The 144,179-nt window shown below is 44.2% G+C and overlaps 1 protein-coding gene across 1 annotated transcript in view; it reads right to left on the reverse strand.

Annotated features, from left to right (window-relative positions):
• Positions 1–140,937: 140,937 nt before the first annotated feature.
• The window catches only part of PLK2 (polo like kinase 2), a 12,362-nt gene continuing 9,120 nt past the window's right edge, over positions 140,938–144,179 (reverse strand). Inside the window, exons 11-14 of the mRNA XM_078675122.1 lie at positions 143,381–143,621; positions 143,152–143,281; positions 142,198–142,308; positions 140,938–141,697 (exon numbers count right to left, since the gene is read on the reverse strand). Of these exons, the coding sequence (XP_078531248.1) occupies positions 141,506–141,697; positions 142,198–142,308; positions 143,152–143,281; positions 143,381–143,621 (674 nt within the window). The 3' untranslated portion in view covers positions 140,938–141,505. The remainder of the gene's footprint in view (positions 141,698–142,197; positions 142,309–143,151; positions 143,282–143,380; positions 143,622–144,179) is intronic.

A 144,179-nucleotide genomic window follows, 5' to 3' on the forward strand; every position in this document is an offset into this window, starting at 1 on the left:
CAGCGCCTCTCTTCCCGCAACGAGGCCGACACCGTTGCCGTGAGCGGTGTTGCCTGAAATCCTGTGGGCCTGATGCATCCCGGGCCGCTGGTCCCAGAGCCCATGTTGTCCTCCCCTGCGTACCCAGTCCTCAATGCCCAAACTGCCAACACCAGCGTGTGTCGAAGAGGGCCCACCACTTGCCGGTGCAAGCTTGAAGCCCGAGGCCCATGACCTTGGCAGCCTCTTCGGACCATCACGGCCTCCGCGACACAGGCCCGCTGAACTCCATTCTCGTTGACGTTCTCCACCGGCATACACAGCGGACAAGTAGGACACACATTCGGAACTGAGTCTTGATTACACCATGGCAGAGTACATTAATTAAGGCTGATATGGAGAAGTGTGGCTCAGGGGTTAGAGGCAGCAGACCCGGAAGCTGAGATCGGTCCTGGACCAGGGTTCAATTCCCCGTCTCGGCGGGTCTTGGGCTAAAAAATTCCACGGACTCGATAATTCTCGGCCCGGTGCCTCCTCGACTCACGGGTTCACACTCTGCGACTCTGGGCAATAGCTTGCTTAATCTCCACAACGGCTCCTCGCGGCGGGATGCCTGACTTTCACCTTGTGGATACCCTGCTATCTCACAGGGGAATACCAGGAAGGGTTCCCTAAGCAAGCGCCGGGAAACCCACTGCGGGTAGCTGTGCGCTATATAAGCTCAACTACATTTACATTTACATTTACATATTATGTCACTATACTCCCTTCAAATGTGGTGCCACCAAGGCTGTGCATGGGACTCCTACCAAACATGTCTGTGGGCCCTTGCTGACTGTGGCCTTCGGCCTACACTGCGGTCCTGCAGGCCACACACTGATCCCATGCAGTCCGACACAGTCAGAACACGGCATCGTCGCCGGCTGCACACTCGCTCAGCTCTGGTGCCACTACCTCTGTCAGCCACAAATCTAATACACATGCCATTCCAACGCTGTGTGGTAGAGATCCAGGAGGAGATGGCTGGACAGCACTTACACTGACCGCAGCCTCCGTCTGACACTGCGGCCAAGAAGGTCGCACTTTCATAACTGAGTCTTAATTTCTTCATGGCAGTGTACATGTCACAGAACGCATGGAGAGGAGTAAGAGGAAGACGCGCTTCAGTGTGGAGAAGAAAATGCTCACCTTTACGGAGGTGATGGGACACTACCAACAACTGCACTGGTGCCACTGACTCTGTGCAACACATTGCCTACCACACGTGGCTGTGGGCCTCTGCTGGCTGCTGGCTCTGGCACACACTGCGGTAGAGTAGGTCACACAATTTGAACGGAGTCTTGCTCTCTAAATGGAAGAGTCCATGTCATTGTACAGGCCTTTTCACAGACTGCATCCCCTTCCAGCTCTGTTGTCCCTGAGTGTGTGCCCTAAAATTCATGGGCGATCTCTGTTTGTACGTCAGTGGCGTCTGAGCCCATGGGCTAGGGGTGGTCTTCCTCTACATGTAGCTGATACAGACAAGGTGGAAAAGGGGAGTCTGTAGCATTCAACTCCGCCATTTGTCTGTTCCTGCTTGCTTCTGCCCTCTGCATCATGCCCTGGAAGGACACCTTACACTGTCCCCTGCAACTCTCTGCGACATTCCCCTTGGACATCGACGAGTACACTCTCAACTTGCATGCGCCTACCTCAGTGCACCGCAAGTCATCGTTCCGTGGCGGTGGTGTAAATAACTTTTGTGAAGATTATATTCAGTGTATTTTATTGTGACGAAAATCCAAGAACAGAAGTGAAATATTAACATCTCTTTGTGACATTTGTAATAAAGTTTGAAACATTGAGAGAACATATTTGAACCAGTTGTTGTTGAATGGTTGCACAGATTGATGCTGGCGTGGCGCTGAGTGGTGCTGTGGTGGTGCTGAGTGGTGCTGTGGTGATGCTAAGTGGTGCGGTGGTGGTGCTGAGTGATACTGGGATGGTGCTGAGTGATACTGGGGTGGTGCTGAGTGGTGCTGTGGTGGTGCTGAGTGATGCTGTGGTGGTGCTGAGTGATGCTGTGGTGGTGCTGAGTGGTGTTGTTGTGGTGTTGAGTGATAGCCCACTATTCGGCGTTTCACATGTGTCCCAATTCATTCCATTTTGGTTGTCATTTGTGGCCTACAAGTGACAACAGGGATTCTTTTGGGCTCTGATATGTGCCAATATGGTGCAGGGATGCACCCTGCGACTTAGGTCCCATGACATGGGTGACATGTACTTAAGGGGGAGTCACTGCCCCTACATTAGTCTATGCTTTCATTCTTGTTTGATCATGGACATGGCACGTCGGTGTGCAGGGGTTGTTGTTTGTCCCTCTGCAATGTGAGGAGGAGATGCGGTTTCACAGCGTGTTCCATGTTTGTTTCCGCATTGGCACAGGTTACATACTGAATGCATGTCAATGTACATTGTGGCTGTTTGTGGGGAAATTCCTATCTGATTTGGACAATGGTCATTTGTTCTGTGTCACAGCTGTGGGGTTGTGCTCGCACGTGGCATCTCATCGTTTATTTACTCTGCTTTTATGGTGCATTTTCCCACCAGACGTGTCGGATTTGCAGGCAGGTCGCTGGTTTTCGGTGCCTCTTGTAAGTGTGTGGCCTCATCGCAAGATTTTTTTACGTTCACATTTCGCATTTTTGTGGCATGGCGCTGATTTTACCATGGTCAGTTGACACTTTATCTGGAGACTATCGCATGGTACCGTCGTGTTGAGAATGCTTCATTAACACGGCGTAATTTTCCTGCAATAGACTGCGATGTTGGATGTTGCGTTAAGTTACTTTTGCAATGGTTATCACACATTATTGAGAATATGCCCCTATGTGCAGAAGAAGCATTCTTTTTTCCAGAGGAAGCACAGTACTTCTGCCCAATCAAACTCCATAGGGAGGAAAATGAACATGTGGGCGGAGACAAAGTCCTTCTCTCAGTAGTGTGTCTTAATGCTCTTTCTCTGTTGATCACATAAGGAAGACAGCAACTGCGCTATTAAGTCACACCTAAAAAGACTACAAAGAGAGCTGGAAAGAGGAGTGATGGAGAAAGAAAGAGAGAGGCATTAGAGGATAACAAGATGAAGAATAAGAGGGTGCAGAAATGTGGGCACCAAAGGCAAGCCCATCTACGCCTGTCCGCGACCTGACCGCGACCTGACTATGACCAGCGCCACAAACCCTGGACCTCCGCCTCACCAACACTACGACCCAGCAGCACTCCACACACTTAACCAATGCCGCAACAACAACTGCAAGCTAGCATCACCAGCTGACACGCACGGACCCTTCGGCTGTCACCGCTGCCGGCACACCTACAGCACCGGCAGGAACACGGACGCAGCACAACCAGACTGCAAGAATACACCCAAACCAAAGACCCTACAATTCATCCTCCTCAACGTCAGATCACTCCACAAAAACGCCACAGAAATCTGGGACCTCCTTGACAGCACCACCCTAGACAAAGCATTCCTCACCAAAACCTGGACCAACACCACCTCAGAACCGGACATCACCATCGCCATTCCCCAAGGATAAAAGATCTCCAGGAAAGACCACTCCACCCACCCGGGAAGAGGAATCGCCATCATCCTCAAATCCACCCTCTGCCTGAGCACACTCCCCGACGAGCCTACAGACCTGATGGTACACCTGCACTTCAAGATACCAGCCAGCCCTACCACCACCCTCCGAGGAACGCTCATCTACTGATCCCCTGGACCCTGCGGTTCATTCACCGACTCCATCACGGACATCCTCTCCCCGCATGCCATCGTATCCACCAACTACACCCTGCTGAGAGACCTCAACTTCAACCTCGACAACCAACTAGAACCTAAAACCGCATCACTCCTAGACAACCTCCACAAAATTGGACATTGCAATATTGTGACAGAACCAACGCACTCAGTGGGACACACCCTTGACCCTCTCTTCACAACAGGAAACTCCATCACTTTCAGCCACACCACCGAACTCCTGTGGACACACCATCGATGCATCCATTTCGCCTTCAGAACACCCACCATCTACAGACACCAGCACCGGCTCCCACGAAGAAACTGGACCAAAATCACTGACAACTAGCTCACCTCCTCACTCAGCAACTCCACCCTGTCCCCCTCGGAAGAAGACACCCGCAACACCGCTTTCCGAACTCTACACAGATGGATCACCGACGGCATCAACACCATAGATCCCCTCAAGAAGAACAACAACGCACACACCAAGAAGGCCAGATGGTTTACCCCCGAACTCCGAGAGTCCCGGCGCACCTGCCACAGCCTCGTGAAGACCCCGAGGAACTCCAAATCCATAGAAACCCACAACAACTTCAAAGCCGCCACCACCGCCCACTACCAGCTCATCAGAAACATAAAGAAAGCTGCAATTGAAGACAGAATCTCCACACACGCACACAACAGCAAAGAACTCTTCAATATCATCAAGGAGGAGGAGAACTCTGCAACAAACTCAGCACCTTCTTCCACCGCAAAATCAAGAACATCTACGACAACTTGAGACGAAGACCGCCCCCAATGCCTTAAAGCTAACGATTGACAGTTGGACAACCCTCACCACTGAAGACGATGAAGTCAATCCATTCCTGGGCCTCCACGGACCCCTGCCCCCACCACATCTTCAACAGAGCCGCCGACACCATCGCACCCATGCTTCGCCACACCATCAACCGGTTACCTGGCGAACGCCTCATTCCCCGATGACTGGAAACACGCAGAGATCAACCCCCTCCGGAAGAAGCCCTCGATGGACCCACCGACCTCAGGAACTACAAACCCATCTCCCTGCTCCCGTTCTCCATGAAAGTCATTGCGAAAGCCATCAAAAGCCAACTTGCCACCTTCATCGAAGAACACAACATCCTTGACCCATCACAATCCGGCTTCAGAAAAATCCACAGCACGAAACCTCCCTCCTCGCCGTAACAGACGACATCTGCTCCCTGCTGGGCAAAGAAAAACTTTAGCCCTCATCCTCCTCGACCTCTCAGCGGCCTTCGACACTGTATCCCACCACACTTTAATATGCCGACTCCACGACGCAGGTATCTGGGAAAAGGCCCTGGACTGGATGTACTCCTTCCTCTCCGGCAGAACGAAGTGGATCAGACTCCCTCTTTTCTCTCGGACCCTACACCAACCCCCTGCAGAGTCCTCCAAGGGTCCTCCCTCAGCCCAACGCTCTTCAACATCTACATGTCTCCCCTCGCCCCCATCGTCAGGACCTATGGACTCAACATTGTTTCATAAGCCGACGACACCCAACTTGTCCTCTCCCTGTCTAACAAAGCCAACGCAGCCAAACACAGCTTTCAAGAAGGCATGGAAGCTGTCGCCAAATGGATAAAAAGCAGCTGCTTACAACTCTACACAGACAAAACAGAAGTACTCATCATGGGCCCACACCCCGACGCCTGGAACGACATCTGGTGGCCCACCGCCCTCGGCAGCCCACCCACCCCCACGGATCATGCACTCAACCTTGGAATCATCCTAGACTCTGAGCTCAAAATGGACCACCAGATCAACTCTGTCACATCCTCCTGCTTCCACATCCTCCGCCTCCTACATAAGTCCTTCAAATGGATTCCCCTCGAGCACAGAAAAACCGTCACCCTTGCCCTCGTTACCAGCAGACTCCACTACAGCAACGCACTCTATGCCGGAATAAACAAAAACCTCATCGCAAGCTACAGAACATCCAGAACGCTCCTGCAAGACTGGTCCTCAACTTACCACGTCACTGCCACATCTCCCAACCCCTGCGCACACTCCTCTGGCTCCCCATCGAGGCAAGAATCACCTTCAAGATCCTCACCCACGCACACATAGACCTCCACAACATCGGACCAGCATACCTCAACAGCCGAATCAACTTCCACGCACCCCAAAGAACCCTATGATCAGCCCAGCTCTCCTATGCCGTCGTTCACCATGCTAGAAAGACCAGATCAGGAGGCCGCTCCTTCTCCTTCCTCACTGCCAGTGCATGGAACACCCTACCACTCCACCTCAGGCAGACAACATCACTCCCCATCTTCACGAGAAAGCTCAAAACCTGGCTCTTCAACAACCCCCTCCTTGATGGAATGGAACCTGCACTCTCCCCTCCCCCACCTTCAGACCCTTACGGGTGAGTAGTCGCGCTCAACAAATCCACGACTGACTGATTGAAAAAATAGGCAGATACAGAAAGGACAGGGAAAGCATACAGACAAATAATGGTCAGGGGTGAAAGACCATCTGGAAGATGATGAAACAGTAAGAGGGGAACGGTGTGGGATTGAGGCAAGCCATAGCAGCGCCTTACAATGTTTATTTTATAAATAGAGATTAATTGGAAGGTGGAAATTCGATTTAACAAGTAGGGCCGTAAGCTTTCACCTCACTTGTAATAGGGCTTTATTGTTACGTGTTGCAACTGTTTACCATCACACCTATTGTCTGAATCGTCAAATAGAAATATATGAAACTATACAAAGACAATCCTTTGGCTAAACGGTGTAGAAATGTACGTACATCATCACTATCTCCAATAACCCATCATCTGTTTACATTTATCCCTTATTGCTCTTATTAAAGAAGGTCTGTGTGACCTATGATTCGTTACCAATATTTCCAAAAATGCGAAATTCGCCCACGGCCTTCTAAGATAAAGGGCATTCCACTGGCCCATCCTTGGACACCAGCCTGCGCGGGTGTTGTCACATAACAGTAGCAATTAGGGTGCGGTCCCGAAATGTTTTGACTTGGGGCCTGCGCTGACTGAACGACCTTTCATCTTTGTATATGGAGCACATCACCAAACCTGTTCATCCGAAGCGAAGCGTATCGTGAATAAAAGGCCATTAAAAAACACACAGATGGCATTCAGCTTATCAGGTACAATGGCATTCGAGCAACCGCTTCATGTCTCACTTGCTGCGGCTTCATGCCTGCATTTTATGCGCTCACAAGAAACTCACCGGCCGCGTTCATTTCCTAATGTCCATGCGCGCGGACCTACGAGAGAATGTCAGTGGAGAGAGACCCTTCCTTACCCCCCCCCCCTCCACAGATTATTGGAGCACTCATCAAAAGAGTACAAATGACTAGGCAGGCATACATGATGGACGATAGGGTGGGTGGATGGATGCATATAAAATAGAACGGAAACACTTGTGCAAAGATGGACATAAAAACACAGGTCGTAAGACAAGCATTTGCAATGCAATAGGTCTCGCATTATTAAAGTTAGAGCTATTGGCATTGTAAATGGCAATGCCTTTTATTTATGTTTTTGTTTTTAAACATTTACAATGCTAATAGTTTAGCCCCTTCACTGCTGGGGTAAGAGCTGTCAGCATGACCGTCAATCACAGAGAGAGTATCAAAGAGAGCAGCACTCGACAGAAAGTTAGTTTCGGTACCTGCAGGTCTGTGGACTGATGCTGGGGAATAAAATATAATGTGCACTGTTTGTTTTAAATAGTTTCTTGTGCATGCATTTAGCAAGAATTACCTTTCAAGTTATATTGGCAAACAACTCTAATGCAGGTTACGATTTTCAATGCCATAGTGCTTCAGGATTGTGAATGTAAAAGCAGAAGAGGTAATAAAATGTAATACAGATCTTGCTTCACATTAATTTATGAAACAGTCACCGTATTTGGGATTTCTATTCTGGGAAAACAGCAACCTTTCCTTTCCAAAGTAATAGGTTTGCACATCTTACTATGCACGTCACCATATCAACTTAAGAAAAAATGATCTTGCCATCAAATGCCTGCTGAAGAGTCCACTGTACACCTTCAGAAGCAGTAGATTGGTTCCGCGCTCGTAAGTATGGTCTTAAACTATTTCTGGAGTTTCGTGTTGTATATTTGCAGGGAGACTCTGGTGTACAGATGGCTGAAGGCAGGCTGTAGCCACCCTGGGTCGTGGCAATTCAAGTTCACCTCCAGGCCGCAATGTCTGTGGCCTACAGCTGGCTGAAGGCTGCGTGAGGCTTGAGCCTTGGTAATTCAAGTTGGCCCCCTGGCCTGCCTGCAGTGAAAGCCCATAGCTGCCAAGGTTTCAGATTTGTACGAGTGATATTTTTATAATTTCAGTGTAATTATGAGTGACATTTCAACGACTATGAGTGACACTTTGTCCCGAGGGGGGCTTCTCAGGTCGGGTAGTACTGTTGTAAATATGTATATTAAGCTTGGTTAAGAAACTCGCTTTAACTAGCAGGTTTTTTTGGCATTCCATTTAGACGGTGCATTTAGAAAAGATTGCTAACAACCATGGACAAAGGCAATACTCCTGACTTGTTGTAGGTAAGATGTTAGTGGTATCATATATTTGAATGCAATGACAGAAACCGCAAAATACAATTCGGGCGACACACTACCCTAAGCACAGATTTTTAGTGTAAGTTTTTGTAAGCCATGCCCTTAATTACACTGGCCACGCCTCTTTGAGAGACCCCCCAGTTTATTCATCCCACTTAAAGCTCTGGTTGTATTATAGATTTCTGACGGAAGCAGTAAAACACCAGTCTAGCGGCACACTATGCCAAGCACAGATTTTTAGCTTATGTGTTTTTAAGCCACGCCCTTAATTACATCGGCCACGCCCCACCCCCAAAACTCGTGCCGCCGGGGGCAGATCTAGCCCCCCTCCCTGCTAGCCACTGCACGATGGCCTACTGCATAATTCCCCTACAGAAGTTAACTTGTCAGTTGAAGTAGATACGCGCCATTTGGATTGTCAAATGCACCTTACTTCCAGCGAAAGTATCCCTCACCAAGAGTCGAATGTAAGAATTCGTTTCTATCACCTTATGACCCTGTCTCCTAGCCGCATATTTCCACCTCCGAAAAGTAGTTAGGGTTTTCATTGCTCTGCCCAAACTTCACTCTGCAGCAGATTTATTTTAGCTAATCCTAAATTTAATTTTGCGTCAGAATCTACGATCAGTGGCCTTCCGTAAATATGCTTTTAGAGCGAACGAGGCAGTTTTGATGGCTAAGAGGTAGTCTCCCGTTTATAATTGCTGAATGACTGCTAAATTCTGTTTAATTTACTGAAACGTTAATCTGTGGCCTCAAAGCATTTTAACTTGCAAGGGTCATTTAAAAATGGAGTATGTATGTTAAAGTTAATTTTGGAAGTGGCTGCGGAAGTCAGAATTGAGCTCTGTCGATTGATGAGAAGTGAATACCAAGGCAGCAGGATAAAAAGATGACATGAAAGTGTGCGATCGCGAGGAAAAACTTGTAGTTTTAAACAGCTCTGCAACATATTTATTCTGATTGCGTATGTGAGGAAAAAGTCTGACAGATACAGATGCCATTGATTTTTGTGAACTCAGGAAGCAAGTGGTTTGACGCAAAGAAATGCAATCTGTCTTGACATATGAGGCGCCCGGGAATAGACCGCGAGCTCGAAATAATTCTTATAGCAGGAGCTGCGCGCCTTTTCTGGTGGAATAGACGTTTAATGTCTTTGAAGCTGTAGAAAAAAGCACATTACCCTCTTGTGACTCTTTCCTTCTTGTCAGTATTATGTTCTTGCTGCAGAAAGCGCCTGATGAGGAAGATTACGTAAATAATCCTACTTTAACAAGGCACTCACAGACCTGAAAACAATTAGCGCAATCTGACCGTGCTTGCATGGTTAGTCCGGCAGGGCGACGTGCACGAAACCGAAACCTTCCATGGGGCGGGACTTCCGTCTTCGGAAGCCCGCGCCCACGGAGAGAAGCAGTGCTGACGACGCGGGGCTCCCATGGCCGAGGGAGAGCCCCGCGGAGGCTGCAAGACTGACTTTAGAATGGCGGTAAGTGGCGCTGGGGGCCTTGTATGTTGGCGTTGGCGTTGGCGGCGGCGGGGCGGGGGGCGCTTGTCTGTAGGCGGCGGTGGCGGCGGCGGCGGTGGCGGGGGGGCTCTGTATGTGAGTGTGTGTAGGTGCGCTCCTGTGTGTGTGCGGCGGGGGGTGAGGGGGGGGGCGTAGTGGGGGATGCGCACGTGTGTGTGTGCCTTCCTGCCTGCGTGTGCATGTGTGTATGTGTGTGTTCAGGGAATCTGTGGCAGGGGACGTGCACGGCGCCGGGCAGGGCGTGCGCGTTCGCGCACCCAAAACCAGCAGAAAAGCGCATAACACCCTCTTGTCCGTCCTTCCCCCGAGACAGGCAACATTAAGTCTCCACCTGGACGCATCCTTCGGATGCGAATTCCAGGCTCGACCTAAAAAAAAGAGCAGACTGTTGGTAAGAAACTGCGAAGGATGCATATGTGGGCAGATATAATGGCACACAAACGAAGAGACAAACAAACAGACAAAAACGTGTTCAGACGGAGAAAAGACGGATCAGATATGTGGACAGATAAACTGATGAATAACTGGAAAGATAGAGAGACGACAAGACAGATCAGAGAGGGTCGGGATACTGATAATCCTCAGGATGGGCGGAGTGATAGATAACTAAACGAACTGGAAACAGGAATGGCTGTCTGATAGATGAATGAAAAGATAGGTAGGGGGACACAGACAAACACAGAAATGTGGTAATAAATGAGCAGAGCAGACAGAAATAGTGGTGCGGGTATGCAGACCTATAGATACTAAATGGCGTTATGTATGCCAGAGGGTTAAATAAAAAGATGAGTGATAGCCAGGTAGAAAAACAAATGACTGGAGTGGTGTGAAGAGAAACCAGATAGATGGATGCATGTAACAATGGAATGGATGCATTATTGGATTAATGGATGTGTAGATGGATGGATGGATGGATGGGCGGCTGGATGGACGGACAGACAGACAGATGGATGGATCAAATGATCATCAAATGATTGACTAGTGTACCTACAGAAACACACATATTTCATTTGAATAGACCTCTAAAGAAACAGAAAGTTTATTCCCATGATCCTGCCCACAAGGTCTGACTGGTACTTTATTAAGCTTCAGCAGACCTCAGGAAATATCAGGCCCTACTGAGAATTGTGAAGCTTTTTTTCTGTTGACTATGCTTTCTTGTTTGCCTAAGTTGCTGTGGTTCTCAAGTTCTTCCATGTAATTTTTCTGTCTTGATCTGTCTATATAGTTATTTTAAGATTCTTGTATATTGCTTTAAGGAACCATAAACACTTTGCCATTTTTTATGTGTGTAATGGAGAAAGCCTTAGCTGTGTCTCCAGTCTCACGTAGGCTTCTTATTTCATAAATAATTCACATATATATACCTGCATAGACAGCCCTCTCCATTCGTTGATCTTTTTAACTGTCCAGAATGGATCAATGGGACAGCAAATCTCAGCCACAGCCTCTCTTACACTATGAGTGACAACATTTTGCTCTATCACATGCCCATTATTAGGCCTGGGCAGAATTTCAATTATGGCACAGTAATTTTAGTAATGCTGCATTTTCTTTGACGAAGAATTACCAATTATGCTCTGTTATATGACACATACTTTTTTTAGGCATGAGAAGTTTAAGGGGCAGATTTACAAGCCCCTTGCGACACTTTTACGCCGCCGTTGCGTCACTTTTGTGATGCAGCGGAGGCGTAAACAATGCGCCACGTTGTGACTTATTTACAACGTGACGCATCTAGGCAGATGCGTCACGTTGTAAAGCCCTGCGCCACATGAAACCTGTGTCAGGTTTCATGTGGGCGTTCTGTCGCAGGGTGGGCGTTCCGTCGTAGGAAAGCCCCGTAAAACTGACGCAGTGAAATCTACAAGATTTCACTGAGTCAGTTTTACAACGCTGCTGTGTCAAATCCTTACGCCTGCTTGAAGCAGGCGTAAGGAGTGACGCACCACGTTGAGTATGGGTGGACCCTGTGCCTTGCAGTCACATGCGACGCAACTCCAGCAATGCGCCGCCCGTACGCCACAAGATGCGTCACGCATCTGCCCTTCCTTGCACCATTGTGCGCCGGATTGTAAATGCGGCGCATCTGTGGTGGCGCAAGGAGGGGATTGCGCAACGCATCTGTTCTGGCGCATCCCTGCTGATATGCAGAGATGCGCCAGAACTTGTAAATATGCCCCTAAGTGATTTGCCCAGAATCACAGGATGTTGTGCCAACGCCGGGACTCAAGCCCAGTTCCCCAGTTGCAAAGTCGCCAGCTCTGGCCGTTACACCAGTATTGCTGCATTTAGCACTAGTTCTGAGTGCAAAAATGCCTCCTTGTGACTCTTTTGGACGTGAGGGTGCATTTTGCTCTAAGGAAATAGCGCTAAATCACAGGAGTAAGTTGGGAGTGGAGTAGCAATATTTTGGCTCCATCCTTTTATGTTTGGCTAGGCCACATATATATTTACATTTGGCCTTATGTGCTCATGTGATGCAATAAAACCTATGAGATATAGTGCACTAAAGGTATAGAAGGGGCATTTATTGTGTGTTTTAGATCTGTGTGTACTTTAACGTTTTGATTTTCAGAAACACTTGGATTGCTGATATTAATCCTCTATAGGTTTAGATTGTAAGGTGGTGCGCTAAAATGCATTTAATGCAGTGAATTTGCCAGGGATTAGTGAGAATGAATTATACGTGTGTTTAATGTTGCTTATAAATTGTGACCAGATGTTGTTTCCGTTTAATAATACTTGTAGTAGTTTTTTGTTCTGCATACAAAAGTACAGTAGAATAAAGCTTAATTTTTCCTTATTAAAGATTTCATTTATTGGATTACATGTAGGTTGTAGAATTAGTATGCATTTAAAGAAAACTGTTAGGTTAGCGTAATTGTGGGCATTAAGCTTACAGTTGAGACATTTAATACTAATGTGAAAGTTGTTTTCTGCATGTTTTCTCTTCTGCAGGTGCAGACCAGAGGCATTCATTAGTTAGTAAAAAGCACATTGTATTTCTCAGATAGTGAGGCCAGGAAGAACTAACAAGGTCAAATACTTTTAAAGAAGAACAAAGGGAGTGTAACCAGTTGGGACTATCAGATGAAGGGATGCTTCGGAAGCAGAGATTGGAATATAGGAGTAGTGTTTAAGGTGCCAAGGGGCATATTTACAAGGAAATGCCAGAGCGCCGAGCGGCGCAAAATTTGGCAGCGCCATGCTCTGAAAATGTCCAAAAATGCAGGGATGGGATGTATTTACAAAAATACGGTGCACCCATGTGTTTTCCCTAGCTCTGGCGCTAAAATTAAAAGCCTAGCGCCAATGCAGTCCCACTTTGACCTTAGTGCAAGGGTGCCTGTGTTGTAGGGAATGATTGTTTATGTGCAGGAAGGTGCCCATTCCTGCACATAAACATTCAATAATAGCGATTTGCTACTTCTATGTGTGCTGCATTGAGTAGCACACATAAAAGTAACACCTCGTTATTATTTAATGATTGTTTATGTGCAGGAAGGGGCTACCTTCCTGCATATAACCAATCATTAAAGGCGTTTTGGTCTTGCTACTTGTGCTGCAGAAAAAGCAAAAATGAGGAGAAATAAAATGATTGCTCCTCGTTGCGTCACTCTAAGGCCTGCGATTGCATGGCGTACAATTTTGTCACTGCCTCTGATTTACACATCCTTGTAAACCTGGGCCAGCGTGAATAAAAATGCAATATTTGTTGTGGTGGAACACCCACAGCAACACCCATTACACACCCCTTTCACGCAAAGTGATAAGTGTCAATGGGTCGTATTTACAAGGTGGCGTTCAGCCACAACAAGTGGCTTAACACCGCTTTGAAAATATGTAAAAGATCACAGAGCCACCAGTATGTCGCTAAACATGATGTTCTGGTGGCACTATCCCTTTGTAAATATACCTCCAAGATCTTTTCTGGGAACTGGAAAAGTACTGTGATGCGTAAGAGGTCATTTTTTCAATTGTTCTTTGTGCATTTTAATTAGTGATCCCACCTTAGGTGTAGTCAGATTCCCTTTAGACTTGGAGAGGTAGAGACCTGTCTTGCCATCTCTGACTAATCATGCTAAACATGATTCCTTACCTAAAGTACTTCTCCAGAGGTTCTGATGCTGACACCTTTCTTGCTCCCTTGATACAATAGGGTTTTCCCAAGCCTTAGTTTAGCATACGGGTTAGTAGATGATGCGAATCCTGTCCACGTATGGGGAGAAGGATGAAACCATTCGTCTGGTCATTATATCCTTTTCCTTATTTTCCGTATTGCTGCCACAGAAATTCCTATATACTCTTTGCTGTTGAGGACCAATATTGTACGAGACTTTGGCTTTCCTTTGGTAACGTTTTATTTTTATAGTATGTTCTTGAAATTGATTTATTTTAGTCTGGCTTTGCATGTGTAATACATCTGTTAACTTCAAGTTATTGACTCAGACTTTCTTTGTGTGATCCTAACAATCCCACTGTACCTTAAGATTTAAATTGTTGTTCACCCCTTTTCCTCTCAGGATACTACAAAGAAATGGCCCAGAGCATTCTCAGCTGGTAGCATACTGAGGATTTTATTTATTTATTTAGTGTTTTATATAGCGCAAACAAGACCCAGACATGGGTATCAGAGCGCTTCACATATATATATCATTGTAGCTTTACACAGTACCAGAGCGTATCATACATATAAAGCATTGTAGTATTAAACAGTGCAATAAAAAGCTATAAATGGCTGTAGTTGTCTCAATAAAAATGTGAGGCGAGGAGAAAAAAACAAGAAAAGAAAAACATTTGTACAATCACTAATACAATTAGAAATAGCCTAGGTTATAGCTTATAATACATTTGGGCTTGTTCTGGGTATTCTCAGTGGTGACAGTAGGGGTAGCAGTCTTCAAGCAGAAGTCTCCATATGAGTAAGGACCAGCGGGATGCGCCTAGCAAAAGAGAGTGAGGATCTCCATCTAGACTCTGGTAATGGGTGAGCTGACAGAGGGAGATACTCCGCAGGCTTGGGTGGGTAGAGTGATTGTCTGAGTGGGGCTTCTAGAACATGGAGTGAACGGGCAGCTGCGGTTTACCGGAGGAATTTGCTCATTAGGAAGGATTTAGCTTCTTTTTTGAATGTACAAGTAGATGTGATTTTCCTGATGCCTGGTGGGAGCGAGTTCCATATTCTTGGTGCAGTTCCAGAGAAGGCTCTGTCCTAGGATGGTTAGTAACTGAAGCAGAGGAGTTAGAAAACAGTTATTTTAGATTAATCTAGATCCCATCTTAGTCCCTAGAGCCCATATTTCAAGTTAGAGAATTGGTGAGGTTCCAGTGGTTCGAGAGCAAGTTGTAACAGTTGAGGAGCGATTATCAATAGGGTTTGTGTAACCGGCATATGCATAGTTTGTGGTGTTTGTCCCAATTGTGTGGTGTTTTGCGGAGATTGTGTGATATGATGTGGTAATAGTTTAGGTGAAAGTGTAAGAGATGCGCCTGTTGTGGAGAAGTTCTTATTGGGTCCGATGTGGCATAAGATCCTGGGATGATATTAAAAAGTGTCTGCTGAGGTTTGGTGGGAGTTGTCATGGGACGTCGTTGACAGCCCAATCAAGATAGGGACATTTATCTGTTGTGTAAAACAGAGGTATGATGAGTGCAGTGGACCTTTTGTGCAAAGGAAAGCTGCACTGATCAGAGTGATTTCCACAGGACAAGGTTTTATTTGAATGTGTGTTTCTGTTACCTTTGCATGATTAATTTCTGTTGATTCTTTAGTAAATCAGATAATTGTTATTTGTTTCTATTGCATTGTATTTAGTTGGAAGTGTATTGCTGAAAAGAGTGCGTTCGTGAAAATTGTAAAAGAGGGTGAGCTTCTGCGAGGAGTGAGATTGTCATCACAGCATTCCGTGCTGGGATAAGTCAGTAGGTGTGAAGCCGCACTGTTATTGGCTGTCTACAGCACACTGTTATTGATTGATAAATTGGAATGAGATGTTTGATTAAAATATTGATTTTGTGTTGAAACAAACAATTCTTAATTGAAAATGAAGTGTTTTACCGTTGTACATGACTTGTTCAGAGGAGATGATCAGATACCTCTCAACGTGTGCTCCGTACACAAACACGCAATGGAAATCTGGAACCTACTCAACTCTCTCTCTTGCCTGAAATCGCCTTTTTCACAGAGACCTGGACCAAAGCCGCCTCCGCCCCTGACATCAACATCGCCATCCCGGACGGATACAAGATCCAGTGGAAGGACCTCCCCAACAGCCCCAGAGGAGACCTTGCCATCGCCCACAAGAGCACCATCCGCCACACCACCTCCAGCAAAACCTTCCCCTCTGCCGTACACCTGCATTTCCAGATCCAGACCTGCCCTAACACCACACTCTGAGGAACCCTCATCTACAGACTCCCCGGTTCCTGGACACCCTTCACCACCACCATCACTGACTTCATTGCTCCCCATGCCATCGCATCAATGAACTACGGGGCACATTACCAACAACTAGCGATAATTATCGCTATGTTGGCTTAGCGGCAATAATTTTATTGCCGTGTTGCGGCGATTTTTATCGCTTAGGAGCCTTGCTATTATCAAGGTTTATCTCCTAAGCGATAAAAATCGCCCAAAATGCATGAATATCGCTGTAAAGTTAGTGATATTCATGCATTACCGAGCTAATGCTCTTAGCCATGTTATCCACCTCCCATTGGATAACATGGCTAAGAACTGCTCAGGGTAGGTGTTAGCTTTTGGAGATATTCGCGCTTAGCGCAAATATCTCCAAAAGTTGGTAATAGGAGATAGCGATGTTAGCGACTGTTTCCAGACGCTAACATCTTGGCACGCCCACTTTGCATGTCATTAGTGATAAATATCTCTGACATGCAAAGCGGGGCCCAAGATGGTCGCTATCTCCTACTAGCTGTCTGTTAGACCTGGCACCTTGGCGTGGGTTTCCCTTCCACTTTTTGCTGTTGTGCCTCAAATGTTTTGATGGTGTCTGCTACTCAGGGCACTGCGCCACGGCCAACCCGTGCCGCAGTGCAAGTGCTCCCTACTGTAAAATGTACATATGATTGATGTCCATGATTGGTTCATTGGATTTACTGTTAGTCCCTAGTAAAGTGCACCAGGAGTGCCAGGGCTTGTGAATGCCAATACTGCTAGTGGGCCTGCAGCGCTGGTTGCGCCACCCACAGAAGCAGCCTTAAAATGTGTCTAGGGTCTGCCATTGCAGAACCTGCGTGCAGTCTGGTACTGTCACCCTGGCTGGGCAAGTGCACACACTTGCCAGCCCCTGAACCTTCCCTTAACTTCATATTAGTCACCCCTATAGTAGGCCTGAGGGCAGGGTGCATTGTAGTGTAAGGTAGAACATGCTCTGATGTGTGTGGCATGGTCTAATAGTGAATTACTGCCAAATTCGTTTTTCACTATTGTAAGGCTACCTGTTCCCTTCTAGGCCAGATGGGCTGCTGGAATTATTACACTCTATAATCCCAGCAGGCTCAGGGAACATGGTAGAAATTCATGTTTAGTATGCCTGAACTCAGAATAATAAAATACTTCTTTTAGTAAAGTTTATTTTAATATCCTGTGTTTGCAAATGCTACTTTTAGAAAGTTAGCATTTGCTTGCCTAACCATTTCAGCCCGCCTCTGCTTGGATGTGGATCTGACTGTCTGGTGTGTGTGAGTGACAGGGCTGGGAGTTGACAGGTAGTGATTAGCAGGAGGACCCCTTAATGGGTGGTGGGAGTTTCCCCTGAATGATGCATCAGGCTGTGCTCTGCCTCCACAATGCTGGCTCCGCCCTCCTGGGGAGCGACTGATGACTCAGCCTGCACCTGGCCCAGGAAGGACCGAAGCTTGTCAACAAGGTACTCAGGCCACTCCTGCCCTCTCAATGCCGGCTCCGCCCCCCTGGGGAGCGGCTGATGTGCCTGCCCTCACACTGAATACAGAAGTCATAAGTACCCACAACAAGTACTCAGAGACTGAAGCAGTTATGCAGAGGCCCCCCTGGCCAGTGAGAACAAAAGAAACTGTGTATAAAAGTAGGAGCCCTGCTCCTTGTAAATTAGATCCAGTTTGCGCAAAGAAGAAGCTCTGCCTGAAGAGAAGGACCCTGGAAGCTGCAAGGAGAAGTACTGACTCTGACCCCAAGAGACTGGCCTGTAGTGGGTGCCTTGCTGCTGAAGGAGAGCAGGAGAAGGAAGACTGAAAGACTTTGCTTTTATCCACCTTGTGCTAAAACTTTTACCAAGATCTCCAAGGGCTTGCTGTGAACTTGCCCCCTGACCAGCGCCCCAGGAACAGTGGGCGCTACCCTATCCCCCTGGAAGAAGGAGCCGCTGTGAGCCAGCAACCTGATCGACACAGCTGCTGAAGGAAAGGGGAGCGCGCCGTGAAAGAATCCCTGCGCCCCTCCTACGAGGCCCTTGGCACCCCGACCCGCCGAGCACCGCATCTGCTAACTGGCCGGCACCAGGTGACACCGAAAGGCCCAGCCTCGCTGGTCTAATCACCGTCCCTACCGCCTGCCTAACTGCGAAGCACCGCAAGAACGGACTGAGCCAAGTATCCGCTGTGACCTGAGAGGCTTGTGTGCGCCTCACGCTGCTACCCGGGGCTCTGCCCCCCCCTTTTCCAGGACCTGAGGTGTGTCGCCGTCTACCCGACCCGCGCCGCAACGCCAACCTCCGAGCCAGAGCCGAGCCGCCGCTCGCTCCAACCTCGGGAGGAAGACACCGCGACGTGGACCACCGAGCCGGCCTGCACCCGACCCCTTCAAAAAGACAAAGGTACTGTTTCCCGTCCCGCGGTGCGAGCCGCTGTCCCACCTCGCTCGCACCGCCATCTGCTTCAGCCGACTCCCCCGGAGCCGCGCAGTGAGCACTCCCCGGGCCCCCGCTCTCTCCCCTGACAGCCGTGCAGCGCGCTCGTCAGGCTGACAGTGACTCCCCGGCCGCCGATCCCGCTAGAGGCGTGAGATTGGGCAGACCGGGTCCGATCGTTGGCGCAGAGAGGCCCTGGCTGAGTGAACTTCTTGCTGGAGGAACGTACCAGGACTAGGGAAGAGTCCGCAACCCTTTTTAAGCACCAGAACAATTCTTTTTAACGCTGATACAAAGACCTGTGGCATAATCAAAGAGTAACTGGAACCATTTTCTTAAACTACGCAAAGACTGTATTTACAAGCCTGATCTAAAGATATATATAAAGAAGATATTTTTACAGAAATACAGTCTAGTGTCATTGTGTGGTGGGTTGATGGTCATTGTGTGTGATGTTGCAAATGTTTAACCTTATGTACTCCAGAGTTTAGCCTAGACTGCTTGCGCCACACTACCTAAAGGGCGAGTAGGGGTTATTTCTGGGAGTAATCCTTTGCCCTGACTTAGAGGAGAGGGTCCCTGCTTGTCGCAAGTACAAACCTGCGCCAACCAGAGACCCCCAATTCTAACATTGGACGCAGCGGTGGGGATCTCGAATTTACATTTGCAGTGTCCATACATTGACTAGTGACCATTGCACAGTGATTTCAATCCAGTAACTGAGCCACAGATTTCTTTTTAAGTGACTTTGCTCTGCTAGAAGAAGATCCCTTTTTGTCTAAAGCCATGCCTGGAACCAACAGCGTAGAGAAAACCGCGTCTGTGACCTCTGAGGTGTTGGAGATAGAATGGGATGTGTCAAAACTGGATGAATACAAGAAAGATGAGCTAATCTTCTTTGCCAAGAGATTCAAGGTTCCACGTGCAGGGTGCAAGAACAAGACGGATTACTACAAAGCCCTGAAAGCCTGGATTGAATCTAGGAATGCACCTGAGGATCAGGAGTTACCTGATGATACTGGTGTACCTGACAAGGAAGGCAGCATCCATAGCTTTGGCAGAGGCCTGTCGCCAGAGGAGCTGGCAGACAGAAAAGAAACCAGGAATCATGAAATGAAGCTGGCAGAATTAAACTTGAAAGGCCAACTGGAGCTGGAAAGCAAAAGGATGGCTCTGGAAGAGCGAAAACTCCAGTTGGAGTTTGATGTGAAAATGAGGGAGATGAGTCTAAAAGAGAAAGCCTTGGATCATCCTCCCTCTGGTGGCAGCACAACGCCGGTGCAGGTAGAGTCAAGAGTGCACATCCCCAAAGATGTAGTTAAAGAGTTCTTTAAGGGGGATGACATAGGACAGTGGTTTAGGGCATATGAGGTAGCCATGCTTTCCCACCGGGTCCCTGAGAGGGATTGGGGAGCGGGGTTATGGGGGAGGTTCCTTAGCGAAGGGCGGGACACCCTGCTAGATTTGCCCACTGAAGACCAGAGATCCTATCCCCCTATGAAAGAAGCTTTAATGACCAGGTATGGGCTTACCCCTGAAATGTATAGACAGAAGTTTAGGGGGTGTAATAAGCGGCCTGGGAATACGTATGTGGAGTTTGTGACTTTTTTTTGCAGAGCACTGGATGGTTGGGTGAAGGGTAACAAAGTGAATGATTTTCAAGGTCTCTTTGATTTAATTGCATGGGAGCACTTGTCTGATCAATGTTTTCCTGAGTTACGCCAGCACCTGATTGATAGCAAGTTGTCCAACCCGAGGAAACTTGCTGAGGAGGCGGACCGCTGGCTCAGCACCAGGGTCCACAAGGGTCCAGTGGGAGACTCCGCCAAGGGTGGGCAGGGTCCCCAGCAGAAGAGTGGGGGGGACAAGGGAAAACAGAAAGGGTTCCAAAAAGGCCCCCAAAGTAATCCCCAAGGGGACCAGCAGAAAGGTTCTCAGCCTCCCCCACCCCCTAAGCAGAATGGGGCCCCGACAGGTCGACCTGTTCCAAAGGGGCCCTTCAATTGTTACAAATGTGGTGACCCGGGGCACATAGCCAGTGACCCCAAGTGTCGCCTGTTTGGAAAACCAGCACCCACTGGTGCTCCGCCCCGACAAGTGACCAGTGTTCACTTAGGAGAAGAAGTGATGGTCCCGGGGGGTGGAGATCCTGTTCAGATGACCCTAGTCTCACTAGGAGACAGTGAGATGGTCCCTACAAGCTACCTGCCCTCTAACACTAAAAAATATGGGCAGGTGGTTACCATCAATGGTAAGAAAGCTGAGGCTCTTAGAGACACAGGAGCCAGTGTGACTGCAGTGAGGCATCACCTGGTGTCTCAAGAGCAGGTTGTACCCCATGCCTACTGTAGGGTTGTCAACGCTGACAATTCGGAGAGTCAGTGTCCGATGGCTCAAGTTCCCTTCGAGTGGGGGGGGGTCTCTGGTACTCTGCAGGTCTGTGTGAGGAAAACCATGCCTGTGGACTGTTTGCTAGGGAATGACTTGGAGGACTCCCCTTGGGAAAAGGTGGAGAAAACGACTCACCTGAAGATGGTGGGTCTACCTGACTGGGCGTGCGTGACCACCCGGTCAATGGCAGCCAGTAGGGGTGATCAAGAGGTCCTGGGGCCTGACGGAGAGGCCCAGGAACCGGCCTTAGGGAGAAGGCGCAGGGCGCGCGGGAAACCGGCCCCTGAAGTTCCCACGGTCCAGGAGGAAGCAGACCTTGAGGGGGATGCCCTGGAGCCTACTGGGGAACAGATTGCCGAACTGGGGGACCTGCCTGAGCTGACCCATTGGCAGCAAGAAGGAGGCCCCTCCAGGGAGGAATTCTGCAGGGAGCAGAAAGAATGCCCTTCTCTCGTGGGTATGCGGCAGCAGGCTGCAGACCAGGCCAATGGTGTTCAGGCCAAAACACATTATGTGTACTGGGAGAATGACCTCCTGTACTCAGAGCCTAAGGCTGCTGAACCTGGGTCAGCCCGTGTGCTGGTGGTACCCCAGAAGTTCAGAGCCTTCCTACTGGGACTGGCTCATGATGTGCCTTTAGCAGGACATTTGGGGATGGACAAGACCTATGACAGGCTTGTCACCCACTTCTACTGGCCCCAAATGCACAAGAGCTCAGATGCTCATTGTAGGACCTGTCCAACTTGCCAGGCAAGTGGGAAGTGCGGAGGGAAGAACAAGGCTCCCCTCCAACCCTTCCCTGTGGTCAGTACGCCATTCCAACGAGTGGGTATTGATATTGTTGGGCCTCTGGACCCCAAGACAGCCATGGGCAACAGGTTCATCCTGGTCTTGGTGGATCATGCCACCCGGTACCCTGAAGCCATCCCTCTGAGGACAGTGACGGCCCCCGTGGTGGGGCGTGCACTAATGGGAATTTTCTCCAGAGTGGGGTTCCCTCTAGAGGTGGTGAGCGACAGAGGGACCAACTTCATATCCAAGTATATGAAGTCCCTTTGGCAAGAGTGTGGTGTAACCTACAAGTTCACCACACCTTACCATCCCCAAGGAAATGGGTTGGTTGAAAGATTCAACCGAACCCTGAAGGGCATGATCATGGGCCTGGAAGGTCCAATGAGGCGTAAGTGGGACGTCCTCTTACCATGCCTGCTCTTTGCATACCGCGAGGTGCCACAGAAGTCTCTAGGGTTCAGCCCCTTTGAGCTACTGTATGGTCACCCCGTGAGAGGACCACTGAGTTTGGTAAAGGAAGGCTGGGAGCAATCTCCCAGGAAACCTCCCCAGAATGTATATAGCTACATGCTGGCCTTCAGAAACCAAACCAGGCGCTTCAGACAACTTGCTGAGGCAAATCTGGAAGCTAGCCAGGAGGAGATGAAGCGGTGGTACGGCCAGAATGCCACTCTGGTAGAGCTTCAGCCTGGTCAAGAGGTGTATGTCTTGGCCCCAGTGGAACCCTGTGCACTTCAGGATAAGTGGACAGGCCCATTTGAGGTTGTGGAGCGCAAGAGCTCAGTGACATACTTGGTGGACATGAAGACGCCCAGGAATCCTTTAAGGGTCTTGCATGTCAACCGCCTCAAGCCCCACTTGAAAAGGTCCGAAGTGGGCATGCTGTTGGCCACTGATGATGGAATGGAAGAGGAGTCTGAGCCTCTTCCTGACCTCTTAGTGGCCTGTGAGAAAGATGGGTCAGTGGATGGAGTTAACCTCTCACCCACCCTGACCCCTGAGCAACAGGAAGACTGCCGCCAGTTGCTGGGGCAGTTTCCAGACCTGTTCTCCCTGGTTCCTAGTGTCACAGATTGGTGCGTCCATGATGTGGACACAGGAGACAGCTTACCTGTGAAGCATAAGGCTTACAGGGTAACTGACAGGGTCCGGGCCTGCATCAAGGAGGAGGTCTCCAAGATGCTTGCTCTTAGGGTGGTTGAGTCTTCCAGCAGTCCTTGGTCCAGCCCCGTGGTCTTGGTCCCAAAGGCTGCTGCGCCGGGAGCCACACCTGAACTCCGGTTCTGTGTGGACTACAGAGGACTCAATTCAGTCACCAAGACTGACGCGCACCCTATCCCCAGAGCTGATGAGCTCATTGATCGGCTAGGGGCTGCCCGGTTCCTCAGCACGTTTGATTTAACGTCTGGGTACTGGCAGATCGCCTTGACCGATGGGGCAAAGGAGAGGTCAGCATTCTCCACACCAGATGGGCATTTCCAGTTCCGGGTTATGCCATTTGGGATGAAGAATGCCCCTGCCACCTTTCAGAGGTTGGTCAACCAGGTGTTGGTCGGGCTGGATGAGTTCAGTGCCGCCTACCTGGATGACATCGCAGTGTTCAGTGGCACCTGGCCAGAACACCTGCGGCACCTCTGGGAAGTGTTGATGGCGCTGCGCAAGGCAGGCCTCACAATCAAGGCAAGCAAGTGCCAGATTGGGCAGGGTTCAGTGGTGTACTTGGGACACCAAGTGGGGAGTGGCAAGGTGGCACCCTTGCAACCCAAAATTGAGACCATCCTGGCTTGGGAACCCCCCAAGACCCAGACTGCAGTGAGAGCCTTCCTGGGGCTCACTGGGTATTACAGGAGGTTTGTCAAGGGCTATGGCACTATTGTGACCCCCTTGACAGAACTGACTTCTAAGAAGCAGCCCAGGAATGTGATTTGGACTGACACCTGTCAGAAGGCTTTTGACACCCTGAAGACTGCCATGTGCACGGCACCCGTGCTCCTGGCTCCTGATTTCTCCAAGGAATTCATAGTGCAAACAGACGCTTCAGAGCATGGTGTAGGGGCTGTTCTCTCACAGATGACTGAGGAGGGCTGGGACCAACCCGTAGCCTTCATCAGTAGGAGGTTACTTCCACGGGAAAGTAGGTGGAGTGCAATAGAGCGAGAAGCATTTGCTGTGGTCTGGGCGCTGAAGAAGCTAAGACCCTACTTGTTTGGGTCTCACTTCCGGGTTCAGACGGACCACAGGCCCCTCAGATGGTTGATGCAAATGAGGGGTGAGAACCCAAAACTGTTGAGGTGGTCCATCTCCCTACAGGGTATGGACTTCACGGTGGAACACCGCCCTGGCACAGATCACGCCAACGCTGATGGTCTGTCCAGATTTTTCCGCCTTAGTGATGAGGAACTCCCTGGGGAAGGGTAGTTCTCCCCACATTTCAGCTGGAGGGGACACGTGTTAGACCTGGCACCTTGGCGTGGGTTTCCCTTCCACTTTTTGCTGTTGTGCCTCAAATGTTTTGATGGTGTCTGCTACTCAGGGCACTGCGCCACGGCCAACCCGTGCCGCAGTGCAAGTGCTCCCTACTGTAAAATGTACATATGATTGATGTCCATGATTGGTTCATTGGATTTACTGTTAGTCCCTAGTAAAGTGCACCAGGAGTGCCAGGGCTTGTGAATGCCAATACTGCTAGTGGGCCTGCAGCGCTGGTTGCGCCACCCACAGAAGCAGCCTTAAAATGTGTCTAGGGTCTGCCATTGCAGAACCTGCGTGCAGTCTGGTACTGTCACCCTGGCTGGGCAAGTGCACACACTTGCCAGCCCCTGAACCTTCCCTTAACTTCATATTAGTCACCCCTATAGTAGGCCTGAGGGCAGGGTGCATTGTAGTGTAAGGTAGAACATGCTCTGATGTGTGTGGCATGGTCTAATAGTGAATTACTGCCAAATTCGTTTTTCACTATTGTAAGGCTACCTGTTCCCTTCTAGGCCAGATGGGCTGCTGGAATTATTACACTCTATAATCCCAGCAGGCTCAGGGAACATGGTAGAAATTCATGTTTAGTATGCCTGAACTCAGAATAATAAAATACTTCTTTTAGTAAAGTTTATTTTAATATCCTGTGTTTGCAAATGCTACTTTTAGAAAGTTAGCATTTGCTTGCCTAACCATTTCAGCCCGCCTCTGCTTGGATGTGGATCTGACTGTCTGGTGTGTGTGAGTGACAGGGCTGGGAGTTGACAGGTAGTGATTAGCAGGAGGACCCCTTAATGGGTGGTGGGAGTTTCCCCTGAATGATGCATCAGGCTGTGCTCTGCCTCCACAATGCTGGCTCCGCCCTCCTGGGGAGCGACTGATGACTCAGCCTGCACCTGGCCCAGGAAGGACCGAAGCTTGTCAACAAGGTACTCAGGCCACTCCTGCCCTCTCAATGCCGGCTCCGCCCCCCTGGGGAGCGGCTGATGTGCCTGCCCTCACACTGAATACAGAAGTCATAAGTACCCACAACAAGTACTCAGAGACTGAAGCAGTTATGCAGAGGCCCCCCTGGCCAGTGAGAACAAAAGAAACTGTGTATAAAAGTAGTAGCCCTGCTCCTTGTAAATTAGATCCAGTTTGCGCAAAGAAGAAGCTCTGCCTGAAGAGAAGGACCCTGGAAGCTGCAAGGAGAAGTACTGACTCTGACCTGATGGAGCGAGATAGAAAACAAAATTTTGTTTAAACTCGCAAAGTCACATTTCCATAACATGAATAAAATTATTAATGATTTGTGATATGTCGTGCTAATACAACCTAGATTAAACTTTACACGTGGGGGGACTAACATGTGTGCTCATAAACGTGCATAATTGTTGCATCTTTTTGTTCGTGCAAAATAATAAAATAATTTATTGTTTTCGTTTTTGTCATTACTAACTGCTGCATATTTAAAATAAGCATGTGCTTGTTTTGCTTTTCCTTGTCTGTGTGATGTCATTTCTACTATTCTAGGTGCATATGGGTCTCATAGAAAAACGGAGACTGGTAAATATAAACGCTGCTTTATTTGTTTGCAATGGCTAGGTAACATTTTGATTAATCGGGTGGGTTAATTAATTAGTAAACCATGGGGTGGATACAGAATATACTTTATTTCTTACATTAATACTTTTCTTGTGTTTGTTTTATACTAGAAATCATAAGTTGCCTGCTTTTGAGGCCTAGCTATTTGAGCCGCAAAATGAGAGTTGAACTATAATTCTGCAGAAAGTCACGAGACGCCCATTCTGAATTAAAACGTTTATTGAAGCTGCATTCACAAAGCAAAAACTGATGAGCTGACATCATTCTGTCGGACATGGCCAAGGTCGAAAGTGAACTTTTTGTCAGTCCTTAACTTGGCATCCGCGGAAGTTGCACTGTAAGACTATGGAAGCTGCGAGGATGACTTAAAACAAAGTTGCAATCGCAGGAAGCCTCTGGCTTCACGTGGAAGAGACAATGGTCTTTGTAAGACATGATTTTGTGGAACTTTTTAAGAATCGGGTGACATGTCACTTGTCACTCTCAGCCAATGGGACGTCGAGTATTTCTGAAAACTTTCCTTTGCTAGTTTAGTTAGCGTAGAAAGGTATAAAAAGTCATGCCCTTAGGGTTGGGCTGGCTGCTGCTTTCTGACTTTCCGATGAGGGTGATGTGCTGCTGGACTTTGCGTGGAGCACGTAAGAATCCTCAAAGAACTTTACTTTAATTTCTGTCTATTTAGCTCAGTTAGGGAAATAGGTTTTAGAAATGCTAAACTTTATATAATTTCTTTAAATTGATTCTATTGCTTAATTTGTATTTTTCTTATTTCTTACTATCATGCTTGCTTTATTGCAAATAAATTTCATTTATAAAACTTACAACATATATACCATAATTTAGAAAATAAAATCTTACTTTTGACAAACAAGCTGGTCTTGGTTATTTAGAAGTATAGGTTACCATTAGCTAGATCACGTCGCCTATGGTGGTCGTTTAAATGGTTGGGTTTTATTCTAATGACAATATTCTTTCTGCAAATGTATAAAATGTTTATAGTTTGTAAATAATGTGTATATAGATTTATTCTGACCACCTGATTCAGTAGGCCCAAAATATATCAGGTTCATAAATGGGTCCATGTTTAGTATAGAATTTTGTTTATAGGTTATGAAGTTGGGTAGCGTAGTTTATGATATATTTTCTATAGCCCGCTGGATCAATTATCTGGTAGCAGAAATTGATGGTTGCTAAGCGGTAACCAAGGTAACATGTTGGTTGCTAAGGATTGCGTCATGGTATGAAAATAGGATCAATGTTTTAACACTCGTTAAGTTCGTTTTTCGTGCCTATCTGTAAGCTATACCGGTATAGATTGTGTGGCGAGAAATTAGTCACGCAAGCCATCTGTTCGTTTGTAGTGATATCGCCGAGTATCACAAGAGGTATCGCCGTGTACCATAGTGTTGTCGCCGAGCAGCACAGTTTTAGGGCTAGGTCTGAATCTTGTATAGTGAGGATTTTCTAAGAAATCAAAGCAGCATGAGAATAGGGACAAAGCGCCTTCCATAAAACTCACTGTGATGAGAGTATTAGTTATATCCGAGCTTGAGTGAAGGGTAAAATTAGCGTCGGTGCATGATTATCTATAAACAGGTTAGAGTCCTGTACGGGTACATGTTTCATATCTATAAACAGGTGAGAGCCCTGTACGGATAACGTCGTTATTTTGCTAACGGTGCATGATTTCTATAAACAGGTGAGAGTCCTGTACGGATTTCGTGTGTGTTTGAATTTAGGGAATTTTCCGTGTAAAAGTGCGAGTTTGAGTTGTATTTTATGTTCAAGTGGAACTCTTAGAACTTTCACTTCGCGGTGGGTTCAGAGCAAAGCGAGTTCATAATTATACGTGTTAGAAGGGTGGGGTAAGGTTACTCTACTGACAATTGAATATTATCCTTAGTGTGAATAGCGCCGTCTATTCCGAAGTGTGGATACTTGAATGTATGTAAACTATCCTAATTAGTGAAACGAACAGATGTTGTCTTTATAAGTCATTGTTAAGAATTAATTTACACTGAAAAGTGTTCTTAAAATGGCGCTGTGAAAAGATTTTGTGAAGGAGGGGTAAGCGCCAGGAGTGAGAAGCGAGAAACCGCAGCTGCTGTGTACGTCACAGAGCCGCGCTGGGATTGGGTGACCTACGTCACAAGCTGTATTCTGATTGGCTCCTGAGTCTCTGACGGCCTGTGAGCTGATTGGTCCTTAGGAAAATCTCCAAAATTATTGGTTGAGCAGGAAACTGACGTAGCTCAACTGCCATTGGCTTGTTGGTGTGTTTCGCGCACGGATTGGTTGTTTTGCGGAACATCCCGGAAATATTTTACGAACGAATTTGTGAATTAAATTTTACTTTTAAAAATGAGTTATCATTTTAAACATGTTGAGAAAAAGACAACATTATTTCAGAAATTTAAGAATTTATTTTCACCTGACAAGAAAATCGAAACGCGAGGTGGTAAACTACTTCATAAGTATAAAACACCTGCAGCGTACATGGAAGGTGAATACGGATATCATACTGTCTTATGGTTCGACAGTTGGAAACGTTATACTAAAAACGATGGTGTTTTGGCTTGGCCTGATGATGGTTCATTTAATGTAAGAGTTTTAAGAAACTTACGAGAGAAAATGAATGCTCTTGTTCCAAAACCGAGACCAACTCAATTTGAAGCTTTAGTTGAGTGGGAAGATGAAATGTATCAGTTACAAAGAGAAGCTAGTGGAATTAAAAGACCTTCTAAAAATCCATCATGGAAAAGAGAAACTCATGAAGATAGATTACGAATGTGGAGACAGGGAAACATGAGTGAAGGATTGTATTTAATTCATGAAATGGTAATGGGTTCTCCTACAGGGAAATCTATGGAAAGTGAATCTGAGGATGCAATTATGGAAGAAATATATACAACTGCTAGAAATAAACAGCCTAATCAGCCTTTGAGACCTCCTAGATCATGGTCTACTCCGGTGGTTTCTACTGAAACTTCACCGAGTGCACCTCCAATTAATGAAGCTCCTAAACTTTATCCAAATAATTGTGAAATCACTGAAACTCCTAGAAGACCAGAATTCGAGAATGCTCGAAATGAGGGTAGACATTTTTCAATGACTCCAAGAGCAAGGGAACCTCCAAAAGATTATGCAAGAGAAACAAGAAATGTTGAGGATGTCGATTATAATGAATACTTAAGGTCTAAAGAAGAATTAATCAAAAGAATGACAAAAAGCATGGAAGCTGTCACAGTTCCAGTAACAATAGGTCCTGTTCAGCCTGTATTTGATCAAAGAAATACAAACAAAACTGGATTAACTATTCCTTTAAATACAGAAATTCAAAAGCCTGCTGAAAAATTTTATTCAGATTTGACAGAATTAAACACTTCTAGATCGAGAATGCCTGATTTAACCTTTAATGAGGATTTATCTCCAAAAACACCAATGGGTGCTATGTCAGATGTAGGAAGTCCTGAAGTCAGGGTAACTACACCAAAGCTTGATGTGGCCAAATTAAAAGCAAATATTGAAGAATTAATAATTGGAACAATTGGCCCAGATAGTTTAAATTACTATCGGGATGATGAACTATTATTCATTTGCAAAAGTATTCAATGGAAAACGAAAAATAAATATGATCAATTAGAGGACCTAGCTGCAGAACTTGAAATCGATGTGAGTAAACAAAAGAATTTTGCAAAACATTACAGATTAGATTTCTCAGAAAGCGACATTGAGAGTTTGAACTCAATGGGAAGAATAGTTCACATTAAAGATTTAATTGTCTATATCAAAAAGCTAGGAGAACTGAACAAATGGAGAGTGAAATGGACTAAAAGGAAGGAAGATGAAAGATTAGAAAGAATGTCAAAACAATTTCCAATGAGAGAAGTTGCAGGTGGAGGATATGTTCATGTCCCATGGTCGAGACAGGACATTCTGTTATTCACAAATGACTTTCCAAAATTAAGAGAAAAACCTGTTGAGTGGTACAGGCAAGTCGATAGATTTATCAAAGTATCAAAAGTTCTGTGGATTGATTTAGATGGATTTTTTGACATTGTTGTTCCATCTGATCTTTGGACAGAATGTAAAATATCTATTAGTTGGCCAAAAACAGAGCCTGAGCGAATCAAAGAAACAGGTGCCCCAAATCCACTCGTAATGGATTTTTACGAGAAAGTAATTGTTTGGATGAAAAACAAAATTCCACCCAAAGAAGTTGATTGGGTTAAAATAGAAAGAACAGAGCAGGAAACAAAAGAATCAGTTCATTCTTTTTATGAAAGACTACTGTTAATCTTTAAACAATACAGTGGTTATGAAAAATTAGATGAGAAAGACATGAGTCATTTTATCTATAGATTTGTTTATGGACTAAAACCTGAAATTGGAGAAATGATCAGAACTAGTATTGTCGGATGGCAAGCACTATCTATTGATGATATTCTGAGAAAGGCAAAATATTGTAGCGATGAATTAGAAGTAAAACAGAAGAAGCTGAAGGAGAAAGCCATGTGGGCACAGGTAAAAGTGGCTGAGCAACAGATTGCCAGCATGGGAAATAAGAACACTAATTTTGTTCAAACTGGAAATACGAACCAGATACAAGGAAAGTTTAAAGGTAATAATTTCCAAAAGAAATTTAGCCCAAAGATAGAAGAGCTGAAACAAAGATTACCTTGTTTTAATTGTGGCGAAATTGGACATTGGAGGGACGAGTGTCCTCATCCTCCTAGAAACTTAAAGAATCCCTTATTGAATCCACAGATGCAGAATGGTGTTAACGTGCAGCAACAGCTACAGATGCAACAGGGGTTAAATGAATTTAATATTCAGCGACAGTTACAACAACAGCAACAACAACAGGTGAATAATCGACAGGACCAGTTGCCACAACCACCTTTTCCGAATTGTGGGGGAGTTCAAAAATATAATCCAAACGTGGGATTTCAGGGATGTGAACAGGTAATAAAACCACAAAAACAGCAAAAGCAGCAAAGGGTTCAAATGCAAAATGCTTCACAACAGTTTTTATTGACAGAAAGCCAAGACAGTGATTCTGATGATTATTGCTGACGGTGCCCGAGAGAGGAGGAAGAGTGTGTTGTTGGAGCCACTCTTGAGGTTGACCAGTCCGGTCCTTTTGTAAACGGGAAAGTTAATGATGTAGACATCACTTTTCTAGTGGACACTGGTGCTACCCGTTCTACTGTTAGATCAGTGGAAATTGAAAACCTACCTCTCTCTGGGGATACCATCCAAGTTGTCGGAGTAAGTAATCAGCAAATTAAAACAGACTTAACTGATCCAGTACCAGTTGAAATTGGAAATTACAGAGACAAACACAGATTTGTGGTTTGTAATAGTAGTCCAGTAAATCTATTAGGCAGAGATATCCTATGTAAAATGAATTGCAGAATATATTGTTCTCCTGAAGGAGTTGAATTACAAACAATGGAGGAAGATGGTTTGTACAGAATGACAATGATGATGATGGAAGCAGAAGAAACAAAATTGTTTCCTGCATTTGAAGAAAAAGATTTACCTGAAGAGCTAAAAGAGACAGTGAAATCTGAAATATGGGATTTTACTGGGAATGAGATGGGTCTGATGAAAAACGTAGATCCTGTTAAAATTGCATTGAAGCAGGGAATAGAATTTCCAAACACTCCACAGTATAAAATGAAAACAGAAACAATTGAAGGTGTTACACCTGTAATTGAAAAATTAATCAAGCAAGGTGTATTGAAAGAAATGAAGAGTAGCTCTTGTAATTCACCAATTATGGGAGTTAAAAAGGCTAACGGAACATTTAGGATCGTACAAGATTTGAGAAAGGTTAATCAAATTGTAATTCCATGTTGTCCTGTGGTTCCAAATCCAGCAGTGATTCTATTTCAGATTCCATATGATGCTGAATGGTACACAGTCATTGACCTTTGCAATGCATTCTTTACTGTTCCTCTACACCCAGACAGTTATGAAATCTTTGCTTTCAGATTCCAAGGTAAGACCCTTGGATGGACAAGAATCCCTCAGGGCTATACAGAAAGTCCTTCAATCTTTAACGAACTGTTAAAAAGATCATTAGAAGATTTAGACTTACCAGGTAGGTCTACGTTGGTGCAGTATATTGATGATTTGTTAATAGCTGCAAAGACAAGAGAAAATTGTGTAACAGACACAATAATTCTGTTAAATCGCCTTGCAGAAGAAGGACATAAAGTGTCCCCAGCAAAACTACAGTTTTGTAAACAGGAAGTGAAATATCTTGGTCACAGAATTGCAAAGGGAAAAAGACAAGTAACAATAGAGAGAATAAAAATGATTCAAGCAATGTTACCGCCAAGAACACAAAGACAGGTCAGAATGTTCTTGGGAATGGTAGGTTACTGTCGACAATGGATAAGTGGATTTTCAGTAATTGCGAAACCACTACAAAGACTGACCAAATTAGATGTAAAAGATCCAATTATTCTCAATGATGTTGAGATGGAATCTTTTGAAAATTTGAAAAAGAGCTTATGCCAAGCTCCTGCTTTGGGTATGCCAAATTATGAGAAAGATTTTGAACTGTATTGCAGTGAGAGAGAAGGATGTGCATTATCTGTGTTAATTCAGAGACATGGAAACCTAAAGAAACCTATTGCATATTTCTCTGCAGTTCTTGATCCAATTGCGAAAGCATTACCAGGTTGTTTAAAAGCAGTTGCAGCTACAAGTATCAGTCTTGAACAAAGTGAAGGAATCATTATGGGATTTCCTGTCAAAGTTTTTGTGCCTCATTCAGTTGAAATATTACTGACAAGAGGTAAGACTCAACATTTAACAAGTAGCAGATTGACAAAGTATGAGAAAATCATACTAGGAGCAGATAATGTTTCGATTTCAAGATGTTTGAATCTGAATCCTTCTACATTACTGCCTGATTCTGAAATCGTTAATGACATTGAGACAGAACATGAATGTTTAGATGTCATGGAATTCTGCACAAAACCAAGAAAAGACATCAAAGACAGACCTTTGCCTGAATCGGATTTTGTCTACTTTGTAGATGGCTCATGTTTAAGATCCGAAGGTGGTGTCTTGAAAGCTTCATACTCAGTTTGTACAGTCGAAAACATTAAAGAAGCATCATGTCTTGAAGGAGTTCGTTCAGCACAAGTGGCTGAATTGATTGCTTTAATTCGTGCATGTGAAATATCAAAGGATATAAGAGTTACCATCATTACTGATAGCCAGTATGGGTACGGAGTTGTGCATGATTATGGACAACTCTGGTCACAGAGAGGATACATGACATCAACAGGATCACCAATTAAAAATGCAGTTTTCATTAGAAGATTAATTGAAGCAATACAATTGCCAAAAGAAATTGCCATAGTCAAGTGTGCAGCACACACTAGAGGGACTGATTATATTTCCAAAGGAAATGCCTTCGCAGATGAAACAGCAAAGTACTGCGCAAGGAAAAATTATTCTTACAATCGGAATAGAAGTACAGAAACTGATTCAAATTCATTAATGCTAACAACTATTGTAGAAACATGGAATGAGATTAGAGATTTACAAAACGAAGCAGATGATGAAGAAAAAGATCAGTGGTTAAGATCAGATTGTAGACAACGTGATGAAGATGGAGTGTGGGTTTACAAAGATGGCAGAGTAGTTTTACCAAATTGCATGATTTCTGACATGGCCAGATTATATCATGGTCCTGCACATTTAGGAAGAGATTCTATGGTCAGACTGTTTAAAGAAACATGGTTCAATACCAAATTTAGAACCATTGCAGAATCTTTTTGTCAAAGGTGTTTGTCATGCCAACAAATGAATCCAAACAGAAAATCAGTGGTGGGGACAGGAATAATTGGTCGAGAGGGTGGTCCCTTTACCAGGTTACAAATAGATTTCATTGAAATGCCATTACACAACTGTTTGAAATATGTACTTGTAATTGTATGCTTATTCTCAAGGTGGGTAGAGGCTTTTCCTACAAGACATTGTGATTCAATTACAGTGGCTAAACTAATGCTCAGAGAAATCATCCCAAGATACGGTTTTCCAGTCACTATTGAGAGTGATGGAGGAAGTCATTTTGATAACAAACTGTTGAAATTAATTTGCGAAGCTATGAGTATTGAGCAGAAAATACACTGTGCATACAGACCAGAGGCATCAGGTGTAGTTGAACAAATAAATGGAACTATCAAAAACAGAATTGGAAAAATGTGTCTAGAGACAGGAGTTAAGTGGACTGATGCTCTTCCACTTGTTTTGATGTCAATAAGAAGTACACCAGATAAAAAGACAGGTTTGAGTCCTCATGAAATTTTAATGGGAAGAGTTATGAGGCAAGCTTTTGTACCTGTAGGTAAATTGTTGAGCATAAATGACAGTGCGATTTTGGATTACTGTAAAAGGTTATCTGATATGGTAACTTCTGTGTCTAATCAGGTGGGAACTGAAGCTCAATCAAATGACAAAGTTTTGACACATGATCTGAGACCTGGAGACTGGGTCAGAACGAAAGTACATCGGAGGAGGAATTGTCTATCTCCTAGATGGCAGAAACCTAGGCAGGTAATCTTGATCACTACTAATGCTGTAAAGTGCAGAGGATTGAAGCGCTGGATTCATCCAAGTCATACTATTCCAATACCAACTCCTGAGAGTTCTGATGTTGAAAGTGATACCACAGATGATTCTGATTCTGAAGCAGAAGACAGAACAGAAGGTGAAGTAATTCCAGATTCTGAAGATCGACAAGAAAGTCGACATCTGGAAACTGTGCCAGTGAATGGAAATCTGACAAGAAAAGACTTAGAAATAATTGAAATAGATTCTGAAGGTGAAGAGAATCTGCTAAAAGGAAAGATAACTGAGGATTCGGTTGTCTATGTTGAAGACAGAGAAGCTGAACCAAAAGAAGTTTCAGACCAGGAGAGTATCGAAAGGCAGAGAACAAGCTCTGAAGTAAGGAACAAAAATCCGAAATCTGGGAAGCTAGAGGTAATTGAGGAAGAGGAGGAGAACGAATTACCGAGTACCAGTGATGGAAGACAAAGTGAAGTTCCTGAAGGAGTGAAATTGCCGTATAGAGAAGTTCCTGAGTCAATTGAAATTTCAGACTACGAAACTGAGGAAAGTGACGTGGAAGGTGGAAGTGAAAACAGAAAGAAAAGGACTTGGAAATCTGAATCGAATAATTCTGAACCAAAGAAAAAGTACGTGAGAAAAGCAGACTACTGGCCTGGTGGAAGATTGAGAGTCAGATTGATTAAAAAGCCAATAGAACAAGTTGAAGAAATCAGTAGTCAAAAGAGTCCTGGAAAAGAGGTTGGAGTTGGAAGGAAAATAGAAGTGATATCAAGAAAAGGGAAGAGAATAATTAGACCAAACCAGAAATACAAGTCTCCTGAGTGGACTTACTTAGTAATTCCACCTGTTATTGACATATATGATAGTAGTGAAGAAGAAAACGAAATCCAAGAAATTAGTGACAATGATTGAAGTACAAATTTATTAAATTGGCATAAGGCTGAAGAAATCCTGTTAGTTGACACAAGGTCGAAGAAAAACTGTCTAATAGAAGAAAACTTATGTATGACATAAGGTCGAAGAAATCTTGTTTAGGGTTATAAAAGAAAAATATATTTTAAAAGGGGGTGTATATAAATTTTAAAATTTATTTTTATTTTTGAGGCTAAAACTAACCTAAAAATGCCTTACATTAAGGAGAGCACTTCAAAATGCTCTGTTTTTAAAAGATGCTGTAAGATGACTCTGGTGTGTCTGCTCATTTTAGTTCTGCTCTGGTTGGTACTAGCTGTGATTATACCTTTAGAAATGAATAGAGAATTACACAAAGTTAACTTAACAAGCAAAGCTCTGGTTAGCCAAACTAAACATAGTGCATCTGCAAAAGTTATTGATCATCAGCCTAACATTCATCAAGATAAATCAATAGGTGATTTTTCAAGCAATACTTTCACAAAGCTTTTGAGTGAATATGTAAAGGTAATGGATGCAAAGGATTGTTATGTATGCGTTAAGTTACCCGCTTCTGTTTCTGAGGAAGTAACATATAATATGCTTCCTCTCACTTATGCTGTTACATGTAGTGTATTAACTAGTTTATTTTATCAAACTGGTCGTTTAGAATATTACTATTCAAATTATGATGAGATTTTTGCTAATGTTAAGATTGATAATGCTTTAAATAAGCATAAGAAAGCTAAACAATTAAGAGAATATTTCCTTGTTACTAACGAACTCACTTATGAGTATGCTTACAAGAATAATCTAACATGTAAATTAAGTGCTGAAGGGAAGAAATTTCTGAATATGGTTGAGGAGAGAAGAGCAATTTATAAGAGAAATGAATTAGTCAAGCAGACTAAGTCATCATTTTGGCAAAAAGAGGATGAGAAACTAAATGGTAAAATGCTTGAAAATATTGCAATTCACATAGACAAACCTGTTAGTGGAAAGCTTTGCATTAGAAGAGATAACACACTTTTTGATAATTATTTTGTAGGTGCAAGCAACTGTGAAGATACTTATCAGATTTTGGGAGGTTGGGGATTTAAAGGTGGAAAAGATCCTATCTTTCCTGGAATTTATTTTGTTTGTGGTGACAAAGCCTACTACAACCTTCCAGACCATTGGTATGGAACTTGTTATGTGGGAATTGTTTTTCCTAAAGTGTTTCATGTTGACAGAGATTCAGAAGGATTATTTAAAATTCATAATTATGTAAATAGAGCTAAAAGAGAAACTTTTACTGAAGTTCTGGGAGATATTTTTCAAGCTGTAATACCTTTTGTTGGTATAACCCTAAATGCAGGGAGAATCAGAAAATTGTCCACTATAGTTGATAGATTATCAACTGACACTGCTGATGGGTTTCAATTAGTGAATGTTGAAGTTATTGCAATTAGATCCATGGTAATTCAAGATCGTCTTGCTTTAGACATACTCCTAGCAAAGGAGGGAGGAGTCTGTGGCATTTTACATGTCCAACATTGCTGTACATATATACCGGATGAAAGTAAAAATATTGAAATGTATATTAAGAATATTACACAAATGCATTCTGAAATAATTCCTTTAGAAGAAGAAGATTTTACTGGGAAACTTTCAAATAGGTTTCAAGCAATTAAAAACTGGTTTCATAATATCGGAAGTTCAATTCTTGGCAAGATTCTGGCACCTTTGATTATAATTATATTTATTTTTATTTTGACTAAAGTAGGTTGTTTGTTACATAAAAGAAAGAAACAGTTGAGAGAAAAGAAGAGAATTTATAAACTCAGAAAAGAAGAGGAAAGGGAGATTGAGTTGCAGGAGTTACATAGAGAGCGTCATGTTAATTGCAAGGATTATGCTGAAACAGACTTTTAGGTTTACTAATACAATGAATTTGAATCGATTTCTTATAAATTAAATTTACCAAAATTTTGAGTGCTGGTGTGGTGATTTGTTAATCACCAGATGAGGGAGTTGATGGAGCGAGATAGAAAACAAAATTTTGTTTAAACTCGCAAAGTCACATTTCCATAACATGAATAAAATTATTAATGATTTGTGATATGTCGTGCTAATACAACCTAGATTAAACTTTACACGTGGGGGGACTAACATGTGTGCTCATAAACGTGCATAATTGTTGCATCTTTTTGTTCGTGCAAAATAATAAAATAATTTATTGTTTTCGTTTTTGTCATTACTAACTGCTGCATATTTAAAATAAGCATGTGCTTGTTTTGCTTTTCCTTGTCTGTGTGATGTCATTTCTACTATTCTAGGTGCATATGGGTCTCATAGAAAAACGGAGACTGGTAAATATAAACGCTGCTTTATTTGTTTGCAATGGCTAGGTAACATTTTGATTAATCGGGTGGGTTAATTAATTAGTAAACCATGGGGTGGATACAGAATATACTTTATTTCTTACATTAATACTTTTCTTGTGTTTGTTTTATACTAGAAATCATAAGTTGCCTGCTTTTGAGGCCTAGCTATTTGAGCCGCAAAATGAGAGTTGAACTATAATTCTGCAGAAAGTCACGAGACGCCCATTCTGAATTAAAACGTTTATTGAAGCTGCATTCACAAAGCAAAAACTGATGAGCTGACATCATTCTGTCGGACATGGCCAAGGTCGAAAGTGAACTTTTTGTCAGTCCTTAACTTGGCATCCGCGGAAGTTGCACTGTAAGACTATGGAAGCTGCGAGGATGACTTAAAACAAAGTTGCAATCGCAGGAAGCCTCTGGCTTCACGTGGAAGAGACAATGGTCTTTGTAAGACATGATTTTGTGGAACTTTTTAAGAATCGGGTGACATGTCACTTGTCACTCTCAGCCAATGGGACGTCGAGTATTTCTGAAAACTTTCCTTTGCTAGTTTAGTTAGCGTAGAAAGGTATAAAAAGTCATGCCCTTAGGGTTGGGCTGGCTGCTGCTTTCTGACTTTCCGATGAGGGTGATGTGCTGCTGGACTTTGCGTGGAGCACGTAAGAATCCTCAAAGAACTTTACTTTAATTTCTGTCTATTTAGCTCAGTTAGGGAAATAGGTTTTAGAAATGCTAAACTTTATATAATTTCTTTAAATTGATTCTATTGCTTAATTTGTATTTTTCTTATTTCTTACTATCATGCTTGCTTTATTGCAAATAAATTTCATTTATAAAACTTACAACATATATACCATAATTTAGAAAATAAAATCTTACTTTTGACAAACAAGCTGGTCTTGGTTATTTAGAAGTATAGGTTACCATTAGCTAGATCACGTCGCCTATGGTGGTCGTTTAAATGGTTGGGTTTTATTCTAATGACAATATTCTTTCTGCAAATGTATAAAATGTTTATAGTTTGTAAATAATGTGTATATAGATTTATTCTGACCACCTGATTCAGTAGGCCCAAAATATATCAGGTTCATAAATGGGTCCATGTTTAGTATAGAATTTTGTTTATAGGTTATGAAGTTGGGTAGCGTAGTTTATGATATATTTTCTATAGCCCGCTGGATCAGACCCCAAGAGACTGGCCTGTAGTGGGTGCCTTGCTGCTGAAGGAGAGCAGGAGAAGGAAGACTGAAAGACTTTGCTTTTATCCACCTTGTGCTAAAACTTTTACCAAGATCTCCAAGGGCTTGCTGTGAACTTGCCCCCTGACCAGCGCCCCAGGAACAGTGGGCGCTACCCTATCCCCCTGGAAGAAGGAGCCGCTGTGAGCCAGCAACCTGATCGACACAGCTGCTGAAGGAAAGGGGAGCGCGCCGTGAAAGAATCCCTGCGCCCCTCCTACGAGGCCCTTGGCACCCCGACCCGCCGAGCACCGCATCTGCTAACTGGCCGGCACCAGGTGACACCGAAAGGCCCAGCCTCGCTGGTCTAATCACCGTCCCTACCGCCTGCCTAACTGCGAAGCACCGCAAGAACGGACTGAGCCAAGTATCCGCTGTGACCTGAGAGGCTTGTGTGCGCCTCACGCTGCTACCCGGGGCTCTGCCCCCCCCTTTTCCAGGACCTGAGGTGTGTCGCCGTCTACCCGACCCGCGCCGCAACGCCAACCTCCGAGCCAGAGCCGAGCCGCCGCTCGCTCCAACCTCGGGAGGAAGACACCGCGACGTGGACCACCGAGCCGGCCTGCACCCGACCCCTTCAAAAAGACAAAGGTACTGTTTCCCGTCCCGCGGTGCGAGCCGCTGTCCCACCTCGCTCGCACCGCCATCTGCTTCAGCCGACTCCCCCGGAGCCGCGCAGTGAGCACTCCCCGGGCCCCCGCTCTCTCCCCTGACAGCCGTGCAGCGCGCTCGTCAGGCTGACAGTGACTCCCCGGCCGCCGATCCCGCTAGAGGCGTGAGATTGGGCAGACCGGGTCCGATCGTTGGCGCAGAGAGGCCCTGGCTGAGTGAACTTCTTGCTGGAGGAACGTACCAGGACTAGGGAAGAGTCCGCAACCCTTTTTAAGCACCAGAACAATTCTTTTTAACGCTGATACAAAGACCTGTGGCATAATCAAAGAGTAACTGGAACCATTTTCTTAAACTACGCAAAGACTGTATTTACAAGCCTGATCTAAAGATATATATAAAGAAGATATTTTTACAGAAATACAGTCTAGTGTCATTGTGTGGTGGGTTGATGGTCATTGTGTGTGATGTTGCAAATGTTTAACCTTATGTACTCCAGAGTTTAGCCTAGACTGCTTGCGCCACACTACCTAAAGGGCGAGTAGGGGTTATTTCTGGGAGTAATCCTTTGCCCTGACTTAGAGGAGAGGGTCCCTGCTTGTCGCAAGTACAAACCTGCGCCAACCAGAGACCCCCAATTCTAACACTGTCGCTAACTGGTGTTAGCGACAGCTAGGTAATAGGGAGATCATTTTATCTCCGCTTTCTTGGCTTTTAAAGCCAAAAAAGCGGAGATAAATCCCTTGATAATATGCCCCTACATTCTGATCGGAGAACTAAACTTCCACCTTCGACAACCCCAGTGACCCCAACTCCACCATCCTCCGTGGCAACCTCTCTGACATCGGACTCAACCAACTCGTCACCATACCGACACACAGAGCAGGACATACCTTCAACTCCATTTTGGGTGCAGGAAACAATGTGCAGTTCAGCCACACAACGCAACCACCATGGACCGACAACCACTGCGTCCACTTCACTGTCGACAAACCGAAGGTACCAAAACCAACCCTCCACGAAGGAACTGGAGCAAGGTGACAGATGAGCAACTGAACCCCACCCTCACCCTAGGCAACCACACCAGGGTTATTGACGCAAACACCACAGCCAGAGGACTCAACACTTGAATCTCTGACTGCGCAGACAAGCTCGCCCCGCTACACAGCCCCGGCAAAGAGCGCACCAGGAAGGCCACTTGGTTCACCACAGATCTCCAAGAAGCCCGGTGCAACTGCAGACGTCTGAAGAATAACTGGAGGAACACCAAGACAACCGATAACTACACCACCTACAAGGGCACCATGACGGACTACCACAACCAATTCAGAACAACCAAAAGGAACTTCATCCACAACAAAATCCTCACCAACTCCAAGGAACTCTTCAGTGTCATTCAGGAATTCACCAACCCAGACAGCGAAGCCACAGACATCACCCCGTCCCAAGACCTCTTAGACAAACTTAGAACCTACTTCCACCTCAAGATCAGAACACTCTATGACAACTTTGTCAACTGCACACAAGATGCCACAGTCGACCCCCTGCCCCTTGGAGACACCAACCAGCCCACCATCTCCAACTGGACAATGATCACGACCGAGGACACCGCCATGACCATGAAAGGCATTCACTCGGGGGCCCCCACTGACCCCTGTCCCCCGCGCATCTACCACAGAGCTGCATCTACACCATTGTACCCGAACTACAATACACCATCAACACCACCTTCACAACAGGCACCTTCTCAGATGACTGGAGGCATGCAGAAGTTAGGCCCCTGCTCGAGAAGCCCACAGCCGACCCAACGGACCTCAAGAACTACCGGCCCATCTCCCTCCTCCCCTTCACAGCCAAAGTGGCAGAGAAAGCAGTCAACAAGGAACTGACACGATTCATCGATCGAAGAGTACGCCGTCCTCGACCCGTCCCAATCCGGATTCTGCAGCAACCACGGAGACAGCCCTTCTAGCCGCCACAGATGATATACGCAACCTCCTGGACCAAGGTCACTCTGCAGACCTCATCCTCCTCGACCTATCTGCAGCTTTCAACACCGTCTCTCACCACACACTAATCACCAGACTACATGACGCCGGCATACAAGGAACTGCCCTGGACTGGATCCAATCGTTACTCACCGGAAGAAGCCAAAGGATCAGACTACCGCCCTTCCTCTACGCCCCCATGGACATCACCTGCGGAGTCCCAAAGGGGTCATCTCTGAGCCTGACCTTCTTCAACATCTACATGGCCCCCCTCGCAGCCATCATCTGACAACACGGCCTCAACATCGTATCCTACGCCGACGACACACAGCTCATCTCCCTCACCAGAGACCCGACCACCGTAAAACTCAACTTTCAGAAAGGAATACAAGATGTCGCAGTCTGGATGACCAACAGCTGCCTAAAACTCAAAGCTGAAAAGACAGAAGTCCTCTTCCTTGGAACCACCCCTTCAGCATGGGAGAACACCTGGTGGCCCACTGCCCTAGGTAGCCCACCAACCCCCTCAGACCACGCCAAGGAGCTCGGCATCGTACTAGACTCATTACTTGCCATGAACAGACAGGTCAACACCGTCACCTCCAGCTGCTTCAACACCCTCCACATCCTTCGCAAGACCTTCAAATGGATCCCCCCTGAGTCAAGGAAGACAGTCACCCACACACTCATCACCAGCAGAATGGCCTACGGAAACGCTCTCTACGCCGGCTTCAACAAGTCCCTGCTTTGCAAACTCCAAACAATACAGAACACCGCGGCCAGACTCCTCCTCGGCATGCCCCGACACGAACACATCAGCCAACACCTGCAGAAACTCCATTGGCTCCCCGTGGAGAGGAGAATCACCTTCAAAATCCTCTCTCACGCATACAAATGCCTACACAGCAAAGGGCCCAAATTCCTCAATGACAGAATAATCTTCCACGTGCCCAAAAGAAACCTCTGATCCTCCAACCTCACACTGGCTGAAACCCCACGCATCCTCAGACCCAGAGCAGGCAGAAGAGCGATCTCCCACATTGCAGCCAAGACCTGGAACAAGCTACCAAGAGACATCAAGCGCGCCCCCAACCTGTACACCTTCAGAAAGACTCTCAAGACCTGGCTCTTCGACTGAACGGAGCTGCATACCCCCCCAGCGCCTTGAGACCCTCACGGGTGAGTAGCGCACTTACAATTCCCTGATTGATTGATTGATTGATTGAGGGGGGAGAAGGCCCGCCCAAAGACACTACAGATAAATGTAGGGTTGCATACATGTATTTGGCTCGAACAATGGCACAGGATCACTGAGAAAGAAGTTGCTTTGGCTGTTTCCATGTTATGGTACCTTTGATCTGAGAATTATTGAAATTAAGGAGAATTCTATACGAAATGAAACCTCAAAATTCAGCTGTCCCCACTCAACCACAGGCATTGGAAATTTTCCTCCAGGAGTAAAAATGTGGGAAAATTATTTCCTTTAGGTTCAATTAATACTCCTTGTAGTGCAAGTGCAGATTTATCTGTGCATCAGACTGGATTTGGATCTTTAAGGTCGTTCCCGGATTTACCAAATCTGGGTTCACTTACCCTGGAACTGTCTTTAAATATTCATAGCAGCACACCTAAAGTGAAGGTACTATATAAAACCTCTGAGATACAACCTGGTCTTAATGTACAGGAAATGGAAGACTTTTTGTAAGTGCTTAATGCTATACTGAATGAGAGTGGAAGTACAGAAGTGAGTCAGGGAACTCTTCGGCCCACTTTGGACGTAAATTTGGTGGATGTGGGAAAATTATAGTTCAAATTAGATGAAATGATAAGTGGTTGACTTGGATTGGATCGAATAGAAACTTAACAGTAAAGCGAACTTTTGTCATTGGTAAGGATGTTACTAGAAGAGCGAGACAAGCACATGAGAAATCAAGCGCATGACAAATTATCTGAATTGGCTCAAAAATATGAGGTAGATTTGGAGCGGACAAAGGCTTTACAGAGGAGCCACCAACTTGTTTTTAGTGATCAGGATATAGAAGATATGAAAACATCAGGGATGAAGATGCAAATTCAATAATTAAATCACAACATTTAAATTTGGAGTGAATTAGAGAAGTGGGAAGTTGAATTGGTAAAAAAAAAATGACTCCCATGAGAACAACAGGAGAGCCGCCTCCTCTTGGAATGTGGGAGACAGGAGCTACAAGCTTTAGTTTGCAGGAGATACCTAGTGGAGGTTACATATAAGTACCTTGTAGTAGGAGTGATCTTGCATCATTTACAAGTACATTTCCTAAATTAAGAGATAAACCTATGGAGTGGTGCAAACAAGTTGAGCGGTTTGTGAGAATTTTGAAAGATTTGCGGACTGATTTGAATACTTTGTTTGATATTGTAGTCCCAATTGATTTTTGGAGAGCATTTAAGTGGTCCAAGAGGGAGCCGACAAGAGATCCTGCAACTAATGGTCCTTCAGCTATAGTTATGAGGAATGATGACCAGGTGATGACGTGGTTGAAGTCTAAGGTGCCACCCCAAGATATTGATTGATCGGGCAAGCCAGGAAGAGAAAGAGGCTGTTCATGCATATTATGAAGGTTTGTTACAGGCATTCAAACAGTATATTGGAATGAAAACATTGAACCCTAAAGATATGGAACATTTTGTGCAGGTTTGTGACAGGATTGAGACCTGAGATTAGTATGATGATTCAACAGCATTTGATTTGTTGGCAGGATAAGTCGGCTGACGAGATTTTGCAATATGCTAAATATTGCAATGATGAGGTTGAAATGAGGCAGAAAAGGTTCAAGGAAAAACTGGTGGTGGTACAAATGGATCAGGGAGGAATTCAAAGCACACAATTTGTAGGGAATGCCCCTCCAATGTATCAGCAGGGAGCTCTGGCAACGCATGGTGGAGGTGGATTTCAGCCACACGGTAGAGGTCGGGTGGAGTGTCCCTATTGATCCGAGTACTGGAATGAATTTAGCTACATTGAGGAAGTCTAGCCTATCCCACTATTGTAAAAGGGTGGGGCATTGGTAGCGGGAATGTCATCTTAACCCTGCCAATCAGGGTTAAGATGAGGGTTTGTACCACCATAGAACAGTACTGCCATGCAGAAACAGAATGTACCCAGACCTAGATCTGAAAATGTTAATGTGACACAAGCCTAAGTGATGCAGGTTCCCCAACCCCCAATGGAACAGAAAACTGCCAATGTTCCCAGATTTTCTTCGAACCAGGTCTCGAATTTGAATCAGAATACATTACAGAATAATAATTCTAACCAATAATTTCCCATGTTTGAGATGAGTGAAAATTCTGGTACCGATCAGTCTTCGTGACAGTGCCTGAGAGGGAGGAAGAGTGTGCGCTTGGTTCAGTTTTGGAGGTAGACTAGAGTGGACCATTTAAAGATGCTGAGGGAAATGGCTACAACCTATCATTTTTGGTTGACACTGGTGCTACCTATTTTACTGTGAGAACAGTGGAAGTCCCAAAAATACCCCTCTCAGGAATAACTATCCATGTAGTTAGAGTTGCTAATCAACAAATGAGGAACCCCCCTACTGAGGATGTCCCTGTATCCGTATACGGACAGGCTTAACTCCCTTAATGAGTCCAATGTCCTTTCCTGAAAAATCTCAAACTTTTGATCTCACTGAATCTCTGAGATCTAAAGAAATGTCTCCTGTCATCACCATTGGATACATTCTGATTTGTCAACTTAAAGACAATGTCCTCATCATGAGTTTGTATTTTGATTGGTTTCGGGGTACAGTATATGTAGGCTGTGGGGTTTTAGGTTTAAACCTATAATAACTGATAAAACCCCACTGAAAGAAAAATAGCCCTCACCGGTGAAAACATATAAACACTGAAAAAACACCTGGACAACCACAAACTAAATGCCATTCAAAGAAAGGAAAAAGAGAGTGAAAGAGTCATTTTTTTCTTCCTGAAGGGGTCAATACAATGTAACTTTTTTATACAAGTAGCAGTAAGAAAGACTGGCTAACATTATTCTGCTTGAGTTTTGTTCTTTAGGGATGCCAGTAAAATATTGTTTCTTCTTCCTTTTACTTTTTCAGTTTTGTGGCCTTTGGTCTAAAGATGCAGGGTTTAGTTTCATGTTTTAGGTCTAGTTTAATTATTTTATAAACTATAGAGAATCAGGAAATATCAAACACATATTTGATATTTTGGCTGCATTTGATTCTTTCACCAATAGGTAAAGTGGCTGGTTTCATACAAATCTTTCCTAATACGTGTCATCACATTTACCCACAGAGAATGGGTAAAAACCCTTAATACGTCCGACCATAGTTTCTAGTGGGTCAGTATTGATAGTAGGTGAATTGCCAACACCTCAGGCTTTAAGCATTCAATGCAAGGTATAGTGACAAGTATATATACCACCAAGCATCTGGGACAGCGGTGAAAACATGACACCAGACTTTTGGAAAATATGGAACGCAGTGTCACTTGTAATGCTCTGCAAAAAAGGTTCTTTCCAAGTTCAACAAAGATTGGAGTGATATTGTTTGTATTTGCAGTGATTCAGCTACGTATATAAAAAAGTTGTGTGATGACCTGTCAAAATTGATACCCAAGCTGAAGTGATTCCCTGTAGTAGATCCTTGCCACTTGTTAGATGGTATGCTGAAAGCATCTTTACAATCTTAAGAGTTAATGAGGGATGCTATTGACTTTTTAGTCCATTCTGGTGCACTGGTTTCTAATGCACAGGAACTAAAACGCAAATATTTATCATTGCGTGCTTTATGTGGCATCAAAGAAAGAGTCATCCCAACTGTGTCCCTTAGCTGATGGTTCTCAGCCCAATGGGCTAAGAATGCTGAAAGGGCCTTTTCACAGAAGTTTACATGGGAAGGAAAGAGCGAGCGCACATGACCCAAAGACTCACTGAAGAAGTATTGTATGGTGTACTACAATAAGATTAATTTTCAAAAATCTATTTGGACCTCATATACACTATAAGTGCACTGTCTATATACCATGGGCCTCATTTATGAGAAATGACGCATCGCTGCGTGAAAGCAGCGATGCGTCACTTCTCAGTGCGCACTCCTTGCGACATACCTGATGCGTCATATTTAATGTATGACGCATCATGTCGCAAGGAGTTACAGATACGTCAGTATTTCTGACGTATCTGTAAGCGCAAAAGTGACGCATTGCTGGACTGTGTCACAAAAGTGACGCAACTCCAGCAATGCGTCCTTTCACATGGGGAAAGCCCCATGTGAAATGGCTTGCGTCAGTCTTACGCCTGCTGTGAGGCAGGCGCAAGATTTTGACGCAACAGCGTCCTAAAAGTGACGCAGTGAAATTTCATAGATTTCACTGCCTCACTATTACGAGGCTTTTTGTGGGGGAACGCCCCCTCTGCATACATTATACATGACGCAGGTGTAATGTAGCGCAGGGGTTTACAAAGTGACGCATCTGCTTAGATGCGTCACTTTGTAAATAGTGCACAATAGGAGGTTTGTTTTACGCCACCGATGCGTCACAAAAAGTGACGCATCGGAAGCGCAAATCTGACGCAAGGCCTCATAAATGAGGCCCCATGTTCTTTCAGTGCAGAAAGCAAGCAATAATAAAAGCAAAGCGTTCCATAAACACCGGAAAAACACTTTTTCTGTTGTTTTTAGTGGCGCGAAAATGTGTAACCACTGATAACAACTGTTTTTTAAGATATTACACTGAAAAAACCCCACCAGAATTTACCAAAAATAGAAACTGAAAACAGGAAAGCCTAAGTATATAGTACATTTCGGTTTGCAGAACAAATCGCATCCTAAAAGCTAACAGGACTCGAATCATAAACTTTGAGGATAATAATCAATTTGTAGTATAATTATGTTGGGCCTGCCACGTGCTCAGTGGATGGTGGGCTTATGGGCATTGTTTTGGGGCCTGCCACACATGGGTCACGTGGCAGGCCCTTGCGGGCATTTTTTTATAAAAATGATGTTGGGCCAGCTGCGTGCCCAGTGTGCGGTGGGCCTGGGGCACAGTTTTGGGGCCGGAGCACATTGGGCACGTGAAGGGCACTAGCGGCCATTCTGTTTTTTTTTATTGTATTGGGCCTGCCGCATGCCCAGTTTGCGGTGGGCCCAGGCACATTTTTTTGGGGGGCCCGCAGCACACTGGGCACGCGGCGGACCCTTGCAGCCATTTGTTTTAAAAATTATGTTGGGCCCGTAGCGTGCCCAGTGTGCGGAGGGCCCAGGGGCATTGTTTTTGTGCCCGCCGCGCACTGGGCACGCAAGGGGCCCTTGTGGCCATTTGTTAAAAAAATTATGTTGGGCTTGCCACGTTCCCAGTGTGCAGCAGGCTTAGGGGCATTGTTTTTGCGCCTGCTGCACACTTGGCATGCAGCAGGCCCTAGTGGTCATTTATTTTAAAAACTATTTTGGGGCCACCACGTGTCCAGTGTGCAGTGGGCTCAGGGGCATTGTTTTGGGGCCCGCCGCCCTCTGGGCATGCGGTGGGCCCTTGCTGGCATGTTTTTATAAAAAATTATGTTAGAGCTGTTGCATGGACAGTGTGCGGTGGGCCAAGCGGCATTGTTTTGGGGCCCGCTGCACGATGGGCACATGGGAGCCCCTTGCAGCCATTTAAAAAAACTAAATTGTTGGGCCCGCTGCTTGCCCAGTGTGCAGCGAAAACAAGGGGCATTGTTTTGGGACCAGCGACACACGGCGCATGAGGCGGGCCCTAGCGGGCATTTTTTAATAAAAATTATGTTGGGCCCACCACGTGCCCAGTTGGCGGCTGGTCCAGAGGCATTGTTTTGGAGCCCGCCACACACTAGGCACGTGGCGGGCCCTTGCGGGGATTTTTTGAAATAAAATTGATTTTGAGCCATCTGGTTTTTTTTTTTTTTTTATTGTGTTGTGCCTGCTGCGTGGCCAGTGTGCTCCGGGTCCAGGCGCAATTGTTTTGGGGCCCACCGCACATTGGGCATGCGGTGGGCCCGTGCAGGCATTAAAAGAAAAATTAGGTTGGGCCCACCACGTGCCCAGTGTGCGGCAGTCCCAGGGGCATTGTCTTGGGACACGCAGCACACGGGGCATGCGGCGGGCCCTAGCAGGAATTCTTTTTTTTATTGAGTTGAGCCCGTTGCGTGCCCAGTGTGCGGCAGGCCCAGGGCGCATTGTTTTTTGTTTGTTTTGGGCCCGCCTCCACACAGGGCACACAGTGGGCCCTTGCGGGCATTTAATAAATTATGTTGGGCCCGCCGCATGCCCAGTGTGTGGCGGGCACAGGGGCATTGTCTTTTGGATTATTTTGGGGCCCGCCCCTCACAAGGCACACGGCGGGTCCTTCCGGGCCTTCTGTTTTTTCAATTTTTTATTATGTTGGGCCTTTGCGGGCATTTAAAAAAAAAAATGTTGGTTCCGCCGCATGCCATGTGTGCGGCGGGCCCAGGGGCATTGTTTTTTGTGTGCCATTTCACTGCAAAGGACTTCTGCATACCTGTATGTATTAATGCTCCATGTATGCAACTTTGCTTCAAAAGGCTTCACATTCTCCTTTCTGTGCAACTGACCATGCTTTTTTAACACTGTTTGCTTAACTCCATTTTGGGAGTGCCATTATACAGTGCGTCTTGTTTCAACAAGTTTTCCATTTTTTGCAATTTGCAAGTGCTTCAGAGTTACTTGCATTTTTAATCACTGCTTCCCTATGTTTTGTTACCTCTTCATTCAACAATGCAATGCAATACTATGCCTTTTCTCCCCTTTGAAACACATCCAGTAACACCAAATATATTTGATGGTGAGTTACGTGAGTGCGGCACAACCCCCAAGACCTTTCCAAGGGACCAAAACAAAATAAGGATGGAGATGTTTCTGCAACCTGTGAAGGCTGTGAAGCACTGTCACATTTACCTGCCCATATAAAGCAGCAGATTGGGTCAGAGAGTACAGTACTGTGATGCATGCTGATACTGGAGTGCTGTTTTGCAGTGTTGGCAATGTGGCAGTGAACCGCATCCGGAAACATACAGTGGATATGCATGTGCAAAACACTTGAAGTGCTGTGCAGATGCTCCGTACACACCCTCTTCACTGAAACATGCCTGTCAGATGACTGTGAAGTCACATTTCACAAAGAGAACAGCTGCTGGTACCTCAAACCAGGAAATAATGTCTGCACCTTGCTGAACATTCCGCTGAGCAAAACCGACCACCCTGTGTTGCACAAGTTTCTCCACCAGCAAGTACGGAGTGGTGGAGCGATACCTGGAAGTCATCAGCTTCAAGAACATTATCTCCCAGAGTGATATATATGAGCAAAGAACAAGCTGAAAGAACAATTGCAAGATCAGAAGATCAGTTTTATATTTGATGAAACATCTGATGTCAAAGGGTGGTGTGTGTTGAATATGTTATTTGCAGTTGTCTCTGCGCAGGGTGGCCGTCAGATCCACACCCACCTAGCAGACACAGTGTTCCTATCACAGTGCAACCATGGGACTGTAGCGCAAGGAGTTGTGAAGGTGCTCACAGAGATCAAAATAGCCTGTCAGAACATTATTTCCTTTAACAAAGACAATGCTCAAGGCATACAACACTGTGTTGAGAAATCTGTATACAAACTCCATTCGTATCACATACTTGGCGCACAAAATGAATCTTTTTGGAGAGTCATTTAGGAAGCCTTTTTTGGAGCTAAATGCTTTTCTTCTGTACTTCTCCCAAATTTTTTACATGGTCGGAAGCAGAAAGAAAAGGTACCTGCATCATCTTGCTGAGAACCAAGGGATAAAACCACAGATGGCACCTGACCCTTGCAGTACCTGGTGGAATTCTTGGTTTGCTGCTGTCCAGTACCACTGCAAGCACTTTGAGGCCTATGTTGGGTTTGTTGTGTCTGAGATGCAACTCAGCAAGTCTCCCCCAGATTCCCTTGAAAATATGCAAAGGATTTTGAAAAGTGACCATAAAAAATGCATTAAAGTTCAATTGGACATGAGGGGGCAGAGCCATTTTCCCTCTGACGGTCCCCTCTTGCGGCAGACAATAAAAAAATTTAAAAAACGGGGTTGTGCTCTGTTCCGCGCCCGATTGCAGAATCTTACCACACGAGGCTTAAATTACACGGCGACATGCAGCACACTACAAACAGCTCATGGAACCAACGCTGATCTGGCACGATATGCACGATATGCATTATAATAAGGTGAATATTTACAACCCCAACGGAATATAGTCAGAACTTGCGCAATAACATCATTTACCGCAGTGATTGGCAACACTCACATGGTTGCTGTGAACTATTTCTGCCATTATACTACAGGCCGTGTGTGTGGTTCTGATGGGAAGGGCTGGTGAATGTGGAGGAGGCAGGATAACATGGCTTGTTGACTGCTGATGCACCTTACATACGGTCTCCTACGGAGAGAGATGCGATTAGTGTTGCTACCCATTGAGTGCATAACGGAACGCTACATATGACGGACAACCATACTACAGCTATTGCATGTTGTGCGCTCCGCAGGTGTGAGCAGTGACACGCTTGCCGCAGAAACAATAGAGATGCACACCACACTCAAAAGCATGTGGGCCTGGGCAGTGCTGTCGAAGTGCACTGTGGTGGGTTAGCTGCTAACACCGCCTCTCCAAATTATCGTGGACTGTGACAAATCTACAGCGATCCTTTCCATTGCTCAGAAAGCCTCATTAGGTAACTGGAGATAACTAAAAGTGATACAGAAACAATGTATAGCAGCGCCTGTGTTATTATACAGCAAAAAGGAACACGCAACCTGATAGGTCATCCTTCCGGGACACTCACTGTGGCACAAAGACCCAAAGAGTCACTCCCTGCTCTCTGCAGTCATGGGGAAACCCGATAAAAATCAGCCGAAGTTACAATTTGAAAACTCCAGAAAAACGGCGGAAAGCAGCACTGATGGTCTCCCAAGCCACCAAACGAATCTCACTACATCGAGCACAGATGCACCAGTCGACTTCCAAGCGATGTTCACTGCGATCCAGTCAACACTATCAAACATTGATGGTAAAATAGACACTCTGATGTATCGCGTTGACCGTATGTCAGAACGACTGGATAAACATACTGAGCGCATTGATATGGCGGAACGCCGTATATCAGACACGGAAGATTCTCAAAACCAATTAGACTTAAAGCAAGCCGAAAAGGACAAAACGATGACTGCCTTACTCGCAAAGATGGAAGATTTAGAAGCTCGCACCCTATTAATCTGCGCCTGATGGGAATAGCGGAATCAACACACACTGGAAATATGGAATGCTATGTTGAGACACTTTTAACAGCTGTTCTTGGAAGAGATACTTTTCCAGAAATATTTATTGTGGAGAGGCCACACAGATCTCTAGCACCACAGCCACCGTCAGGGGGAAGGTCGAGCCCCATCATTGCCAAAATACTCAACTATAGAGATAGAGATGCGGTGCTGCGCAAGGCCAGGTAACTGGGAATGCTGAACTATGAAGGAATGACAATCTCCATTTATTCGGACTTCACCTCACAAGTCCAAGAGGCAAGGAAGAAATTTCTGGACGTGAGGAAGAGACTCAGCGAAAATAATATTCCATATGCTATGATATACCCAGCCCGCTTGAGAATCATATACAGTGGGAAAAGCAAGATCTTTAATGAACCCAAGGAAGTGCTTAAATATTTACAGCTCACACACCCACAATCTATTCGACGGAAATCCCAGAGAGGGACACAAGCTGAACAGGAGAACACTTCAGATGTGGAATAAGACTTCTTAGCCATGTGCAGTTGTATAACGTTCTCTGTGGCACTGATTTAAAGATCTTTGTGGATCTTGCTTGGGAACGCAGATAAGTCTAAAAACTACTGAAAAAAATGTAACAAGATTTGTATCTTTGACTATAATGTTATACAAAGATGTATCAAGGACAACTTAGATAATTACGCTATTTGTTGGTATGCATCACAAACTCTGTTGATGATATATGATTATAGTTCATGCAATAACCTCATAGAATACTATATGATGGTAGTCTTGATCACCCAGTGCTTGTCATTGGGGTTCACGGCTGGCAGTTTCCGCTACCCTTGTGTATACCACTACTTTATCTCCCATACTAGGGAATAATTTGGGGTTAAGAAGAATTGTTTGATTTTTCTTTTCTGTTAGTTAACTGGGGCTGTCTTCACCATGATTGGGATTGTGAAGTGGGTGGGGGAAGAGAAAAATGGAATATTGTAATGATGACGGTTTTATTAGAATTAGATTCATATGCCTGTATGTGAAGGTATAGTGCATTCTGGATTACAGCACACACAGCTGCTCTGACTACTAAGAGAAATTATAGCATTTTATTTTATTCCTGGTTCAATTATAGATATGTGAATGTCAACCGTAACTAAAGTCACACCTCTGAAATTAATGACCTGAAATGGGAGAGGATTGAATAATCCCAGGAAAATTAGACAGGTGTTCGCATACCTAGATAGACATCACACAGATATAGCGTTTCTCCAAGAGACGCACCTACCCCACCAGAAAGCAGACAAATTCGGTACTAGATGGGCCGAGCAGGTGGTATCATTATCCTATTCATCATATGCCTTTGAGGTGATGATCCTCATAAAAAAGGGACACATTTTATTCCGGATCACACATTTTCAGACCCTCAAGGGAGATATGTTATTGTTACGGGGCTAATGAGAGGCACGATAAGATAGAAATGCAAATTACCAGATGGATAACACTACCCTTATCCATGGCAGATAGAATATCCCTAGTAAAAATGGTGATACTGTCTAAATTGCTCTATCTTTTCACAAATATTCCGATACACCCCGCAACTCCAATTTTTAAAAGAATGCATACATCTCATTAAATTAATATGGGTGTGTAAACAGGCAAGGATTAATATTGATACACTAACACTCCCATATTCATCAGGCGGGTTTGCATTGCCCAATTTGTATTTATACTATTTATGTGCTCAAGCACAATACGCATACTACTGGTATCACCCAGTGCAGTTCATGCCACATCTCGCAGTGGAAGATGGCAACACTGATCCTATCGCCTTAGCCAGTATATTATTATACCATCTCCCACATCTATCCAAAACGAGATAAACACAATACGGACAACCTCCACAGCCTGGCAACAAATTAGTAAACTTGCCAAAAAAGCTCCCATTTATACACCAAGCATGCCTCTCGCACAACACCCAGATTTGTCAGTCACACAAGAAAGAAGCAGCATGACACTCCTGATGCAAGTGAGCATAACAACAATGGGGGACCTTTACCCCAATGGTACCTTTATCACTCCAGATGACCTCGCATATATCACCAATCAGTCAATGTTATTTAAATTCTCGTATCACAGATTAAGAACGGCTCTTAAGGTCTCATATCCCACATACCCAGAAGAACTTCCCACATTAAACTCGCTACAAAAGGTGATTACAGCCACACATCATACTCACATGGTGACACAACTTTACAACCAAATACAAACAGGAATTGACGCAAACACACATAAAGCACAAGATAAATGGAATGCCCTGTTGGAGAATCCATTAACTGATGATGACTGGAAAACTTGTTGCTCCCTAACTGACCTATTAACACCTAACGGAAATCTACAAATTATTCACTATAAATACTTGCATCAAACCAACCATACCCCACTTAAGCTCTATAAATATGGATTAAGGGACAGTGTACACTGCAAACGATGTGGGCTAGATCAAGCTGACTTCATCCACTTAGCATGGAACTGCGACAAGATTAAACTGATTGAAAAAGCTTTATTCGAGTTATACACTCATAAAAGCACACACATATAAATTCATACATTTTAAAACTTCAAGCATTTGATAACAATAAATTTATGGTTAAAAATACATATTACATAAGCATTAGATTAAACTATACTGGGAACATGTGGTCTGTTTACTGGGTAAAATAATGTTGTGTACAATAATTTGCACACCACAGCTATGTCTATTGAGCCACTACCTAACTATGAAATCCTCAAAGAAAAAACTACTTGCAATAATGCTACTGATGGCGAAGAGTTGCCATGCACTGGGATAGTAAACAAACACCTACTGTAGAACGATGGATAACGGACGTTTTTTACTGTAGAGATAACTTTCTGCTGTACGCTGAGGAATTACCAACTGCTGCTAAGCCATCTAAGTTCTGGGAACCTCTCACTATCTTGATCTAGTCAAGGCAAATCTTTACTGTATACAAATATGTTGTTATTGCTGTACTGTTATGCTGTGCAGAAGATATATCGGATTAATCCAGACAATATGCAGAATGTTCACATGTACTGTGCCTTACTTACTATGCTTTTTACTGCTGATATGAATCTACTGTATTAACTGAAAAACCTTAATAAAAAAATAAATAAATAAAAAGTTCAATTGGACATTGTGGCAGAGAAAAGCCAAAACATTTCAATTCTGATGGACTTATTCCAGAGTCAGACACGAGTGACAATGAAGGTGTATGATTATCTAAAGGACCTCCATATGAACCTTATAAACAATTCAGACCATACTCTGGAGTCACTACGGCCATTTCTAGAGACCGCTGCAGGTGCTAAATTAACTCAAACACAGGGAAAAAAAGATAACAGCCCAGCTTAAGGAAGCTTTTGACAATTCCCTTGAAAAGGTGGGCAATTACATGGGGGAGGCCCAACCAGGCATTGGATTCTTGAAACAAGTGCACCTTTTCAATCCTGCACGACTCTGCATCCTGCCTAAGGACAAGAGTGCATATTCAGCTTTCCCTGGTTTGAGCGAAGTTCCTGATCAGAAGCTTCGCCTCTACTTTGAACATGTAGGCCCAGAAACAGTACACGCATCAGTTTCTGGGGTGATCGACACTGACCTCTATTGGCGTGGGATGGCTGACCGCATTCCAGTCCTTTCACAGCTTGTAGCTGTGTACAAGTACTGTGTGAACAGTTCTGCAGAAAGGAGCAACAGCATCTACAAAATTATTGTGTCAGCCAGACGACGGTCCCTCTCAGAATAATCCATCCGAGCATTATTGTTTTTGCATTCTAGTCAGCAGCACAATATTGGCCTAGATTTGGACTGCTCAGAAGAATTGCACTTATTCATTAACAGGTTTATGTCCTATATGTAGCCTTATACCCAAAATAAATTGTGTAAATTGTAAATAAATCAAATATACATAGCTTCATGTTGTAAAATAAGTCACAAAAATAAGATATCTGTGTTTGTTGTAGGAAAAATTGCAAAATAAAGTGCCGCAAAAATGCAGCAACATTTCCATATTTGGTCCGCTAAATTTCCATATTTGTGCCGTTAAATTTGCTAGTTCATGCCGTAATATCCTGGGGGGTCTGATAAGTTGCAGTACTGTTTGAGAGAACTCCTATATCTAAGTCAACTTATCGAGAAGGGTGCGAGAAGGGTGTCACCAGAGAGAATTTCGGTGAACATGCAAATGAACAACACAGAAAGAAGTTAGAATGTTTTTGGGAATGGTGGGCTACTGTCGGCAGTGGATACCCATCTTTTCCCTAGTGGCCAAGTCTTTACAGATGCTGACACACAAGGATGTCAGTACATAGGAGCAATGGTCCCAGTAAACGATAAATAAACAAACACAACAATTATATCAATCTGAACAAATATTCAAAAACATTCTTAGGTTAGCACAGTGTTTTTTAATCACACTGGGCGAATTCAAGTTAATAGTATTTTTCAATTGTATTTCAAAAAAGTGCCCCTAGACCAGAGGAAAAGGGAGCGGGTGGTGTATTTGAAGTGAGGATAGGAAAGTGATTGGGAAGTGTAAATCACATACATATATTTATTTACCACAACATTGGATCGTATCTTAGAACAAATTCACAATAAGCCAAAACAACTCTAATTAACCATGATTATTAACATTGACATAGTGTTTAATCGCAGCTGTACAAAGATAAGAGATGTCGACGGTTCGACCCCTAGTCAGTAGGACAATGAGTCCCTTACAGCGGGGTCTTCTTCAGGACAGGGTCATAAAGGGAACAGGACTGGTCCCATAGAGAAGACTCTCCACACTAGTTGGAGGGCAAGGTGCGGGAACATGGGCTCCAGCGTAAGGCGGGAGCGAGAGCACTTTGGTGAGAAATCTGCCCAGCTTGTACGCTGGGTCTGGAAATGGGTCCAGTTCTGGAGATTGTGGGCTCAAGGCAGACTGTTTGAATCGATCCTGATTGTCTTTTAAACGTCCTAATTCGTGTTGCTCGTAGAAGCGGAGACACGTCTTCTTCCGTGTCCCAGACCCATTCACAGGCCCAGCATAGTTTATATATTGGCTTTTCGTTAACGCACAGTTTTCTGCGCTTTCTTTTCGGACATTTAAAACACTGTTTTATATACATGTTTTTCATTGAACTTTAATATGTGGTTTTCTGTCCTTGTAGTAACTAGGACACATGTAACAAACGTAGCTCAGAATAATGTGACTGAGAGTTTCACTTTGACAGCTGCATGAATGTTAGTTTGTTAGTGAAGGGCTATTCTGTTTTCCTTTTGACCCAAATTGGTGGCCGCAGTCCCAACAAATGCAGAAATGATGGGGATCCAGTTTGATCCCAGCCCAGCAGCTATTATTGAGCCGAACTGGGGTCCAACTTTTTTCTGGTGTAATCTGCAGACACTGGAAACATTGAGCTGCACTTGTGTGCTATCTGCTTTCTGTTCAAAGCAGCAACCAGCAGACGGTTAGGGGTCTTTCTTATTGTACTTCCAGCCTGGCCCAAAACAAAGGCCTGATTTAAAGGGCCATCAGCCATTCTTTTGTTAGGGTATCTTCCTGGCTGGGAGCTATCTGAAGCCTAACACCTAGACCCCAGTGCAATAGTGAAAATAAAGGCTCACAGCTTGTAATCACTTGTCTGTCTCAATGAATAGTGTCAGAGTGTTTTTATCATACACATTATACAGAGACAATATATCATAAGTGAGTAAATCAATGCACAGAAAATGTCATATAAGACAGTAAGGGTTACAGGGCACAGGAATCACATATCGTTCCTACTGGTAGGCATTATATATAAAGAGCACATAGTCTGGAGAAACACAAAGTTAAAAAATAACACAGTGGTCAGGGTTGACTGAACTAATAAGACTTTATTACCACCCATAGGAACCCTTTTTCAACCATAGAATAACAAACAGATTGAGGATATAACAATAAGGTTGTAAACCTGTGCCTTGCAGATTGCATGTAGATCATTGATGCTGGAATGTAAGGACGTTCCTGTACTGGCCTTATACCTTATTTATACAAATCCGTCTATAAATTTTCATACAAGGTGGTGAATACAAACAACATACTAAATTGATTCAAAACATTACAAAATTTATTTTTTCATTTTTTTCAATTCATATAAATACTGTTTTTCATTCAAAAAATCACAAAAGAAATAATTTCAATTCATATCACAAAATCTAGGAAAAAACAATTGAATTATAAATAAATACAGCACAGATAATATATAAAGTTAATTAACCCTTGGTGACAAACATATCTCTCAACATACTCACGTGCTAACAATCATACCACACTCAACCTCATACTCAAATGGAAAAAGGAACTGAATAGACAAAAAGCAGAGTAACAAATGCTAGAATATTGGCCACCAGATGTACTATTTGGCCATCGCAGCAGGTCTACGCGCGTTTCGGCAGCACACGGCCGCCTTCATCAGGACCTTTTCCTCGTGATACAGTAAATACCAAGGGATCAAAATTGCGCCAACAGCGATGGAGTCATGACAAGCCGGTTCTCGTGATTGTAATAGGGCGAGGTATTCTATTTTTCCTTAAGGTAGCTTTAGTAGTAGTTGAAGAAGCCCAGTGTCATAATCAATTCTTAGATGTTAGAGGTCATGGAGTAGCTTTCGACATGAGCGGTCAGCGGAAGATCAATTAAAATCGTACCGTGATCTATATTCAAATCCCTGGAGAGAGGCACATGCTTTAGAAAGGTAACCCGTTATGGGTGAACTTGCCGTGATTTCAATTTATTTGAAGAATCCCATTCATAAGAGCGGCACAATCATGGGTAAAGTTGCTCCGTTTCCCACGTTTCTTTCGACAATGTTCACCGCGTCATATATCCGCACCGTCTGTCTCCACTACCGCCAGCTCCAATTCTTTTGTTAGGGTATCTTCCTGGCTGGGAGCTATCTGAAGCCTAACACCTAGACCCCAGTGCAATAGTGAAAATAAAGGCTCACAGCTTGTAATCACTTGTCTGTCTCAATGAATAGTGTCAGAGTGTTTTTATCATACACATTATACAGAGACAATATATCATAAGTGAGTAAATCAATGCACAGAAAATGTCATATAAGACAGTAAGGGTTACAGGGCACAGGAATCACATATCGTTCCTACTGGTAGGCATTATATATAAAGAGCACATAGTCTGGAGAAACACAAAGTTAAAAAATAACACAGTGGTCAGGGTTGACTGAACTAATAAGACTTTATTACCACCCATAGGAACCCTTTTTCAACCATAGAATAACAAACAGATTGAGGATATAACAATAAGGTTGTAAACCTGTGCCTTGCAGATTGCATGTAGATCATTGATGCTGGTTCATAATTCATAACTCAATGTGGTATAACAGAAGGGTTGTAATGTATGAACTCCAAATAATAATAAGCATTGGCGTAGCCAATAGGTCTCACCCTTGGGACCTTATAAGTGTTTAGCCATGCAACACTTGATGTTGTTGCACCAAGGATATTGTGCTGGATAACTAAACACTTATAAGGTCCCAAAGGCAAGACCTATTGGCTATGCCAATGCTTGTTAGCCAGGTCACAGACACTGCAGAGGCACACTGGTCCAAATTCTAAATGTGCTTCCATGTAATATTCAGGGATAGTGGTGTGTGTTTTCAAAATTGTAACATAGCCTGAAGGAAAAGGAGAGGAGATTAGTGATAAATAGGATTTAGTGGCGTAGAAACGGCGAGAGAGGAATAAAGTAGAAAAAAAGTCAGGGCGAAAAGACGAGAAATGGGGATGGGGTAATGGGGTAATGGACAAATTGGTAAGAGAGGGGCAGAAAGGGAAAGGCAGCCAGAGGCTTTGAAGAACTGGGAGGGAGAACGGACAATGGAAAAACTGTAAGAGAGAAAGCAAAGAACAGGCAGTGAGAGGGAAAAGGAGACAAGAATAGGATAGAGAGAAGGGGAAAGTGGGTAAACGTGGCGTGGGACTGATATGATGAAGAAGAAAAAGAAGACAAGGAGACAGCGAGAGCTGTTGGGCAGTGGAAGAAAAAAGGACGAAAGATATGTCAGAGAAGACAGCTAGTGTGGTATGGCAATGCTTCAGAAGCAGTGTGTCTGCACATCGACTTCGAGGGGTTCTATAAGGAGCCTTTTTCGCCATATTGTCACTTCTAAACGCTTGCTCTATGAACAGTAGCGGCTCCTGGAGGGAGTGCTACCCGGCAGTGACGTGGGGCCGGAGAGTGGCAGGGAGGGGGGTAGTAAAATCCAGAATACAGCCAACCGGAGGTAAGTAAACAAATAAATAATTACAACAAATTTTGCGCAATGAAATTCATTTTAATTATTTGTTTACTTACCACCGGTCGGCTGTATTCCGGCTTTTACTAAACCCCACCTTGCCCGTCCACCGACCCACGTCACCGCCCAGTAGCACTCCCTCCAGGAGCCGCTACTGTTTATGTAACCGTGCTCACCTAAATAAACTAAGAAGGGTGGAAGGCTGGTTAGGCCTTGGCAAGATTTTTAATCTTGCCAAGATGCAGGTCTGAGCAGATGGCAGCTGAAAGTGTGTAAATGACTGATCCATCTGTCGGGAGTATTCTCTTCACTAACACTTGCTTCCCTTCTCTTTTTGAAACTCAGGGGCAGCAACATTGTCGTGGTGTCACCAGGGCTTTAAGTGGAGGCTTTTCCAATATTATATGAAAGCCATAGTTGCTGCTTATTTATCTCATGCAACCAACAACCACTGACAAAGCTAATAGTCCGACTTGTTGTAGGTATGATGTTACTTTTTGTATCGTAATTTCCCATTTCTGTCATTGCATTCAGATATATAAGTTGGGGGGCACACTATGCCAAGCACAGAAAAGTTTAAATATCCACACAATCACCCCGCAACTCAGCTCTATTAAGAAGAGAAATTCAGCAAGTCTACAAACATGATGTGTGCTTTTCACGCCGTGTTTGGAGAGTTGCTGAATTTCTTTTCTTTTTTTTTGTAAAATTTTTTATTTTTCATTTTCAAAATAACAGTACACATATGAAGTTCACCAGGAAGCAATCAGTACCTCTCGAGATAGACCCTTCCGGGAGCAAAACAAAAGCACAGAGCATCAAATTCGTGATAACAGAAGCAAAGTCAGTGCTCGGCATGTGCCCATGGCGGTAGTCTCTCAACAAGCGCAACATATAGCCGGGCCAACATGTCCATAGTCCGGCAGGGCCAAAGAGCTAGGCCAGACATCCTTGCCATGCTCCTCGGCGAACCACATACCAGTAAACAGAACTCCCCCCCCCCCACCCACTCCCTCCCCCCACGGTGGCGACTCACTCAAACCAAACCTCCTCCAGACAACAAAATTAGACCTGAAATAAATGAAGTGACCTCAGGGACGCGGGACAGACCGCGGATGGTAAGCCCTTGGACAGAAATTTCACCAACGGACCCCACTGGAATTGGAAGTTCTTATAATTACCAAGGAAGACGTCCGCCATTCTTTCCAAACTCAGAAGTTTCCACAGGCGCGCGTGCCACAGCGAGATTGCCGGCGCCTCCTTCTGTTTCCAGGCAGCTGCCAGTGTAAGCTTGGCAGCACCCAGGCACAGCCACAAAATCTTCTTGTCCGCTTTGGTCTGATGCTCTAGGCCGGGGTCTCGGAGACCCAGGAGAACAGAGGCCATTGAGTCCTCAATGGGATACTGCAGCAGTTCCTTAATGTGCGAGAGAATCTCGTCCCAATATGGCCGAATCACCGGACAGTCCCACCAGATGTGGCGAAAGTCCCCCAGAAACCCGCAACCCCTCCAACATTTATCGGAGGCGGCCGGATAGAAGCGATGAAGCCTGGTCGGACATAAATACCATTGCATAAGAGTCTTAAGGTGGGCTTCCCTGAGGTGAAGTGAATGATTAAACTTCGAGATATCCCGCCATAACGCTGTCCACTCAGCATCCAAGACAGTTCTCCCCAGCATCTCTTCCCACTGGTCCATATACCTAGGTCTAGGCGAGATTGCCGACCGAAGCAAGAGCTGATATATGAAGGAGATAGCCCCTTTCATCACCGACGTCCGTAGCAGGAAGGCCTCAAAAGTGGAGGGTGGCCGCGTGGCTGCCTCCCGTACCCCCGGCGATGTGGCCCAGTGGAGCAGTTGCGCATGACGGTATTGGTCATTCTGGGGAACCCCATAGTCCCTCACGCAGTTCGCAAAAGTGAGGGGGGCCTGACCATGGAACAGGTGAGTCAAAGCCCTACATCCCCCCTCCCTCCACGCATCGAAGGCCCCCTCTCGCTGAGCCGGCGGGAATGCCGGGTTGAAGTGCAAGGGCGTGAAGGGTGAGGGGAACGCAGTCCAACGGTCGTCCCCAACCAGCGCATCCCACACCTTCAGGACAGTACCTGTAGGCGTACTTATGTACGCATTTAAGGGGCGGTCCCTCCTAGGCTTCCAAGCCAGGTCCCAAACCGACCTTCCCGCCACACTCCGGTCCATATGGAGCCAATGCTTCTCCGACGTCTGCTGCGACCATTCTACTAAAATTCGCAGTTGCGCCGCCTTGTAATAAAGCTGGAGGTCAGGAAGCCCCACCCCGCCCTCGACATGAATTTCTTTTCTTAATAGAGCTGGGCTGCGGGGTGATTGTGGGCCTCTGTTTAAGATTTCAGGTTAATCGCAGCGCTCGTCTGGAGCTGCAATTAACCTGAAAACTTTAACAAAGTCACACAATCACCACGCAGCCCAGCTCTGTTAAGAAGATTTAGCAAGTCTACAAACACAACGTGTACTTTTCACGCCATGTTTGTAGACTTGCTGAATTTCTTTTTTAATAGTACCGCAGCTACAGGGTGATGTGCAGATTGTGGCTTTTGTTTAAAGTATTCATATTCATTGCAGGTCGTGACAGTGCTGCAATTAACATGAATACTTAAACAAAAGCACACAACATGCAACGCAGCCGGGCTCTACATGACAAAAATACCTGTTTTTCGCGCCACTCGCTTTTTAAAAGCAGTGGCGCAAACTTTCTTGTTTGATGTGCTATGAGTGCGTGCTCCACACACAGCACTGCATGCTACATTTAACAGAGGTGAGCGCGCGCGCATGCGCACACGTTATTGGGAACAGTGACAATGACTGTTTGGTTGTCTTCCTAGAGTGGAGAGAAAGCCTGTGCAGTGCCCTGGCTGCGCTCTTTCAGTGTTAACACAGAATCATGGAGGTACCTGAAGATCAGTTGCTTATTTTTCATCCACGTTAGATCCTGTGGCTGCAGCACTGCCTGGTTGCCTTAAAGCAATGGCAGCAACAGGTGTAAGCAGTGAAAGGTGTGAGAGTATAGTGATAGGTCACCCTTAACTGTATATGGTCTTCATTCTGTCGAAATGTTGTTAATTAGAACAAGGACACAGCATCTTACGACCAGCCTTCTGACCCCGTATGAGCAGATTATACTGATGGCTGAAAATGTGTCACTACAGAGGAGTTCTGTTTTGAGTCCTGTCACCTTATTACCCCTTCCTGAGAATGACAGTGATGATGGTAAAGTGGAGCATGACTGTCTCAATGTCACTGAACTATGCACCAAGCCGAGACCAGATATCCAGAATGAACCATTACCTGAATCTGATTAGGTATTGTTTGTGGATGGCTCATGTTTATGAGCTCATGAAGGAAATTTGGGAGGTGCTTATGCAGTCTGTACCGTTTCAGGAGTAGTGGAAGCTGCTTGCCTTCAAGGAGTAGTCCCCGCACAAGTGGCTGAATTGATTGCTCTTACCCAAGCATGCTACTTTTCAGCTTGATTACAGGTGCCTATATTTACAGATATTATTTACAACAAGGGGTGGTGATGGACAGAGTCTCTGAATTAAGCAGAGTACTCTCACCCAGTCAAGAGATCAGGGCTAGATCCAACACCGTTTTTTAGCTCATTGCACCATCCCAGTTTCAGAACCTGGCTGTATGCAAATTAGTCTGTCCCTGGCCCAGTGCATCATGGGAACAGGGCAGACCAGACTACAAAAGCCAATACTTACACTGGGAAGGAAACAAGCTTCCGGGGACCGGTTTCTGCCATTTCAGGCGTCTTCGGCCCGGCTTACTTGAATCCTGATGGTGCAATGAGCAAGGGACTCACATCTGAGTATACCCTTCCACGCTTAGGGTGGACAAAATTATTTACAACAAGGGGTGGTGATGGACAGAGTCTCTGAATTAAGCAGAGTACTCTCACCCAGTCAAGAGATCAGGGCTAGATCCAACACCGTTTTTTAGCTCATTGCACCATCCCAGTTTCAGAACCTGGCTGTATGCAAATTAGTCTGTCCCTGGCCCAGTGCATCATGGGAACAGGGCAGACCAGACTACAAAAGCCAATTCTTACACTGGGAAGGAAACAAGCTTCCGGGGACCGGTTTCTGCCATTTCAGGCGTCTTCGGCCCGGCTTGCTTGAATCCTGATGGTGCAATGAGCAAGGGACTCACATCTGAGTATACCCTTCCACGCTTAGGGTGGACAAAATTATTTACAACAAGGGGTGGTGATGGACAGAGTCTCTGAATTAAGCAGAGTACTCTCACCCAGTCAAGAGATCAGGGCTACATCCAACACCGTTTTTTAGCTCATTGCACCATCCCAGTTTCAGAACCTGGCTGTATGCAAATTAGTCTGCCCCTGGCCCAGTGCATCATGGGAACAGGGCAGACCAGACTACAAAAGCCAATTCTTACACTGGGAAGGAAACAAGCTTCCGGGGACCGGTTTCTGCCATTTCAGGCGTCTTCGGCCCAGCTTGCTTGAATCCTGATGGTGCAATGAGCAAGGGACTCACATCTGAGTATACCCTTCCACGCTTAGGGTGGACAAAATTATTTACAACAAGGGGTGGTGATGGACAGAGTCTCTGAATTAAGCAGAGTACTCTCACCCAGTCAAGAGATCAGGGCTAGATCCAACACCGTTTTTTAGCTCATTGCACCATCCCAGTTTCAGAACCTGGCTGTATGCAAATTAGTCTGTCCCTGGCCCAGTGCATCATGGGAACAGGGCAGACCAGACTACAAAAGCCAATTCTTACACTGGGAAGGAAACAAGCTTCCGGGGACCGGTTTCTGCCATTTCAGGCGTCTTCGGCCCGGCTTGCTTGAATCCTGATGGTGCAATGAGCAAGGGACTCACATCTGAGTATACCCTTCCACGCTTAGGGTGGACAAAATTATTTACAACAAGAGGTGGTGATGGACAGAGTCTCTGAATTAAGCAGAGTACTCTCACCCAGTCAAGAGATCAGGGCTAGATCCAACACCATTTTTTAGCTCATTGCACCATCCCAGTTTCAGAACCTGGCTGTATGCAAATTAGTCTGTCCCTGGCCCAGTGCATCATGGGAACAGGGCAGACCAGACTACAAAAGCCAATTCTTACACTGGGAAGGAAACAAGCTTCCGGGGACCGGTTTCTGCCATTTCAGGCGTCTTCGGCCCGGCTTGCTTGAATCCTGATGGTGCAATGAGCAAGGGACTCACATCTGAGTATACCCTTCCACGCTTAGGGTGGACAAAATTATTTACAACAAGGGGTGGTGATGGACGGATGGACGGAAGCTTGTTTCCTTCCCAGTGTAAGAATTGGCTTTTGTAGTCTGGTCTGCCCTGTTCCCATGATGCACTGGGCCAGGGACAGACTAATTTGCATACAGCCAGGTTCTGAAACTGGGATGGTGCAATGAGCTAAAAAACGGTGTTGGATCTAGCCCTGATCTCTTGACTGGGTGAGAGTATTCTGCTTAATTCAGAGACTATGTCCCTCACCACCCCTTGTTGTAAATATTTTTGTCCACCCTAAGCGTGGAAGGGTATACTCAGACATGAGTCCCTTGCTCATTGCACCATCAGGATTCAAGCAAGCCGGGCCGAAGACGGCTGTAATGCCAGAAACCGGTCCCCGGAAGCTTGTTTCCTTCCCAGTGTAAGAATTGGCTTTTGTAGTCTGGTCTGCCCTGTTCCCATGATGCACTGGGCCAGGGACAGACTAATTTGCATACAGCCAGGTTCTGAAACTGGGATGGTGCAATGAGCTAAAAAACGGTGTTGGATCTAGCCCTGATCTCTTGACTGGGTGAGAGTATTCTGCTTAATTCAGAGACTCTGTCCCTCACCACCCCTTGTTGTAAATATATATTTACAGATAGTCAGTACGGCTTTGATGTGGTGCATAACTTCGGACAGGTATAGACTCAGAGGGGATTTATGATGTCATCAATGTCCCCCATATAAAATGGTGAGCCAGTCAAAAAACTGTTAGAGGCTTTGATATTGCCTGTGCAAGTTACGGTTTTTGAAATTTTCGCACATTGCAAGGGAGATGACTATGTCACAGTCGGCAACAGATATGCTGACGAAGTCACAAGGTACTGTGCTTACAATGCTTGTATATTTAATGGAGAGGACATGAATGAAGGAACAGATGAGACCAATTACAACCTTTTGCTCACAGCAGCTGATACTTGGGAGTACTGATACTTGGGAGGAGGTTAAGGAAGAGGCAGAAGCTGAACAGCAGAGTTGGAGAAACGCAGGTTATGTTAAAAGTAAGGGCAGGCGGAGCTGATGTAGTGTCTCTACGCAGAGCTCCACAGAGTTTGAAAAAAACTCTGTGGAACTCTGCTCTGCTCCCTCCCCCTCCCCAATTAATTAAATTTTTTTTAAAGAAGGCACTTACCTGCGCGTCTGCCTTTTCCTCTGCCTAGCCGCTCTCCTTCCTACGTGCAAGACGTACAATGTAGGGTTATTTCATAGAATAAGGATGGCGGGGAGCAGGAAGGAGAGCGGCCAGACAGAGTAGGTAAGTGCTTTCTTTTTTAATTAATTTTGGAGGGTGGCGGAGCTGGCTAACTCCGCTCTGCCACGGAAGAGAGTTTTGCCTAAACTCCTCGTTTGCAACGGAGCACAGAGTAGGTAAAAATCCGCAAACTCAGCTAGTGGAGTGGAGTTACCTGTCTGGGTTAATTAAAAGAGAGGAAGGTGAAGTATGGGTTTCAGGAGATTGCAGACTTGTGTTACCAAATAGTTTGTTGCCACCAATGGGTAGACATTACCATGGTCCGACTCATGTATAGAGGGATGCCATGGTCAGATTGTCTCGCCAAACATGGTTTAAACCAAGGTTCAGGTATGGAAAAGAACCACAGTGACATTCACCTGCATAAGGTGGTCCCTTCAACAGGATGCATGTGTACTTTATTGAGATGCCTGTGAGCAATGAGCTGAGATACATGTTGGTTGTTATGTGCATCTTTTCATGATGGGTTAAGGCATATCCCACAAGAAGGAATGATAGTCTCACAGTAGCAAAGCTGTTGTTGATACCAATTTTCGACTTCCCGGCTTATTTGGAATTGGACAGAAGCATGCACTTCAAGAACGAAGTGCTGAGAATTCTGTGTTCTGCCTTGTCGGTTGAATAAAGATTGCATTGTAGTTATCACCTGAGGCTTCAGGTCTGGCGGAGCAAGTCAATGGCACGCTGAAATCAAGACTTCCCAGTGTGTACTTCTACATCTTTGAAATGGCCATATGTTTTGCCATTGGTGTTGATGAGTCTCCACTGCTCAACCAATTGTAGGATATGACCCTATGAGATCATCATCGGAAGTACAATGATATTGCCAGTTGTACATGCAAATGCACTTGTGAACATTACTGATGATCTGATACTAGATTACCACAAGGGATTGGCTGGCATGGTAAGTTCTGTGTCTCATCAGAGCCACGCCACACCAGTAGCAGTGCCACGACCTAAGTCCCAGAGACTGGGTGGTGGTAAAGAAGCACATATGGAAGTCGTTCTTGGATCCTCATTGGTGAGAACCATATCAAGTCATACTCGTGATTACAACTGCTGTGAAGGGTGGAGGTCTCCCCAGTTGGATTCATGCTGTCCATACTCGCAGGGTTCCATGTCCCCTTGATGAAATGACAGCGCCTCTCCCAGAAGAGCCAGTGGTGTTCGCGAGATCATGGGAGCAGGTTAGTCAACCTATAGGGGAACAATCAGAAAGTGAAATAGCACTTGGTCGGCCTGAGGAGGTTGCTGAAGAGTTGCATCATGAAACTGGTGAAAGAGAGGCTAGTTCCATGGTCATAACAAAGATAGACTCGGACCCTGAAGAATAGAGCCTAGTGCTAGAAAACCACGAGAGTCATCAGAAGAACATTGGCTGGGAAGGCAAGAGAGAGGGAGACTAGTTCCGCAAGGAGAAAGTGATCTCCCAGATATCTCAGTGGAAATGGAGGATTCAGACCTGAGTGAAGGAGGAGAAGCGACAACTCTCAGGAGGTCGAACTGAGCAAGAGTGCTTCATCAGAGGTACTCATCCCCTGAATGGACATACTTTCTTGTAAATGACAGGCACCTTCCGTAACTTGATTTTCAGTTTACTCTTATTTTCGAACTTCCTCTGTTGACAAGACTGAGTGCCTTGAAACATTTTATATTAGTTGTGGCTGAATTTCCCTTTTTGGATGCAAAAGAGTTTCCTGTGCTAGTTGATGAATTGAAGCATTTCATACTGAGAGTAATAGTGAGTGAACTAGATCCGTTTATTATTAAAGACATTTCAAAGACTTTGTAGGGGAGAAAGAAGAATACCAAGGCCCAAGGGAACAGAAGGAGATCTAGGTTGGCTTTTAGAAGGACACGGAGTAGGGCTAAGAAAGATTCACAACTATATCTGTATGAATCTTGCTGCATATCGTTGATAATTGGTTTTGCGGTTTGCACAGGTGGAAACCAACAGAGACGTCTCTGCAGTTGCTATGATCTACCCAAGATTTTGATTCCAATGAAGTAAAAAAAAACAATCTTAATACTAGTAGGCATAGATACATCATAATAGGCACACTAAAGGCGTCAATTAAATTATTAGTTATAGTGCTTACCGGGTTATATTCAGCTACAGATAGCTCAGTGGAATATAAGTCTACTTTTGCCCCTACAATGCACATTCTTCATGCAGTTGTGGGGCATTAAGAAATTACACACAGATGTATCAAGAGGAGATTACACTCCAAATGTTTATTTTAGACTGCTTTATGAGTACATAGAGATAACGAATGCTAGAAGTTGTAATGTTTGTACTCGGTTACCCACTTCTCCTTCGGAGGGAATTACATACCATCGCCTCCCTCTGACATATGGCATCTATTGTAGTCTTCTATTAAGTATATTTTATAGAGAAGGTAGTTTTCCATATTATCTTTTGAATTATGATTTCATTCTCCCACAAGTTCCCCTTATCAAACATTTAAAGCAGAATCCTTATTTTAAGGGTGCAGAGACTGCAGGCAAATATTTTGTATATCAAAAGTCACTAGACACAGCATATGCACATTGACATAACTTGACATGCCTGATGGCAGATGCGGAAAAAGAATTTTGAGATTTGGTGGAGGGTAGATGGAGAGACAAGGTCTAAAACAAAACGTTCAAGGATCTTAAAAATCATAAGTGAAGCAATGAAGAAATCGAACATTAGGGAAAAGGAAAATTACCAGCCCTGGTTTTAGATTGAAAACACAAAGCAAAGTTGTGCATATATGTTGCTCAGAGTCATATATATCCATTTTGTTTAGGGTAGAGCAAATGTGTACATACCTTTGGAGCAAGAAGGAAAAATTTGTGTTTCCTGGAGGGATAGGATCCTGTGATTCCTGGAGTCTACGGTATTTGTGGACAAAATGCATACTTTGCATGACAATTGGATGGCATGGTACATGTTATCTTGGTATAGTTTCCCCGAAGATTTATTATGTGGAACATTTTAATGATCCTGTATGGGAAAATAAATCCAGAACTAAATGAGGTGTTAGTGCAGCAGAAGTAGTAGGAGATAGTTTCGGTGCCATAATCCCATTTGTAGAAGTAATTCTGAATGATATAAAAATTAGAAAGCTGTCTACGATAGTAGACACATTGCTACTGGTACTGCAAATTCCTTATTACTTGTAAAACTGATATGATTGTGATAAGGTCTATGGTTTTACAAAACCGACTTGCATTAGACTTTTTGCTCATAAAAGAGGGCAGAATCTGTCAGATGTTGAAAGATCAGCAATGTGTACTTATATCCCAAATGAAAGTAAAGACCTGGAGACATAGAATAAGAATATATCTGAGTTGACAAGGATTTGAAAGATTTGGAAGCAACAGGTGCTTGGGAAGCTATTGGAAATGGGTTTGATTAGAAAGGTAGATGGTTTGGAATCTTGGAATGGGGAATTATGACTGCCATTTTGAAACCTCATTTGATAATCGCCCTTTGTGCAATATTCCTATTTTTGATCTTTAAGGGATAACAACTGCAAAAGTTTAACAGGGAATGCAGGGGGTGAAGAGAAAGAGAGCAGATGTAGAGTTTGAAGAAGGTCAGAGCAAATATTATGATGATATGAAGCATCTAGAGGAAAAATGATCAAGCCCACTATGTTTTGATTGGCCTAATCTGATAATTATTTGATGGTAATCTGTGATCCCTTGATTGCCATCAGAGGAGGGATTGGAGTAGCAAGGGAGGGAGAGGTGTGGCGCCGTGGCCAGGGCGACTGACGCTGGAATCTGGGGATCGCGGTTCGATCCCCGGCTCCGGCGGCAGGTTAGCCCAGCACCATGTGACTCTGGGCAATAGCTCGCTTAATCTTCCCGACGGCCCCCAGCGCCTAGAGACCCTTTCGGGTGACTGTGCGCTTTACAAATGTGGATTATTATTATTATTAGTAGCATAATTTGGCTCCATCCTTTTATGTTTAGCTAGGCAGCATATATCTTAGCCTTTGGCCTTATGTACTCGTGGGAGGGAATAATACAATAAGATATAGTGCACTAAAGGTATAGAAGGTGGATTTATTGTGTGTTTTAGATATGTGTGTGTGTGTGTATTTAAAAAAAATCAATTAAAAAAACACTTGGATTTCTGATATTATTCTTCGATAGGTTTACGTTGTAAACCCGTAAGCTATAATGCATTTAATGCAATGCATTTGCCAGAGATTAGTGAGAATGAATTATGTGTGTGTGTTTAATGTTTCCTTATAAATTGTAACCACTTGTCATTTCTGTTTAATAATATAAGTAGTAATTTATTGTGCCGCATACAAGAGTACAGTATAATAGAGCTTACTTTTTATTATTAAAGATTTCATTTATTGGATTATATGTCGGTTGTAGAATTAATATGCATTTAAACAAAACTGTTGCATGGTTGTGGGCCTTAAGCTTACAGTTGTTTTCTGCATGTTTTCTCCTCTGCAAGTGCAGACCTAAGGCATTTGTAGTTAGTAAAAAGCATATCGTATTTCTGAGATAGTTATGTGAGGAAGAACTTACAAGGTCAAATAACTGAAGAAATAAAACAGTTAGTACAATAAAAGGGAGAAATCCAGAGACGCTTCAGAAGCAGAAACTGGAATAAGGGGCCACGTTCATTTCTAGGAACTGGAAAAGTACTGTGATATGTAGGAGGTCATATTTCTTGAATGTTCTTTGTGCATTTAAATTAGTAAACCCACCTTGGGGTTAGTCAGATTCCCTTTAGACTTGGAGAGGTACAGACCTCTCTTGCCATCTCTGATTGTGTGGCTTTATGCTAAACATAGGGGCATATTACCAAGGAGGGCGATAGACGAATATCGCCGCGTTAGCGGTCGTTTTTGGCCGCTAAGCGGTGATAATTCTATCGCCCTATTAACAAGCTGTCGCTAACAGCAGTTAGCGACAGCTTGTAGGCGATAGCGAGCAGTTTGGGGCCCGCTTTGCATGTCAGGGATGACATGCAAAGTGGGCGTACCCAACCCGTTAGCAACTGACAGCAGTCGCTAACGTCGCTATCGCCTATTAGCAAGGCAGGCGTAGCGATGGAAATATTCACGCTAAGCGCGATTATCTCCAAAAACTAACACCTGCCCAGACCAGTTCTTAGCCATGTTATCCAATGGGAGGTGGATAACATGGCTAAGAGCATTTTGTCACTAATGAGTGAATATCACTGTATTCTCAGCGATATTCACACATTTCGTTGCTATCGCCTGGATTTTTATCGCTTTTGAGATAAACCTTGATAATAGCAAGTTATCCTAGCAATAAAAACCGGTGATGCGCGGCGATAAAAATATTGCTGCTAACCCTACTTAGCGATAAATATCGGTATTTGTTGGTAATATGCCCCATAATTCCTTACCTAAAGAATTCTCCAGAGGTTCTGATGCTAACATTTTTCTTGCTCCCTTGATTCAATAGGGTTTTCCCCATCCTTAGTTTAGTGTCCGGTTTAAGAGATATTGCAAATCTTTTCCATGTATGAAGGATTGAAACCCTTTTTCTACTCATCAAACCCTTCTCCCTGCTGCCACAGAAATTATTATTTGCTGTTTGCTGTTGAGGACCAATATTGTACAACGCTCTGGTCTTTCTTTAGTAATCTTGTATTTTTTATAGTATGCTATTGAGATTGATTTGTATTAGTCTGGCTACATAAGTCTACTGACCAGAGTTAAATTGGAAGAAATGGCCCAGAGCGTTCACGAGGGGAAATCCAACCCCCAGTGCACATTCATGTTCTACTGCATTTAGCACCATTTCTTAGCGCAATATACATCCTCAAATCTATTTTGATGGTAAGGGGCATTTTTGCGCAAAGAAAAGATTGCTTAATGCAGAATTACTCTTCTCATGTAATTCCATGTAATCTTGTGGAGTTTTAGGAGTTATTTCAGGTAATTACACTACACAAAATTACATGGGTTACGCCCATCCCAGTACATATCCACCTAAAAAGAAATGCATTTCAGTGCTAGAGCTGGTGGGACAATACTTTACTTCGCCAGTGTTTTTTTCTTTCAGTTTTTCCCTTGTTATTATGTCTGATGCTATCCAAAATCCTTTGATTTTAGCAAAATTATGTTATTATATATTTACTTTTAGGGGCTTTCAACCACCCCTCATCATCATAGGTCTGTTGTTGAGCCATTCACATTTTATTCCGCCTACTACGATATACAACATGGGCTAATAGGCCAGCCCACTTCAGTCATTGTCTAACTCACCGTGAGTGTCGGATTTTTATTCTTTCACAGACAGCACTTTGGCCCTCAAAGTTATTCCATTCAATGCCACGACCTAGTAGGGCAATGTATGTTTTTTTAACCAAAATTATTTTTTTTCCTATTTCTTTTTTTATATTGACTAGGGCCCTTTAGCTCTCATAATATTTTGTTGATAAAAACAATTGAAAAACAAAAGAAGCATTCAAAAAGCCAAAATGCTGGCAGCCAGCACCAGGCTGATTGCCTTTCCATTGCTTGTTTTTTTATTCATCCTTCTGTGTTTAAATTATGGTTTGGAGGTACTGTAATTGAAACCTAAAGTATCTTTTATTTGTACCAATAAAAGTATTGTTGTGATGTGCATTAAAACTATAAGTGGTCTCTATACCTAAGTAAACCTGCCTGCTATGAAGCACACATGCTGTTCAAATAAAATTGTATTTAATAGTCAATATGTTCCTTTTAATTACAGTTTTTGATGGCCGCCTTATGGTTACCACGTTTAAGTTGCAGCATTTCGTTTTATTTTTGTAGCATTTGTTTGAAAAAAAAATGAAAAAACTGTAAATATCGCTGCAGCCTGCCAAAATATAATTGCCTTTTTGGCATTGGCCTAGCTGGGAAAGTGTCCGGCGAACTTTTGATGTTATCCTTCGCAAGGTTTGTTTGCTCGCATAGGATATATGGCATGAACTGTTGAAGCCATCTCCAGTCCTAAGGTCCGATCTGCGGGGCTGCAGAGATTTTACCATGGGTCAGTCACATTTCTAGGCCTCCCCTCGGCTCTATTATCACCCTCTGGGGGCTCTGATTGGTCCAACCCCCAGTAAAGTTGTGTATTTTGGCTCAAAGTGGCCCATGCAAGATGTATGGCCAGGATGAATTAATAAATTCATTGAAATTAAAAAACATATAGGGGTCCATTAGGATGGCGGGCGGGTTGCCCCCGCCAGGCTGGCGGTAGCCACCGCCAGCCTGGCGGGGGCAATCCGCCTGCCATCCTTCCCTGTATTCCCCCCGCCATATTAGAATGGCGGGGGGGGACCACGGCGGAGTAAAACAACGCCTGCCACTTTTCCGCCCTGGTCGCATTGCGGCCGTGGCGGAAAATGATTAATATGGTGGCGGTGTCAAGCAGACACCGCCAGCCATATTATGATAGGCATTTTGGCAAGCCTTTCCGTGGTGGCAATGCCGCCGTGGAAAGGAAGGCGGTCTTCACTCTGGGGGCCCCTGCGGGCCCCCAGAGTGAAGGTGGGTAGGGGCATGCACACAGGGGGGTACCTGTGATACCCCCCCACATTTGAATATACAAAGCGGCAGGCACCGCGCGGTCCCTGCCGCTTTGTTTATGTAAATGCTGCGAAGCAATTTTTGTATTGTGGCGGGCGGTGCAGAGGGCTCTGCCCGCCACAATACTAACGATACAGGATGTGCCTGCCACTGTGGCGGGCACATCCTAATGCCCCCCACGGGACCCCCACCCTTATGGCGGGCGGTCCCGTTTACCGATGGGATGGCGGGCGGGCAAAGTCCGCCCGCCATCCTAATGACCCCCATAATGTTTCGACAAAATGAAAACTAATGATGTGGGTGATTGCTGAGACACAAAAATCCTACACTGACAACTAACGATGTGGGTGATAGTTAAGACACATATATATCCTACACGAAAAACGAATGATGCGCACTATTGTTAAGACACACAAATATATCCTACACTTACAACTAATGATGTGGATGAATGTACAGGCACACAAATATATCTACACATAGCCGTGCTACGCTGTCATGTTACTCAATTCAGTCCCTGTAATTGAGGCAATGTTTCTATGACATTCTTGAATGTAGGGCACATGCTTCTTGCTCGGCATACGCCTCTGCATTAAGATGCATCATATGTTAACTAGAAAGTCTGCAGGATGAAGTAATTATTGGTTGATGCATTTTTAATAAGCACTTCTCTTCTGCTTTCTTAATTGAGAATCCTATAACATTTCTTGAATTGAAAGGGCAAGTAAGCAGAGGCTTTGCAACTGATATCAACTGGAAGGCCACAGAGAATACTGATGACATGACCTTGAGTCCCCCAGGCACAGCTCACAAGGCCTTCCTGAAATGTCCAACCTTCATGTATACCAGCTCCTAGATCCAAGGAAAGTAGCATTGAGCAATATGGAACAAGGTTATTTAATACAAATTAAAAATCACTCTCATTTCTTATGCAAAAAGCAGGACTATAAAATATAGGGCACATTACCAATAAGTAGCGATATTTATCGCTAAATAGGCTTAGCGATGATTTTTTTATCGCTGAGCATCGCCGGAATTTATCACTGAGATAACGTGCTATTAGCAACGTTTATCTCTAAAGCGATACATTTTCCGGCGATAGCGGCGAAATGCGTGAATATCGCTGAAAATACAGCGATATTCACGCATTAGCGACAAAATGCTCTTAGCCATGTTATCCACCTCCCATTGGATGACATGGCTAAGAACTGGTCTGGGCAGGTGTTAGTATTTGGAGATATTCACGCTTAGCGTGAATATTTCCATCGCTAGGCCTGCCTTGCTAATAGGCGATAGCGATGTTAGCGACTGTTTTCAGTCGCTAACAGTTTGGGTACGCCCACTTTGCATGTCATTTGCGATAAATATCGCTAACATGCAAAGCGGGCGCCAAACTGCTCACTATCACCTAAAAGCTTTCGCTAACTGCTGTTAGCGACAGCTTGCTAATAGGGCGATAGAATTATCGCTGCTTAGCGGCCGAAAACGGCCGCTAAAGCGGCAAAAATTCACTATCGCCACCCTTGATAATATGCCCCATAGTGCACAGAGAAATTTACGGATACATTAATATAAATTGTGCATGCTACAGTCTTACCTTTCTATAATGTTCTTCGTGCTGAACATTGTAAAAAGTTTAACTCAAACCACGCGTGTGACGGTGTGGGGGTCCTTCTAATGAGAGCCACTGTCTCTGCTTTCTCAGACAGATTATTGGTTGGGAGCACTCATTCTACCTGTGGTGCCCAGGTCTGCACCCAATCTGAGCTCAGCTAAGGGATTGGGCCTACCCCAAATGGCCAATGACAAAAGAAAAACAAGCATTTTCAATGCAATAGGTATCGCATTTGCAAGCGTTTAAACAATTGATATTGAAAATGGCAATGCCTTTTTTTATGTGTTTGTAAAAGGAACACATATATAAAAGGCATTGCTGTTTTTAATGCCAAGAGCTCAAGCTCTTGCAAATGTGATAAATACAGACACAGTCGATTCTGTATGTTATGTTATGTTATGTTATGGAATTTTGTATAGCGCATGGCTACCCCAGCAACGGGGCGTCCCAGCGCTTGCGGACATGCCTACAACTAGTGCGACAGAGGATGTATTAGATGGACGCAAACAGCCAAGTTTTTATCAGTTTGCGGAATAGCAGATGGTTTGAAGTGGCTCGAGCTTTTAAGGGGATGGAATTCCAAAGTTTAGGGGCCAGATACCTGAAGGAGCGGCCACCAGCTCTGCTCCTCCGAATCTTAATGGTACGTGCTAGAGAATGGTCCGCTGAGCGAAGTGCGCGCGTAGGGATATAAAAGGAACATAGTCCTTGAAGATTTTTGGGGCCAGCGCTATACAAGATTTTGTGGGTAAGACAGAGGGTTTTGAATTGGATGCGTTGCTTTATAGGCAACCAATGTAGTCGCCGGAGAAAGGGGGAAGTGTGACAGGTTTTGGGTAGAGCAAACAAAACACGGGCAGCAGCATTTTGCGCTCTTTGCATCCTGTTTATTGTGGTCGTGTTGGAGCCTAGCATGAGGGAGTTGCAGTAGTCCAGGTGAGAAAGGACTGACGCCTGGACTATGAGTTGACGGGTTAGGGGCTCGAAGAACCCCAAAATGGGTCTGAGAGAGCGCAAGCGCCCGTAGCAGATGCCCGCCACTTTTTTGGCATGGGAATCCAAATTGAGCGAGTTGTCGAGCATCACTCCTAGATTTTTTACCAACTCCTTAGGTATAGGAGCTGGTCCCAACGCAGGAGGCCACCAGTGCTCATCCCATGTCTGTGTGCCATTGCCAATCAGAAGTACCTCTGTTTTGGAGGAGTTTAGTTGAAGACAGTTGTTAGATAGCCATTTAGAAATGGCCAAAATGTCTTCTTAGAACTTCATTTGGACTATCACATTGTTATTGGAGAAATTAAAGATAAATTGTGTATCGTCCGCATATGATATTAGTTGTATCTTACGTTCCCGGGCCATAACGGCCAGGGGGCGGACGTACACATTAAACAATGTGGGACTGAGCGCGGACCCCTGAGGCACCCCACATTCAAGGGGGAGCCTGCTGGATGAGTACGGGGGGGCGTGCACCTGGAAGGAACGGTCAGATAGAAACGACACGAACCAGTCCAGGGCCGTTTCCCTGACTCCGATCTCCCACAGTCTCTCGAGCAGTATCTTGTGGGAGACCGTGTCAAAAGCCGCACTCAAATCCAGCAGAATCAAAATAGAGGTTGCGCCCATATCCAATGAAGCTTTTAGATGTTCTGTAGCTGTTAGCAAGGCCGATTCCGTGCTATGGTTCGCACGGAACCCATTTTGGGACTCATCCAGGATCCCATTGGACTCCAGGTAGGTAGTCAAAGTGTGGTTGGCATGTGCTTCTGCCACTTTTGCAAGGTAGGGAAGCAGTGAAATGGGGCGAAAGCTGTCAGGCCGAGAGGGGTCTAGAGATGGTTTCTTCAAGAGAGGCACTACTTTGGCATGCTTCCATGATTTAGGGATGGAGGGTAGCTGGAAGGACTTATTAACCCCTTCCACGCTGATGACGAGCTGGGCTCGTCATGAGGTAGCCTCCTGCTACGCTGAAGACGAGCCCAGCTCGTCACGTAACATGCGCATTCGCAAAACTCAGCGTACGAGCGGATGTCCACCCGCACGCATGCGGTTAATCAGCTCCCGTCCGGCCTGCAGGGCGGAATCACGAAGAGATCTAAACAATTCGGGTTTAATAGGGTTGTCTGGGGATCCTGATTTGACTCTTAGTGTGAGGTGTTCCATCTCTGTCCACTCTAAGGATGGAATAGTGGAGAGGGAGTGAGAGAGAATAGCTTGATCACTAGTAGGATTGGAGAACCCCCAGGGGCCGTCTAGTTGTAAAGAATCATATATCCCTTTGACCTTATCAATGAAGAAACAGGATAGTTCCTCACACTGTGTATCTGACACTATAGGGTTACCCAAACCGTCCGGGGCCTTGGTCATTTCTCTTACCAGGGAGAAAATAGTTTTGGAACGATTGGTACTAGAGGTGATCAGGTCAGTGTAGTATATGGCTTTGTTTTTTCGTATAAGTTTATGGTATGCTTTAGTGGCCAGTCTAAACTCGCTTTTAGCCAGAGGATCATACGAACGTCTCCAGATTTGTTCTAGCCGTTTACATTGTTTTTTGGTGTCAGCAAGCGTCTCCGAGTACCAGGGGTGAGAATAATCTCGCTTAGGCCTAGAGCATTTTATGGGAATGAGATGATCCAGTGAGGCGTTTATCCACTCTCTGTATACAGAGTCTGCTTCCTCCATATTATTCGACCAGACAGGGCGTGATTGTATTAAGTGACTTGTCCAGCCGGACAGAGGTCTAAATATTTTTACTTTAAGCAGGAATACACAGAGAATATCCTTCAACAATTTCACGTTGTGGGGCACAAGCCTGTACCCCAATTAAGCACAAACACTTTAGTACACTCAAAGTGAACAGGAAAGGGCTTTTAGGCAAAAAGCTTAAGTGTTCTCAAAATCGCAGTTAGAACAAGAATTTCAAGATGTACCTTTACATCAACATAGTACATGATATAAACAATGTATAAGGCATTTGGGGTCGACGGTGTTTCGATCCCACTTTTAAATCAAAGGAATCATCATCAGGACATTTGGTAAGTGCCTAATTAATTTCAAGCCTCTAAAACCATTTTAATTCCATGGCTAGGGGTAGTGCATAAGGCGTACAGGTGGTCACCAATATCGGGAACCACCGCGTAGCGTCGGGAGTCCGATCGCATAGGTTGCTGGGAGTACCGGTTTAGTCAGTATCTGGTCCCGCTCGGCAGTGCGATCCACTGTTATGTTGATGTAAAGGTACATCTTGAAATTCTTGTTCTAACTGCGATTTTGAGAACACTTAAGCTTTGGATGCAATGTCAAAGCATGACATCATTGAGTGATCCACTGGTCCAATGCCATGGGTATCACCCATAGTGGTAGCGCTGAAAAAGGACAGTTGAGGAGCCGTGAGCATTTGCTTCGATATGCGCCCAGCAAACAAGGCTATCAAAAGACATCCAGATATGCACATTGCTGACATGATTACACAGCTGAATGGAGCTAAAGTCTTTTCCCGCCTTGATTTGAAAAAAGGGTATCACCAGTTCGAAATGGAAGAGAATTGGAGAAACATTACTACCTTTTTGACTCATGTTGGTTTGTTTTGATATAAAAGGCTACATTTTGGAGTTTCATCAACTGCTAAACTTTTTCAGGATGTCATGCATCACATAATAGAGCCAGTCCCAAATGCTTTAAATGACGCTGATGACCTGCTAGTTTCTGGGGCCACATGAAAGGAATATGATAAAGCACTTACTCAAGTGTGTTGTATACTTGCTGATGCAGTTCTCACTTTAAATGCATCGAAGTGTGAGTTTTATCAACCCAAACTCAAGTTCTTTGGTCATATATTTTCTGATGGGACTCCGGGTCCCAATAAAGTACAGGCCTTGTCATCCACTTCTACCCCAAGATGTAACTATTCTGAGATCCTTTGTTGGTGTGGCCAGTTACTGTTCAAAGTCTTTGCCATTGTACGTGTCCTATTGAGAGACTTAACAAAACAAAATGTTACATGGTCAAGTGAATGTGAACAAAGCTTCAAGAAAATCAATCAAACATGATCATTTGCTTGTACTGGGGTTGGGGCAGGATGCTACAATGGATTTGACCGAGGACAAGGGGTGATTGTGAACATTACTAGAGATCTGTGTTTGCTTTTTCCAGTAGATGATTGTGAATATTCCTTTGTGTAAAAAAGTTGTTAAACAAGAGGGTGGAAGCCGCCGACAGCAAATATAATGGGGTCGGGTTTTTTTGCCTCTTCAGTCTGGGTTCTCCCTGGGACAGAAAACTTTTTGGTGGCACCTTGCCACAGTGATCCACATGACATACTTGAAGCAGGACAAACCTATTCTGCCCTGCATGATGCTTATTTAGCCTGCCCCATAATGATGTGCAGGTACCCAGATGCTTAACTCTGAACTCATGCAAAAAGAACAATTGATGGACAGAATGCAGAACAATGTCATACGCTCACCCCGAGACAGAGATCTGGACCTAAATCCATCGTTGTTTTGCTCCCCATGCCATTGCAGGTTGGACCCAGCCATATGCAAATCAGTCTTGACCCTGCGCCCAATGGGAACAGTCCAGCCCGAACTGCCAGGCCAGGTCCACCCTGATTGGAAACAAGCATCTTAGGACCGGTTTTGGGGTTTCACGCCTCATCAGCCACGATAACTTGACTCCAGTGGCATGGAGAGCACGGGACCCATGTCTGGGCATGCCCGTCCCACTCTGGGGGACAAATGCAAAAAGAACAATTGATGGACAGAATGCAGAACAATGTCATACATTCATGTGTGTGTCTTTTGTTAACTCTGAACTCAGGCAGATTTGGAGGAGACTGCTGCCCAACTATTAGACACTGAATCAAGATCTGTGGTAGCTGCCAGCACCTTTCTTGATATTTGAACTACATTTTCTCAATCTCATCAAAGTCAGGCAAAGGATGTAGCACTGCTTGTTGACCTTCTACTTACCAGCTGCTGCCGTGTTTGTCTACTTGGCATGCCTCCAGATAATTTTTGTTTGTCCCAGAACAGCTTCCCAAGGGTGTTATAATTCCTCCTGTGCCTTACCAGAGATGCATGGATACTGCACCATAACCTGTGTAGTGCAGGTGACCCTTCGCTGGAGTGGCCACTCTACCTGACAAGCATGCTCCCTTGCCCAAACATTCTTGCTTCTTGGCTAATTGGACGGCATTTTGTTCTCCACCCCTCTGTCCAGAAAGACGTGAGCATGGGCCTGTCACAACCTCTTTTAGGATATGTCCCATTGTTACATATGGGGTTCCCATTTCCATTGCCTGGCTGTACAGAGGTTTAGCATTCAGTTTACCTAGCACTGGCATGATCCTGAACGTGTAGACTAGACTGCCAATGTCTCTTTTTTCTACATCTTTGTCGGCCAGTGAGCATACACAAATCAGTTTCAAAGGTCAGGGTCAAAATTGACTGCATTCATTTGTATTACTCCTTCTTGGTAATGAAACCTAGGTAGAGCCATCCTTAGCACCTTTGGACCCAAAGATGTATGTTTTTCAAGTTTCAAGGAGACCGTGAATCGAGAGATGGACCTACAGGATGATTTAGACCCTGACAGGTGGCCCACCTGCACACCAGCTCAGCAAAGGCCATGGACACCACTCCCCTAGAGGAGGACCACATTCCATTGTCCCATCAGGCAGCTGAGGATACCATGCCTTCTGTGGAACTGTTGGTATGACAGCTCCACTGAATGCACTGAATGCACTGAACCTTGCCACATGAGTGGTATGCTTGTTGCATCTGCTCAGAAAAGGTTTTATGTGTTTATGAATCAAACTCTCAAAGCAGGAGTGTGTTTCTTGAAACACAAAACCAATGGCCCGGACATGCAAAATATTTTCACCAAACAAGTTGGAGTGTTTATTTGATTCCTTTCCCAATGGCGGTCTCAGGCAGGGAACTTTAGTGTGGTTACCGTGCCCTAAAAAAGGTGGGGTCACCATCACTATGTGTAGGCAGATTAGGGACAGGTGGACCACCGGGTCAGAGGTTTGTATTTGCAGAGCCAGCTGAAGTTAAGACAACATAAACCTGGCACTTTCGCCATTTCTAAATGAGGCAGCAGAACCATAAATTTGATGCAGCAGGAGCCAACCTCAACTATGACAAGGCTCCAAGCTCTATATGCATGTAGTATCTTATTTCTTGATTGTGACAAAAGTATGAAAATATATAAAAAGTTTAAGTTTTGGGCTCCCAAATCAGGTTGCTTGACTACACCTTCGGAACAAACTACACTTCAAACAGCAGGGACTGAGATAAACGAATTAATTTTACTGAAATTTTAACCAATTTTACTTCTAGTGGCTGTTTCTGTTTGTCTTTCTACCTTCAATTGAGTGCTTACTTTAAACTGCAAGAGGGATACATTTACCACTACAGGAATCACTGACTGCTCATTAATGCTTGCTCATCCATGTGCCCATGCTGGTTGTTTCCTTTGAAGTCTCCTCTGAGTGCTGCCCCTTGTTCCTTCTTCCCCTCCATTTTTAGATCGACTACTGGACGGTGCAGCTGTCTGGTTGTGTAATACTTCTTGGGCACATTTTGAAAGCTGACCTAGGAATGCACTGTGCCAATTGCTTACCATTGGATTTGTGGTTTGTAACTCACATTTCTTTGCTTTCTATTTGCTTGCTTTATTTGTTTGGGGCTCTCCAACTTGTCTTTGTCCCTCCCGCGGCGCATAACCTGATTACTATCTCTCAGACTCACTACTTGTATTCTTCCGTGAGTGCTTACTTTCTGTAAACAGGGTGTAGATCAGTCTTTAAAAAAACGTTTTGTTTTCATTTTGCCACATTTAATGTGCATTCAAAGACAGAAGTCGAATATTAGGCTCTGTCTTCTGAGGAAACTTTGGGGTATATTATCAAGGGGTTTATCTCCGCTTTTTTGGCTTTAAAAGCCAAGAAAGCGGAGATAAAATTATCTCCCTATTACCAAGCTGTCGCTAACACCAGTTAGTGACAGCTAATAGGAGATAGCGACCATCTTGGGCCCCGCTTTGCATGTCAGTGATATTTATCACTAATGACATGCAAAGTGGGCGTGCCAAGATGTTAGTGACTGGAAACAGTCGCTAACATCGCTATCTCCTATTACCAACTTTTGGAGATATTCGCGCTAAGCGCGAATATCTCCAAAAGCTAACACCTGCCCTGAGCAGTTCTTCACCATGTTATCCAATGGGAGGTGGATAACATGGCTAAGAGCATTTGCTCGATAATGCATGAATATCGCTGACTTTTCAGCGATATTCATGCATTGCGGCCGTTTTTTATCGCATTTGCGATAAACCTTGCTAATAGCAAGGTTTATCTGCGATAAAAATCGCCGATGTGCGGCGATAATTTTTGTCTCTAAACAAGTTAGAGACAAAAATTATCGCTAGTTGTTGGTAATATGCCCCTTTGTGTTTTCTTTTCTTTCTCTAAATTCAAAGTGAGAGGATTTATGTGACACTCCATACTATGCCACTTCACTCTATGGCATCTTACTCCCCTCTAAGCTGTGCCACTCCACTCTGCTCCACACCACTGCACTACAATCTATGCCACTCTACTCTACACCACTCAACAACACTTTATTCTACTCTCCGACACTTTACTCCACTCTATGCTATGCCACTCTACGACACTCCACTCTAAGCCCCTCGACTCTGTCACTCCACTCTATGACACTCTACTTCACTCTATGCCACTCTACACCACTTTACCCGCTCCATAACATTCTATGCCACTCTATGTCACTTAACTCTACTCTACACCACTCTGTGTCACTCTATGTCATTCTAGGCCACTCAGTGACACTTTACTTCACACTACAACACTCTACTGAGCTCCAAGCCCCTCTACTCTACGACACTCTACTCCACTCTACGTCCCTTCACTCTAGGACACTATACTCCACGCCACTCCACTCTATAATATGCAACTCACTCTATGCCACTCAACTGCACTTCAGTCCACTCTATGCCACTCCACTCTACACCACTCCACTCACTACTCCATTCTACACCACTCTACTCTACACCCCCCTGCTCCACTCTATGAAGTTCATCTGCACTATTTCCACCTCAGGATAGTGTTTCCCTCCAACATTACTTGTGAACCCTGACGGGTTTCAGTCTTTGGCTCTCACTTCATTGGATTGATCTGCAATTATACAATCTTATTTATTTATTTTTTTTGCAGAGTTTTATGTAGCACGAACTAGACCCGAACCGAATCAGGTATCAGAGCGCTTTACATAGCACCAGTTACGTTACATGAGGACGGACACACATTCATTTTTAGGCAGGGGGAGATTAAGTGATTTGCCCAGAATCACAGGAGGTTTTGGCGTCGTTACCGAGACTCGAACCCAGATCCCCAGGTCCGAGGTTGAGCGCCCTAGCCGTTAGGCCAACTCCTCTCCCCATTTATTGTTCATGAAATCATAAATAATACAAAATTCCACTGAGTTTCTTGCATGTCTTTATACATCTGAATTCATCATTGAAATACTCTTCAATTGTCCCTCCTTGGTGAACATTATACAAATCCCCAATTAATTTTGGACCTGGCAAGGTCCTTCATCAGGGTTTTTTTCTTTGTGGAACGATAAAACAATGTGTTTTTTTACTGTATTTATTGCTCTTCATAGACCCAATTTTTTTCTGGCTTCTTGTTTGTACCCCTGTATCTTTTGGATCCGTGACCTCTTCTGGTCTTTCGTTTGTGGTTGGTCAGGTTTGAATTCTTTAATTAAAAAAAGAAGACAAGTGGCATTTGAGAAAACAACAACAGTTTTGTTTAATTAAACAATGCGTCTAGGAGAACATTTACAGCCATGAGGTCTGAGGACCATCTAATTTTACACTGGGTTTGCAATAGTCTTTTATACATTTTTACATCAAGCCAAAAACATATCTGGCATACCTTATGTAGTGAGGAATTTTGGTTGCTACCTTAAAGTTATAAATGAATGGTTAAACGGTTACTACAGGTAGGTCTCAAACCCAACGTGGATAGGGTGTGTCCAATGGTGAATGTGTCCAGATGTCCAGTGAGTGGTGCACGTAATCACTATGTGTGTGCGGTCCTGATTGGCTTTCTGTGCCTAACTCTTGTGGCATCTGACGTTTTGTGTTTTTTGAAGTACGCGTACCCCCTCGAGACATGTGTGCTTTATTGGGGGCAATCTCCCCTGACCATTGTGATGTCACTGCACCTATCTGTGGGATTGCTAAAGATTTTCCTGCCTACATGTTTTCCCACCAGCTATGCACCCTCCCACCTGTGGCCCATTATTCAGAGACCCTGGGCCTAGCTCGCAGGGCTTGCCTGACTACATACCTGCATGTTGCAGTAGATGTGAAGTTTGGGACGTGGGATTCTATTAATTAGGACGATAGCTCACTTTTGTCATAAACACATCAATATCAATATTAATAGATACACTGGACTTATCAGTAGGTGCTGGTTTTTTTAACACTTTTTATTAATATAAAGCACAGTGTCATCATTACAGTATCACAATGAAGTTCAAGGGTCATACAATACAGTCCATCAGCATTGGCACAATGTAAATATGAATGAGTAATGGTTACTGAGTCGGGATCTCCTCATTGCCATATCCTCAGTGGGAGAGGTACATATTTCACCTCTAATAGTATTCCACCCTCCCCATTTTTTGTCCCATTTCTTGGGGCATCCTCTTTGCTTATAGACTTCTTTCTCTGCAATCATGCATCTATCCATCTCTGCAACCCATCCAATCATTGACAAGCATCGCTAAAGCCCGCTCCACTAGCAGATATCCCAATGCCACCCATTGCTGCGCAATTTCTGTTAAGTCTGTGGCCTCCCATATGTTTAGGATTTCCAGTCGTGGCAATAGTAGAATATGTTTACCCAGTGTGTCTGTAATTTTCTTGGTTGCCCTGTCCCACAAGGGTGTATACACTCCCACAGAACATGGTAAAAAGTACTATCTTGGCCGCAGCTTCTAAGGCACAGCGCATCCGCACGGCTACCTATTTTGGCCAAGTGCACACTGGAGAAATAGAATCTGTGAAGTATTTTTAATTGTATCAGGCAGAAGCGATGGTTTATCGTTATTTCCCGGGGAGGACATTAATGCGGTCTGCCAGTCTTCATCATCCAATAGCCCTAAGTCAGTCTGGCAATGGTATCAAAGATTTTGAAAAGAGTCAGGGAGGTTATTGCAAAGTTTATGGTAGGTACACGGGATGGCTTTTGTCAAGAGTGGCTCAGTAAGCAAACGGTCCTCTAGGTGGGAATAGTCTGGCAAGGAAGGAAGATCTGGAACTTGTAAGAGAAGAGCATGTCGGATCTGTAGGTATCGGAAAACCTCTCCTTGTGCAAGTGCATATTTATTTTGTCAGTCTTTAAAGGTAAGCAGTTTCCCCTTGCTGACCAAATCTCAGAGATTAGTAATGCCAATAGTGTCCCACTTGTCGAATCCTGTATGGAAGCAAAGTGATCCTAACTGCTGAGATGACCACAACAGCTTGGCTTTTGTGAATTTGTCCACCCACCCCAGGTCTTGTGCCAAATAGCTACAATTTTGCCATAGTCCCTAAATAGCGGCCTTTCTGAGCCTTGCTGTAAAGAGCACCCAAATATCCCTCTTGTCCTGTTTGGTAGTGTTCTAGGTGGAAGGCTGGGTTCGTAGAGGATCCATAGATCCAGTGATTAACGGCCACCAGTTGTGAGGCCCAGTAGTAAAGGCGTAGATCTGGAAGAGCAATCCCCCTGTCGTACCATCCATTTGTGAGATTCTGAAGAGCGATAAGAGGCGCCCCCCCCATCCCATAGCAAGGCTCCCCCTCTATGGTGTTGAAATAATTGTCAGCTATAGGGAATGGGAAGTTTTGGAGTACATATAAGAATCTGGGGAGCGCAAGCATTTTAAATAGGGCCACCCTACCCAGGAGGGATAGGAGCAGCGATCTCCAGTGCTTAACATCTTCCTGCAGCCGCTTAAGGGGGCCCACAAGATTAAGCTCTTAAAACAATTTGGGATCTGGGGTGACAAAAATGCCCAGGTTAAAGCCTTCAGATGCCAATTCTATCGTATAGCCACGGGGTAGGCAAGGCAGGGAGCTGTGCAATACGTACAATATGAATTTGACCAATTAATAGTTTACCCTGCATATTTACAAAAGTTAGTCATAACGATAAGCAAACTGTTGATGGATGTTCGGGGGGACATAAATATATAAGGATGTCCTCTGCATATAATGATATTTTGTCCTCTGTGTCTGCACTCCATTCCATTCCCCTTATGGAGACATCTTGTCGTGTCCAGTGGGCCAGCGGTTCGAGGGTCAACGCAAACAGTAAGGGGGACAGGGGACAACCCTGTCTGGTCCCCCTCTGTTGAATGAACGTGCGGGATGTGTGATTGTTCACTCTAACCTGCCCCAAAAAATCAGTATATAGCAATGCCACCTATTGTCGGAATCTTGGGCCAAGTCCAAACCTTACCAGCACTTAAAAAAAGTAGGGCCACTCTATAGAGTCAAACGCCATGGTGGCATCGAGGGAAAATATAACCGCATCCTTCCGCAGGTAGGGCTGCCTACCCAGGACATTGTGAACACGACAAATATTCAGGGCTGTATTCCGACCTGGCACAAATCTCGATTGATCTTCATGGACCAGAGATGGAAGGATTGCAATTAACCGGGATGCAAGAAGTTTGGCTAGCACCTTGGCCTCCGCACTGATCAGAGAGATGGGTCTATATGAGTCGCAATTGCTCGCAGGTTTACCCGGTTTCGGATGACTACTATTGAGGCCAGTGTCTGGTCCAATGGGAGAATACCCCGCTCCCGACTTTCGTCATACATGTTTTTCAGGTGAGGAGCCACCTTAAGGGCCATCCCCTTAAGGAATTCAATGGGGATTCCATTAGGTCCCATGGCTTTCCCAGAATTAATGGCATAAATAGCCTTACAAATTTCTTCTGCTGTTATGTCTGCATCTAGGACGTCTCTGTCAGAATCTGATAGTGTGGGCAGAGTCAATTCCTCCAGAAGCTGACTCGAGTCTTCAGGGGTGGATTTAGTCCTAGCGGTGTAGACGGCCTCCAGGTGATCTGCAAATATTCCTGCTACCTCCCAGGGGTCTGTAACCCGTCTACCATCTTCAAGTAAAATTTCAGGGACCCATCTAGCCTCCTGATCCCGTTTTTTAAGGTAAGCCAGCATCTTTCCGGCTCGTTCCCCAAACTCGTAATCTCTATGGTGTGTCTGAAGCAGTCTTGTTTGCGCCCTTTCTAGCGCCAAAGCTTTGTATTCTAGTTGTTTGTTTTGGAGTTTATGGTCTGTGGCTGTAGTGGGAGAGGTGTTTTGTTCCAACTCAAGGAGGAGCAGATCGCTCTCCAATTGAGTCAGTTGTTCATTGTGATTTCGGAGATATCTGACCTTCAATGCCAAGGCACATCCCTTGATTACCGCCTTATAGGCCTCCCATATGGTGTTGACCGAGTCAAAGGATCCAACATTTTCCGTGAAGTAATAGTCTGTGTGTTTGGCAAGGGCTTCTCTGATGTCTGAAATTGTGAGAAGCCATGGGTTGATGACTATGGGACCTCGGGTGACTCGTCGATGAAATGTGAGTTCAAGCCTGAGTGGAGAATGGTCTCAGATGCCTCTTTGCAGTCTATTAAGACGCTGCAATTGACCTATATCTGCGAGGGATGTAAGGAAATAGTTAATGCGGGACATACTGTTATGAGCATTAGAGTAGTGTCTGTAATGAGTTATGACAGGGTTCAACATACGCCATATATCAACCAGTCCCATTGTGTGGGCGAATTCACCCATACAGGTATTGTGTCGGGGAGATGCTTTTTGAGGGTGTCGGTCAAGCGTATTGTCCATCGTCATGTTGAAGTTCCCAACCAGTATAAGAGTACCTAGAGGGAGATCAAGTAGTAGTTTGCTCAGGTCTTGTAGTGCCATCTTTCCGAACCCTGGTGGGAGATAGGCCGAAATTACATTCAATGGCCTACCCTCCCAGGTCCCCTCTAAAACAGCAAACCTTCCCTGGGGGTCGGCCCAAGTCTGGGTGGGTGTAAGGGTCAGATTCTTGTGAATAAGGATACCAGTACCCCTAGATCCCTACGTGAATCCAGCATGAACCATAAGTTTATAGTCCCATCTGTGGAGAGTTTTACAACTGTTGCCCACTAGATGTATTTCTTGCAATAAAATCATGTCTGGCGAGTGTCATTTAAGGTACTGTAGGACCACCCCTCTCTTTATTTTGCTCCCTCAACCATTCACATGCCACGTCATTATTGATAGTTTCGTCTCTTTAGTGTCTTTCATAGCTGGTAATTAGGGAAAGTAAGCGCGGATTACCGTGCCAGGATTGATGGCACAAATGCGGGCCCCTTTCCTGAAGAGACATTTTTCCACAATGTTATTGGGATCTCCCTCCACCCATCCCCCCAAGCAGTTTACAGACACAGAGCCCTTACCCTTTGGGTTGGTGGAGTCCTGCTCACTAGGATGCTCTGTGCAAAGAAAACTCTAACTGTTAGAACCCCAACTATCCTCCCCCCCAAATCCACCTTCCTGCCCCCCTGCCAGTGGAATCTGAACTATCTACTCCCCAACAAGGCAGAGTACCTGTTGCCCACCCATCCATTTGTGGGGTACCCAGTTAGCTACCTCCTTCCTTCGCCTTACCAACGTAGTAGTTTCATAATGGAATTAGACATTGTTCAATGTAATCAAGTCCTCAAGTGGGATTCATGTTAGATTCGAGGCTCTGGGGTGTACGCCCGGCACCACCGGGCGCACATCAGATGTGTTGACCATAACCGCCCGGAAAGTTGTTGCATGAAGAACATAGGTCACCGAATCGGCAGATTCATACTTCATTAAGACGTGTAGAATAGAGCCTTAGGATTCAACTGCCAGTTAATGTGCCCCATCTGATTCTCCCTCTGGATGCTGCTCTGTTGTTATAGGAAGGGCCAGCTGGCTATTGTGTGGGCCCCATTGTTGCGACCATTCGTTTTTTTCCCCACTCTACGCCATCTTTCCAGCCAGTCCCAGGCGTCCTCCGGGGACAGAAAAAAACAAGTCTTGCTTCTGATTCCACCCGAAGTTTGGCCAGGAATAGCAAGGAATATTAAATGCTTTTATCTTAGAGGGCGTTTTTAACGGATGTATGACGTTACAACGCATACTTTTACAACGCATACCGTTACAACGCATTTTTTACAACGCAAAAACTTTTACAACGCATACCATTACAACGCATGTTTTTACAACGCAAGTACTTTTACAACGCATGCCATTACAACGTAAGTATTGGTAAGTATATAATATTTTTTTTTTAAATTAATTGTAATTAATATAATTTAATTTAATTTAATTTATTTAATTTAATTTTTTTTACCCTGTACCCCTGTACCCCAAAAACCCAAATTAACCCAGAAACCTAAAAATACCCCTGTACCCCAAAAACCCAAAACTGTCCCTGAACCCTAAAAATACCCCTGTACCCCATAAACCCAAAACTGTCCCTGAACCCTAAAAATACCCCTGTACCCAAAAACTGAAAACTGACCCTGAACCCTAAAAATACCCCTTTACCCAAAAACTGAAAACTGACCCTGAACCCTAAAAATACCCCTTTACCCAAAAACTGAAAACTGACCCTGAACCCTAAAAATACCCCTTTACCCAAAAACTGAAAACTGACCCTGAACCCTAAAAATACCCCTTTACCCAAAAACTGAAAACTGACCCTGAACCCTAAAAATACCCCTTTACCCAAAAACTGAAAACTGACCCTAAACCCTAAAAATACCCCTTTACCCAAAAACTGAAAACTGACCCTGAACCCTAAAAATACCCCTTTACCCAAAAACTGAAAACTGACCCTAAACCCTAAAAATACCCCTTTACCCAAAAACTGAAAACTGACCCTGAACCCTAAAAATACCCCTTTACCCATAAACTGAAAACTGACCCTAAACCCTAAAAATACCCCTTTACCCAAAAACTGAAAACGTAAAAAAAAACCAAACATATAAAATATTAAATATAATTATATACTTACCAATACTTACGTTGTAATGGCATGCGTTGTAAAAGTACTTGCGTTGTAAAAACATGCGTTGTAATGGTATGCGTTGTAAAAGTTTTTGCGTTGTAAAAGTTTCGTTGTAATGGTAGTGCGTTGTAAAAGTTGCGTTGTAAAGGTTGTTTACCTTTTTTAACTACTGTAAAACTGGTGTTTGTGCCTGAACTTTGATGGTGAAGTCTGGAAAGAATGTGATGTTTGCGTTGTCAATTTTCAATGGGGGTCCGGTCCTTGCAGTCTGTAAGATGACGTTCCTGTCTCGAAAAATAAAAACCTTTGTGATTATGGGTCTCAGAGGAGCTCCAGGTTTTGGGTGTCCCCGGGGACTCTGTAGGCCAGTTCGATGGAGAAGAAGCTAGAGAGACATTTAGGTTGGAGTTTATTGAGTACCAAGTCCTCCACGAAGAGGTCAGCAGTCGGACCTTCCATTTTTTCAGGCACACCAAGAATACGGATGTTGTTCTGTCTTGCCCTTCTTTCATAGTCATCCAGGAGCTCTCCCATTCTTTTCTGCTGGTTCTGGAGCTGAGCAACTTGTTGCTGAAGGGTAGATGTGTCGGACATAAGGGCTGTCGTGGTAGTCTCAACTTCTTTGAATCTAGAGTCCATCTTCTTCAGGTCTGCTCGTAGGAGGATCACTGCACTGAGACTATACGTGTTTCTAAAGATGTCCTCACTCCTGCTATAGCCTCCATAATGTCCTCTAGGGTGAGAGTCTTAGCGGGGGCCGAGGTTGTGAGGTTTTAGGGTCCCCGCCTGATGCCATCTCATTGTCTTCTCCTTGTTTATTCCAGGCAAACTTTGCTAATTGTTTCTGTGCTTGAGATTTAAGTCCTCTGTTAGCAGCCATTAGTAACAAAGCAAAGAGAGGGGGTGCAGTTGTTTGGAGAAACACACTTGTAATTGCCGCCGCCTGCGTGAGGAAAAAAGACTATCACCCGCTAGCCTGTCGGTGTTCCAGATGGTTTCACTGGGCTGGAGAAAGTAATTTTGCCTCCCCGGTGGACCAGAGCCTTCGGAGTCTGGAACCAACTATGTAGCAGTCGTGGATGGAGACCCCGATTTTCCCACACCAGGGCGGCCCAGTGGCTGGTCGGGCCCCGGGCCTGTGTTGTGTCCGTTACCGCAGGTGTCCAGATGAGACCACAGGATATATGGGAGTGCTCCACTTAGCAGCACCCCATAATGCGTCCACGAGCCAAAGTTGAGGAACCAACTGCCTCCGTAGCCCATGAAGTGGGTTGGGGCGTATTTCGCTCGATGGCCGTATGAGTGTCAGCGATAGGCCTCACAGGGGTCGGGCTGCTTACCTCTCACCAAGGCCCTCTTCAGCTTGCACGACGTTCAGGGATGCCGGAGAAAAATGCGGGTATTGGTACCTCCCGCCCTCGTGCCAGCGATAAAGTATCCCCGACGACTCCCAATGGAAACAGATTCCGGGGGAGCGGTCACAAATCGGCATCTTCAGTGGGGTAGGCCCTGTTGCCGGGGTCTCTATTTATTGTCTGCAGCCGTGCCCGCTCAGTCCGGGCCCTCTCACCGGCTGAGATTTGGATGGGTAACCTTCCCGCGCCGCTCCGAAGTGCCGAACTAGGTTTAGGCAGAGTTCCCCGATGTCGTGGGGAAGTCTCCAAATCGAAAAACTGAGATTTTTACTGGGGGCGTGGCCGCTAGCCACGCCCCCAGAAGGTGCTGTTGAAGTTGAAGTTCCTTGTTTTCCATTGTGTCCTGTAAGCGAAGTCCTCTCTTGTCCTTGAAGTGTATCTCTTCATGTTCTTCTGTTATCATATCTTCATCTGAAGTTGATGTTGATGTTTCTCCTTCAGATGTTTGTGACGACTTTCTAGTTTGTCGTTTCTTTGCATATTTTTTTTTTTTTTTTGCAGAGTTTTATATAGCGCGAAATAGACCCGAACTGAATCAGGTATCAGAGCGCTTTACATAGCACCAGTTACGTTACATGAGGACACGTGTATATTTCAGCCTAGTCTGATGATATCCCACTTGAATTTCTTGATCTTTCAATCATTGATTTCAATGGTATATCTATAAAGTTGAATGATAATGTGATTTATAATCTTTTCACAATTTTCAGTTTGAGTTTTATTCATAAGTTCATGTTTAAATTGAGTGATCTCCGTTGATAGCTTATCTAATATTCTGGATAATTCTTCAACTATCGATATAATGAAATCCTGGGAAAACGTATTTAATATGGTATGAATCTTTGATTGTTTTTACATAGTGTTGGTGTCGGTGAAATGCGTCACCCCCTGGGTGTCCTCTGTACTTTATGGTATTGGATGAGATTTGTTGCATGTAGATGTTGAATAATTTCTTGTTTCATGAGATATATAAAAATTGTTTCACATTAATTTCTATTGTTCCCAAACTGGTTATAACGGTTTCAGACTCTTTAATCAACTAATATACACGCTGTGCTTCCTCTGTGGTGAAACCTAAGTTTCTGGCTCTTTTGTCTGTTATGTTTGAGATCTCTTCAAATGACATATTTCACTTTGGATGCTACTTGATTGTGACCAAAAGAAGTTAGTATTTTAATTGTCAGTGTACTCCTTGTTTTCCTTGGTAATTTTGTTTTATGTAAATTATTTGTGTGCTTGTAGGATGTCACCTTCTGATCATCGGTGCTACTTCATCAAGTTCATCTGCACTACTCCCATATCAGGATAGTGTCTCCCTCCAGCACCACTTGTGAACCCTGATGGGTTTTAATCATTGTCTTCACATCTTTATTGGATTAATCTTTTGTGGTAAAGTCAGCCCATATCGCACCCGATGCCCAGGCTGCTGGTGCAGGGCGACTCTTGGTTCCCATCTTGAATAATTACCAAACAAAGAGACGGGCGCTGAAGGCAGGAAAACAAGAACAGAGTTTATTTCTCATGAGGAGAGCATGTCATTTCGGACACTCGCATAGTGTCTTCGGGAGGTGCTCTAACAAGTTTCTCTGAGGCTTCGTCTTTTATACACAGGTTTGTGGCACACAGGCATCCTTTATTACAATCAAGACATTGTGAAGTACGAAGATATTCCAACACGTGGCTACAGTAGGGGCCCTTATCCTCCATACAATAGGAGGGGGCTGTCATGCAGCTGAGTGTTCTGCTGATTCCTTTGGAATGTGTGCTCCTGATCGAATCTCAGGGGGTGGGGAGGTCATGATCAATAGTGGCTCTTTTTATGAGAGGCGAGTGCATACAGTAGTGGGCAATAAACTGTATCCTCAGGCTAAGGGGTGACCAGCGGTCCATGTAGGCAATTAGGTTCGGAGGAAGAGGTCATCAAAGGAGGGGTATACATGGAGGGAAAGGAGGTGTTGGTCAGGCGCGGGGTGCGATTTTCAGAGACAGAGTCATGCGGGAGGGGAGGGCTCATGACTTGTGCATGTGAGAGCGGGGGCGGTCAGGGTGCATGGGGGAAGCTTGCAGGGTCAGGGAAGGGGCGCTGGTGATCGATCGCAAACTGAGAGACCACGGTACCTAAAAATGGCTGTTGTATATATGTGTGCATGGGTCTATGCTGGCGGGGTAACACAGTCAGTGTTTTGCAATGTCCATTCTGCTTACGACAAGAGGTACAGTGAACACAAATGAACGCCGCTTATGTACACATACATTTGCCATTTTCAACAGTCGCCGCTTTTTTACATAAGCAAGTTCAATTTCGACCTAGTCGATGCTATAGGCAGAATGCAATACATGTTAATTAACATTTGTTGGGTTCTTCATACAAGCCTAGAGATCGGCATAATATTTAGTCGGTGTAGAATCAAGGAAAAATGTTCCGACACATTATAAAATCAAGTTCACATTTTCTCTCTGGTGACATCAACATACAGGAAAAAATGCTCTGATACGTTCGGGTCTTGTCAGTACTATAAGAGACTTTTGAAAAACTAACTACATGAGTGACCGATGAAACATTTTAAAAGGCAATACAAAATGGTTGAGGGAGGGATTCAATTCGATACAAGCAATTTAGTCAAGGGGTGAGTAGAAAGTTCTGGAAAGGGGGAGGGTCTTTGTCGCAATGTCTTTTAACAGAGTCCGTCTTCTTTTGTTGGCGCTGCTGAGCACCGGCGGTGGAGCTATAGGTCCAGCTCGGATTCATCCTTACACGTTGCAGGGTGCGATCAGTCCTCTGCTGTTAGATCACAGTCCTGTTTCCTAACTTATTTTCTTAGGGGTGCCTCAAGCTGGGCACCTGCGTGTCTTTTCTTTTTCCGTGGCAAAACCTCATTCTATAGTCAAAAGTTTATGCGAAAAGGGTGAGTTTGTTGGATAATCGAGGGAAGAGAGGGCGGAGTGGGGCCAGATCTTTGGACACACCAAGGGACCAAGGGAGCAAAGGACAGCGAGCAGGCAGGCCCATCAGTCGGACTAAAAAGGGGACGGGGGACTTCAGGCACGAGTGGGTCAGCGAGTCGAGGGCTTCAAGGCAGCCCTTTATTCCTCCATCTGCTGAGTTTGAAAGTTATGCCTCGTCCCGCGTCTCGTTGCTCTGCGGCTCCACCTTTGGTTGCGGTCACACGTGCTCCCTGATCTGTGGCCAGGCTGTGCGTCACGTCCAGCTCCTCTCCTCCGGTGATTGTATCTTTGAATGGGTAGAAAACAAGTTTTAGAAAAACTGGCAGGAGAAGACATTTATACATCTCAATTCCGTCCCCAATCCTGCGTAGGTGGGGGATATGTTCATCGATCACAGTCAGAAGTCGTCACTTATGGAGTCTGTAGGAGTGCATCGTTATTGATTTTATAGACCTGTGTGGCGTTCATGCGCGACGGATGGTGAGAGAAATTGGACTTTTATACATGGTGTATTATATCATCACTCAAAACTCGAGCCCCTATGTAGAGACTCGCCCTTTTTCATTTTAACCCAAGTACTGACAGTCTTACACTTCCCTTCTGGGTCCGCTAACTCTTGCAAGCAGGGGCGTTATCGTCATGAAGAAGGGGAAGGGGGCAGATGTTAAACATGGCTTTCCTGGGGAATGACCGTTAATCAAGGTCATCAATTACGTTTCGTGGGTAGCTGACATGAGGCTGGGGTTAATCGGGGGAAGCGTGGGTGCTTTGGACAGGGAGCTGGGGTCGATCGGGAGAAGTGGGGTACTCTGGACATCCGCACTTAGGTGCAGGGGGGTGGGGCAATTGGGGCATTGGGGATCGCATTTCTAACGAACTGAGAAACAGAAGACCATTGACGTTATAGTTCCCTTATAAAAGGCCAGATTAGGGGACGTCCGTCGTCTTACCTGTCCTTTCCTTCATTACCAACTCGGGTTCTATCGTTTTGCAGAAAGGAGAGGTAGTAATATGGCAAGTCACAATCGTTTTGGTTTTGGTCAATTTTGCTGAACACCTTTGTGTTCGAGGAAACCCAATTATGTTTTGTGCCGGAGGGGCACAACGTCATCATACAAGGAAAGAGGGAACAGGGGGCTTTTGGAGAGAGAAAGAGAGAGAGAGAGAGAGAGAGAGAGAGAGAGAGAGAGAGAGAGAGAGAGAGAGAGAGAGAGAGAGAGAGAGAGAGAGAGACCGCACTCTAAATGGTCCATTCGGTACACGTATGACATGGAGAGAGAAAGAGAGAGAGAGAGAGAGAGAGAGAGAGAGAGAGAGACGTGTACAATAATGGGCCATTCAGTGCGCGCACAACACAGAACAACAGGGGTTAAGTAATACGTAAACACAGGCAGAGGGATGACGTAGATCCATGCATCACGTACACACAAACTCAGACGGGGGAGACAGTACATGTATTATATACAAAAATCCAAGACAAAACATAGAACAGTTATTGGCCAAAATGATCTCTTCCTGTACGCTGCGCATTCTCAGCATCCTAAGCTCTCTTTACTTTTTCTTTTCTTTTTATTGTCGGCTGCCTTTACTGGAGGTTGTGGTTGCACACACTTACGTCTCTGCCACTTGGTCATGAACTAACCTGGTCGGGCTAATGCTCACGGTGGTATTTTCGAGTCATTTTAGCAAATGTGTTTCCAGGCTGAGACAATAGTCGGTGTCAGTTGGAGAACAATGGGGCAGCTTTGAGTTACATGTCTATGAGGATGCGAAAAAGGAGGTAGTAGGTTTTTAAATATTGGCAATATTCCTAGTCCTCTCGGCGGAGGATACTTGTGTAAACCTTACCTCGAAATATACCCTAAACTTTTCCCTACTTAGTTAAAAGTAGGAATGTATTCATTATTGTACGTCATTTTTGGTTGCATTATTCGGGGTTTGTCGTGGTTAGGTACCATAATCAAACGCCTTTTTCCCGTCTCTTCGTCCGTTAGATCACCATTTTCCTTTTCGTATTTTTAATCGATGTTCTAAAGTGACCTGCAGAAAGAGGGAAAAAGAAGGGGGCGGGGGCAACATTTAAAAACACATCAGCGAGCATAAACCCGAAAAAGGCTTTTACTTACTACATACTCAGTCTATCTCCACGGAGCGCAGTTCTTGCCAACTCGGCATTTAAGCCCAGATGAACCTTTTAGTGTGTGAGAGATGATTATCGGAAGCCAGTGTGTGGTATTATGGACCATATGTAGGGAGGCCAGGTGGCGCTCCTTCGGGGCGACTTAGGGACATTTTAGCACAATTTTCCTGATACAGGTAGCATGTAAAGTATAGGCTGAATTCCAGGTTTTTTTTTAGCGGTTGCTTTGGGCTGTACAAAAATGTGCAAAATACATACAACAAAAAAACCTGGACCATTCATATTTGCAGTATTTCTGCATTATACCCTTTAACCCTTATCTAATCGAGTTGAGTCATTTCACCTATATTTTAGTTATATCGAAAATAGTGATCATTCATTTGAAACTTATCAACTTACGCGTGACAACTACGTTTGCTTTTTTCCAAAAATCTTTAATAAGAATATCGGTGTACAAATACGGGCCTACAACCCCGTGGGCCGGCCACGGAGCAGGCTGGAACTGTAGATGTGGGGATACTTTATTAGGGGAAAACTTAATGGAGTCGGTGGTCGTTAATTTCCTAAAAAGTGCGCCAAGTGCAATAAAAATCATATCGAATCTTTAGTGTGAGCGAGTATCATAAGCATTGAAATTTCGAACTTTCAATAATCATGATGCGCCAAAACTTAATAACAATTCATTGTCCGAATGCTCAATCGGTACCCATCTCATGTCAATTCATTGTCCTTCATTGTCCGAACACACACTCAGTACCCATCTCGTATCAATTCATTGTCCGAGCTGACAGTATACATCCTATATCAATCCATTGTCCAAACTTATAATCAGTACACATCCTATATCAATCTATATGTTTTTTTTCTTTTAAAAAAACTTCATACATATCCTATGACACCAAGGCTGAGCAATCGGGGTACAATAAGGAGTTGAGAGTTTCATTTGCATCGGCGCCATTTTGGGTGCAGTCAGGCAGATCCAGGCATAGTCTAAATCTCCACTAACTCGTGGTTGGCCCAGAGCTTCCTTTTGGCAGTCCAAAAAGTTCCGTCAAAGGGCAAAAGAAAGGATCGGTGGTCTGAACCATCAGTCAAAAGGGGAGGGAGGCAACAATCTTTTCTACCGGGTCATACTGTGTTTTCACCGGAACTGATCCGAACTGTAGTCTGCAGGATTCTAGTCATTCAAACTGAGGCTGGCGCCAGCATGGGAGCGCCGACGTCCTGCAGCTACATTTCCATCGTTCCGTGGGCAATCATGGCAGTCATTCCCCATCGGGGGTATCTGCGGGAGTCGGGGACTCCCGCGGCTCCTCTAGAATCTTCAGGGACGAGGAGAACTTTTATGAAGGTGGCATCCACAAGCAACCGGGCCATTCCTTCATGCTGGGCCCGCTCTTGCAAGGTCGACCGCCATTTTGAGAGTTCGGCAGCTACCGGCGATCGCGGGGTCAAATGAGCAGACGGGCTCCAACCTGCCGGGCGAGGTGTCGCAGCATCGCCACAGTGGATGAACCCTTTTCCGGGTGCGTGGAGCGTCGCTGCACCGCAAGAGTGGACGAACCCTTTGCCGGGTGCGAGGTGCGTTGAGGGCGCAGCTGGGGAGCCTCCACCTGAGGAGGTGGGAGAGGCTCGTTCGCGCCGCCTCTCCCTCCCGGTGCACCCCACGGCGTCTCGCTTGACATTTGTTATGGCCGGACCAGGCGATGAGGACGGCGGGGGGTCGGAGGCATGTGCAAGACATCCCCCCCAGGGTTGTCGCAGCCATTATAAAAGAAAGAAGTGGCGCCTGGCATGTTTTCGGGCCGGGCCTCCGGTTGATGGCGGCCGGACGCTCTTCGCCCTGGCCCCAGGAACGGGTTCCTTGGTTCATCCGGTGGGGCAGGCCTTGGCGTGTGGTGCCGCCTTCGGGCTATTCGCGTAGTGGTCCTTCCACCCCACCGCCCCTGACGGGTTTTGTAGACATAAAAACGCCCAAAAACTACTAGAAAGTAGCCCAAAGTAGCCCAACATTGCTACTTTGGGGAAGAAATGACTGGAACGGCGTCAGGCAGACGGCGAAATGCATTGTGGGTTTCGTTTGCCGTTGCAGCCGTTTGTCATGTAAATAGTTGCTTAAATGTTTTTTTTTTTTTTTCTGTTTGTTTAAAAATAAAACGTGTTCACCTGTTACTTTGCTATAGTGTTGTATATTTTCTATTATTCGCCTAAGGTTTGTCATTAATTGGGCGGGGTGGGTGGTGGAGCCAAGCTGTCTCGAAGTCATAGCGTTGAGTTCGGCTTTCCTCACCAGTTTCGTATTTCCTGAGGGGTTGTTCCTTATGTTTTCATTTCAGCGAGGTTAAAAAGAAGATTTCATCAGCGGCCTACTGATTTCACTCTATTCCTTTTCTTTTTCCTAACGATTTTTTTTTAATTATTTTTTTTTAATTTTTTTTATTTGCTAGCACGATACGACGGCTAATCCGCATTTTTATATTTGTCCTTTTGTATTAGGGGTACCCTCCTGGCCGAGCCAGATGACCTACCTCCAATAAATGGTCCGGGTGGAACTGGTTTATCAATCAGTGGGGAGTAGATAGGCATGACAGATTACAACGGGGGACAAAGGTCCGCATTACCTACCCTTCCTTACTTGCAAAGACTAGACAGAACATTTCTATTCCACGTTATTTGCAAACAGAGAATACCTCCAAAAAGAACAATTCCAAACAGTCAATGTTCGGACAATCAATCAATCAATGAGGAACGAAATAGGTACGACGGGTTAAAAGCTTGCGTTACCTACCCTTCACTATCTGCAAAGGGAGAGAGAATATTCCTATCCTTCCCCGTTTGCAGGCAGAGAAGATCCTTAAGAGAACCAACTTCGAACAATTCAATGCTCGATCAAACAATCAATCAATGGGGAGAAAAAAATAGGTATGACGGATTACAATGGGGACAAAAGTCTGCATTACCTATCTTTCACTATCTGCAAAGGGAGACAGAATATTCCTATTCGTCCCCGTTTGTAGACAGGGAATATCTCAAAAAGCAATAATCGATAAAAACCGATTAACAAACAATCAATGGGGAGAAAAGATAGGCATGACGGATTACAATGGGGACAAAAGTCTGCATTACCTATCCTTCACTATCTGCAAAGGGAGACAGACGTTCCTATCTGTCGCTGTTTGCAGACAGAGAATGTCTCCAAGAGAACCAATACTTCAAGTAGCACCCAAGGCTAAATGAACCAATCAATGAACAATACCAGTATCTAAATACCGTTTCCAATATCAACAATCAATCAATCAATCAGATGGATAAAGCCATCCTACCAATTAGACGTAAAGACGTCCTACTTAACCTTACCCGGACCGGACCGTGTGGACAGTTCTTCGCCTTCCTTTTTCCAGCGCCCGATCGTTCTCTTTTCTCCATGTTTTTACCGCAGCAGTCCTGTGGGATTCCAGTCAGGACAATAGGTCACTTGAGAGAGAGGTCCGTTCGGAATCAGTGAAGTTCATTCAATCGGCAGCCGGACGAGGGTCCTCTCAAGGCAGGTATACTCCAATCATTTAGATGTTCACCCCATCGTCTGGACCTCTCTTACCGGACCTTATGTCGCTGATGGACCCCGCGTTGGGACGCCAATTGTGGTAAAGTCAGCCCATATTGCACCCGATGCCCAGGCTGCTGGTGCAGGGCGACTCTTGGTTCCCATCTTGAATAATTACCAAACAAAGAGACGGGCGCTGAAGGCAGGAAAACAAGAACAGAGTTTATTTCTCATGAGGAGAGCATGTCATTTCGGACACTCGCATAGTGTCTTCGGGAGGTGCTCTAACAAGTTTCTCTGAGGCTTCGTCTTTTATACACAGGTTTGTGGCTCACAGGCATCCTTTATTACAATCAAGACATTGTGAAGTACGAAGATATTCCAACACGTGGCTACAGTAGGGGCCCTTATCCTCCATACAATAGGAGGGGGCTGTCATGCAGCTGAGTGTTCTGCTGATTCCTTTGGAATGTGTGCTCCTGATCGAATCTCAGGGGGTGGGGAGGTCATGATCAATAGTGGCTCTTTTTACGAGAGGCGAGTGCATACAGTAGTGGGCAATAAACTGTATCCTCAGGCTAAGGGGTGACCAGCGGTCCATGTAGGCAATTAGGTTCGGAGGAAGAGGTCATCAAAGGAGGGGTATTCATGGAGGGAAAGGAGGTGTTGGTCAGGCGCGGGGTGCGATTTTCAGAGACAGAGTCATGCGGGAGGGGAGGGCTCATGACTTGTGCATGTGAGAGCGGGGGTGGTCAGGGTGCATGGGGGAAGCTTGCAGGGTCAGGGAAGGGGCGCTGGTGATCGATCGCAAACTGAGAGACCACGGTACCTAAAAATGGCTGTTGTATATATGTGTGCATGGGTCTATGCTGGCGGGGTAACACAGTCAGTGTTTTGCAATGTCCATTCTGCTTACGACAAGAGGTACAGTGAACACAAATGAACGCCGCTTATGTACACATACATTTGCCATTTTCAACACTTTAACCATACATTCTTATTGTTCATGAAATCATAAATAATCCACAATTACACTGAGTTTCGAGTTTGTCTTTATGCATCTGAATTCAACATTGAAATACTCTTCAATTGTTCCCCCAGGTGAATATTATCCAAATCCCCAAAGCATTTCAGACCTGGCAAGGTCCTTCATTGGAGCTTTTTTTCTCTGTCTAACTAAAAAACAATTGGGCAGATTTACAAGAAAGTGATGCATCCGTAGTGATGCGTCACTTTCCCTGCTCCATCCCGAGAAACCCTTGTGCCACCATGGGTGGGCCGTATTTACAATACGGCGCACCATGGCACAAGGATGGACCGATGCAAATCTGATGCATCTGTTAGCGCAAAAGTCATGCATTGCTGGAGTCATGTTGCAAGCATGAGGCAACTCCAGCAATGCATGGGGATGCCTATCCTCATTGTGCTGCGTCACTCCTTACGCCTACTCCAAGCAGGCATAAGGTTTTGACGCAGTGGCGTCCTAGAAGTGGCGCTGTGAAATCCTGTAGATTTCACTGCGTCACTTCTGCAAGGCTTTTTTGCATGGGAACGCCCACCCTGCATACATTATACCTGATGCAGGTATAATGTGACGCAGGGCTTTACAATGTAACGCATCTCCCTAGATGTGTCATGTTGTAAATGAGCTGCATTTGTACACCGCCGCTGCATCACAAAAAGTGACGCAACGGCAGCCGCAAAAATGACGCAATGTATTTTCTTACTGCATTTATTGTTCTTCGTTGTCCCATAACTGACTGCTTGTCTTTGTGGATTTCCATGCCCTTCCCTCTCATTTGTAGCTTTTGTTTCCTCCCTCCTTTATCGCATGTGTCTTCCCACTCACCACCTTCTCCTCCTGCCCGTTCTTTCACCTGCCATCACTGCCACCTGCCTTTCTCTTCTCTTCTGTTCTGTGGCATCACTTCCCCCTCATCCTGTCTCCTGCCTCCTGCCTTTATCCTCCCACCATCACTTCTACCTCCCTGCTGGATCTGTCCTGCTGCACCCTGCCAGAACTCCCAGTCCATGCGCAACTTGCATAGCTGCAGGTGAACGTCCTGTTCTGCTAATATTTTTATATTATAGAATCAAATGCACTTTGTACTGGAGTTTCCCTTGCCTTCATTACAGTCCTCTTTTCGATGGCAAAGAACCATTCATTATAGTACTTCATTTCTTTGTGTGTCCTAGCAACTATAGAATAACTGTAATGAGGGCTCCTTGCCACTTAAGCTTCGGTTCACAAAAAAATAAAAATGTACTATAATGAAGGCAAGATAACCTTTAATATTGACCACTTTTCCGTTTTTAGGGCTCGGCCTACATCCCACGAAGTGGCTTCAGAGTCCTGTAGAGAGGACTTCGACAAGCTAACCTACACATTCCAGAGAAGCGCGTGAATTCTGTTCGTTATTTATGGCAGCTGCATGTTAATTCGCCATCGCATGGCTGTGTTTTTACAAGGCAGCACGCAATAGGCCATAGTCTGTAGAGTTTCTCCACTTCCTGCATATTCTGTGCGGAGACGCGCAGCAGAAGGCTATAAATCATCAATTACCAGCTGTCAGGGGGTGCGGTAATTGAATGCAGATGCTGGGCACGCGTGCACCATTCTTTGCTGTCTGCTCTCGGGAAGCCTTGGAACTATATTTGGCATTCCTGGAGCGTGTGCATTTAGTGTCAGGACTGGATGATGCTGGGCACGCGTGCACTCCAGCCTCTCCTCCTGGGCCTCGGCTCGGCAGAGGTGCGTGCCTCGAAGGCTGCTCGGGAGTCTGCCGGGTCAGGCACAATATGTTTTTTGTTGAAATCTGCAAGTTATGCAACAGGTTGCGGTTTGCGTGCAAGTGCATTAACGGAAAGCACCACTGGCGCGGAAGCACAAAAGAATGATGTGTCCATGAACATAAGTGAAAACAGAGCAGTAAATAATGAGCCAGGGACGTGGTTGCTAGAAAGCAAAATCACTTGTTAGCAGTGCTTAATTTGTGCCATAATAAGTGCCAGGGCCCAAGATATTTCTGAGGAGGCCACTGCTGCTTGCCCTACTTCAGGCCACTGCCAGTGATGTCAAATACGAGAACCAACGGCACCTACTATCCAGTGTAGGACTTAAAAAAAACAAGTATGTATACCCAGTCATGCATCTGCTCTGAGTGTGAGTGCAGAGTAGTGAGTGCAGAGTAGTGAGTGCAGAGTAGTGAGTGCAGGGTAGTGAATGCAGAGTGTGAGTGCAGAGTAGTGAGTGCAGAGGGTGAGTGCAGAGTGTGAGTGCAGAGTGGTGAGTGCAGAGTAGTGAGTGCAGAGTAGTGAGTGCAGAGTGCAGTGTGCAGAGTAGTGAGTGCAGAGTGCAGAGTAGTGAGTGCAGAGTGCAGAGTAGTGAGTGCAGAGTAGTGAGTGCAGAGTGCAGAGTAGTGAGTGCAGAGTGCAGAGTAGTGAGTGCAGAGTAGTGAGTGCAGAATAGTGAGTACAGAGTAGTGAGTGCAGAGTGCAGAGTAGTGAGTGCAGAGTGCAGAGTAGTGAGTGCAGAGTAGTGAGTGCAGAGTAGTGAGTGCAGAGTGCAGAGTAGTGAGTGCAGAGTGCAGAGTAGTGAGTGCAGAGTGCAGAGTAGTGAGTGCAGAGTGGTGAGTGCAGAGTAGTGAGTGTAGAGTGCAGATTAGTGAGTGCAGAGTAGTGAGTGCAGATTAGTGAATGCAGAGTGCAGAGTAGTAAGTGTAGAGTGCAGAGTAGTGAGTGCAGAGTGCGGAGTAGTGAGTGCACAGTGCAGAGTAGTGAGTGCAGAGTGAGTGTGCAGAGTGAGTGTGCAGAGTAGTGAGTGCAGAGTAGTGAGTGCAGAGTAGTGAGTGCAGAGTGCAGAGTCGTGAGTGCAGAGTTATGAGTGCAGAGTCGTGAGTGCAGAGTGTGAGTGCTGAGTAGTGAGTGCAGAGTAGTGAGTGCAGAGTAGTGAATGCAGAGTGTGAGTGCAGAGTAGTGAGTGGAGAGTGTGAGTGCAGAGTGTGAGCGCAGAGTGGTGAGTGCAGAGTGGTGAGTGCAGAGTAGTGAGTGCAGAGTGCAGATTGCAGAGTAGTGAGTGCAGAGTGCAGAGTAGTGAGTGCAGAGTGCAGAGTAGTGAGTGCAGAGTAGTGAGTGCAGAGTAGTGAGTGCAGAGTGCAGAGTAGTGAGTGCAGAGTGCAGAGTAGTGAGTGCAGAGTAGTGAGTGCAGAGTGCAGAGTAGTGAGTGCAGAGTGCAGAATAGTGAGTGCAGAGTGCAGAGTAGTGAGTGCAGAGTGCAGAGTGCAGAGTAGTGAGTGCAGAGTAGTGAGTGAAGAGTGAGTGTGCAGAGTGAGTGTGCAGAGTGAGTGTGCAGAGTAGTGAGTGCAGAGTAGTGAGTGCAGAGTGCAGAGTAGTGAGTGCAGAGTAGTGAGCGCAGAGTAGTGAGTGCAGAGTGAGTGAGCAGAGTGAGTGTGCAAAGTGAGTGTGCAGAGTAGTGAGTGCAGAGTAGTAAGTGCAGAGTAGTGAGTGCAGAGTAGTGAGTGCAGAGTAGTGAGTGCAGAGTAGTGAGTGCAGAGTAGTGAGTGCAGAGTGCAGAGTAGTGAGTGCAGAGTAGTGAGTGCAGATTAGTGAGTGCAGAGTGCAGAGTAGTGAGTGCAGAGTAGTGAGGGCAGAGTAGTGAGTGCAGAGTAGTGAGTGCAGAGTGCAGAGTGCAGAGTGGTGAGTACAGAGTGGTGAGTGCAGAGTGCCTGTTCCAGAGAGAGCAGGGTATGCTTGTGCGCTTACACAGTGCACTGACACACAGGAGCAAAAACAAAGAACAGCTAAACACGTGGGAGCTTCATTGAGGCAGCCGGCCCTCTGAGAAGGGAGCAGGAAGGAGGGGATCCCTCAACCAATCAAGCGCAGCTACTCACAACCTACTGTACGATTACAACACAGGCCGAAGGGCAGAGCTAGGTCTTTTCGCATTACGCAGGGTGAGCAGTGTGTGAGTGTGTAGGGTGAGCAGTGGGTGAGCGTGCAGGGTGCACCTCCAAAAAACTCACGCTATATACGGCTGAAAAATAGCACTAGGCGAGGATAATGAAATTCAACAGTACTGCAAAAGCATGGCTTACATTACAAACAAAGTCTTGCAGTTGCCCATTGTAAATGACAATGCCATTTATTTAACGATTAAGCTATTGACAATGTAAATGACAATGCCATTTATTTATGATTTAAAGAAATGTCATGAGCAATGCCAATAGCTCTACCTTTAATGATGCCGAGACCATTGCATTGTAAATGCTTGTTAAATATGTCTGGCTTTAATGTACTAATTCTGTGTTAGCACATTAAACCCACAACAATGGCTTTGACAGTTGTGAAAAGTTTCAGAGGCTCTAAAACAGGAAGGATAGAGTTTATATAACGTTCTTCTTATTAGGCGACTCATCCACTCTTTCTTCCAGCTACAGTGCTTGTGAATTTATATCTAGTGAACACATTCCAAACTCCACATAAGACAGTTTCATGGCATGGTAACATTCCATATTCTGATCCAGACCACACAAGTGCTTGTTTCTTGTAAATACCGAGCAGAATCACTGATTTTTCTTCAGGAAACTTTGGGGCATATTTACAAGAATACAATGTGGACGTACCCAGAAGCTGAGTAAAGGAATATAGGACTCACTGTAGGTACTTCCAGTGCCTGAAAACCATTAGGTTTTTATAAAAGACCCCTCACACACGAACCTGGTTGGTCTCATGCTTCATCATTGGGGTCCCAACCAGGTGGCCGAGTGCCGCCCGGTTCTGCTACGACACCTGATTACAGCGGTGCTGGTTTGGTGTAAAAGTGTGATGAACTACACCAATGGTCTGCTTCATCCATTGCCAGGATGTTTCTCTGCACTAAACACTTGACTTTAGAACTCGCTCCATTGAGTTACCTCAACACGTTCTGGTTCAAGGGTTGCTTCAGAAGTTGGGACTAGTCCAGGACCTCAAACTCCACCTATGACAAAATGTTGTAGGTCTTTCCCAAATTCACAGTGGAAGCACACAGTCATCTTACACATGCTCCACTATAGACAGTGACATTCACAGCAGCATCTTCCTCAAGCAACTGCACCTCCAGTGCCCCTCCTAAGAAGTTGGTAAACTCTGTCCTCGAACTAGGGACAAGTAGGCCCTCTGTTGGACTAATTGAATTTCCCCAGGTTACTGGTCTGAAAAGGAGAGTTGGCAGTCACTACTCTACCCTGGCACTCTAAGGGACATATTATCAAGCCACCTCGATAATTATCGCTGAACGCGCTTAGCACGCTTTTTATTATCGCCGGCTAACGCTGGAATATATCGCCACGCTAGCGCTGTATTATCAACGCTCAGCGCTATGGTGATAAATATTCAAGCAATAGCGGGAAAATGGCCAAACATTGCTGAAAAACCAGCATTGTACTTTTCAAAACGGCAATAAGCTTGGTGATAAAGTCCAATGGCCTTAACCCCATAATCCACCTCCCATGTTAGGTATGACTTAGTCAGGAATTTAGCAGACGTTAAATTCCTGTGTTAAGGCAGATTTTGCGTGATTATGATTATCGCTACACCTCGTTGTTATTATCGCGAAGCTGCCTTAGCGATATTTTCCCATATTGTTTTGACAGCCACGCCTACTTTGCATCTCATTATCGATGCGATGCGAGTCGTGACAAAAACGAGAGCTAAATCAAGGAAACACACGCTGGTGTGTCCTTGTTAATAATGCAATAAAATTATCGCTGCTTTGCGCCCGAAAATGGACCCTAAAGCGTCGATAATTCTATCATCAGCCCTTGATAATATCCCTGAGGATTCTCCAGTCTCCACTGTTGGGAGACCCCAAGGTTCTGATCAGGAAACCTGGACACTCTAACTGCAAGTTTCTGCCTCATTGTTAAACTCAAGTCAAACTTTGCGTATTCCAGAAGTTCAGTTTTGTTAATGGCAAGGCAGTTATTCACTTTTTAAAATATTTCCGAACACACTAGTCCAGAATTAGCCTTTGTCCGGAGTGTAAGCAGAATGGTGGTGTGGAGCTATGACTGTCCTGTCATTAGAAACCTAAAACAATGGCACAAACGATATCTGGGCTAGCCCACACAGCTACCTGTTAACTTTTGGGGTTAGCCCTTTAAGAGTAAAAAGGGTCAGGAGGAGGTTTGGGAAAACTCCCTAGGTTCAAAAGAGCTCACTGATTCCTCTCATGAATACTCTCCAGCCTGGCCCATACAAAGATACCTGCCTGGAATGTCTGAAAGATTCCTCCAATTCACATCAGCTGTCTGAGCTCCACCTGAGCCTCCATCTTCAGTACCATTTGGCTTCTCCAACGTACCAGTGTGTCTTTCACCATATGCACCACAGATACTCCGTTTGATTTACCCACTCACATAGGCAAATTTACATACACAAAATCCATGTCCCACATGGATGGACGAAGGAACTTGGCTGCAAGGGACTAGCTGGCATATTTAAAAACACAGGACAAGCCAATAGCCTGCTCTACCTAGGCCTGTTATGCAACTATAATCTCCTCTCTGCCACCACTTTCAGTCCTTATAGCCCGGCGTGAAGGCAATAGTCAGTCTCCTGAAAATTGAGAAGAGGCACATGATGTTCCCCTCCAACTCTCAAAAACCCATTCTGGTTCTCACTCCAAAACAAGAAAAGCCTTGTAGCATATGCATAATCGTTGTATGTGCTGAGGTAAAGGTTAAATCACTTACGCTTGGTAGGGGTCGCTTGAGGCAAGGGCATCTCCTCCAGAACTTTGCAGGGGGGCTTTCTCCATCCTAACAATCCTCATAGTATATTTTCTGTTCCAGATACCAGCTTATCATTTGTTTTTAAGTGAACTCAGGGAAGTTGCTAAAGGTTTCAGATAAGCAGCATGAGATGTCGCTGCTTGCATGAGTTTGTCGATATAGATTTTTACTTTAAAATGTATTCCTAAACGTCTTCTGGGTCTATTTGAAATAGCTTGAAATTCGACTTAATGTTGCATTTGTCCATCTAGTATAATGCCTCACCAGTTATTTTGTTCAATCAATATTCAAATAAACTATATTCCTTTTTATTTTTTAAGGTATGCCATAAAAGCAAAATCATCTTTTGCCATTTAGAAACTACTCCTAGTGGTTTGATGATGAAGGTATCCATAGTCCCGGGTTTAAAAGGCTGTCTCATCTTCCTTCTTCAATTTTTTTCTCACAATAAGGTTATTGATTGGAGATTCTTCAGATGCCTTTTTTTCCTGGCCCTGTTAGTTAATGCAAACACACTTTTCAAAACCAAAGCTTCTCCTTCCCGCCACCAAGGTAACTGATATAGGAGCGCCTTACCATTTGATCCCACCTGTCAAAATTCCTCTATTGTTTCTAACATGTCCCTTCCGTTCTGGCCTGACTAACGTAATGCTGACCAGTTTATACTAATCAAAGTTTTGGGGATTTCGTTGCTGTTTAAGTATATCCTCTGATGGAAGTTTTCTATACCTTAATTTTTGAGTATAATCATTAAACAACACCCACTAATTTTCATATGGACCTTTGTTCATCGACAAGGAGGAGTGTAAATGAGCGATCATCTACATCAATCCAACAATCAATTAAATCGTTTTAATGATTAAGAACAGTCAATATAGAGAGTTTTGTATGAGTCAAAGAGTTTTATTTTTCAATACCTCAGGTTTTTAAATTGTATTCAATAACAATTAGTGTTTAAGCATCAACTTTAAAGATTAACACAGTCCAATAATTGATATTTCACTATAAGATCAAATAGACCATTAGTAAAAACAATAGTAATTATGGTTATAATGCATCAAGTATGTTCCATAAAGGAAGTTATATAATCTTAATATATTAGAATATGGTGAAAATAAGGTGTCAGTTCAGATACTCATTAGAGTTCTGATGAGAGAAATCAATGCATAAGCATAAAGTCTATGCATATCAAGCTGGAAAATATTCTTAGCTCTAAATCAGAATGTCTAAGCAATGTCTCATGTACAGAAGCATTAAAACTCAAAGACAAGTCTTGTCTGAGCATCTGGGAAGAAATCCTGCTGCTACACTAGGACCATGCTCTAATATAAACACCCACCATTCTAAGTTGTAACATTATTTTCTTTTATCTCCTGTCTTGTCCAGTAGGGCTTCAGTAAAGTCCTGGGAATAGGTAAACCCCCATAGTCTCACCCTCATACAGTAGAATTAAGACAATAGACCATGAAAAGTTACAGCATTCACATTCTGTGGTCCAGACTGTTCTTCTCATGGTTCATTCTTTCTGTTGACTTTTTTCCTCCGAGTGAGAACCTCACTATCAGTTGTCTAGTACAAAACAAGTTAGCTAATAGAAGGTTTCTGGAAAGTTATAATATCTGCAATAAAGGAAAGAAAACATCGTGTGCAGACAACGATTCAACATGAAAACTAGCCTTTCAATGTTAATGCATTATTTCCAGCTGACATGAAGAACTGGGTTATTTAATACCCAGCGGCGCCATGGGCACGCCCAAAGTCTTCGGGTTCCACCTGTCTTAGAATACAGAGACACGGAATCTTCTTGGTGGCGTCAAAGATCAAATTTATTGGCTGCAGCCAGTAACAGAAGTCCTAGAAGTCATCACGGTATGAGTTCTCAGGAGACTGCTCAATTTTACAAAGCAAGTCATCCCTTTTTATGCCAAACATTGTGCTTCAGGCAAACATTCCTAGTTTACAGTTTAACCAATCACATGTTTCCACAGCAATAAGTATTGCATAACGACAAACCCATTTTACAGTTGTCCGGCCCATGATCAATCACTGAACAAACCCAACATTCTTCTTTAGACAAGCCGGACAAACCCATAATAAAAGGACCACAACCCATATCATAAATAGATCATAAAAGTAGGAACAGAAAACAGATAGAAGTAAGATAAGGCATGTTTGTGTGCAGTAAAATTTTACGACGTCCTGTGCTCTGATCCTTAATCTAGATCAGCTAAAGGGCAGGAACTGGTTCAACAAGGTCAGCTTCAGGCAACAGGGTCAGTTCACTCAGGTCAAACAGAAGTCAGCACGAACTGGAGCTAAGGTATACGTATACTTAAAAAGACTAGTTCATCCACAGTCATCGGCCTATGTGAGGGCAACCACAAAATGGCTGCCCCACACAAAATGGAACCCAAGGGTTCAAAACAAAATCCCTAAATACGTAGTGAATCCATCGGTCTAACATGACGAAAACACTCATACTTGCCGCACTAACTAGTTACGGTTCGCTAATATCAAATTCGTAACGAAACCATGCCATTTATAAAACGGGTTCAGAATTCACGGAACCACAGACCCTCCTTTTGCCCTTACATAGGCAATCACTCAGTCTGCGTCTGAGTCAATGTCAATATTCATCAGATCATCAAGATGCTGCTGGAGCATCATCCTATTACTCAGGATTTCTCTCGAGACAGGTCTTCTCACACACGTAGTAGCACAAAGGCCACATATGGCAGGGCCACACTGTACACAGAGACAACATGAGAAGAGAATCGTGAAAATCAACCCAATGATCATCAGAGTCTTCCATCCCCAAGTGGATAACAATCCCCAAAACCATCCAGTCAACAACCAACCGTCATTATCCACATGTATAGACTCGGAGATCTTATGTAACTTCATCCTTGGGAATAGTCTTATACGTTTCGATATCTCTACTCATATCTGTAATTCCCTTCACCAAGGCTTTATTACTTGAGTTATCTCTCATTGAACGCAGGGGATAAACTTCGATGGCATTAACAAACTTCGTCTGATATGCCCATACGGACCCATTGTAACTGAATGGCAGAACCAGATAAGGAATACCTCTATCCATAGTTTGTGGCATAAGACCACACACCCAACAATTAGTGGTGTTTACTACTAACTGGTGTTGATGCAGAAGTTGTACAAAAGAATTATTCACAAATTCTGACCTTCTAATTTGCTCGTGTTCAGGTAAAGTATGAAAAGAATGCAAAGAAGTAGTAGTAGGAAAAGACATAGGTTGGGAGGTGGGTGCAGTAGTCAACTGGGAAGAAAAAACAAGATATCCCACTAAGAACATCGTTATGCTAAGTAACATTAAAAGACATGTTATCAAAAAACATTTGCTACTCATTAGTTTACACAGTTTCATTTTCAAGTTCTTTTTCTCGGCAGCTCTCTCAATCTCAAAAAACTCCATCCTCTAACCGATGCCGTTCACGGCGGTTGGTTTTCTTCTGCTAAAGAACGCTTCTGTCAGCCCAGGGAACTCCCTTAGACCAACCAGAACCGTCGACCTTGCGTCTTCGGCTTGCACTCTCTAGCCTTTTCACCGTGACCCTACAGCTGAACCCGGATGGTGGTTCACAAAAATATACCAAAAAAGTTTCTTGGCTGAGAGAGTTCAGTTCCAAAAATCAAAAAGGAATTGTTCACTTTATTAGTTCATTGTCCCTTGGTCGTAGATTATAGCGGTCTTTTCCAGGCTTCGTTTGACTTCGGAATAATAGTTCAGGTTCAGTGGTGTCCAATCTCAAATGCGGAGGCACAGCAGCTTGTAGAACTTCCTCATCCTCACGTTCAGACCTTGTCCATGTCAAATGAGCATCACTAAATGGAATGAATCTAGGGACCTTCTCACAATCAAAATCAGCTTTACCATCCCTTACCCACTGATCATATGGCAAAGGCAAAGGAACTTTTTTACAATGGGTGGCATGCACCCAGTTCTTTTTGCCTGCTACTCTAACAGCGGTTCTAGTAACCAACAAAATCAGATAGGGGATGGTCCATCTAGGCTGTAAGTTCTTAGTACGCTGAAAATTCTTCACAAGAACGTACTGTCCAGGTTCAAGTACGTGGCCTGGATCTGTAGTGGCTGTCGCCAGAGTGTCATAGACCTGTTGGTGGAGAACACGTAATTTAGCAGTCAAGTCATGTAAGTAATCCACCAACGTAGGGTATTCAATACCGCTGTATTCTTTCGGACGAGGCACTTCCCAAACATTCGCTGAACGACCAAACACAACCTCATACGGACTAAGTCCCACTCTAGAATGTACAGTCGTCCTTGTTGACAAAAGAGCCAACGCAAGGCATCTGGCCATGTAAGGCCAGTGCTCGCTTGTACCTTAGCCAATTTTAGCTTAAGCGTACCATTGTAACATTCAACAAGTCCAGCAGACTGGGGGTGATTCGCTGCGTGGAACTTTTGGTTAATTCCTTATCCAGAGCATACTTTCTTCATGATCTGACCCACAAATTCATTCCCATTGTCCGACCATACAATTCTCAGCAATCCATACCTAGGGACATACTCTCTCAACAAAACCTTGGCTGTAGACAAGGCAGTATTATCTTTTAGGGGGTAAGCCTCTATCCATCTAGAAAAGGCGCAGACAACCACAAGAACGTATTTTAGGTTGTTGCATCTCTCCATGTGAATATAATCTAACTGTATCACCTCAAACGGATACGTCGGAGGAGCAAAATGACCAGCTGGAGTTGGAATTCCCTACCAGGATTATATTGCAGACAAATCATACAATGTTTCACCACGTTCTCTGCACATTTCGGGATTCCAGCATTCTGCCAAACTGGAGCCAACAACTTGCATATCACTTTCGAACTTATATGAGCCAATCCATGAGCCATTGTAACCACTGGGAGCACATACGCATCTGGCAACAACCATCGCTGGTGTTCCGACAACTCAATCCAACAACCTGTAGAATCCAACATACCCGTACTCTCTCTCCAAACATTAATTTCCTTTTCTGTAGCTTCAGCCTGAATCATCTTCACACTTTCTATCGTGTCTTCACACATTCCACCAGCCATAACCCAATTAGCTGGATCTGCAACATACACACGGCTCATCACATCCTTCGCTGTTTCCTTTGCAACTTCATCCGCAAACGCATTCCCTCGACCAACATCGTCCACAACTTTCTTATGCGCACTACATTTCACAATCGCAATCTGCTTTGGGAGAGTGTGAGATTCCAAAAGTTCATTCACTAACTGCCCATGCTGAATTTTCGTTCCATGTGAAGTAAGGAACCCACGCTCTCTCCACAAACGCCCAAAACTGTGAGCAACACCAAACGCATACTGACTATTGGTATATACATTCACTCGCTTTCCTTCCGACAACACACACGCTCTAGTCAATGCAATCAGCTCTGCTACTTGCGCAGAATTCTGTGGTATGCGTGCTGTCTCAACAACTGTATTTAAAGTTGTGATATCATACGCTGCAGTCGTTTCACCATTCGGAAGCTAAAAACACGAACCATCAACCCACAGCGTACCATCAACATTATCAAAAGGAGTGTCCCTAAGATCCACTCTAGCTTTTGTTTCTTCCTCTGTACGAAGAAAACAATCATGCTGTTCTTGAGCATCCGTCTCTGTAGAGATCGGCAACAACGTAGCTGGATTCAACACGTTACATCTCTTAATATGAACATGGCTAGCCAACAGTGTCAACTCGTAACCTGAAAGACGGGCACTAGTAAGGTGCTGTGTCTTAGTCCTGTTTAATAAGGTATCCACTGCATGCGGAACCATCACAATCAACGTATTATCCAATACCAGACCAGCAGACTGTCGGATAGAAACGGCAGCTGCGGCTGTAGCTCTCAAACAACTCGGCAATGCTTTAGCAACTGGGTCTAACGTCGCTGAGAAATACGCGCATGGACGCTGCTTGTCCCCAAAAGATTGTGTCAATACTGACAACGCACATCCTTCTCTCTCGTGCACGTACAACGTAAAGGGCTTGCTATAGTCTGGAGTACCCAACACAGGAGCCGAACACAATGCATCACGTAATTCAGAAACACTTTTCTGGCATTCATCAGACCAGGGAAGAGGATACTGAGTATCTTTCGTTGTCAATGCTAACAGAGGTTTCGCCAACAGTGAAAAGTTGGGGATCCATTGCCTACAATACGACGTCATACCCAAAAAAGCACGAACTTCTCCCTGTGTGGATGGCACACTCATTTGCGCAATCGCTTGAATTCTTTCTGGGGTCAATCGCCTTCCCTCCTTCGACAAGAGATGACCTAAGTAGGTTACTTCTTGGCTGCAATATTGCAACTTTGAAGGTGACACTTTATGGTGAAGGTCAGACAAATACCGCAACAACAAAAGAGTAGCCTCTTTACAAATCTTTTCATCATCAGCAGCAATCAGCAAATTATCAACGTACTGAATAAGAGTAGCACCAGCAGGCAACACAAAACCATCAAGCTGAGTTTTCAATGCTTGACTATAAATTGAAGGACTTTCACAATAACCTTGGGGAGCTCTCTTAAACCGGAAGCTTCGTCCTCCTAAAGAGCAGCCGAAAATATCCCTACTCTCCTCAGCGATCGGAATGCTAACGAAAGCATTCTTCAGGTCAATGACAGAAAACCAGGCTGCCGAAGCAGGAATCAACGTCAACAATGCAGTAATATCAGGTACCACGGGAAACTGTGGCAAGACGATCTTATTGACCTCTCGAAGGTCGATCACAAACCGATACACAGGTGGCTTAGAAGCATCAGTACGCTTAAGAACAGGCAAAACAGGACTGTTACACACATTTCCTCTCGTTTCTTCAACTACACCCTTCTCAACCAAATCATAGACAATCGCCAAAAGAACTCTCTCACCATCGCTCGATATTTTATACTGGGGAATAAGAGGTAGCTTAGCATTCGTTTTAAGGGTAACAACATACGGTGGGATCTGCAAAAGACCAACATAATTTGGATGCGTAGCCCAAAGCGTATCAGGAAGCGAACGCAATTCCAGTGGCAAACAATCTTTAGACAAATACATTGGAGAAATCACTTTCTTACCAAGAGTGAGCTGTACTCCCGAAGGAGAATAATGCAATTTCGCATACAATCTTTTCAGCAAGTCCAATCCCAGTAGATTCTCATTACAACCAGTCGTTAGAATAAGTGGAGCTTCCAATTCACAAGGGCCAATGGAAAGGGACAAAGGACTAGAAACTGGGTCACGAACTGGGGCGTCCGAAAATCCTACGGAAACATTAGTTAAGCCAGACAAAGGTGCGCCAGGGAGTTTAGAATGCATAAAAGAACTCTTTGTCGCACCAGTATCCAAAAGAAAAGGCTCTATTACACCTGATGTAATCACTTCAACATAAGGTCCACTCTGATCTACTGGAACTGACACTACCCCCTCTCTTTGCCCATGGCTGTCCTAGCTATCATTATAGCCAACACTCTCACCTTCGACACAGTAATCCTCAACATAATACTGGGCAGACTGTCCACTCGGAGCATTCTGTCTGTCAAAATAATTCACAGAATTCTGTAGGGAAGAGGAACGCTCATTCTAGGGGATCACACCACGACCTCTTCCTCTAGGCGCTTGCTGAAAACCACCACGACCTCTCTGACCAGGTGCACCATTCGCACGCTTAACAGAGCCAGGCAACTATTCTTGAAATGACCTTCTTCTCTACAATAAGCACACTGATTAGGGCCAGGAAAGAATCGCTGAACATATGGCTCAGGTTTCTGCAAAAAAATCTCTGAAATTGCGGAGGTTGCTGAAACTGAGGCTGATTCTGACGAGGCGGATAAGCTTGCTGCAAAAGAACTTTCGTCTTTAAATCTTTTGTTTTATTCTCCGCTTTATCCTTCTCATCTTTATCCCTATTCTCGTAATATTGGGCGGTAGCCAATATCTGGGCCGACGAAGAAACGGCCCATGAACTCTCAGAATCTTTCAACTTATTGGAAAGTTCGGGAAGCAAATTAAAGACAAATTTATCCAGGAACAACCTTTGACCACCTTCCGTACTCATATCCTGACCACTGTGATCAATAAATGTCTCTTCAAACCTAGTGAAGAAGTCAGACACACTCTCGTCTTTCTTCTGCTTACATGCTGCTAACTTATCCCAATTCACTCGTAACGCAGGCATCATCGTTTTCATCAAAGTAATAATTCTACCTGGCAATTCTGAAACCAAAGGTTCAGGTTTAGCACCTCCCTCTTGTCTACCATCTGCAGCAATAATATTCGCCCAAATATCTCCTAATTCTGCTGCATGATTCTCATGACGAATCTTCGCCCACAAAGGTTGAGGTACTACATTACCCAACAGCATATCTATGTCTGCCAAATTCATGATGCATGCGTCAACTGTCTGGGACAATTCTTTGTAATAGCCAGCAGGATTCTTACTGGGATCTGGTAAGGTCTGCTTAAGAGCCAAGACCTCTGCCCTCTTCCAAGGGACATGTACCCATACTCGCTGAAAATGAGCCGGTGCGGCAACAATACCCTGATTTACATTAGCCTGAACTGCTTCCTTCCATACAGGAGGAACTTCTCTCATGGGATACTGTCTCGCTTTTCTTCTAACAGAGAAATCAGGTTCAAACAGTCGCTGAGAAGGGAAATCGCTCCTTAACGCAAGTACCATCGCAACTGCATTCTCAATTCCGGGACCCACTATCGTCCCTTTCGCAAACTCAGACTGGACATTTAGCAATTCTACACGGACTGAACCCAAATCATTATCTTCCCATTCCTCACGAAGGAAAGTACACATAACTTCAAAAACATACCTTTGCTTGGGTGCTTCCCACTGCTGAAAACATCCATAACTGACTCTAAGTTATACCTCGAAACATTCGAAACCCATCTGCGAGCCAAGAGATCTAACACTGCCCGTTCTTCGGGACCAGGTAGCTGGCTACGCATTTGTTTACGTGCAGAAACAGGGATCATACTCAATGACCCAAAGAAAGGAGACAAAAGACCAGTAACAGTATCAGTCATTCGTTGTCGAGCAGAAGGAGAAGCTGTCATAAGGACAGGAGACAAAGTATTTTGAGGCGATAGAAGCGTAGGGTTAGTAGCAAGAGAAGTTGAAGGTACAGGAGAATAAGGCAAAGTAGTTCCAGACAAAACTGATAGCAAAGTCGGCGGCTCCAGAGGAGGCTTCGCCGTAGGAGGAAGAACCAGCTGAGGAGGAGCCGGTGGCTGAACAGCAACAAGAGGTTGTGCAACTGGAGGTTGCGGAGGTGCCGTAGCACTCTGTGCATAAGGGGGTGGTAATCTCAACAAATGTGACATCAAAGGATCCTTCTCAGGGTTCTTTGTTGCATTCTCAAGAAGAGATGGCAAAGCTGGATAACATTTATCAATAGCCATATTATGTTGCCTATCTGACACCTCAATTGCTTTATCTTCTTCGTTTTCTTTAAACTGCCTAGCAGCTTGCATTATTGATACATTCTTTTCTCTTTTATCTCTTTTAGCTTGTTTGATTTCTCGTTGTCTGGCTTCTTTACGCCAAAGGCGAAAGGAGTCATACATTGCCGGCCGGGCTTTCTTCCTAAATAATTTAGTTTCTAAATTGTCTAAAATCTCTGTATTGAAGCTACCATGTTGGGGCCATTGTAAGACACCATCTTTTCTAGTGTAGTGGACCCATACTTCATTGAACGTAATGGGGCCCACGCTGTGTTTAGAATAGAGCTCATAAGTCGGAGTTCCAACCGGAGGTATCAGACACGAATCCTCCAATCGGGAATCCCTGTTGCAACCACAACCAAACCAAGTACCAAATTTGCTACGATTAGGCGTCTTCGCTCACTAATCGAGCTTCAAACTTCAAGGGATTATCTCTACCGATACACTCGTAAATATACAAGACCCTCGGCTTTGGAAATTGCAATTTTCAAATCAAAACTAAGGACCAAACAAACTAAGAACTAAAGGACCAAAAACTAAGGACTGGGAGCGACCCACTTATACTTAACTGAGGTAATCAGTCACGCCACCAGAAAACCCGTCTATCGTCTCGCCGTACAAAGCATCACAAATGGGTCCAAGACAGGGCGACAGTCAGGGTAGCAGTCCTTCGGAGCCGTCAGGAAAGCGGGAAGCCTCGCAGAAAAGACCTTCAGTCCACATTCAACATGCCGGGATCGATAAAGTGGTGGCCGTCCTCCAGAATTTCCTCACGAAGCTCCTCACGAACCTCAGGCTTGGACCGGTACCACTGAAGTCGCCCCACATTGGAAGCGCCAACTGAAGAACCCGGTTATTTAATACCCAGCGGCGCCAGGGGCACGCCCAAAGTCTTCGGGTTCCTCCTGTCTTAGAATACAGAGACACGGAATCTTCTTGGTGGCGTCAAAGATCAAATTTATTGGCTGCAGCCAGTAACAGAAGTCCTAGAAGTCATCACGGTATGAGTTCTCAGGAGATTGCTCAATTTTACAAAGCAAGTCATCCCTTTTTATGCCAAACATTGTGCTTCAGGCAAACATTCCTAGTTTACAGTTTAACCAATCACATGTTTCCACAGCAATAAGTATTGCATAACGACAAACCCATTTTACAGTTGTCCGGCCCATGATCAATCATTGAACAAACCCAACATTCTTCTTTAGACAAGCCGGACAAACCCATAATAAAAGGACCACAACCCATATCATACATAGATCAGAAAAGTAGGAACAGAAAACAGATAGAAGTAAGATAAGGCATGTTTGTGTGCAGTAAAATTTTACGACGTCCTGTGCTCTGATCTTTAATCTAGATCAGCTAAAGGGCAGGAACTGGTTCAACAAGGTAAGCTTCAGGCAACAGGGTCAGTTCACTCAGGTCAAACAGAAGTCAGCACGAACTGGAGCTAAGGTATACGTATACTTAAAAAAACTAGTTCATTCACAGTCATCGGCCTATGTGAGGGCAACCACAAAATGGCTGCCCCACACAAAATGGAACCCAAGGGTTCAAAACGAAATCCCTAAATACGTAGTGAATCCATCGGTCTAACATGACGAAAACACTCATACGTGCCACACTAACTAGTTACGGTTCGCTAATATCAAATTCGTAACGAAACCATGCCATTTATAAAACGGGTTCAGAATTCACGGAACCACAGACATGGTATCGATAGATAGGCTAACTTAATTCAGCACTAATTTATTTCACTTTTAGGCTTATGACAAATAAGTAGGATTACCTACTACAAATTTTCATTTTTAGTATGTGAGCATTTTAAATGTAAGCTTTTTCACGTTATTAATAAAAGGCATTTTTGTTTGTAAATAAAATTCACTTTAGCATTTTCCCCCCTCTGATGTTTGAAAAGTCATCACAATTCCTCTTCACAAATGAATGTTTAGAGAAGACTCTCTCTATTTTCTGAGTCATCTTTATTTTTCAAAGTTTCAGCCTTTCTCAACCTTTTATATTGTCTATTCTCCCTTTCTTACATTTTAATTTCTTCTCTGATTTTCCTTTTTCTTTCTTTATTCTTTTTCTTTGTAAAATAGCATCTAAAACCATTTTGTGAGGCATATAAGCATATTAAACAAATGCCTATGACTAATACAGGTTGCATTAGAACTCTGAAACATCCTTCTCCTACTGTTGCAAACCAATTGTCATTGACAAAAGTTCATTTGACTAGTAGCCAGTTTTTCATTTACTGTTGATACCTTTCTAAATTTCTCATCATTTAAACTAAAGAACTCCTACTGGTGGTATGATTGTTCCAAAAACATATCTTACTAATTGTATCACATCATTAGTACTACGTGTGTGTTTATGTGGCTGCGTCATGGTTAAAGCATCTATGCTATTTACATGATATATTTTAGGAAACAATAAAGCTAAATTACAAACACCCTCCCACTCAGCAGGTAACTGGAAATAGGCATCCTGTCAACAGTCAAATTAGACGCGAGGATTAACTGCATCTCCACCTGTTAGAATTTTTACAGGTCCTCCCAAAACTTTAAATGTGTGTTCATAATGACTTATCCCAATGAGCCTCATTCTAAACTGGTTTCTTCTTTTGTAAACACATACAAGGGGAGAGGTGTGGCGCTGCGGCCAGGGCGACTGACGCTGGAATCTGGGGATCACAGTTTGATTCCTGGCACTGGCAGCAGATAAGCCCAGCACCATGTGATTCTGGGCAATAGCTTGCTTAATATTCCCAACGACCCCCAGTGGCTGGAGACCCTTATGGGTGATTGTTCATGCTTTATAAATGTGGAATATTATATTTCTCTTATTGTCGTTAATCTAATTTTAATTTCGATATACCATTTTCTTCTTGTATTCCTCTTCTTCTTTCTTCCAAACATTCTTTAAAAGATCTTCTTTATTTGCCCTACGAAAAATGCCACCTTATCTCTTGTGTTTAAATGAACTTCTTTTCTAAGGGTCTTATTAATTAGTTTAAGTTCTTTTCATTTGCCTTGACTGTGTCTATATTTGTAGCAGGTCTAAATAAATACCATGCAACCTCGATATCTTTAGCTTGTGGGTGAGGCTTCGTTCTTTTCTGAAAGAATCATGTCCTACTTGGAAAGATAATATTCAAAACATTTCTGTAAGTAAAATACTACAATTGCATATGGAAGTATGATTTGATGGTAGGTCAAATAAAGAGGTGTACAATGAAGGTCTAGGGGAATATATTTACCGACCCTGGCATCTCCACACCCCTAACTCTATATATCAAAAAACAGAATAGGAGATGCCCGGTCACAAAAAGTGTGAACTGCACAAGTGCCCAGAAGGTAACAGGAATCATGCAGCAACCATTCGAGTAACACCTGGTTGAGAAAATCCCATAAGCCCACCCTTCTGGCGGAGCATCATCATGTGGGAGTTGGTGATGAATCCAAAATGCCCGCCCAATCCATCAAGTGATGGCGCGGCAATGGATACCAAAGGTAAACTCTACCCAAGGTGTTTCTCGAAGTGTGGTGCTGATGGTGTGCAGTGCATAGGTGTAAGTGAGATTAAAAATAACTACTAGGACAAAAAATAAGTTTAATGGGTATTGTCCAAGTGTCAAGATTAAAAGTATATAACGCCTGATAGTTTGAAATTATAACTATACAGTGGCGCTGTGCAGAGAGGTCAACATGTTTCAGCCATATGGAGACACTGAGCCCGATTCACAGAACTAACTTAAGGCAAAATCCTAAACTTACTACCATTTTCGTATTCACAGAAGGCACTTACACATTTTGGTATTCACAGAAGACACTTACTCAATTCAATTCAATTCAAGGATTCTTTATTCGATGATTAAAAATCACCACAAAAGCACATACACATATACATGATTAAAAAATTCATTAAATCATTTTCAGAATCCCGATTATAATAATTATTTTTACACATTACAAAAGGGAAAGGGGATTTGACACTTTAAAAAGATTAATAACAATTTTTAGGCATCATTCCTCTTCTCTGGTTACCCTTAAACGAATCGCCACTTTAATAAAATTCATTATGCAGCACAATGTTAAAGGATCAGATGCTTTCTGTAAGTAGATTAGGGCCTCTTTTCGGTATTCACAGAAGTTAGGAGTCCTAACTTTAGGACTCCTAAATGCCTTCTGTGAATACCGAAAGTCCTAAAGTTAGGATTTCTCTCAGTTTAGTAGTAGTAAAGTTAGGACTCCTAACTTTAGGACTCCTAAATGCCTTCTGTGAATACCGAAAGTCTTAAAATTAAGATTTTACTCAATTTAGTAGTAGTAAAGTTAGGACTCCTAACTTTAGGACTCCTAAATGCCTTCTGTGAATACCGAAAGTCTTAAAATTAGAATTTGTCTCAGTTTAGTAGTAGTAAAGTTGAGAAAAATTCTAATTTTAAGACTTTTGGTATTCACAGAAGGCATTTAGGAGTCCGAAAGTTAGGAGTCCTAACTTTACTACTACTAAATTGAGAAAAATCCTAATTTTAAGACTTTCGGTATTCACAGCAGGCATTTAGGAGTTCTAAAGTAAGGAGTCCTAACTTTACTACTAATAAACTGAGAAAAACCCTAATTTTAAGACCTTCGGTATTCACAGAAGGCATTTAGGAGTCCAAAAGTTAGGAGTCCTAACTTTACTACTACTAAATTGAGAAAAATCCTAACTTTAAGACTTTCGGTATTCACAAAAGGCATTTAAGAGTCCTAAAGTTAGGACTCCTAACTTCTGTGAATACCGAAATGAGTAAGTGCCTTCTGTGAATACCAAAATGAGTAAGTGCCTTCTGTGAATACGAAAATGGTAGTAAGTTTAGGATTTTGTCTTAAGTTATTTCTGTGAATCGGGCCCTGAGTCCGGCTTTCGTCAGGACCCTAGAGGTGGATTTGCTACTGCAATATATATCAATGTGAACAAATTAACAAAATAGGAAAATTATATATAATAATATGCTATAGTAGTGATACAGTGTATTCACTAGTTTAATACCATCCTACCAGAACTCGGAGCCCCAATGTACACTGGTGGATTGGAATATGGTTTCCTTTACTAAATAAAAAAAAGAAAAGAAAGAATACACAAAACATAGTTGCATGTACATGTGCTTATAATCTCAAGAGACACTGTACAGGTCACACATAAGCAGAAATTGCCTCTTCTCTGCTGAACAGAAATTCTAATAGCTCTGTATATGAATTTATTAACATTTTTAAATGTATGTCCGTTTATTTGCCATCATAGATAAGATAGTATACTCACCCAGCTTTTTGTGGGAGTATGCCTCACCTCACCCGGCAACCGCTCGGGATGATGAGGCCCCGCTCTATTGTGTAGATAAGAAATATGGACATAGTAAACACCAAGTGCTATCATGCACAAATGTTATGTGTATCAATTCATAACAATTTGAAAAAAACCTTAGTTGTTTGCTGAGATACCGCCCTTATTACCAAAAGGCTTAACTTTATGCATGAGCTGTCATCTGGTACAAAGTAGTCTATACAACGAGAAAAGAAAGAGATAGGGTCTTAGTAGTAAACCCAAAGCTCTTATCGTATAGTGCAGTGCCCAGAGAGAGACACATAAAGTGAATGTAACCAAATGGGGTCTAGATCAAATAAAGATCAAGACTCCTTGTCCCTGGCCAAGTGTTCCCAAAGCCAACAACATCCACAAAAGTCCTCTTCCAAGAATAGTATAAGGGGCTGAAAAAAAACGTGAGAGAGAATCAAAGCACCAGAGCCACGAGGTACAACCTGAAAAGAACTGGGTTTTTTTAGAGTGAGGGAAATACTGGGCGCACTGCTCACGGAAGTGAATGTGATATTAATAATTCTAGGTGCAAATAGGTGAGGGGACAAATGCCCTAAACCCCTCCTTAGAGTGTGTGCCGAGACACACGCCGAACATATGAAAACACAAGACCTATTGCACACCAGTTCAATGGAATATAGAATGAATGTCTCAATGGACATATATAAGCTCCAGTTTCATAATTGAAGACAAGAAGAACGGTGGGTAGTACGATTCCTCTTTTATTAGAAGGATGTCCAGCCGACACGTGTTTCGTCACCAAGCTGTAACAGCGCTTGCACGACTCCTCAGGGCTGTTGCAAGGGGATATCGAGTAACAGGTCGCTTAGCCGGTGATACTTCCGACCCGGCCCCGCTCGAGACCAGGTTACGCCTTTTTCAGAGAAGTCTAGGTGAGTTATCCAGGGTCACCAGAAATTGTATGGTGATGTGCTCCTGCGATGTTAGTTCCAGGTCCGCACCCGGAACTAACATCGCAGGAGCACCCTCCCTGCAGATTCTTTCTCGCTCCTCGGATTCGATGGATGGTTAATCGTCCAACTTCTGGACTCAACTTAGATGTGCCCTCACACGTACTTCAATTGACCGTGTGAATTCTTCCACCCTGCTGCGGTACCGCGCAACAAAAGTGGACCCAGAGCACGAATTTCTTATTTTTAAGGCACATCACCGTACAATTTCTGGTGACCCTGGATAACTCACCTAGACGTCTCTGAAAACGGCGTAACCTGGTCTCGAGCGGGGCCGGGTCGGAAGTATCACCGGCTAAGCGACCTGTTACTCGATATCCCCTCGCAACAGCCCTGAGGAGTCGTGCAAGCGCTGTTACAGCTTGGCGACGAAACACGTGTCGGCTGGACATCCTTCTAATAAAAGAGGAATCGTACTACCCACCGTTCTTCTTGTCTTCAATTGTGAAACTGGAGCTTATATATGTCCATTGAGACATTCATTCTATATTCCATTGAACTGGTGTGCAATAGGTCTTGTGTTTTCACCAGAGCCACGAGGACCTACCTATCCGTCGGTACCCCTCTCTGTCGTCCGAGAGGAAGGGGAGGTAACGGAAGGCTTGCCCGTGGCTCTTTTATACCTTGCCTAATTGGTTTATTACCGGAAAATTGTGCCTGATTTATCGCAACAAGCTCGTTAGTGCGCATCCGTATTACTTAACTACTAATCTTCCGCACATGCGCCGTCATGCCGCTCCAGAAAGCGCATGTGCCCTATAGAGAATACTACCACTGCCATATGTCAGCCGATCGCGGGCCGCGCATGCGCTAGGATACCGCAATATACTGCGCATGTGCCCTGCCCGATGTGTCGACACTACAAGGTACAGCGCGTGAATGCGTATGTGTTCTTTAGCGCATGCGCTGATCTCCAATACTAAAAAGGCGACTACACTGCTGCCCCGTTGTGCATGCTATTTATAGACCCCAAGCTTCATAGCTGGTGTTAAATACAACTAGCACGTATTACATTTTAAAGACTGCAGTATATTTGTGTGTTTAGAAGACTATAAATGTAAATGATAACGGATCAGTTACATACCGCTATCTTAAGAATACTGTTGCATATGTGGTAAGTCGATTAATGTATAAGCTCCTCATCCTTGGACTATATCATCCAAACAAGGACGGAGATAGGACGAATCAGTGTGAGTACCAGCACAATAGTGTCTCAGGGTCATATCTCCAAAGATCTCTACAAGTGATCTGCTCAGATGCATTTAGAATGACTCTCTTCAAAAGAGATTAAAATAAGGTCAAAGAGATCACAGAAAAAAGGGTCATTGCTCTCGACTCATGTTTACACATGACCCCTCTCATAATGATTATTTCTAAAGTGAGTCTGTGACCATTTATATTCAATTTCGCTGGACACGCTAAGGATTTGTAAGGCAACCTGAACAGCGGTCCATGAAAGTAGGGATCATATGGATCTTTCCGCTACAGTGAAACGCGCGGTATCTCATCGTTCAAACCCTTGCTGTCACTTTTCAATTTGAAAATCCATTTTTGTTTCTTCACGAAGAGGAATCTGGAAACATCACTAATGTGAGGTGGAATAAAGGGACGTTCCAGGATCAGCCACCGCATGTCTTCCGCTTTATGTTTCAAGGTCAGAAAGTGGTTTGTTAAGCAGGTGGACTGTTTGTGGCAGCAGATGGTGCTCTTGTGCTCACTGATCCTGAGTTTGCTCTTCCGAGTCATGTGACCAACGAACCTCAGTTTGATTGTGGTTTTACCAGGTCGACGGATACAACTCGGTTCTCCTTTTTACCAGCAAGGGGCGGTAGTACTACTGATCTGGTTCCGCTGACAGCTAAGACAGGTACTGCTTTGCTGTAAGAAGGCCCAAATTCCTTCTTCACCGCTATTTTCTCTCTGACTAGATCCCCAATCTTTGGAATCCAGACAGGCCTTGCTGGGACAGGTGGTTTCTCTTCAGTGGCTTTTGGCTGCTGTTTTAGCTTTATGTTGCTCAGGTCTTTTCTTGTTTCATTTAAGTCCTGTAAAATAGCCAAACGATCTTTGATATCAAAGCATTTTTCTTCTACCACTGAAGTCTGACTATCTAAGTCCTGAATATGCATTCTAGTACCGAACAATAGTTTGTACGGGCTGAAACCTTTTAGAGAATTTCTTGGCAGATTATTAAGACTACGTTGGACACTTGTTAAATGTTGGACCCACCCATCACCCGAACCTAATACCCTCGCCGTTATAGATTGCTTCATGTCTCGGTTTTTTCTTTCCACAATCCCATTTCCCTCAGGATGGAAGGGACAAGAGTACCGCAATGCAATGCCCATGCTGGTCATGGCCTCCTTATAAGCTCGAGAGCTAAAAGCAGGACCCTGATCAGAATGTAGCATGGCAATTGCGTATGTGCCGATATAGACTCGCAAATCTTTTATAACAGTTCTGGCGTCAGCCGAGCGATGGTGTCTACATTTTAAGTCAATCTAGTCTTAAATAATATACATTGAGACGCATTTTTCCCGTTTGATTTTGCGTATAGATGCTGTCTATTAGGTGTTCTGGCACTACTTCGGCCGGTTCGCCACTGCGATCTCTGTTGCAGTTTTGACAGTTTATTGCAAATTTGTGATTATGCAAGCTCATTCCCGGCCACCAGTATTCTGATTGTAATTCTGTCAGAGATTTTTTGATCATCTGATGCCTTAGACCTAATCCCATATGTGCTTCTTGTATTAAGAAGATTCTCCTGTTCGTGTTTGGAATTACTCTATCCCCCACTCCAGGGATTCGAGCAAAAGGAACGGAGTTTGCATCGATTATGTATGTGTAATTGAGTGGATAGTTCACGGGTAATGCTGCACAGTCGCCTTTTGAAGTCGTTTTTACCGCCAGCATGGTTTCCCCGTCTATGTATTTTTCTGGATGCTTTTTTGTGGCTACGGAAGCCGGTTGAGTTGCTTCCGCTTTGGCTGTGTTAGCCAATGAATTCCCTGCAGCGTGAACGCCATCACTCTGATGACTCAGTGTATGTATCACGTGAGTCTTTTGTAGTTCCTTCTGCAAAAGAACTACCTGTTCCCAAAACTTTTTATGCTTTATTGTGGCACCTGTGTCGTCTTTCTAATCGTTTTGAATCCAGTTCTGCAAGTCATTATTGTAAGATTTGACGCAGTAATGCGAATCGCACACTATTAGTGTGGGGAATTCGCGATCGGCAATATCGAGCGCCATTTTTAAAGCTAATAAATCAGTTTGTTGACCTGAATTGTCTTTTACGGATCGAGACATAGTTACCAGTGGTCTCAATTTACCTCCGTGCCACCGGTTTTTAACAACCGAGCACGTAGCATTGTAAGCTAGCTTTCCCCAAACTGAGGGTTGAGCAGATCCGTCTGTATATATTACACAGGCGTAAAGTTGTAGAGGCAGAATCTCGATTGGCAGAGGATATTCTTTTTCATATGTTAGATCTTTCAGTTTTTTCATTTCCGGGTCAAAATAGTATTTCACTTTTTCTGTAGCAAGAGACTTTTCCCATTCTATCCATTCTGGATCTAATGCCACGGTAGTTAAATTACGTGGGCTTGTTAATGACTCAAAGGCTGATTATCCTTTTGCATTCGGCTTGGGCTTTTTCTTTTGCTACAGCTGTTTAAACTGCATTTACAATATTTTCCGCAAGACTGAATGATTTTTCAGCTTGTGTGTACAAGTGTGATTTGTAAGCTATTGGTACCGTTTCTCCCTCATTAGAGGTCAGGTACGTGAATCCGCATCTTCCTGGGATGACTCGGATTACAAGGTTGCATGTGTTATCGCGAGTTTGCAATTTTGTTTTAGCTAACATGTCTGTTTGCAATGATCTCAAAATTTCTGTGTGTTTTTGAGTCCAATTGATTGGTTTAAAATCAGGTTTTATTAATTCATAGAGAGGTTTAACCCTCTCCGCATAATTTAAAATGTAAGTTCTTCCGAAATTCAGGAAACCTAGTATTGATTGTAAGTTCTTTAGCGTTTTGGTGCTTGGAGTACAGCACACTTCTCTAAGAAATTGTCTGCTAGGCTTTTGCCTTCACTTGATAATTCATATCCTAAAAACAGGACTGTTAGATGGGCAATTCGTGACTATTTAAAGTTGAATTTGTAACCCTCTGCTGCGAACCCAAGTATTATGGTGTTCACTCTTTTCAAGTGAGTATCCAAGTCATCATCTGTGCGATAGATGTCATCGACATAAGATAATGCCTCATCATCATACATTTGTAGTAACTCTGTTACCCTTGCTGAGAATAAACCTGGGCTATTCTTGAATCCCTGTGGGAGTCGACAGAAATTTCTGCGACCCCATTATTGAGAAAGCGGTCAAATACCTGCTTTCAGGTGCCATGTTTTGACAAAAGAAACCATTAGAGATGTCTAATGTTGTTTTGTATTTTTTGCGCACAATGTTATTCATTAGTGCTGCACTTTGTGAGTTTTGTACTGCAAATGTCTTGCAACATGAGTTAAGGTATCTGTAGTCCAAAACTAGACGAGGAAACAAAGGATTGTTCATTTGTGAGGTGCATGTTTCAATCACCCCCTGGTATTCAAGTTGATCTAAGATCTCCCTGACCTGTTTTTTAGCTTCTTGCTTAATTGGGTACTGTCTTTGTGCAGTTGGTTGACATTTTAACTGGATTTTGTGAGGAGGAGAGTCCTCATCCCATCCTACATGATTTTTATATAATGCAGGAGCTTGGGCTACTGCCCATTTTCTTGCATATGTTTTTTATGAATTGGAATATGATTTGAGAAGGCAGACATAATCATTTCTTCGCCATGAGGGCACTCCCTGACAAACTCTGGTGGTCAGTCTTTCTCAGCTAAAAGGATGTCATAGCCTTTGGAAAGGTTATCCCAAAATAGACCCCTTACTTTCCTAGTCTTATCTCCCTCTATACGTAATGTTATCTCGTATATTTTATGAGGTTTGCTAACTCTGGTATCTGCAGTTTCCACCTGAATGTATTCATTCGTATCCACTGTCTCCAGATGATTCATCAGGATCCTGCGAGCTATGGTCACTTCTGCTGCGCTGTCTAGCATTGTCTGGGCCCACTCTCCGTTTTTCAGTTGTGTCCTCAGTATCCTCGGCATGTTTAACTATTTTAATGCTGGCTACCTTCTTTCTTGGAAATTGTAATTTTTTACTTTGATGAGCAGGTTCCTTGTCTTTGGACTTGACGTGCTCTTCCCTGTGTTCTGACCGTCCTCTTCTTTCCGATTTCTGCGAAGAAGTCTGAAAAGATCGAGAGGGACGTGTATCAATGTCTTGATATCTATCAGGTTTCTTCAGATTATCCCTATTTCTAAGGTTGTATCTTTTCACAGAGGGCTCCCTCTGGGGAGACTTGTGTCCTTGGTCCGGAGATCTTTCTCTCCGCCGAGAAGACCTACCTCTGGACTGTAATCTTTTTTCTTTGGGAGTGGATTGTTTATTTCCATCCCAGCTCTTTTTTGGAGTGTTTAGATTATTTTTAATAAATATTTTTTCAGGATTTTCAGTTAGTTGGGGTTTTACTGGTTTCCCACCCAAACTATCTCTACCTAGTTCTTCATAGGATTTTTCTATGATTCTGGCAAGTTCAATTGGTTGGTCTGCTATATCTGTTTCTTTCAATTTCTGGCGGATCGCCACAGATGCTGCTTCTCCTTTTATGTTGGCTAATAATATAGCCGAGACCTGCCTGAAGTCTTTCAGTAATTTCATACCCAGAGTTAAAGCAGGTTCTGCACCGTATTCATTTTGAATCTGTCTTAGCACATCTGGTATTATCGCCATAGACGGAACACCATGTGTTTTTGTGTAAATGGAAGCAAAGACTGTGCCCCAAGTGTCACAGTCTTCCACATGTGGTGCGATCCCCATTGGAAGGCAGACAGTCAGAATTCTGTGTTTCTCAGTAGGGGTAGTATCTGGAAATACTGCCTCTATTTGAGTGATATTTTGTGCTAACCAGAATGGAATTTGTTCCCGTTTTGCGGGTACTTTACCCAGACATGATTGTATGTTCTGTGGTGTAACTTTGTTTGTGTTCCCCTGATGAGGGGTCAGCTGTGGAATGTTAATAGCTGGTTGGACTGTTGAAGTCCGCATTACATATTGGACTAATTGTCAATGTATTTTAATTAGTACTTTTAGCTGGACTAAAAGTTCTGGTACAGACATTTTTTCTATGTCTGGATGTGGTGTGTAGTTGGCTAGAACCGGCCACGTTGCTCCTGGTCTACCTAGTGGACCGAGCCTGGTGATGTGATTATTATGTTTTAGGGCGCCTTTAAACCAGAGCAGGTGCTTTTGGTATTTTAATGGGATTTCCACCTCTTCGAAAGGGGTGTACTCATCCGGAGGTTCCTCTATTTTGTAATAGTGGAAGTCGTGTGTTACAGCGTTTGCTGCTGGAAAGTTTATCCATGTGTAGAATACCTCTGTCTGCCGATATTCATGGGCCTCAATTACGAATACGACTATTACACCTCTTGGTGTTAGTCCATTTTCTATAAGTTTAAAAGTTATAGTTTTTCTTATGTTGACCGGAATGAGTATAGCATTCGGGTCATTGTCTTGGAGACTTGTGTTATCCGCTAGGAGTTGAGCTGCTATTCTAGCTGCCTCCCTTTCTTCTTCACTTTCCGTCATTTTACTGGCAGAAAGGTTTTTGTTTGCAGATCAAGTTTCAAGGAAACAAAGATTAGATGCACAATATTTTTGGAACACTGTATCCTTCAACGTTGACTAAACCAAAAACTATACATAGGAATCTCTTCCCACTAAGTTCCGGCGGATTTTAACCTTTTACCCACTCCAGACGTCTTTTGGAGTATTTACGGGAAAAAGGGTCTGTGTGAAAAAGCACGACTGAGTTACTCTAACGTCTTGCGTTAGATTTATCGCCTTACCAAACGTTGGGCGCCATGTAGTGTAGTTCCTATATTCCCAATAGGCTCTGCGCATTGGAATAATATATTCAGCAGTGTAGACGTAGGACTGAGGTCGACTAGGTCTCTACTGACTATATTAGACTTAAGGTTTGCCAGCTAGCTCAGAGGTCTCTAGAAACTTTCTCGAATAAACGAGGAGGAGTTTTAACCTCCCGGGATAGACAAGAAGGGATTAGCTTCAGACAACCATATAACATGACAACTTTGCTCCCTCAGAATAAGAGTGTATCTCTAGAGTCGTGTGAAAACAATAGACAGCTATTTCACTCAGTCAAATGTGCGTACTTAGTTTCACCAGAGTGCAGAGAAAAGAGAGACGGGCGTTTTCAATAAAAAGGTGTAATTTATTGAGCAGTCTTCTTCCTCATACAAGAGAAATGAATTGCCACAATTGCAATACTCATAGTAAAGTAAAGTGCGTACAGTAAAAGGAGGATTATAAAATACTGTAAAAGCATTGATATGGTTTCTTAGCCATATGATACTTTAAAATAGATAAAAATATATACATTGACTAACGTACTCAACTGGTGCTTCTAAATACGCCTACCCCTGTGTACCTGACCTAAGCCTAATACGTGGGAAGGAGTAAGTAATTAGCAGTTTAAGTTAAGTTTGTTTTGCCAAGAATCTAACTCAAGAATTCTCTTTAAGGGTTTAGTCAGCTCCGTACCTGGGTAATAGAAAGCAGGAGGTCTTGTATCTCTCTCTCAGGACTCGATATCCCAGTAACCCGCGAAGGTATCTGGAAACACCGGAGCTGGATTTCTCGGCAGGAGAAAAGACAGCGTCTCTCTCAGTGCGTCAAAAGGGAGGGGCAGTGTCCGTGGGCTCTCGCATCAGCTGAGCTCTCGGGCAAGTAGATAGCTGCTCCCAATACCACCACTGTGTGTTTGCTTAAGGCAACGTTGGTATATTTATACCTGTAAGGTGCCGGATTTGACGTAAGGCTGGACATAAGACGTCAATAAAGATGTCACTATGAACTGCCCGTTCTTACAGTGCTTTACAGGAGTTCTAGGATGAAATCAAAACAAAGCAAGGGGGATTTCCCAGGTTGCTGGAGGTTTGGATTGTTTAGAGAACTCGTTGTGCTTTCTAGGGGCCGGGGAAGTAGCCTTGCTTAATGTGACAGCATGTGCTACGACTGAATATGGATATGATTATTATGCCATTGTATGGATATTATTGATTATAACTGGACAAGGGCATAAAATAGGAATATAGATTTAGGCTCCTAGATAAAAACACAATACAAGGAGTCTTGATCTTTATTTGATCTAGACCACATTTGATTACATTCACTTTATGTGTCTTTCTCTGGGCACTGCACTATACGATAAGAGCTTTGGGTTTACTACTAAGACCCTATCTCTTTCTTGTCTCGTTGTATAGACTACTTTGTACCAGATGACAGCTCATGCATAAAGTTACGCCTTTTGGTCATAAGGGCGGTATCTCAGCACACAACTATGGTCCTTTTCATATTGTTAAGAATGGATAAACATAAAATTTGGGCATGATAGCACTTGGTGTTTACTATGTCCATATTTCTTATCTACACAATAGAGCGGGCCTCATTATCCCGAGCGGTTGCCGGGTGAGGTGAGGCATACTCCCACAAAAAGCTGGGTGAGTATACTATCTTATCCAGGATCTCAAATAAACAGACATACATTTAAAAATGTTAATAAATTCATATACAGAGCTATTAGAATTTCTGTTCAGCAGAGAAGAGGCAATTTCTGCTTATGTGTGACCTGTACAGTGTCTCTTGAGATTATAGGCACATGTACATGCAACTATGTTTTGTGTATTTTTTTTTTTATCTAGGAAAGGAAACCATATTCCAATCCACGAGTGTACATTGGGGCTCAGAGTTCTGGTAGGATGGTATTAAACTAATGAATACACTGTATCACTACTATAGCACATTATTATATATAATTTTCCTATTTTGTTAATTTTTTCACATTGATATATATTGCAGTAGCAAATCCACCTCAAGGGTCCTGACGAAAGCCAGACAGTGTCTCCATATGGCTGAAGCATTTTGACCTCTCTGCACAGCGCCACTGTACAGTTATAATTTCAAACTATCAGGCGTTATATACTTTTAATCTTGACACCTGGACAATATCCATTAAACTTATTTTTTGTCCTAGTAGTTATTTTTAATCTCACTTATACCTATGCACTGCACACCATCAGCAACACACTTCGAGAAACACATTGGGTAGAGTTTACCTTTGGTATCCATTGCCGCACCATCACTTGATGGATTGGGCGGGCATTTTGGATTCATCATCAACTCCCAGATGATGATGCACCGCCAGAAGGGTGGGCTGATGGGATTTTCTCAACCAGGTGTTACTCGAATGGTTGCTGCATGATTCATGTTACCTTCTGGGCACTTGTGTAGTTCACACTTTTTGTGACCGGGCATCTCCTATTCTGTTTTTTGATGTGATGGTAGGTCACATGTTCAGCAGCTGAAGAGGGTAAGTGTGTGCAAACCTAACAATCCTTAGTGTCTAAAGCATGAATGTTTTCCTGAACCAATCTAAAATAAATATTAGTAGAGATCTTTTTTGAAAATCTATAAATGAAGCTTTTTCTTTCATCTCATCCATTGTGTGTGCAGAAGTTGTAGTGTTTCTATTTCTGATGTAAAGCTTATTCCAATAAAAAGAACTATAAATGTGAGCACAACTACTACTGGTGTGACAATAACCACTATTCTACACGTAGCCTTGGTAAGGATACATGTGTTTGTCTACAGTCAGACCTTTAGTAACATATAGCAGCAGGCAGATTCAATATTCTCTGTTGACTTCCACTTGAGTAAAACGTTTGATGATTAATTTGCAGTTATTTTATTCAGCGTATATACAAAATGTATCAGAAGACATTCCTAGCCCCACTCCACCTTCTTCAAATTATTCTATTCCTACTCTTTTACTGGAACCTTGGCCCTAGGGAATTCCTTTTAATTCTTTTTATTCACCTTTGTTTCTTGTCAAATTCATTAACTACAGTCTTTATTTTCCTGCTTTAATCACAGTTCATCATTTGTCATATTAGTACTTTCAGGTTTTGAAATCACAAGATAGTGCTTATCAAGATCTTGGTTGTAACACTTGTTATAGGAATCTTACGTTTACAATGCTGTATTAATGTGGCAAATCATGGAGGTTCAATTAGCCTGCTTTCAGTTCGTTAAGACTGTGATCTGATGCATTAGGCACGTTTTCTGAGTAATAAGTGAATGAATAGTAAATTAATGAAAAGTAATGAATACCGGTGACAAGGCATTTTCGCTCTTCTTTCTCACTTATGCCACTAGATTCTGCTTCCACATGATAGTTTGTGGTGTATGTTAAACTGAGTTGGTGTTCCACAGGGTAGAGGCTGAGGTTATTTTGGCACAGCTTAGTCTGCACTATCATACACTTCTCTTTAAGTCTCTTCTGCTTCATTTCTTGCTCATCACTAAAGTATTTTCTATAACTCAGGATCTAATCTAAAGGTTTTGTCTGCCAACAAATCACATTCTCTTGTATATGCATGCTGATTTCTGGTCTCAACCCAGTCAATCACCGTAAGGGTATTTAGGCATTGAGGGGGCTGCTTCTGGAAGTGGTCAGTCAAAATTCCAGTTTGTATGCCATTTCTGAACTTCTGTAGGGTGGATGCAGTTCAGAGGTGGGGTGGGAGGGCATTCCAGGTCTTGGAGTCAGGTAGGAGAAGATGCGGCTGACGTTTCTGCTTATTTGGAAGTGGGATGTGTGGGAGAGGGAGGTGGAGTGTAGTTGTCTGTCAGATTGGTGGAAGTGTAGTCTGTGGTTGAGGTAGGCTGTTTTTGTTGTTGTGCAGGGTCTTGTAGGTGTGGGCACCTTTTTTGGACGGGGAGTCAGTGGAGCGCTTTGAGGTGGTGGGTGATGTGGGCTCCGATTAGGAGGTTGAGGAGGAATCTGGCTGCATCATTTTGGATGGTTTGCAGTCTGCTCAGTAGTTGTGAGGTGATGTTCATGTAAAGGGAGTTTCCGTAGTCCAGGGGCTGGTGATGAGTACTTGAGTGACTGATTCTGGTGTTGATGGGAGCCATTTGAATATGGTCTGGAGCATGCGGGGGTGAAAATGCACGCTGAGGAGACAGCGTTTATCTGCTTCTTCATGGTGAACTTGTTGTCAAGTATGATGCTGAGGTGTCTGGTGTGGTGTGTGAAGTAAGCAAGGGTCCCAGTTTCGCTGGCCACCAGGAGTCATCCCATGGGGAGGTGTTCCTCTCGAAGATGAGTACCTCTTTTGTCGGTGTTGAGTTTGAGGCCTTTGTTTTGCATCCAACTGGCTATGCTTGTCAAGGACCTGTGCAAATTGCTGTTAGTGGGGTTTGAGGATAGGGAGAGGATGAGCTGAGAGTCGTCAGCATATGATATGATGTTCATGTCATAGGATTTGACCAGCGTGGCGGGGGGCAATGTATGTACTGAACAGGGTAGGACTCAGTGAGGACACGTGGGGGAATGCTGCAATTGATGTTCTTTGAGCCTGAGGTGTGAGGCCAGAGATGGATGCTCTGTGTTCTTATGGTGAGGAAGGAAGTGATCCATTTAGGGCATTTCCTTGGATCCCCATCTAATGGACTCCAGGTCAGAGGGTGAGGTGTGACACCATGTCAAAAACTGCGGAGGAGTCGAGGAAGATCAGGGCTGGAGTCTCTCCTGATTGTAGGAGATATTGGATGTCATCTGTAGCTGCGATTAGGGCATTTTCTGTACTGTAATTAGCACAGAATCCCAATTGGGATGAATCCAAAGGGTTGTTAATCTATGTGGTTGGAGAATTGTCTGTTTATTGCTTTCTCTAAGAACTAGGACACTACACTTCCCATATTGCCCTTTTCAGGATTTTCTTGTCCACTATGCCGTTTAAACATCTGCAACAATCATTCATAATAAGTGTGTACTAATTCTTTAGATTCTGGAGTAGTTTTATTGATCTTTAACCAATCAATATCCCTTGCTGGAACCTTTCCTTTCAGAAAGTAATCACCTCCTCATAATTGGTAATCACCACAGTTGAAGGTGCGCGAGTACGCGCATCTCTTGGAGGCTTAGTACGTGCAACATTGCACAGCTATATCATTCAGACCATAGATCACTCAGTACTTCAAAATCAAAGAAAGTATTCAAGCCTGTCCAAAAAACCATTGACTTTTTTTACAAATCTCTCAACATGTGTATACCACTAAGTGGGATACTAATTGTTCGTAACTGTTACAAGATCACCTCGACTCCATGGTACATGAACATACCCTCCACCTGGTTTCTATCTCAAAGGGAAAGTTAATGTCATGTGGTTGCATAATGCCTGAGCAGGAACACCACCATTTTGCATGCTCACATCTTTAAATTGCCTTCTTTCTTACACACAATGACATTTGACACACATGTTCCATGCCTGGAAAGGATAATATTCTGTGAAACAGCACTGCTTACATTTCTACTTCGTAGCCACATTATCACAATACCGTGAACATTCTGTACAAGGGCTAAGTTCACCACACAAAATGTTGTTATTATTGTCCACTCAATGACAAAGCTATCACAATAGAATCAATAGCGGCCTGATTGAGATTTTGGCATGGCAACATGGGTGATGTTTATTATATAAACATCACCACTTTGATTTTATTTTGTAAAGGTTTACTGGGTCAGATTTGGTTGCCCCTCAGAGTCAGCACAGATGGGATATTTTCTGATCAGATTGTGGTGCAGCAGGGCACTTGGTAGGTCCGACTTATATGCCCAATGCTGTATGTCCTAAACCTGGAACTGCTGGCAAACACCGTTAGACAGGAGAGCCAGGCTCAAGAATCAAGGGAAAGTTGCATGCTAATTGCCTGTACGCAGATGATGTACTCCTCCATGCTAATTGTCAATAGTGACAAAGCTTGTCTTCCCGTAACCGATGGAGCACCTCTGCGCTGGTTGCTATAGCAACCCTTGTATGAGAATAGTAAATGCACATCATACAAACTTAGGCATCCAGTTCCTAGATATTTGAAAGAAGTAATATACAGGTATGTTATTAGGCTGATATCTGCAGCCCCAGACTCAAAAGCTTTTGAAAATATCTACCCCAGTCCACACTGGGTAGAACCACTGTATTCAAAATAATCATGCCTCAGTGGCTGTTCTATTTCATCACTGTCTCTAGGACTGAAGCTATTCCTGAACGTATTGTTGGTCAACCACCATGTAGGGTTTCACTCCACAAGCGGTGTCTAACTATGTAGCCGGGCAGCTTCAGGGCACACTACTTTGAAGATAATCTGGCAGCCTGGCTTCACTGGGTAGCACCTTGGCTGTCCAGTCCTACCTGAGAGTAGGATGGAGACCATGTTGGTACAGAAGTCAGAGGGGGAGGTTAAAATCACCACATTTGTATTTGATGGATGATGAAGCTAAAGTTCGTCATGCCCTATCCTACTTAGAGTGGTCAAACACTGCTGGAACAAGTACCTATAAAAGTTATGCCCATATGGCACCCATTTAATGCCTAACCAGGGTTTGTGAAATATACAAAAAAGTGATGGGAGAAATGCATGGGTTAATCTCAGCCACTGGTAATTACTCACAGTATCCCATGCCATCTCAGTTTGGAATCAGCCATATGGAAATCAGTCTTGAACCTGCTCTTCTAGCTTGTGCTGCCAGGCCAGGTTGTACCTCAGAAGCAACCCAATAGACCAGTTTGTCCTGATGTGGGCTACGCTGACACAATGGGTACCAGACAAAATAGGTACCAAATGGGTGTCTGGCCATACCGGTCATACATAGGGGGTTGCACTGAAGCATACGAATAAGCAATGGATGGTTGGGATGCTTGAATTAATTTCAGGTAAAGGTAATTATTTGGGCCACATGCGAGCTCAGTTAGTTTCCACACCATGCCACCTCACTTTGGACCCAGCCATAAGCAAATCTGAATTGATCCTGCTCGAAAAGGAACAGTCCAGCCTGAATTGCCAGGCCATGTGTAACCTAAATTAGAATGCAAGGAACTCAACACCGTTTTTCCCACAGTGGAGCTCTTCCATTGGGTGTAGCTTGGATAAGGGGCACAGGGGCCCACTTCTGTGGTAGACTCCAGTGCATACACAGCCCTAGATCATCGCTCTTGGAGCTGGCTCTGCTAACATCTCTGTAATGTAAATGCCTAGAATGGCCCAAGTAAGGAAGTGTCAAGAGACCTGGATTTCCCCCCTTAAGTCCTTTCGCAAATAAATTAAAGGTGAACTAACTACTTCAGCACTATTGATGCTTCCATGAGAAGTAGGACTTATTAGCATAGTGTTGTACCAAGTCCCATAACAAACTTCTATATAGTTTTCTGCGAGTTGCCTGGACCAGCTTAACACTTAGAGAAAACTATAGTAGTGCTTATGAAAAGCAGTAAACTCTACATGTTTAAGAGGCCAATATTCATGAATCCCAAAGGACAAAACAAGCATTAGCAAAATAGGTCTTGCCAAAAAACCAAGAGCTATTGGCTCGGTCATTGTTTGATTAGCCACGTTGTACAGCAGCATGGCAGAGTTTCAAGGGGACAAAATGCTATGATGTAGGCAGCGCTGAACAAGCCATGCTCTTTTTAGGTCGAGCCTGGGCAGTGCATGCACTGCTCTGTGACTTATGCCCCTCCCACTCTCGCCCATATTTTTCGTTGTCCTGGGTCACTGTTCTTTGTAAATGTTGGCGTCTGATTTATTAATAGGCATGTTAGTATCTCCTTAGTACTGCCTTGTCTTCATTTGTAACCTCCCTGCCCCCCGGATGACTGGCCCTTTCACTTCTGTTACATGGTAGGTCTTATTTTGTCTGTAAGCACTATTTTCTTTCACGAGTTTTCCTACTGCAGACGCAACATGCTTTCCTGCAACATTCAGATGCCATGCATGCTTTCACTTTCCAAGCAGCCCGGGACAATGGCGGCCACTTCTTTGAATTTAAATAGGTCTCGCAGTTTAAAGAGTTTGAGCTCCTGACACTAAATGACAATGCATTTTATTTAGGTGTTAATTATCAAAACAGATACATAAGGTATTATTAACAATACCAATAGCTTAAACTCTCCCAAATGCGAGACCTATTGCATTGCAAATGCTTGTTTTCTGTACTCTGTCATGCTGCACAGCAGTAGCTCTGCTGTACGACATGGCTAAAAGATGAACACCAACAGCTCTTGCATTGGAGCCCTACTGACGGTCTTACTCATTTTGTTTTTCCTTGGCAGAGGGGCGTGGTTAAGTAAGAATACGACCCGAGGGGCAGCGATCTCATCGGAGCCACTCAGAGCGGAAGTCAACTCAGGCACCCTGAACCCTGAACATGGGAGTGCAGGGAAGGCCTCAGACTTCCAGAGAGCAGGCCACGTGGTTGTCAGAGGGCCTTTGACTCAGGGACTGGCTCCCAGGCCCAGAGTGTGAAGGGCACAAATACACCAAAGGCCAAAAAGACCAGGAGTGTGAAATGAGTCAAAGACCCGGAGATCAGGCATTACATGTTGGCAGCCCAGCTACACACCACATGATTAAACGCTACGAGGAAGATGGACCTATGCGATGCTAAATGTATTGATGGATTCTTAGTAATGCAAAGATTCCCATATGGTGGACTGATGCAGGAACTGAGGCGCCCACACCAGGTCCCAGCAGAACTAAGGCAGAGGTTAAAAATCAAAATACAAAATAGATTTAAATTCAGTGGCATCTTTCTAATCCTCACGCTAGAAAGTAATAGATGCACAGATGTGAAGGTGTATCAGCTGGATGACTTACGAAAATAGTCCCTGAAAGTAAGATATCTAAGTCTGAAGGGTGATCTTCCATGCTTGGCATTGTAGATTGACTTCTATACAGTCCATCAGCTCAGGAGAGGCTGAAACGTGCGGTAGTACATTTCACTTTTGCAAGGAACATTCAACCACTGCTCCGTCTGGTCACCAATGAGCTGCAAGCTTCACAAGCATGGCTGGGATGAACCAAGATAGTTACAGGTCATTATTTAATGTTCAAGCACTTCCATGTCGACCCTTAACTGCTTGACACTCTGCTCAAGCATTTGAGAAACGCGAACCCCAACACCATCACATGTATAGCAAGAACAAACAGTTTTTATTTCCTCTTTATTGCCAACAATGGAGGTTCAAATATAATTATAATCAAAAAGTCTTATGAAATAAATAAAAAAAAGTCACACTTGGGCTGCAATAAATAACTTTTCTTAACTAGGAATGCACTTGTCCAGCCACAAATGTGGGTGTGGTCATTAATAAAAAAGGTTTGTAACCACAGTTCACAGTTTAGCAGCATTAAAATATGCTGCAATAATCACAGCTGTTCCACAATAATTGTTCCTTAATTTTCCATTCCCGGGTCAGGAAATGTACTCAGTTCAAGTTCGCATTCTATGCTCTGCACAGAGCTTCAAGGAAAATATTCACTCAACTTGCGTTGAATTCTTCGCAGAATACCACTTACGAGAGTCTTCAGTCTTTTACTCCATCCAGTCCAACAATTCGGGATCCATCAAGCCACTCTGGTCCCAGCCCAGCTCACGACAACAACTCCTTCTCGTACCCCCCTCCAATCTAGTCTCCGACATACCCCACTGCTTCCGCTGCACTTCACAGTGAAAAGTCTTCAGAAACATTCAAGTGTCTCAGTTGCACCGTTGCAGTAGCATGTTCAACGCATACTCCATTCGGTTCTTAAGGTCCGGCGAACACCCAGACACAAGAAGCGTCGACAGGCGGAACGCTGTGGACATCCGGTCTTCGTTAATGTACGTAAGCAGATACTCGTCGTTTTGGTTGCAAATTATTATCTTTGTGTGGTCATGGTAGAAGTTCACCTGTTGAAGAGAAGACATATAAAATGAACTAATCTCTAGAGAAAGCCATCTTGCAGTATTCTGGAAAAATAATTAATTAGGGAGCAATGTTCACCACATTAGAGTTTAGTAAATGAACAAAAAATGTCTAAAAAAGCTATAAGCCTGCGTGTTCATGCTTTCAGCAGGCAGCCATTTTGTTCACTGTCAACTATACTATCTTGGACATAATTAGAACTCACTTGGAAAAGAGGAGTTTTCTAAAAATGTGATGGTGAAATACACCATGGTTACACAACCTTAATACCTATACTGTGGGTCCCCTCAAACGTATTGGGGAAATACCCATCGTACAGAAAGCCAAGAGTAAAGCCAGGAAAAAAGGCAATTACATTATGCCAATTGGTATAGTCTGGCAGAAGGCCCGTGTTCAGTGGTACTACAGAAAAAAATATCAAGAGCAGAACTGGAAGCAGCGGTTTACAATGGCCACGGTTATTGAACAAAAGAAAATAACCCACCTGGAACGTGCCATCGTTAAACAGCATCATAAGTGCTTTGTCCGATTTCAGCCACTGCAGAAGGTAAAGCCTGGGTCGATTTACGTCAGTAACGCTTGGCAAATCACCTCCCTGAAAGGGAAGAGAACAAACTGGTAAGACGCTTTGTTCAGCACAACTAGTTAGTAAGCTGGTAGAGCCATTATATGACTTCAAAACACAATGATCATACAAAACAAGCCCTAATGTAGCCTAGTAACCTTCAAACTAAAGATTAATCTGCTTCTACTACCTTTAATATGCACTTTAAATGATGAAGCATCTATCCTAGACTGCATGAAGCAGGTGTGCAGGACATCTTATTGGTAAAAATAGCACCCCAACTATAAGACTAGCTTTGCTGCCTAGCAAACATTTCATCATCTCTGCACGACATGCATTGAAGACTAAAAAATGTGTCAAATTCGCTATGGATGCTAAAACACTTTCCCTCAACCAAAATTGTGGCAACACTTGTAGTTCTGGATCCATCGGATTTCAGGTCTATGTGGGGCCCTCGATAATACAAAGCCTACAGGTTGGTATTAACGTTTTGCAAATGAATCATTGACAGTCCAAGCCTTTGTATAGTATCACTTTCGATAAGCTGCAAACAGTAATAGGACCTGTTGGCGGACACTTGCTCAGCCATACTGGCCCTATATGGAGCTAAAGAACTTAATACATGTATGTATAGGTCCAGATCCATTGCCTGGGATACAGGAAAAGATAGTCATGCATCTGCCTTGCTCATCATGTCCACCTCTATAACACCTGCCATTACCCCAACATTACCTAGCTTAGCTGGAGTAGGGCGAGAGGTTACGGCAGGTGGTACTTTCATGACTTTCATTGAAATGGCGATAAGTAACAGCAGCTTTAAACATCCCCCACCAATATGTCCATGGTGTACAATCTTCCGGCGCTTCTACTTACATCCATCAGGTTCTCCTCCATATAGTGTGAAAAATATTTCAAGACAGTGACTTGGCCGACGAACTGTTCAGGAGCATCTGCGGCTGCGAACACTGAGCACTGCCCCAGCTCTGCGTAGTAGTGGACAGTTCTGTAAGACGGAGAAAGGATTAATACCCCTGAAAACTAGACCGCGTGCTCCAAACCTAGAATGAATATCTACACGTGTTATATGGTCGCAGGGACTTACTTCTTGTCTGGCAGCAGACTCATGTGAGCCCCATTGTTGAAGAGCACCCCAACAGTATGGTCCGAGAGCTGGTAGCCGAAGCCGTACTTGTTGGAGTAGTCCACCCACTTCGTCACCCATTGGAAGGATGGGCTCAGCTGCTCACTGGGAAGCACATCAGACTCCGGCATGTTCTCCAAGCAGCCTTTCATCACCCTGGCAACTGTATCAGCAACACTGCCCATGGTGCTGTCTTCAAGACCTGCAAAAGATGCTCTGGTGAGTAGTGGCAACTACTACAGAGGCCAATGATCCACCGCAGCCTCCCCCAGCTCACGTTACACGGAAGCCACGCGGACAAAGTAACCCACTGATGCGCACAGCAACACAACTGGCCTTTGTAACAGACGTGGGAATGAATGCTCAAGGGTGAGAAGAATACTTGATGCTCCTCCTAACCCCTCGAGGACTTCAGAGGTTCAGCCCTGGGAAGTGGAGGTGTCTCAATCTCTGCATCTCAAAGCTCTATTGTGACTGCTGTAAACAAAGCCAGGGACAGACTCCAACCCTGTGAACGCAGTGTCAGGATACCGAATTACAACCCACAATCTGCCCCACTGGTCATTAGAACAATGGCTCATGGGAACTAAAGGGCATTCGCTTCCGCGAGGACTGGGTCAGCAATGACGCACGCAGCCCATTGGGACACCTTCCTGCACTGGAATCAGTTTACCAGACGACTTCCGAGTCACTGTGCAGCTCCAGGGAGTGCAGACAGTCATTCGGAGGTGCACAGGTCCATGGGGCGGAGGACAAAGCA

This window comes from Lissotriton helveticus, chromosome 2_1 (assembly GCF_964261635.1).
Source record: "Lissotriton helveticus chromosome 2_1, aLisHel1.1, whole genome shotgun sequence".
Taxonomy (NCBI): Eukaryota; Metazoa; Chordata; class Amphibia; order Caudata; family Salamandridae; genus Lissotriton; species Lissotriton helveticus.